General features: G+C 40.4%; 6 protein-coding genes and 4 pseudogenes across 8 annotated transcripts; 4 read left to right on the top strand and 6 right to left on the bottom strand.

Moving 5' to 3' along the window:
- Positions 1-8,092: 8,092 nt before the first annotated feature.
- LOC104452446 lies at positions 8,093-17,208 on the bottom strand. Of its 3 annotated transcripts, none has more exons than XM_018859586.2 (11): positions 16,708-17,204; positions 16,178-16,249; positions 15,964-16,091; positions 15,700-15,860; positions 14,872-14,946; positions 14,318-14,337; positions 13,860-13,943; positions 11,858-11,896; positions 10,187-10,233; positions 8,760-8,875; positions 8,093-8,660 (listed from the first exon to the last, which is right to left on the bottom strand). In XM_018859586.2, exons 1-10 carry the CDS (start codon positions 16,951-16,953, stop codon positions 8,764-8,766), a joined length of 984 nt encoding a protein of 327 aa, XP_018715131.2. In that variant the 5' UTR covers positions 16,954-17,204; the 3' UTR covers positions 8,093-8,660; positions 8,760-8,763. The 3 variants fall into 3 exon arrangements, with proteins under 3 accessions (XP_018715131.2, XP_010065210.2, XP_018715132.2); XM_010066908.3 differs by having other exon boundaries at positions 8,117-8,660; positions 14,318-14,372; positions 14,877-14,946; positions 16,708-17,201; XM_018859587.2 differs by lacking the exon at positions 8,093-8,660 and having other exon boundaries at positions 8,780-8,875; positions 14,877-14,946; positions 16,708-17,208.
- Positions 17,209-33,893: 16,685 nt separating this feature from the next.
- Positions 33,894-37,505, top strand: LOC104452445 (cinnamoyl-CoA reductase 1). The gene is made up of 3 exons (XM_010066907.3): positions 33,894-34,518; positions 34,848-35,197; positions 37,057-37,505. Exons 1-3 carry the CDS (start codon positions 33,994-33,996, stop codon positions 37,202-37,204), a joined length of 1,023 nt encoding a protein of 340 aa, XP_010065209.2. The 5' UTR covers positions 33,894-33,993; the 3' UTR covers positions 37,205-37,505.
- A 714-nt stretch (positions 37,506-38,219) lies between these two features.
- On the top strand, positions 38,220-40,189 carry LOC104452443 (START domain-containing protein 10). The gene is made up of 5 exons (XM_010066906.3): positions 38,220-38,513; positions 38,656-38,896; positions 39,162-39,320; positions 39,400-39,543; positions 39,674-40,189. Exons 1-5 carry the CDS (start codon positions 38,470-38,472, stop codon positions 39,776-39,778), a joined length of 693 nt encoding a protein of 230 aa, XP_010065208.1. The 5' UTR covers positions 38,220-38,469; the 3' UTR covers positions 39,779-40,189.
- Positions 40,190-61,966: 21,777 nt separating this feature from the next.
- Positions 61,967-63,464, top strand: LOC104452440. The gene has a single exon (XM_039316935.1). The coding sequence runs from the start codon at positions 61,967-61,969 to the stop codon at positions 63,278-63,280; it is 1,314 nt and encodes a 437-aa protein (XP_039172869.1). The 3' UTR covers positions 63,281-63,464.
- A 4,093-nt stretch (positions 63,465-67,557) lies between these two features.
- Positions 67,558-69,419, top strand: LOC120295578 (annotated as a pseudogene).
- A 1,336-nt stretch (positions 69,420-70,755) lies between these two features.
- On the bottom strand, positions 70,756-105,436 carry LOC120295356 (annotated as a pseudogene).
- On the bottom strand, positions 98,041-100,239 carry LOC120295355 (probable leucine-rich repeat receptor-like protein kinase At5g49770). Its single transcript, XM_039316400.1, has 3 exons — positions 99,412-100,239; positions 99,060-99,295; positions 98,041-98,707 (listed from the first exon to the last, which is right to left on the bottom strand). Exons 1-3 carry the CDS (start codon positions 99,791-99,793, stop codon positions 98,231-98,233), a joined length of 1,095 nt encoding a protein of 364 aa, XP_039172334.1. The 5' UTR covers positions 99,794-100,239; the 3' UTR covers positions 98,041-98,230.
- A 1,998-nt stretch (positions 105,437-107,434) lies between the features above and the next one.
- Positions 107,435-115,854, bottom strand: LOC104452437 (probable leucine-rich repeat receptor-like protein kinase At5g49770). Its single transcript, XM_039316934.1, is given in 20 exon segments — positions 107,435-108,110; positions 108,460-108,695; positions 108,812-109,031; positions 109,655-109,791; positions 110,354-110,409; positions 110,411-110,507; positions 110,624-111,108; positions 111,224-111,361; positions 111,514-111,585; positions 111,773-111,847; positions 112,026-112,094; positions 112,188-112,259; positions 112,353-112,424; positions 112,687-112,761; positions 112,852-113,013; positions 114,046-114,117; positions 114,213-114,287; positions 114,670-114,741; positions 114,838-114,932; positions 115,774-115,854. Coding segments are annotated over 20 exon segments (2,838 nt in total). The 3' UTR covers positions 107,435-107,633.
- A 2,473-nt stretch (positions 115,855-118,327) lies between these two features.
- Positions 118,328-125,776, bottom strand: LOC120295310 (annotated as a pseudogene).
- A 7,523-nt stretch (positions 125,777-133,299) lies between these two features.
- Positions 133,300-140,382, bottom strand: LOC120295647 (annotated as a pseudogene).
- Between the last annotated feature and the right edge of the window lie 3,797 nt (positions 140,383-144,179).

Genomic DNA, 144,179 nt, shown 5'->3' with positions numbered 1-144,179 from the left:
TGCATGCGTCCATTACGTCAATTTGGGTTTCAAATGTGGACGTGCATGTGACCATGTAGCCGTATCTTGCATCACACCACACCACACCACAAACCAGCCTATCTAATCGACATTTAATGCTCCAAGATAATCCAAATACGCTAACCCCCACACACCCTTTTACACAGACAGAGAGAGATCAAGGTCAAGTTGGGTTAGGATCAGATGAGACGATCGCCGACCCTAATTGACATGGACAGCGCTGCACATACAACTTGTGTTAAATCGAGCCGTCCAGCCAATCTTCTTCACCCGGAGCACGCCTCATTTTGTTTTTATTCACTCCATAATCGTCGCCATCTCTCTCCGGCCAGTTAGGTTTTTCGCACCTTTTTGATGGCGCTCTCTGATTTTGCTCTCCTCATGATGATCTATGGGGCTCGCAAAGGGGAAAAAGAAAAATCTCTTGATTTGTCCACTAATGCAAAAGGACAATGTTCAGCTTTATGCTTTTAATGCGTGACGTCTACGTCCAACCACAAACCGAGGAAGAATCTAGAGAACGCAATTCCAAAGGCTATTTGTCAGGGCCAAGGATCAAAACGGGCAAGGGTTGTATCTAAGTATATGCATGCGTAGCTTGTACCCAAATATATAAAATAGGAATATTCACATATTTGTAATATATGATAATATATAAAATAACGGGAATATGATGCTAAAGACGTGAGTGTATATCATATCTTTAGAAGGAACGTGATGAAAACATGACACGTGGATGGTCGAGTACAGTGAAGTCCAGGAAGGTGCAACATTTGTTTCCTTCACGGCCATGATAAAAGTTAAAGACAATACACAAATTTAGTAATGATTTTCCAGCTCTATCAAAGTTTGATGGGATCACAAGCGCAGTGCAGAGTTTTCATGCTCCCTTAATTAGAGAACCACCAACTTTGGCTATCCAGCCTAGCAAGAAACCTAGTTTTGCATGATTCTAGGATAGCCTGTTGAGAATAATATCCCCTTAGAAAACTTTTCTCTGATTCGATTTTTGACTAATTGTGGGTTATCAATTTGCGTTAGTCACCGACGCTTACTTGGTTTTTTAAATTTTACCAATTCTTTTATTGAGTTACTTAATCGCATATTAAGTTGGCTAGTCATTAGGTAAAGGTTGGTACTTTCATATAATAGTTGGTAAATTTAAAACATTGATAGGAAAGTTAAATAAAAATTTGTAAATATCAAGATAACTTGGTAATATGAATGAAAAATCAAATAAACGTTGGTGACTAATTTAAATATGAATTGGTAATAATCATCATGAAAAAAGGGTTGATAAATAGGCAAATGAAAGAGACAAATCAATTGAAATATCAATTTATTAAATATATATATATATATATATATATATATCGATATGCATGTCAAATGAAGGTTGCTAAACTAAGACTAGGTGGTAATCTAGGATGTGTTTGTTTCAAGTAATACATTTTTCAAGGAAAGCATTTTTCTCATTTTTCGTGTTTGATTCGCTCAAGAAAATGAGTCAATGGAAAACATTTTCCTAGTCAATGGAAAAAGTTTTCCTACCAAAACTTAAATTTAATAAAATGATTTCCCCTTGAAGAAGTAGAAAGCATTTTTCGGATCTGCAAAGCTTAGATTTGGTGCTTGGTTTATAAACAATTGTTCTTATAAAACTATATTTTTAAAAAATTCGAATTTTTTATTCTTTTCTTTTATTTTTCTTTTCTTCCTTCTTTATTTTTATTTTTCTTCTCCATCCGTCACCATGGTGATGGCCAGCAAGCTCTAGCCTCACCAAATTGGACACGCTCAAGGCCTCTAATGACAAGGCTCAAGATCACCCAAGGTTGATGAGCCTCAAGCCTCACCAAATCAAGCAAGCTCATAGGCTCTAGCAACGAGCTAGCAAGGCTAAAGCTCGCTTGAGGCCAATGAGCTCATGGCGGGCTTGAGAGCCAAGCCATGAACCTTGCCAAATCGGGCAAGCTCATGGCCTCCAATGGTGTGCCTTGAGTCTTGCCAAATCGACAAGTTCGTGGCCTCTAGCGACGGCTTAAGCTCACCCCTCATAAGTCAACTGGGAACAAACTACCAAAGGAAGCAGAAGCGATGGCATGAGGAAGCAGAGGAGCGAAGGAGAAGAAGAAGGAAAAGAAATAAAAAGAAATAAGAGATATAGAAAATAAAAAATAAAAATTCAAAATTCAAAGTTTTTAAAATTAAAAAATTAAAAATTAAAAATTTGATTTTTGTTTTGGCCGAGACAAAGTGTGAAATCATTTGCTAATGGAATCCAAACAATGGAAAACATTTTCAACTATACATCACCAAATAAAAGGAAAACAACTGTTATTGGTTGCTTTATCCGCACGGCTGTTTGCTGACCACCTTGAAAACTTCTGGTTTCGGTGCTCTTTCTGTCTTGGCCGGTGTGGCTTTAGTTAGTCTGCCCTTTTGGTTTTCTTCTTCTTGCCCCTCCTGTTAGGGTGTTTCTTTCTCACATCGGCTCCCATTCACTCATTCAGAATTGTTGTCTCTTTGAGTGAAAGTTTTGGCACCGATCTTGTGTACATTGGTTCAAAGCTATTCATATATTCTTACCTTTACCAAAAAAAATAAAAGGAAAACAAATCGTATTCATAGAAAATACTTTCCAAGAAAGTATTTTTCCCTTATTATTGAGCTTTCTGTGAAACAAGCACACCCTTCTTTATTGAAAAATTGGTGAGTCTTTTAACATAAGGTTAATATATTTTTATCATAGATGGTAAATTTTCCTTTTCGAAGAATATTTGGTAAATTTAAGACATGGGTAAACAAGTTAAATAAAAGTTGGTGAAAGTATGATATTTTTTTTTTTGTGAGAGATAAGAGGAGTTGATGATTAAAAAAAATAAACAAACTTTAGTAGCTAACTCAAATAAAAGTTGGTAACTTAATTGGGAAAACATTGGCAATCACTTCAATTAAGGTTGGTAATTTCTAAAAAGATGTGGTAAATTTAACAGGTTGATAAGTAACTTAATAGAAAATTATCAAATTTTAAAAAGACAGAATAACTCTGATAAGCAACTCAAAAATGTTGATAATCATTAAATCAAGACTGGTTGGTAATCTAAAAGGAGAAAAGTAAGGAAGCCACACAAATAAATGTTGGTACATTCGCGTAAGACGTGATAAAAATAAGGCATTTGCAATACAATGATAAACTACAAAATTCATAAATTAAAAAAAAAAAAAAAAAAGACTTTGGTAAATAACCCAAATGAGAGTTGGTGATCTAAACTAGTTAGTAATTTAATCACAAAAAAATAAAAATTAGTAAGTCCCTCAAATTAAGAAAGGCAAATTCCTATAAAAGTTCATAAATATAAGGTGTTAACTGGAAAAACAAGTATATATTACTAAAAGTTGAGAAAATAATGGTGATTTGCAAACTTTCAAAAAGAGATACTAGGAAAGGCCATGAAAATGTTGGTAAGTCGCAAATAAGTTTTTGGGAAATTGAGTGTCAATAATTTTTTTGGAGGAAAATTATCAAAAAAAGTCTTAAATCTATGACATTTGTGTCAATTCATTTCAATTTGGCAAGTTGAGTCGTAAACCTTTTGATAATTTATTAGTGTAATTCATCAAGCCAATTTTGTTCAAAAATCGCTAACATTGACTATATTGGCAAATCGTCAAAATGTTTAGGACTAAATTGACATAAACGAAAGATTTAAAACTAAACTGATACAATTAGATCTGAATTGACAAAAGGACAATAGATTTGAGACTGTTTTGTTAATTTTCTCATTTCTTTACTAATAGCTTTTTAACACGTCAACTATTTAGTATTCCACCAACACGGAAAGAAGAAATCTTTTTTGGTAACAAAACTGTAAGATCGTCCCATCGAATGAGTTCTATGATGAGAATGGCCATATTTAGGTGATGAATTGTCTAGAACTCATGTGTGTTCAAACTAGCTGTCTAGGCCTTCCCTAAACCGATTGATGCCAGCATTAAAAACTTGGATAATGAGCTGTGCATCACTATTTCCTTGTTTCCCTCCACTTGCATAGCCAGTAAGAACTTACATCAGATTCTTCTTAAAGTACCAAAATCAGGAGAATGAGAACATGTTTTCATATAGACTAGATTCTTTCTTATAGTTGCTATTCTGTAAAATGAAAACACCAGAGTTTTCAAGAAAATTACTGCTTCTATAGACCAATATCATCCCAACCATTTTTACCAAAAAAAGAAATATCATCCCAACCATGATCAATAGACCATACCATGTTTTAGCACCCAAGGATAAGATTTGATCATTCGAGACACGAGCAAGCGAAAGGCAGAGTCAGCTAGAAATAATGCAGTTTGACTCGAACACATGCACGTCGATCCATCCTCAGGGCCACAAGTACGGGGACGGAACCGCCCAAGCCCCACCTCCTGATCCAAAGCATCTTCTGAAAAATCCATGTCTTATTCATTAATGGCCACCCAGAGACCAACCGCAAGGCTTGGCCAGTTATGGGATTCAGCAGAGACCCTCCTTTTGGCCTCACGTCGTATGGGAGCTGCGCGGAGAGACGAGGCGTCCAAACTTCGTTTGGGAGTTAGCTGAAGTCAGTGGCTCATGATTTGTGCCGACTCTTAATTGCGGAAATGGCCACACTTTATGCATATCTCGCGACTGGCCCCATTTGCATTGGCATTTTTTCCAAGCGCAAGCACAGATGAGCACGTCCGCATCCACCGCTGAGTGATTAAATCATGCTCTGGAATGGTGGGGTCCTGGTCAATCTCCCATTGAAGACAGAGAGAGGACCGTCTGACCGAGAGACTCTGACTGTCTCTTGACCGTCTGACTCGGCCTATTAAATGAAACGGTGGTGTTGTTTGGATGTCTGGTTGGTTTCTGTGAGTCCCCCCACTTAATAAGGAGGGCAGATATCTCGTGAACTCCCCGTCGATGCACAGCCAACCGACTGGCCAGTCAGTCAGATCAGTACAAACAGCAGCATGTTCCATACAATGGTTTTGTACGTTTACATTTGTGATTCGGTCGGTGAAGCTGGTGTATCCGTGGGGTGCGTTTGTCTTGTCCAAACTGTTTTTCCAAGTACGCGTATACGATGGAAAATAATTAATGGGGTCTTGAGCCAGAAAAAGAACATGGAAAACAGGAGCGCGATCGCCTCATCGAATGCTTCTTGAAGAGCGTGAAATCGAAGTAGGTCTCGGCACATGTCAAGCTGACGAATGCATGGTCCAGATGCCCCTTCGGCTCAAGCTGATATTGCTGACACTCACCCATTTGAAGCTTCATTCCAGTCTAAGATTAGACAGGGAAGATGGTGCTTTGGTATGCAAGCTAAACGAGGCTGGCTTACCTGTGAGCAAACCTATGGGTACATTGGTGGCTCTGAGGGTACCTCGAAGATAAAGACGGCTTCTCGTCATCAGTGATCGACTAACATTGATTGGCATTTCGAGCATATGATTTTCCAAAGGATAAGGAATATGATTTTCTATAGAATTATTCTCATTTTGATCTTGATTTTCTAGGATAAGCATAAGGAATAGATTTAGAAATTTCAGTATTACACCTATGAAAAATATCGCTTTCTCTCATCATGAGTTTGCTCTACCATGAAACTGATGCAGAACGCACATGAATAACCGAAGAAATGGATGAAGAGAAAAATTCAAAAGAAATTTGATGGAGAAATAAGAAGAATCCAGAGAAAAATCAGAGAGAAGAGCTTGGGGAACAATTTTCAATCTCAGTTCAGTCATGTAATAAAAGTGAACGTAATAAAGTTTTTAAGCCAGTTCTTATCACGTAAACGGAAACTAAACCCTAATTCTATCAATTAACAACTTCTTAAATAAACAAGAAATAAGAAATAAATTTTCTAACATAACGGGAAATAAATAAAGAAATTTCTGAAATAACTCTGATTAAAGAATAATGATCCATTCTCAATCAAATTGAGTCTCAAAGTAATACCCATGCTATGTTCGGAAAAGTAGAGGAAGTGGGTGAAAAGTTCAGCAAATTTTTGAAATTTGTGGTAGTAAAAGAGAGGGAACTTTAGGAATTTTCCCAACTCTCTCTCCCATTTTTCTTACCTCAATCTTTTCAAACAAAGCATTAATGTAAATGTTTTGTCTTTGACAAGGTGAAGAGAAGACCTAATTTCGCGTGCAAAAGTTGCGAGTACGTCACTAACTAATTTCAATCAAAGTGAGCATAAAGTCCCCAAATCCTATTTACAAAATAACATGAGTGGAAGCAATTAAACGCGTCATTTCAAATTAGGAAGATGCGGTGAGTTTACGCGACGACTAAGACTCCGGCCACGAATCGCGAGTCTAAAACTAGGTAAGTCTTCCATGTGACCGTTGTTGTCCAAATCATGGAGCACTTTAGTAGAGAACCCTTTAAGAATTTTCCCAACTTTCTCTCCCGTTTTTATTTTCCCCAATCTTTTCAAACAAAGCATTGATGTAAATGATTTGTCTTTGACGAGGTGAGGAGAAGATCTGATTTAGCGCGTAAAAGTTACAAGTACATCACTAACTGAATTTCAATCAAAGTGAGCAGAAAGTCCCCGAATCATATTTACAAAATAACATGAGTGGAAGCAATTAAACGCGTCGTTTCGAATTAGGAAGATGAGATGAGTTTTCACGACGACCAAAGACTCCAGCCACAAATCACAAGTTCCTACATAGCTCTAGGACTTGAGGAGTTGAGGCTTTTGGTGTAAATCTTTCATGTGACACTTGTTGTCCAAATCATGCAATACTTGAATAGAGAAAGGGTTAATATCACAAAAAATATCTATGAATTATGCCCACCCTGATATAAATATTCCAAACTTTTTCTTGTGTCACTAAAAACCCTAAACTAGCTCATTGTAATACAAATATCCCAAATATCTTTGCTATTAAAAAAACCTGAACTCCTCAGGTCCTAGAGAAAACCCAAAAAGACAAGGGGAGGGAAAGTAAACGTGGGACTCCAACTCATGTGCATTATTATCACAAAGGAGAGAAATGGTCCCACGGAAGACTGGCGAATGAGTGGGGTGGGGGGGGCCGCCACAGCTTCAAGAGTCTGACAAGTCAAACAAGGCACTCCCCCCCTCCCCAACATCTTTTAACTCCATCAGCGGTGGCATTCAATTCTCGGGATCGAGGGAGGGGACGACGACTTCGGGAATACCTCCAAAAGGAAGAAAGAGAAGGACGCAAGCACGCGCTCCCTCCATCATCCTCCCCCACGCCTACGTGAATGTACAGTAGAGACTAGAGAGAAAGAGAGAGAGAGAGATCTTGCATTTAATAACAGGACAGGTAGAATGGGGAGGAACCAACTCGGCACCCCTTTTTAGCTGTATTCTCGTGTGGCTTCCATATTCTGTCTCCGTATTTCAAGGATGTTTTACGCGGCTGGACTCGATCTTGACGAGCTTTACAGCCGGACCAGGTCCACGAACCTCGTGGCCCAATGCTCTCCCTTCGGGGCATCACTCGAGCATCGACCTTGACCAACGCGATGCACATTTGGAAGGTTTTGCGACATTCATCATGTGCTCCTATTGTCCCTCTACCGACGTAAGAATTTGCTAACGCGGTGCTCGCGGTTCGCCAGGACATGATTGCTTTCTCCTTACCTGGATGCATACAAAATGGCAGCGAAGCGAGAACAAAACACGGGCCTGTGGAAGACGGACGGTCGGCACATGTCTTGCCTCAAGTATGAACGATTTGAGCATAATCTTGAAATCGAAAGCTAGTCTGCATAAATTTGTCTTATCTTTCAATCTATCATTATCGTAAATGACTTCGGGGCAATGCTTAATACCTTGTCGGCAGGCAACATATTAACTGTTAGCGACATAATATTAGAAATTTTTAAAGATTTTCTATAAAATATTATCCTATGTCAGAGATAATTATGATATTAATATTGACTATCCATGCACAATTGTGCAATATATTGATATGCGTTACTTTAAATAGTTCCCTCATAAAGCCTATATATATAAGCTAATGTAATGTTTATTATGATATATTGAAATATACACAATTACTCCATTCCGCATATTTTAAGTTCAACAATGACATTTGCTTAGTAGAAATTAAACATATACAAGATGGTGCCTTGAAATTTATAGCTCCACAGAGATTTTCAAGAGCTACAAAGAACTGGTCCATAGCTGTAAGTTTCGTAAATTGGCATGATATCTGCACAATAGATTCACCTCTCCTAGTAAGAGAATTGTTCAAGTTTCTATCACTCAGTCCCATCTTTTCAATCTCTCAACCTTGTTCGTTTTCCTAACTCAAGTAATGCACAGCCTTCTCCCTTTTCTCTTTGGTAAAAGATGTAGAGACCCAGCATTCTAGTGAGATTCCTCTGGGTTCCAAGCTTTTGTACAACCCACTTGCTGGTCCTGAAATTTTTGCCAATGGCCCAGGCCCATCACAAGAAGCAAGCAATTTCTCAATTACAACAGTTCCTCCCCATTATATCGGCCATAGAACTCCTCGTACTAGCTCCTCTTCTGGCTAGCACAAAACGGTTAATAAGCCAGAAGCTAAAGATTGTCAATGGGCCAAAAATGGAGCATGCTCTTCGAATGAACCTGAAAGAGAACAATCACTTTTTGATCAAATGCGTCCGTCCATACAACACAACTCTAAGCAGACAAGGACCCATGAAGATGAGGATTTGAAAATGGGACCTGCTCAGCTATCCCTTAATTCATTTTCAGAGAGCTGTTTCCTCAGATCCTTGAGTGCATCTACGACTTCCGAATCAAGATTGTGCTTCAACAGTTTTCCTTGAAAAGAATTTGTCCTAGCAAAGTGAAAGAAAGTAAATAGGATAGGAGACGAGAACATTTCTAGTTCAATTCATGAACAGAGTTTTCTAAGCAATTTCTATTCCTACCAGTAAAGATTATTTTGCACTTGAAATGTAAATGAGAAAAGTACTTAAATGTGCTATCCTCAGTAGTCAAGCTTCGCATTGTTTGTTTCACATCAATTGCTTTCTGAACAAAGTTTCGTAAGAACAATCCAATGTACAGTATGACAAATTATGGGCCTATTTGTTTACACTCAAACCCCTCAAAATTTAAAATACTATTCAAATTTCAGAAAATTATGAAAAATTATATGTGAATTCACATGTCAACATTTGAATATTGTGAAAGTTTTAAGAATTTTTTTTTTTTTTTGACCGAGGATCTGCCAAAGCATGCCCTTGTCGGCTTATGCCGATTCGGGGTCTCATGGGCCTCCGCAATGGAAGCCCAACAGCGACTATACTTTGGGGGAAACTAGCCCAGCAACCCACCACTAGGGCCCCCACTTAATTCGCTAGCACCACGGAGATTCGAACTCTCGACCGCATCGAGGCAGGGGAGAACGAATACCAGCGCGGCTGCTCACGGATGGGTGAAAGTTTTAAGATTTTGGGGTTTAGAAAAAGTCAAATGCCCAATATGCAAAATTTAGAATTAGCAAAAAGTAAAATGTATAAGTCACCCCAGACGGACCCTATAGAATCTTTGGGTGGACTGGAGCTCTATATAAAGCTTGAATCACCCTTAATTTGGACAGAGTAATAGGATAAAGTAAAAGAAGTCTCAACAAATAAAAAATCCAGGAGACTGTAGGACTGCAAAAATACGGGACAAACTAGAGAACCTGACCAGAGCACAAGTCACAAAACAAGCAAATTACAAGGTCGGCACTATAAGTTTGCGAGTTCAAAGATAAACCATTATACTCAATTGGATCATATACACCAAAAGTAAAAATAGCATATGATAAGTGGAGGCATGATGCATATCAACCACACAAGACGCGACTGTTAGAGGTGAAAAGTAGACAGATGGGGAGCCATCTCAACTGACTCCATTTTAGTTAGATTAGAAGTTATATTTGCGATACTCCTTAAGGTATTTGCTGAAGGTCAGTCTCTAAGCCTAATGCCAAAAGACTTTTGGATGTTGTCGGGCAGGAGAAGTTGATAACTAGACTAACACTGTATCCTAACAACATAAGAAGCCATGAGTTGCCATCGATACAGTTAAACTTCAGCATCTGGGATTATGCAGGTGATAGAAAAAGTTCAAATGAAGTTTCTGTTCGTTGCATATACCTTTGTTCCTGAAGCATCCTCTCCACTTCCTTAAGAGATGTTTTGATCTGCAATTAGATCATATGATTGAGAAATAGTTTTTTGGTGAACCTCTACAACTTAGTTTTGCATAACAAAGTCTTTCTACTTTAATCAAAGAATAATTGAGTAGATACACCACAAAACAGCACAAGCTGCAAATAAAGCTGATGCCTTAAATTTTCAACAAAAACATCAAGTCCAATATGCAAGGCGTTTCTTTAAGATTTAGATTTTCATCTTATTTGCTTGGCTGACAAAATATATCCTGCCACTTTTCTAATGAATTGCAAGTTCAAATGACAAGCAACTCCATGGAAAATCTTTTCAGAGACACGTAACAGGTAAAGCGAGTAATGAGAAGGCATAGCACTGTATACAGTGATCCCACTTCGTAAACTTGTTCCACACAACCAATTCCAAGCCAGGATAAACGAGTAAGAAGGTGCATCAATTAATTGATAGCTGGCACTTCCATTTTAACAATATCCTCTACTAGATTGCGAAGCTCAGAAATCCTTCAAAAGCCACACACCACGTGACCTACTGGAGTGACATTCACTAGGCCACTATATATGTTCCCAAGCATAACGTCCAAGAAGCAAGCATTCCATTCATTGATGGATGAGTGAGGCTTAGTCCATCATACCAGGAAAAGTTTGACCACATGGTTTAAGCCATTAGCCGCAAATCTGATGATCCAATTGCGAGATAAAGGACCATATTTTAAGCTATTTGACACTAAAAAGTCCAGGCCCACTTCAGCCTTTTCTTGACAAGACATACAATTCAAATATATCTTACCAATTTCCTGGACTCTTATGCTTTGAGCACCAGCCACGCATTTAAATCCTAACTCTCTCTCGCATTCAGTTCATTTGTTACTCCTATAGATTCTCCAATTATTTGCAAGTTGACTTCGACTTGCACGTAAGGGGGGAGTCTTCCAACCATGGTAGATATGTATTGTTAACCAGTTTCAGAGCACTTAGGCTTAGGCTTTTAGAACCGCAAAATTCTTGGTTAAATGGAAATTTCGCGGCAGCAAGAGTGATGGTTCTGGTGGGAGAAAAACACGAAGGTCAACTAGGGTCCATTTTAAAGAAAATTCTCAACCAATTGCAAGTTGAAACCAAAACAACAAGGGAACCAAACAAATCTAGGGAATATGACTGTGTAGAAGCCTAGAACAATCAAAGCCCTTCCCAACCAAGCATGAGTTTTCTAGCCATAGTGGACTTCGGACTTTTACCCATGACATTTTATGGTATGATGCTATGTATTCGTCGCTGGTCCCTGTTCTAGTAGCTTTAAACTTTTAAAGGGATTTTCTTTTCCATGACAGTTGGAATAAGGAAAAAAAGTTCTTGAGTCCTCCAAGAACCTAATCAAGACCTTTTTGAATGCAAGTGCATATTGCCCTGCGTTGCTATATGCTTCCATTCAACACTTATGAAAAGTTGGCTTTGTGATCGATCATAAATAGTGTCGATGGTAAAAAAAAAAAAAAATGCCCCTATGCCGTAATTACAATATGCCCATTTAATTACAACTCCATATGAAAAAGAATTAAAAACTATGGTTGACACCGCATTAGACGAGCTTCAGGCAGAACAATTCACACCAAGTAGGTGGGCAATTTTATTATCTTACCTCAGAAACTAATGCTTTGCAACTCCATATGAAGGCTCCCTAAAAATATCACAGTAAACTTTCAGAGAATTCATAGAATAGGAAATGCTAAACCATGCCTGCAGTACTGTAAAAATAAACATCTGATATGACAGAGAGGCCATATTATATGAAAGAAAAAGCTGCATGTCTTAACTGCAAGCTCATGAACCACAAGCTGAGAGTTCTCTTCCTAGATTAAACCATCAGCCACTATCAAACATCCATGCTTTCAAAAAAAAACTGAGGCTATCAGACAAGAATGAGTTTTGAAATACATCAGCACAGGAAATTAACACGGACCGTGTAAAAAATGATACTTGAAATTTAAAGAAACTTCAAACAACAAACACAAAAAGTTAAGGCTGAGGTTTAAATGAAGAAGAAATTGTATATTGTCAGATAACTTTGAGCACTTCATATTTGCGGTAAAACTAAAGGTCCGAGAGTTGCTAAGAGAAGTGAATAATGACACCTACAATGGAACTCACAGGATACATAATGCATTGGTGAGAAAATCACAAGCTAACCTCTAGTCTGCACTTGGATAAAGCTCATGAGTGCATGCATTGTTATTCAATCGATGTTTGATTCAGCCCATACTACTACTGTGCCAACTTTTGGTGATTTAGTTCAGTGATGTCATTGACATGATTTACAACTTCTATAAAGTCTAATCGCTTAGCAAAAGCCAAAAGTAAAGTTGAATTGATTTGCGCTCACTGTGCAGCTGCATTTTCAGACATATCATAAGACCCTTAGTTGTTTGAAAAAAATGGTGAGACGGAAGAATCACAAACCAATTGATGGGCATTGCTCTGAAAATCATAGAATCAAACTAAGTTGTGAGATCTCGTCATAACACTAAATGGAAATGCATGACTATTTTCCCCTTATCCTTCAGACTGGATCACCTAAGCTCAATAACATAAATCTGTTCCCATCACCTATCATTCTACCTCCTTTAAACTTTCTATAGTATTTAAAGCAATTTTCCATCAAGCACTCCTACCATTACTTTGATTTTCCCATTACATTTGTTCCTCCATTGATCTCAACCACATAACCCTGGTACTTTCTACTTTCATCGAGCACTCCTATCGTTACTTCAATGGAAGTAGGTTGTTCAGCTTCGTGAGAAGTCAATCACTTTTGTTAGCATATTACTGGCAATTTTGCTATTGAGACATGTGCATTTATAGAGGACATTGTTAGAGTAAACTCACGCGTAGAAGGCCAATTTGGCAAAACAAGTTAAAAAGCTGAACTGAATAATTAATTATAGCCAAAGGGCTCAACTGATTTTTCCTCCTATGTGGTTCCACAATTTTCGTAACAAGATATCTATTACTTAATTAGAGTTGAGGCAATTATTAGACTACTAGAAAGTGAACAAAAGACAAATTACAGAGAAAAGTAGCTTCAAGCATCTGCATTTATTTAAAGGGAAAATGACACAAATGGTCCCTAAACTTTGCAATGTGTTATTGAACTTTTAATTTGTTCAATATGGTCCCAAATCATCGCGCAATCTGCAATGTAGTCCCTGAATTTTTAATTTGTTCACATAGTTTCTGGATTTTTTATACATGTTCAACTTAGTCCCTAAACTATATGTGCAATGTAGTTCCTAAACTTTTAATTTGTTCGATGCACTCCCTAGACTTTTGGCATGTCTAGGGACCACATCGAACAAAATAAAAGTTTCGGGACTACATTGAACATTAGGCAATAGTTCAGGGACCATATTGAACAAATTAAAAATTCAGAGGCACATTGCACATTTGACCAAAGTTCAAGGACCATTTGTTTTTATCCCTTATCTAAGTGAACCTCAAGTATTACGCAATCAATAGATTTGTGGTAGCTTTGATGGAAGATAATATGATCTAAAGTGTGAGAGGATGTGTGGCAGGTCTGTTTAGGAAATTGTGTGTGCCACCTGAAACATCTTTTAATGATCTAACTCAACAAGAAAACATACTGCTCCATACGCTGCTTGCTGCTGACAGCGATCCGAAGTCACAACCCAAACCCTGGGGCACCCATCTTCTTTCAAGGCAACAACCTGTCGCAAAAAACGATATAATGCTTTAAACCTCTTGTGAAGAAAGAGCAAGGACAGATAGGGTAGCCTTTAGAACCGTCATCTGATAGATCTAATGAGTCAACGCTAAAGATGAGAATAAGAATAAAAAAAGAAAAAGTGGAATACTAGATGATAATCTTACAGATGCTGCATGGTGGCAAACTTTTTGTCTTAACACCAATGAACAAATAATAGCTCATCACCAGTAGATTAAAAAATAAGATGATAACTCCAAAACCTCTGTAACTTCTAAGCATTTCAACAATGGCTTCACCCACAGCCAAAGTTAAAAGCATGCTATATCAGTAACCTTTGCAACTGCATTTTCTATTACAGCCCAACATCATTCTCACCTCTTTCTCTATCCATGCATCTGCACAAGATTCACCAGAGTAAATTATATCCACGCTGCAAAATATTGAACTTCAAGCATTAGAGCACCTAGTTGAGTACCCTGAACTTACATGATCAAATGTAAAGGTATCCTATCAACTATCAGTTGGACAATGAAAATAAGTTCTCTCATATTTAGTTTGTTTTCCATAGAAATATCACCATCATACATTGACTTTTCAATAAGTTAAGGGTTCTGTTTTCTTGCTCTCACTTCCTATTTTTGGTTGGTAGCATGGGAAGGTCGTGCGCTGTTGAAAGCAATGAAGAAGAAATATGGGTTTCCAGATTAAATACCATTGAAGGAGCAAATCAAACAAATAGTAGAGTTTCATATCTGGTCAAGTCAAAATTGAGAATTTGAGATGCTCTTACTAAAGGCTACATTTTCTTCCATCATCATCACATACTAGAGATCAGGTCCAAAAAATCTGATATGGAAAAAACAACCAACATTTGAAGAGACAGATGAGGGAAGATTATATTGGCGCTAAGGTGAGGTGAAGAGGTATACCATACCCAGCAAAAATTTCCTTGTGTGTTGGAAGTCCTGACATCATTGCATCAAACACAACCACCACCTTTACCTCTGTTTTGGAAATGCACAGTAAGTACCAACTGAAAGAACTTTCACACACACACTTGTGCACATGCACGGAAATGTAAACATGCAGCAGCACGCCAGGGCTAAATGTAAACATGTGTCTGTTATGTCAACGTGTGTCCCTTTCATTCTCCAGATTAAATTGCAACATAATCATGATATTTGCAGTTATTGAATTATAGCACATCTAAAACTTTGTACCCTTGCAAAAATCCCAAACATCAAAGAAGTGCCTTATGAGACTATCTTTAGCAAGTTGCAAGTCTAGGAAATGAGAGAGTAATTCAAGATCTCAAAGTGATATGTCAGCTGAGAAAATTAATGGCCATGCGAGGATCCCTTGAGGACTAGGATAACTGAAACTATGGGGGAAACAAAGGAACTTAGTCCCACTGCTAAAAAGAGCTATACAGGTGGCAATTTCCACTAGGTCCATATGAAACCTGCTGAGTCAGAGTACTACTCTGCAGGTTTTGTCCAAGCAAAGTGGAAGATGTGGCACTTTGGAAGAACCTAAAAGTCACCATCTACAAAATATAATCTTTAAGACCCTGCTTCAAAGACAGTAAACTGAGAGTTGATCATTGCCTTTCAACAGATGCAATGAAATCATCATTGATGTCCTCAAACTTCTTTCATTGAAGGCCATCATAGCCTGGTCTACTCGGACTATTTCAAATTTCAAAAGAAAAATGAGCCTTATCACACTGAACACTCAAGGAGGAGCGAAGCACAAACCTCGGAGCATGCTAAACGAAACTAGTTCATCGATCAACTTCTGCCGAGCAATATCTAGTCTGCCGCTCATAAAATGTTTCTTCAGCTTCACCCAATAGCCACACACGTTATAACCATCCACAAGCAAGACGGGTACTGCACTTTCTATACCCTGATTCGTACTGTAATACAGTTCAGCAAGAGAACAGAACAGCCATTTCCAAGAGGCTGAAAGTTCTACAGAACAGGCCAATTTTCAAGAAAGGAACCTGGAAGGAGTATTACTGGTAGAGGGCAAGGGTAGGATCCCCGTAGAGCTCCATGTCATCATCCAGAAGGTCTTCCTTTGGCAACTTCTTCCTGCGGTAGCTGGTAGCGGGCTTAGGGATGCCGGAGTTTCTCTTCTGGAACTCCTGCGCAATTCTTACCGCATGAGACAAGAAAAGAGGACTGAGACACACTCACCCAAACGTTTCAACATCTCAAAGAAGATGCATACCTTCCACAGCTTCAGAAACTGCAAATTCTGCTTGACATTTGATGTGATTCTCAGAGGTGTCGAGTCGGAAGCCTATCAAGATAAACCTCATGAGGGCACTCTTAAGGAGATTTTCTGGACGGGAAACCATAGCAGGTTGTATTATATTCTCTCTTCGAATCAGAATTGCATAGATGCCAGGTCAAAAAGTTTCGTTTTTTTATCTCCTTTTATCGCAGTTTGGATGTTCCCCTTCCTTAAATATGTCGACTTTTTGCTCTTTTTGCTTCTGTTTTGGCGTGCAAGATTGCGTAATTGAAACAATTGCGCAGCATTTCATGGTCATAGTCAGTATGAATTCAGTCATTGTAGTATAATGCGTTTGTTGCCACGACGCACATCAAATCGGGATTGCACAGATGCCAGACAATTGGGTACGGCTTCAAAGCATGGAAACGCAATCAAAAGGTCTCCCTCGAGGACTACCCACCACCACCTCTCGTGAAAAATAAACGAAAGAAGCTGCAGAAAGGAATGGCGAGGAACCGAACCTGGTGGGAAGAAGAAGAGGAGGAGGATGGGGAGGGAGGCTTCTTCTTCTTGGCCATGACCACGACGAACTTGACGCGGGTCTCGCCCCCGCCGAGCCTCCTCCGGTGGAAGCACGCCGGCGAGGCTTGGCCGCCGCTCCAGCTCGAGTAAGAGCGCGACGAAAGAAGGGACGCCGCGAAGTGGGACGGCGGCGGCGAAGGAGAAGGAGGAGGAGAAGAAGAAGATGATGTCGAAATCGCTTTCATGGACAGAACCCACCAATCTTCACGACGAAAGCTACAGACTTTGGGTTCTCCTTCTCCTCCTTCTGCTCTTTCACTCCATGGCTGCGCCGGTAGAGCCACACGAGGGAACCAAAGGCTGAACTGGTGCGGCAGCCACCAACGTCTCTCCGCCACGTGTCCACGCTGACGGCGGCGACGGGCCCCACTTCCCTCTTCCTCGGTGTCGGAGTGGAAGGAAAAATGAGTGGTCGGAGTTGTTTTCTCTCTCTCTCTCTTCACGCCGGAAAGAGTTAGCAGTGGCGAAGAAAAGAGGACAACGTTGTAAGCTACAACCTTGTAAGCTATGTAGCACGGACACTCTTCAAAAGCTTTCGTGTCGTGTCCAACACTTCCGACACGTGTCCGATATATTCGACACATCCCGACACGTTTTGACACGTGGTAACGAGTGTCGAAAAATTTGACACATGATCAACTCTTCCCGACACGCGCGAGTGCAATTCCGACACGCATTCCGACACGCACCGGTCAATTTTAAAAACTTCTAATATTTGAGGAGTCAAAATATAAATATATACAAAATAAGTAATAAAATAAGTAATAAAATTGCTATAAATATACATGAACGGGTCAATTTTTTATTTCAATTTTGTTTTTTTAAAATTGTTTTGATTTTTTTTTAAAAATATTTTACTATGAAAGAAGTAATAAAAAATGCTATATATGATAATAAATAAATTTAAAAATATCATTTCAGCATTTTTCTTTAAACAATGTTTTTTTCCTCTAAGTTTTATATATTATTGTAACAAATTAAAATAATGAATGATATTATTTAATATTTTTCGTGTAAATTAATTATAGGCCATTTTTATTATTATTTATTTATGTATTTATATATAAAAATATATTTAATATATAACGTGTCGGAACGTGTCGAAATTCTCTATTTTTAATAAATGACGTGTTGGCGTATCGTGTCGCGTGTCGTGTGTCCGTGTCGATGCTACATAGGTCGTAAAACTCGAAAAGCGGCTCGAATTATATATTCATTTTATTCGGAGCTAATCGTTTCGTTTAATATGGAAAAAAAAAAATAATAAAATTCTCAAAGTTGAGTCGAACCAATATCATATCAATGGATTGAATCCAAATATTGTATTGTTAGATTTGATATGGCGGGTTCGATACTTCAGTTTTTGTGAATTGTGAAAATGAAATGGAATTATATGTGAGAAAATGTCGCGAGCAATAAAAATTGAATGAAAATCAATGGAAGATTGAGAAACTTGGCATGCTCATGTGCAAGCTTTACCCATTCTAACCCTTTGCAAGGCCAATCTTATGAGTTGTATTTGCTAGTGTTGATTTTTTTATTTTTTTATTTTGCATTCGAAAATAGTTCTTCGATATATATATAAATAAGGTTGACTCACTACTCTAGGATCCAAAATAAAACGGTGGATTGGGCCACTAAAGTCCAGCTCTGTGGACTCTTCCTGGGGCTGGTTTCCAAGCCTCCGTACCCCTTTTTGGGTTTTTTTATGTGCTGAGACCTATATGGATTGTTTCTTTACTTTAAGCGCTTAGGGCGTGTTTGTTTGCGTTTACATTTAAAAATTGTTGGGAAACGAAATAGAAAAAAGTATTTCTGTTCATGAGGAACAATTTCTGAACAAAAAAATGCGTTTGGTAGCGTATAAAATTTACATTTCGGAATAGAAAAGAACGAAACACGTTTTAAGCTGTAAAAAATTCTGTTTACGGAATAGAAAAACGCAGAAACGCGTTTGGTTATGTACAAAATTTCTGTTCCAATTTTTTTCCAATTGTTTTTTTAATAAAATGTGAACTTGGTATTGAATTATCATTCTCATGAAATGCTTATCAATTTAATTTTGTTCATATTAAGTGAAAACAAACATTCTAAACTTGATCATATTTGCTTTGAACGGAATAAATATTTTAAGTTCGTACCAAATTTTCCAGTTTGTTTTTTTAAATAAAGTGTAAACTTGACTTTGAAATCTCATTATCATAAAATGTTCATCAATTTAATTTTGTTCATGGTGAGTAAAGTCAAACATTCGAACATAGTTATAAGTGCATACTGCGAAGAATCTTGCGGTTCTTGCATTTCACATTATTGTCTTCCAACTCGGGACATTCTTCAACATTTTCTCGAGACATAAAATGTATTTTCTTCATTTGCAACACAATTATACAATACTACCGACTATAAGGCGAAAGAGCGTTTTTCTGCTCACGTTAAATACGAATCTTTTCATTCCATGAGATGCTTTTGACATTCAAAAATTCCTCATCAGTCCGCAAGAATCGGCACTTTGCACCCTTCATCCTTCTTCTTCTGCTTGACTAATGATCAGTTGGACGTTTGGTCTATACCGTCAGCCTTTGTCGAACCAAATATATCTTGATGCCACTTCTTACCCTCTTTCTTCTCTCGGCGATCATGTCCGTGTATGCCGAAGCAGGAAAAGCAAATCTTCTTGAGAACCAATCTATCCCCTTCCTTAATGCGGGATGTGTGACGGGGGCTATGGCCATACCTTAGGGTAAGAGTAAAGGAAGATGTACCACCATGAGCATATTAGCAAAGATATAATTATCGTTACCAACATTGAATGCAAAATTAGCCAGCTACCGGTGATCGCTAACATTCCTGTCAATGTTATTGTCAAGTGACACTGTCAATGCAACAATTGGATGCCAAACTTGATTAGAAAACTACTAATAAAAGGAAGGATTCTGTTTGAACTTTGACAAAACAATCCTGGGAGCCAAAATGGAAAAAAATAAAATTACAAATACCCATTAAAGTTGAGCAAACCAATCGCTGACTCAAGAGATATGAGCTATAATTATTACCAGAACATCCATCTCTTCTTTGTAGTTCACTTTCCTTGATATGGGTGAGACCTTGTACACAAGTTATGTTATCATCAACAGGACACATGCCGATTTATGTATTATATAGCATGGGATCTCAATCATGGTATTGGAGTCCTCACAATATAAACATGGTCGATCACTCTGGTCATCAACTTTATTAAACTCTTTGTGAAGAAGACTTATTGGAATTTCATGATGGAGGACGAAGTGTATATTTTCCATTAGTATCTTTGGAATGAAATCAGATGCATGATGTGAGATCGTGTGCCTAAGCATCATGAAATAAGCCACATCATTTCCTATTTTAAGCAATCTATAAGCGGCCTAGCTATCCATATGGTAAAGGAGAATGCAATTTCTAAAATGTGAAGAACCAAAAGCACATTTAATCCTATATCCATATGTTAAGTTTACAAAAAGAACCTCTAGCTCCGATATCAAGATTTTAGACAACCCTAACATCTTAATGGCACTTTCTCTCCCAAATTTCAAGTTTATCGACAACATCCAGATGGTGTATATGAATATTAGAACACATCTTACAAGGGAAGTTCACGGGTATCAAACGAGTTGCACAGAAGGGAGAACGCATGGGCGAAACATCTGCGAGAGTCGCAAAGCGGAGTCTTTCAAAGGATTACGAACAATAATAATATGAGTTAACAACTCGCCATCAACATTAGACGAACTTGCATCTTCACGGAGATATGACTGAAGTTGCGATCATACATCGAATCAACTATCCATGGAGAATGTTTGTTAAAGGATTCCGTCGATGCAAGTAAACAAGAAACATGACAAAGTGTGTAGACCTACATGTAAAGTAATTCAGAGCTCTAAAGAATTCTAGAAAGCAAGTGCTTGAAGGCGGATGACGATAGCATAAAACAATGCAAGGATTAAACAAATAGGAAATAATTCGGAATGCCTAAAACTGAAAAACGTGTGCAAATTACTGTCAAAACCATAAATTATGTCGGTGCGAGTCGAATTGAATTGCTTGTCAAGATATCTATGGATTCCTTAGTCATCCCATTTTTTCCCCGAAAGGCACTCGGGCCATCAACCATGACAATTTTCTAGACGCATCCACAAGGTTCCACATCATTCAACATGGCATTACATAGAACTTTGTCCAATACTCATTCTCCTTCAAAGCCGGCTCGGTTGTACCCAAGTTCAACAACTTGGACATGGAACCATATGCTATATCCCAAACATGATGGCTAGAGTGTGTTCAATTGTCGCAAAATGACACTTCAATTACTATCTTGACCTAAGAGAACCCCGGCAAGTTCAACGGTTGGTCGAGGCATGAATGGATCACCATGACGCACAGCGGCGGCGGCCTTCGGCTTTTCTGCTCGCTCGAGCCGAGCCGAGCAGCGACGACGCTGGCTTTGCTCGCTCGCTCGAGCCGAGCAGCAGCGCGGCTCAGTTTGCTGCTCGCTGCTCGAGCCGGCAGCCGACGGCGCTCGCGCTGCTCGCTCGAGCCGAGCCCGGCGCGGCGACGGCTTCGGCCCCTCTGCTCGGTCGCCCGTCTCGAGCGAGCGGACGAGTGCAATTTCTTGTCGCGGTCCGAGGAGCAACGCTCCGCCCGAATCTGCGAGTCGCTCGAGCAAGCGGCTCGCGAGTGCCCCGGCAGCGCTGCCTCGGCGAGCCACACACTCGAGCTCTCGCCGTGAAGACAATCGGTGAAGGAGGAGCGGTGACGACGTTTACAGTGAAGGAGCGGCGGGTCGAGACGGGCGCGGAGAAACGATGGAATTCTCGCTCGGGGAGGGCGCTCGTCGCGGGAGAGGAACGCTCGTCGTAGGTCGGAGGAGGAGAAGCTCGTCGCTCGTCGCGGAGTCGCGGAGGAGAAGCTCGTCGCTCGTCGCTGCGTCCCTTGTCGCGAGGTCGCGGGAGGAAGCTCGTCGCGGGGGAGAGGAGGCCACAATGTTCGAGCACTATCCAAGAAATAAAAAAGGAACACAATTTTGTTCCTTTTTTGTTTTTCGATTTGTGTTCCGAAACAAGAAACAAGTTTTTGTGTTTCTTGTTTTGTTTATTTTATTTTGTTCACAGGAACAAAAGAACAAAAAACGCAAACGCGCTTGTGCTGTTCCTTTTTGTTCTTTTGTTCCCAGAACAAAATAAAAAAAACAAGAAACACAAAAACTTGTTTCTTGTTTCGGAACACAAATCAAAACAAAAAAGGAACAAAATTGTGTTCCTTTATTTCTTGGATAGTGCTCGAACAGGGCCTCTCTCCCCCGCGACGAGCTTCCTCCCGCGACCTCCGCGACAAGGGACGAGCGACGAGCGACGAGCCCTCCGGCGACCTCGCGACGAGCGACGAGCTTCCTCCTCCGACCTCGCGACGAGCGTTTCCTCCCGCGACGAGCGCCTCCCCGCGAGCGAGAATTCCATCGTTTCTCCGGCGCCGTCTCGACAAACCCGCCGCTCCTTCACCAGTAAACGTCGTCACCGCTCCTCCTTCACCGATTGTCTTCACTTCGGCGAGCTCGAGTGTTGGGCTCGCCGAGGCGCCGCTTGCCCAGATCCGCGAGCCGCTTGCTCGAAGGAGCTCGCAGATCCGGGCGAGCGTTGCTCCCTGCATCCGCGACGCAGCCGTCCGCTCGCTCGAGATCCGGGCGACCGAGCGTGAGCAGCCGAGCCGCCGCCGCCGCTCGGCTCGAGCGAGCTGCAGCGCCGAGCCGCCGCTGCTGCTCGGCTCGAGCGAGCGTGGAGCAAATAGAGCCACGCTGCCGGCTCGGCTCGAGCGAGCAGAGGCAGCTGCCGCCGCTGCTGGCTCGGCTCGAGCGAGCGAGCAGCGCCGAAGCCGCCGGCTGCCAGCGTCATGGTGATCCATTCATGCCCGACCAACCGTTGAACTTGGCCGGGGTTCTCTTAGGTCAAGATAGTAATTGGAAGTGTCATTTTTGCGACAATTGAACACACTCGCAAATATGTTTGGGATATAGCATATGGTTCCATGTCCAAGTTGTTGAACTTGGGTACAACTCTGCTTTGAAGGAGAATGAGTATTGGACAAAGTTCTATGTAATGCCATGTTGAATGATGTGGAACCTTTGTGGATGCGTCTAGAAAATTGTCATGGTTGATGGCCCGAGTGCCTTCTCGGGAAAAAATGGGATGACTAAGGAATCCATAGATATCTTGACAAGCAATTCAATTGACCGCACCGACATAATTTATGGTTTTGATCAGTAATTTGCAATAACCGTTTTTCAGCCAGGCATTCTCAATTATTTCCTATTTGTTTAATCCTTGCATTGTTTTATGCTATCGTCATCCGCCTTCAAGCACTTGCTTTCTAGAATTCTTTAGGAGCTCTGAATTACTTTACATGTAGGTCTACACACTTTGTCATGTTTCTTGTTTACTTGCATCGACGGAATCCTTTAACAAACATTCTCCATGGATAGTTGATTCAGATGTATGATCGCAAACTTCAGTCATATCTCCGTGAAGATGCAAGTTCTCGTCTAATGTTGATGGCGAGTTGTTAACTCATATTATTATTGTTCGTAATCCTTTGAAAGACCTCGCTGCGCACTCGTGAGATGTTTCGCCTATGCGTTCTCCCTTCTGTGCAACTCGTTTGATACCCGTGAACTTCCCTTGTAAGATGTGTTCAGCTAATATTCATATACACCATCTGGATGTTGTCCGATAAACTTGAAATTTGGGAGAGAAAGTGCCATTAAGATGTTAGGGTTGTCTAAAATCTTGATATCTGAGCTTAGAGGTTCTTTTGTAAACTTAACATATGGATATAGGGATTAAATGTGGCTTTTGGTTCTTCACATTTTAGAAATTGCATTCTCCTTTACCATATGGATAGCTAGGCTGCTTATAGATTGCTTAAAATAGGAAATGATGTGGCTTATTTCATGATGCTTAGCACACGATCTCACATCATGCATCCGATTTCATTCCAAAGATACTAATGGAAAATATACACTTCGTCCTCCATCATGAAATTCCAATAAGTCTTTCTTCACAAAGAGTTTAATAAAGTTGATGACCGTAGTGATCGACCATGTTTATATTGTGAGGACTCCAATACCATGATTGAGATCCCATGCTATATAATACATAAATCGGCATGTGTCCCGTTGATGATAACATAACTTGTGTACAAGGTCTCACCCATATCAAGGAAAGTGAACTACAGCAAGAGATGGATGTTCTGGGTAATAATTATAGCTCATATCTCTGAGTCGTGCCGATTGGTTTGCTCAACTTTAATGGGTATTTGTAATTTTATTTTTTTCCATTTTGGCTCCTGTGATTGTTTTGTCAAAAGTTCAAACAGAATCCTTCCTTTTATTAGTAGTTTTCTAATCAAGTTTGTGCATCCAATTGTTGCATTGACAAAAATGTCGCCTTGGACAATAACATTGACAGAATGTTAGCGATCACCGGTAGCCGGCTAATTTTTGCATTCAATGTTGGTAACGACAATTATATCTTTGCTAATATGCTCATGGTGGTACATCTTCCCTTTACTCTTACCCTAAGGTATGGCCATAGCCCCGTCACACATCCCGCATTAAGGGAAGGGGATAGATTGGTTCTCAAGCAAGATTTGCTTTTCCCCTGCTTGCATACACTGACATGATCGCGAGAGAAGAAAGAGGGTAAGAAGTGGCATCGAAGATATATTTGGTTCGACAAAGGCCGACGGTATAGACCAAACGTCCAATCGATCATTAGCCGAAGGTGAAGAAGAAGGATGAAGGGTGCAAAGTGCCGGTATCTTGCGGACTGATGAGGAATTTTTGAATGTCAAAAGCATCTCATGGAATGAAAAGATCTCGTATTTAACGTGAGCAGAAAACGTTCTTCGCCTTATAGTCGGTAGTATTGTATAATTGTGTTGCAATGAAGAAAATACATTTTATGTCTCGAGAAAATGTTGAAGAATGTCCCGAGTTGGAAGACAACAGTGAAATGCAAGAACCGCAAGATTCTTCGTAGTATGCACTTATAACTATGTTCAGAATGTTTGACTTTACCACCATGAACAAAATTAAATTGATGAACATTTTATGATAATGAGATTTCAAAGTCAAGTTTACACTTTATTTAAAAAAACAAACTGAAAATTTTGGTACGAACTTAAAATATTTATTCCGTTCAAAGCAAATATGATCAAGTTTAGAATGTTTGTTTTCACTTAATATGAACAAAATTAAATTGATAAGCATTTCATGAGAATGATAATTCAATACCAAGTTCACATTTTATTAAAAAAACAATTGGAAAAAAATTGGAACAGAAATTTGTACATAACCAAACGCGTTTCTGTTCTTTTTCTATTCCGTAAACAGAATTTTTTTTACAAGCACAAACGTGCTTCTATTCTTTTTCTATTCCGAAACAGAAATTTTATACGCTACCAAACGCATTTTTGTTCGAAATTGTTCCCGGAACAGAAATACTTTTTCTATTTCTGTTTCTGGAACAATTTTTAAACAAACGCAAACAAACACGCCCTTAACAAAAAAAGGACAACATTGTAAAACTCGGAATGCGGCTCCGATCATATCGATTTTATTGGGAGCTAATCGCTTCGCTTAATATGGGAAAAAAAGCATGACATTCTCAAAGCTAAGTTGGACCAATATCATATCAACAGATCGAATCCAAGTTCATTATAATTGTCATGTCATTGTCATTGCTATTTTATAATTTTCGGTACTGTAGAATTAATTGAAATGAAACAGAATGATCATTTTGATACTTTAATTTAACAAATTGTAGGAATGAAATGAGATTGTAGTTGATTGCAAAAATATTTCGTGGACAATGGAAATTGACTGAAAATCAATATAAAGCTCGCGAAAGATCAAAAAATGCAGCACGTTGGTGTGCAAGCTTCACCCATTTTCTGATGAGTTGGATTCGCTGCTGCTAATTTTTTTTTCGCATTCAAACATAGTTCTTCGATACGTATAATTTGCTTTGAACACATTGCATGAGGTTGAAAAAACACTAATCACACAAAGACATTGTAAAGTAAACCTTATTTATGTTTGACTCACTATTCTAGGACTCGAAATAAAACAGTGGATTGGGCCATTAAAGCCCAACTATGTGGACTCTTCCTAGGTGCTAGTCTCCACCCCCTTATCCATTTTGCGCATTTTTATGTGTTGCAACCCATTTGGATTGTTCGTTTACTTTACCTACAGGCTTTTATGATCAAAAAAAGAAAAAAGTCAAGCCGTCGTTTGCCCCACGAAATGATAATTTCACCTAGAGACAGCTAGTGAAGTTCTCGATTCAAAAAATCAAACGAAAACCGTATACACATTTAAAATAACGAATCCCATGATATTATTTGATATAATTTAATTGAGGAACTGGTACCGAAAGGGTGGACCTCGGGACATTGCTTCCCCGTCCTTAACCAAATCATTGCTTCACAGTCCGTGGTTTCGTTCTCCTCGCGCTATTGGCTCTTGTAGGGTTTTACGCTTTCCGTCGAAAGAAAATTAAACCCTCATCTAAATTCATGACTTTTCTTACCAGATGTTCAGGTCTTGTGATGTTTGAATGCTGTCAGAATTTAGGCATGTAAAATTGCTGGCCTCTATGTGTCTGTAGAATGCTGAGGGCGGATGCTTATTAACCGTGGAATTCGCTTTGCATGGACTTGAGTTTGCTTATTTGAATGCTGCCGTTTCTCGTGTGGCCTTGTGCGTCGCGAATAAGACGGACCTGATAATTAGAATTGGGTGATTGATTCAGAGGGCTACCTTTCCATTTCTTTCAAAAATTCATACATAATATTAGAGCTCAATCGTGGGGGAAACTTGATCCGACTCATGAAATTGGTCATTATTCAATGTCATTGCTTTTGTTTCCCCAAAAGTGACCGGGAGGATTACATTGGCAAAGCATCAAATTATTTAGGATTGAATTAGTCATCATTAAAATATTGAGGATTGAATTGATATTGTATTCTAAGTTTATGACTTTTTTTGTATATGATCCTATAGAAGATATGGGCTTCGATTACGCGATTTCATTTTGTTCGTCTACAGGGTCCCATTCTTAGGGCTTATATGGTTCTTTTGCATAAAGATTACAATTATAAGGAATGCATACGGCTCGTGCAAAATCTACGAATGAGATGAGATTAGTCTCGTTCGGGAGTTGCTAATTGCGATGCGAATGCTTTGTTGGGGAAATATTGCCATTGTGATATCAATCGCACACCACGAAGTAGCTCATTTAGATGCCCATTATGATCATGCACTGCTACAAGAATATGAAGCTGCACACGTTCCACAGTACTAGCTATCACTCACGTCATGAATCCTATAGTGATGGAGATAACAACACGGTCGTTCTTTGACTTGAACGGCATGATTTCAAAAGTTCCACTCCCAAAAATCCCTGTCATAGCGTTCTTGTTACTACCCACTAATCAAGGGACTAGGGAATGCCCACGACGACTGTACACGCCAACGATCTCGTAAACGGAGCATCGCGAGGGAAGGTTGAATCGACTTGGTGAGGTCCCGGCGTGTACGCACGAGACTCTTTTCCTCTCTTTCCCTTTCTTTCTTCTGCTTCTCTTTTTCTTTATCTTTTGCCCCTTTTCCTTGTCTGTTTCCCGTGCGTCTCTGTCCCTCTTGATAGCCGAACCCCGTTGCTCTGCTTGTTGACTAAGTCAACATTTTTTCCTTTTTATTGCTTTGTCTTTTTTTGGCCGACCCCTACCCAAGGCTGAAAGTTCTCTCATGCTTATTTGACAGTGAAAATAAGTTCTCTCATGCTTAGTTTGTTTTCCATAGAAATATCACCATCATACATCGACTTTTCAATAAGTTAGGGGTTTTGTTTTCTTGCTCTCATTTCCTATTTTTGTTTGGTAACATGCGAAGGTCGTGCGCTGTTGAAAGCAATGAAGAAGAAATATGGTTTTCCAGATTAAATACCATTGAAGGAGCAAATCAAACGCAAAGTAGAGTTTCATATCTGGTCAAGTCAAAATTGAGAATTTGAGATGCTCTTACTAAAGGCTACATTTTCATCCATCGTCATCACATACTAGAGATCAGGTCCAAAAAATCTGATATGAAAAAAACAACTAACGGGGAATCTTTGAAAAGACAAACAAGGGAAAATCAAATTGGCACTCGAGGGGAGGTAAGGAGGTATACCATACCCAGCAAAACTTTCCTTGTGTGTTGGAAGTCCTGACATCATGGCGTCAAATACAACCGCCACCTTTAGAAGAACCTAAAAGTCACCATCTACAAAATATAATCTTTAAGACCCTGCTTCAAAGACAGTAAACTGAGAGTTGATCATTGCCTTTCAAGAGATGCAATGAAATCATCATTGATGTCCTCAAACTTCTTTCATTGAAGGCCATCATAGCCTGGTCTACTCGGACTATTTCAAATTTCAAAAGAAAAATGAGCCTTATCACACTGAACATTCAAGGAGGAGCGAAGCACAAACCTGGGAGCATGCTAAACGAAACTAGCTCATCGATCAACTTCTGCCGAGCAATATCTAGTCTGCCGCTCAGAAAATGTTTCTTCAGCTTTGCCCAATAGCCACACACGTCATAACCATCCACGAGCAAGACAGGTACTGCACTTTCTATTCCCTGATTCGTACCGTAATACAGTTCAGCAAGGGAACAGAACAGCCATTTCCAAAAGGCTGAAAGTTCTACAGAACAGGCCAAATGTCAAGAAAGGAACCTGGAAGGAGTATTACCGGTAGAGGGCAAGGGTAGGATCCCCGTAGAGCTCCATGTCATCATCCAAAAGGTCTTCCTTCGGCAACTTCTTCCTGCGGTAGCTGGTAGCGGGCTTAGGGATGTCAGAGTTTCTCTTCTGGAACTCCTGCGCAATTCTTACCACATGAGGCAAGAAAAGAGGACTGAGACACACTCACCCAAACTTTTCAACATCTCAAAGAAACGCATACCTTCCACAGCTTCAGAAACTGCAAATTCTGCTTGACATTTGATGTGATTCTCGGAGGTGTCGAGTCGGAAGCCTATCAAGATAAACCTCATGAGGGTACTCTTAAGGAGATGTTATGGACGGGAAACTACAGCGACTTGTATTATATTCTCTCTTCCAGTCAGAATTGCATAGATGCCAAGTCAAAAAAGTTTAATTTTTTATCTCTTTTTACCACAATTTGAACGTTCCCCTCCCTTAAAAATATCGACTTTTTGCTTTTTTCGGTTCTCTTTTGGCATGCAAGATTGCGTAATTGAAACAAACGTGCAGCATTTCATGGTCACAGTCCGTATGAACTCAAGTCATTATAAGCTACTGCATTGGGAAACCGGTGTCATGACCTTCCTGCGGAAGAATTACCGGTCCACCTTTTTACATATGGTATAATGCGTTTGTTGCCAATTGCCATGACGCGCATCAAATCGGGATTGCATAGATGCCAGACAATTGGGTACGCCTTCAAAGCATGGAAACGCAACCAAAAGGTCTCCCTCGAGCACCAGCCACAACGAAAGAAGCTGCGACGGCGCACCCAAGATTGCGAGAAGGAACGGCGAGGAAGCGAGCCTGGGAGGAAGAAGACGAGGAAGAGGGCTTCTTCTTCTTGGCCGTAACCACGAAGAACTTGACGCGGCCCTCGCCCCCGTCGAGCCTCCTCCGGCCGAAGCACGCCGGCGAGGCATGGCCGGCGGTCAAGCTCGAGTACGAGCGCGACGAACGAAGGGACGAAGGCGGCGGCGGCGAAGAAGATGACGGAATCGCTTTCATGGACAGAACCCACCAAGCTTCACGACGATTCACGCATTTGGGTTCCCCGGAAGGGGACGGTACATCAACAATGGAAGGAAAAATTGAGTGGCCGTCGTTATTCTCTCGCTTTTTTCACGCCGGAAAGAGTCACCGGCGAAGGAAAGATAACCACGTCGCAATGAAAACTCAGAATTCGGCTGGAATTATTTCGATTTTATTGGGAGCTAATCGTTTCGCTCAATATGGAATAAGTTATGATATCAATAGATTGCATCCAAATACGATATGATCGTGTCATCATTGTCACTCAGGGAGGGATGTAGACCCATTGGGCAGTGATAATCATTCCGGTCCTGAGTGTCGATTGAACACAATATTCAATACAATTCAAAAAAAAAAAAAAATGGCCGAGGCTATATGGGCTTAGGCCTTTTGATGGCTGTATTACTTTTGATACAGCCGGATGAAATGAAATGAAGATTGCGATACTTTAGTTTAACGAATTGTGAGAGTGAAATGAGATTCTCTTTGATTGCAAGAAAAAATACTAGGGCCAATGAAAATTGAAATAAAGCTCAAGGAAAGTTTTTAATAAGAGATTGAAGTGCACTCATTTTCTTAAATAAGAGCCTAAAATAAACATGCATGGGAGGAAGGCCTTCTCTCGCTTGTGGTGGCCGCCCCCATCACCGGTGGGAAGGAGATAATGATTGGTGGGGTCACTGTTGGCGCTTGGGCGAGAGCCTACAAGCCCTCACTAGAGACGGGAGAGGGCAGTGAATTTGTCTTTGATCTAGGTGAGGGTCGCCCAAGTTGGGTGGCCCTTGCCAGCGCCCTCGAACCTAAGCGACAAGCTTTGGGGGTGCTGGGTGAGAGCTGCTATGCTGGTGTGAGGGCAAGCAACCCTCACCTAGATTTGGGAGAGGGTTGCCATCCTCTCCAATCTCTAGTGAGGGTCGCTAACCCTTGTCTAGATATCAGCAATCTTGTCAGTCATCATTGTTTAGTGATGGGGTGGTGACCATAAGTGGGAGGGAGCCTCCATCCGGTGTATGTTTATTTTTTTTTTAAAATTAATTTAATTTAATTTAAATTGCATTTGGGCAAAAATATTTATAATTTGCCAACCAATGAGACGGTGAGGTTAGGCTCTTATTTGAAACTGTTATGACCACTTCAAGGCTCTAATTGAAACTAACATGTTCACTTCAAATTGTTATTTGGAATAAGGTATATTTCAGATTTTTTTTTTATAGAAAAAAGAGAGGGTATTTTGGATCTTTAATTGAAATTTTCTCTAAAACTCACGTAAGATTGAAAAACGGAACACACTCACGTGTGAGCTTTACACATTCTAGCCATTTGTAAGATGGGTTAGATTCGCTGCGGTCAATTATTTTTTGCATTCAAACATAGTCCTTCGATGCATATAATTTGCTTTGAACACGTTGCGTGAGTCGCACAAGACATTATGAAGTCAGCCTTATTTATGTTTTGACTTACTACTCTAAGGACCCAAAATAAAACAGGGGCAAGTTTGCGTACTCTTCCTACTGCTTGTTTCCGTCCCCATACCCCCTTTTGGGAGTTTTTTTTTTTATGTGGTAAAATCCTTTTGGATTGTTCTTTTACTTTACCGACTTAACTGAATTGGAAGAAGGCTTTTTGATCAAAAAAGGAAAAAGTCAAGCCGTCGTTCGCCCCGTGAAATGGTAACTTCACTTAGAGACGGGCAGTAAGGGCGCGTTTGGTTGTGTTTACTTTTAAAATTGTTCCGAGGAACGAAATAGAAAAAAGTATTTCTGTTCCGGGAACAATTTTGAACAAAAATACGCGTTTGGTAAACTTGTTCCGGGAATAAAAATAAACAGAAACATGTTTGGTAAATTTTGATAATTTTTTTATTTCTTTTATTTTTTCTATTTTTTTTTCTTATTTTTCCTTTTTTTCTTTTTTTTTCTTTTTCATTTTTTTTTCTTCTTGGTTTGGTGTAGGCCAAGGCCTTTTGGATTGTTCTTTTACTTTACCGACTTAACTGAATTGGAAGAAGGCTTTTTGATCAAAAAGGAAAAAGTCAAGCGTCGTTCGCCCCGTGAAATGGTAACTTCACTTAGAGACGGGCGGTAAGGGCGCGTTTGGTTGTGTTTGTTTAAAAATTGTTCAGGGGAATGAAATAGAAAAAGTATTTACATTCCGGGGAACAATTTTTGAACAAAAATACGCGTTTGGTAAACTTGTTCCGGAATAAAAATAAACAGAAACATGTTTGGTAAATTTGGATAATTTTTATTTCTTTTATTTTTTCTATTTTTTTCTTATTTTTCCTTTTTTTTTTTTTCTTTTTCATTTTTTTTTTTTTTCTTCTTTTGGCCGGTCGCCCGGCCAAGGCCTTTTGGATTGTTCTTTTACTTTACCGACTTAACTGAATTGGAAGAAGGCTTTTTGATCAAAAAAGGAAAAAGTCAAGTCTATCGTTCGCCCCGTGAAATGGTAACTTCACTTAGAGACGGGCGCAAGGGCGCGTTTGGTTGTGTTTCGTTTAAAAATTGTTCCGGGAACGAAATAGAAAAAAGTATTTCTGTTCCTGGGAACAATTTTTGAACAAAAATACGCATTTGGTAAACTTGTTCCGGAATAAAATAAACAGAAACATGTTTGGTAAATTTGGATAATTTTTTTATTTCTATTATTTTTTCTATTTTTTCTTATTTTTCCTTTTTTTCTTTTTTCTTTTTCATTTTTTTTCTTTTTTTGGCCGGCGGGCCGAGCTCGCCTAGCGGCGGGTGAGGCGCGGCCTCGCCGGCCACCGCCAGCGAGGCCGAGGCTCGCCGCCGCCGGGCGGCTCGGCCTCGCCCAGGCCGGGCGAGCTCGAGGCGGATCGGGGCGAGATCGAGCTCGCTCTAGCCGGCGCGAGGTCGGCCTCGCCATGGCCGGGCGAGCTCGAGCTCGCCTAGCCATGGCGAGGCCGACCCCCGCCCGCCTACGGCGAGCCTCGGCCTCGCCGGGGGACGGCGAGCGTCGGCCTCGCCGGGGCGGCGAGCCTCGCCGTGGTCGGGCGAGGCCGCCGGCCAAAAGAAAGAAGAACAAAAATAAGAGAAAAAAGAAAAAAAAAAAGTGTTTCGATTTGTGTTCGAGAAACAAGAAACACAAAATTTGTGTTTCACATTTCTGTTTCTTTTTTTTTTTGTTCACTGGAACAAAAGAACAAAAAAGGAACAAACGCACCCAAACGTGTTTTGTTCCTTTTTGTTCCCGGGAACAAAAACAGAAAAAGTGTTTAAAAACAAAAAAAGAAATACAAACAAACGGGGCCTAAAGTTCTCAATTCAAACAATCAAACGAAAACCATATACCCATTTAAAATAAGGAATCCCATGATATTATTTGATCTAATTTAATTGAGGAATGTGGTACCAAAAGGGCATACCTCGGGATGCTGCTTCCCCATACTTAACCAAATCATCATATCGAGCTATTTAGTTAATTTTTTTCTTTTGAAACTTGAAAATAATTAAACTGAAAAAAAGATTGAAAACACGTGGGAGGATAGCCTCCCTCCCTTCCGTGGCCACCACCCCATCACTAGTGGGGTGGGGTGATGGTCTGCGGGGTTGCCGACGCGTCGCCGGTGCCAGCGTGACAAGAGGTGAGGGGTAGTAAGTTCTCGCCAAAGATGAGAGAGGTCTGGGGGTGCTAGGTGGGAGTCGCCAAGTTTGCACGAGGGCTAGTGACACTCAGCCTACAGCAAGGTGAGGGTGGGCGACCAAAAAGGGCCATCGCCCTCTTCCATCTCTAGTCCCACCTCTAGTCAACGAGAGCCATCAACCCTCCTCGAGGCAAAGGCGACCTTGTCGGCCATTACTGCTACCGCACTAGTGATGAGGCGGGGGCCCCAAGCAAAGGGAGCCTCCTACCTCTATTTTTGCTTTTTTTTTTTAAAATTTTCAACCCAATTTCACTAAAATTTAAATTATATTTGAACAAAAATATTTTGATTGATCCGCATTTTTTTTGTTGACAATGCTAGATCCTTATTTGAAATGATAATAACTACTTTTTATATCTTCTTTTTTTTTTTTAAAGATTGATATGGCTACTTCAATTTCAATTTGTTATTTGAAACAAACTTCAATTCAAAAATTAGTATATAAGAATATGAGGACATTTCGAAATCTCATTTAGAAATTTTCACCTAAAGTTTTTAAGAATTTTAGGATTCTAGAGAAATCTTTTGAATGATATGGGCGATATCCATGCGTCAAATCCAAATCAAAACCAACCAATCTAGGATTCTGAAAATCCATCAACATAAAAAATGGAAAAATCAATCTAAACTCCTCCATCTCACTCAACACTCCAAAGTACGAGTATCGCATCCCCGATCGCACCCATGACAAGTAAAACGGCGGCGCCAGCCGAGGACATGCAGCCGCAGCCGCAGCCGGAGCCGACCAAAAGGGGAGCCGTGCTCGTCACCGGCGCCAACGGCTTCATCGGCTCGTGGCTGGTCCGCGCCCTCCTGGACTCCGGCTACCCCACCGTCCGCGCCTCCGTCTTCCCGGGCTCCGACGCCTCCCACCTCCTCGCCCCCCGGGCGCCTCCCCCCCGCCTCCTCATCTCCGAGGCCGACGTCCTCGACGCCGCCGCCGTCGCCCGCGCCGTCGACGGCTGCGCCGGCGTCTTCCACGTGGCCTCCCCCTGCTCCCTCGAGGCCCCCGCCGACCCCGAGCGCGATCTCCTCCGCCCCGCCGTCCAGGGCACCCTCAACGTCCTCGAGGCGGCGAGGCGCGCCGGCGTCCGGCGCGTGGTCCTCACCTCCTCCATCTCCGCCCTCGTCCCCAACCCCGGTTGGCCTCCTCACAAGCCCTTCGACGAGTCCTCCTGGACCGACCTTGACTACTGCAAGCCTCGCCAGGTCAACAAAGTTTCGTTTTTTATCGTTTTTCGTCGCGGTTTAAATGTTCGTCTCCTTAAAAATGTCGACTTTTTGTCGTTTTGTTCTGTTTTGGGGTGCAAGAATGCGTAATTCAAACGATTGTGCAGCATTTCATGGTCGTAAGTCTGAATGGGTTCAGTCATTGTAGCTATTTATTGCATTCGGAACATTGCCCGGAATTTGTTAGAGCTTAAGGTCCGGTGTCATTGGCTTCCTGTGGAAGAATTACTGGTCCGACTCTTTACTTAGTATGATGCACCTGTTGCTATGACACACATCAAATTGGGTTTCCTTGCTTTATTGTGTAGAAATGGTATCCGGTGTCAAAAACTCTGGCAGAGAAGGCGGCGTGGGAGTTTGCGGAGAAGCATGGACTGGATGTGGTCGCGATACATCCGGCCACGTGCCTTGGCCCTCTATTGCAACCAGGTCTCAATGCAAGCAGTGCCGTGTTGCTGCAGCTGCTTCAGGGATCGACGGATACTCAGGAATATCACTGGCTCGGGGCCGTTGATGTTAGAGATGTGGCCAGGGCACAGGTCTTGTTGTATGAGACACCGGCAGCATCTGGTAGATATCTCTGCACAAATGGTATCTATCAGTTTGGTGATTTTGCTCAAAGGATCGCGAAGCTCTTCCCTGAGTTTCCTATCCACAGGTTTGCATCTCCAAAGCTTGTAATGTTGCAGGATTGATCTTTAAAGAACCCTTCTTATAGCTCTTTGCCTATGCTTCTAGTGAAGAACCAATGCGAATGATTGGTAATGTTTGAATCTATTAGGAAACATATTATTCTATTGTAGTGGAGTACCGCATCTACTATCCTGCATACAGAAAGTCCAGTTGTTCCCCATAAGATTTTTCTTTAGTAATTCATCGCTTTTGCACATCTACAGCATAATGCACTTCACTTGAGTTGCTCAGAATGGTGATGAGTTTTGTAGAAATAGTCTGGTGAAGGAAGATGGTGGAACTTCTGATGGTTTGCTTTTCGGTATATGTTGGGTACCTATATCAATTATCCAGTTCCAATGTCTCCGTGGTTGGACTCATTAGGAATTTACAATCATTCTTGCCAATTGAACATCATGCTTCTTGATAGGCTGTGAAAGCAATGATGGATTGAGATTTGGTGACAATCATGGTGTCTGATTTTTGCAAGTAACTGAACGTGGTACATGTGTACTCAGTATAAATAATTCAATTTTGGATATTAGCATACTTTATATGAATATATATATATGTATAAGGGCTTGCTTAGATTGACTTTTACTTTTCACTTAATCCAAATATTGTGGCTCGGGCACTTTTAATTTCTGTTTGTAAATCTGAAACACTTGAGACTTTCACAAAGTGCTAATGTTGACACATAAATTCACATATTATTTTTTGAAATTTGAATAATATGTTTAATATTGGCGAGTGATTTTTACTTTTAGTTACGCTGAACTAAACATGCCCTGACATAATTGAGAACTCCAAGCTCAGGACTTAAGAGTATGCAAAAGTCTACAGCTTTCTAGGACAGTTTTCTAATGTGTGGTGCTTTGTCTTTGGACTTCTTGCATGGTCGTTTCATGCAATAGTAGCTGTATAGCAGAATATCAAAACATGGCATGCTTGATGGCCAAATGTCTTTTAACACATGATCTTGTCCATGTTCATGTCACGATTCCTATGATCTGACGGCCTCAACTACCATTTGCTAATGTCATTCGACATTTCCTTTAGTAATCTTTTGTTATTTTCCCAAGGATCTGGTATTTTGGAAGAGTCTTTGTGCACAGTATCTGCTCCTTTCTTGCAATAGGGTCCTCACTACTTTGGTATATGATAGTTTTATTGGTGGGAGTCTAACGTGGACATTGTCTATCACATGCTTGCTTTTTCTGTAGATTCTCTCCTTTGGCATCATCACAGTGTACAGTTCATATTCTTGACTAAAGTCTTGTTTTAGTTTCTTGTACATACTTCAGGCTTCCTAAAGTGCTCATTTCCCCTGATTGGGTTTGAGAAAGTATCATTCATCTTTCAGAGCTTGTGCTATAGCAGATAGGGCTTTTTACTTAATTGCTGCTGTTAGTTTTAACCAAAACAGGTTAGAGGGGTAACATAATTTTTATCTATCTGCATAATTGCAGAATCTACAGCTAGCAGATGGTTATGTAATTTGGTGAAGTCCTGTACATTTGGCATTTCACAAAGCTGATCCTTCTTTTTTGGAGTTTTTGTACCAAATGGAAGAAAATAAAATGTATGTATTCAGCATATTGATGCAATAAGGAACCAAATGGGATGTGATGATGCCTCTGCTGATCAAATGGCAACATAAATTAAATATCATTCCTTATTTTGGTTTCCTCAGAGCTTTCAGAGCGCAACTAATGCCTTTATTATGTCGTTGGATAATGTCTATTTACTTTTTTATTGAATCCTTTTTCCCTCAATCAAGTCATCCAGATGTAGCTTTCTCTTGTATATAAAGCAGCATTCCCAATCACGACTCTTGTTGCACAGGTTTACGGGAGAAACCAATCCGGGTTTGGCAGCATGTGAAGATGCAGCGAAGAGATTGATCGATCTGGGGTTCTCCTTCACGCCTCTTGAAGACGCCATCAGAGAGGCGGTCGAGAGCCTCAAAGCAAGAGGTTACTTGCAAGGATAATCACGTTGTTAGGGGTTTTTCTTCTTCTTTTATTTTGCTAAACTAAACTAATCGCAGTGTTTCAGTTTTTATGTTTGTTTAATCCCTCGGTCCTCTGAGCAAACGAGTAAAGGTGCTTCTGTAATCATAAGTTTAAACTTCTTTGCGAAGCGTTCTTCCAAATCATGCCCTCTCTTTTGGCTGCACATGCAAGTGCAACTTGTATTGTAGCCTTAAAGATTGGAACTTGTACAGAATAATGATTCTGCATCCGCAGAGAATGAATATTCAATAGCAATTTGAACAGGGTCTCTGCTGCTAACATGTGCCTCCAAAGAACGTAAAAGAATAGATTGTCGTTTTGGTGTATGTCTGACGGGAAACTGAGTATGATTTTGTAGAACTGTCTTGTAACGCTGTGCTGAGATGGTATGTTTCTAGTGGGGCCATGTTTGTGCATCTCTCGGAATTATTGAAAAGGATATCATTCTTCTATATTCTTACAGCAGAAAAGGTTCAATACAAGTACAGCAAAATCGACAAAATCAATCACAATGTACGAAATGTTAATTTTGTATATTTCAATTTTTTGGTGCGCAACTTATTATAGATTATAGCTTTAAATGCTGTCATTTGATTGGTTCATGCGAATTGGTCGAGAGGGATGTCAATGGCAGCAGCTAAGGCACATGTTGGAGGGGCCATGGCAGCTTAAATGTGGCTCAGGATTCGGGGGCTTTTCATCTCCCAGCCAATCTCCTGGCTGTTTTGCCCAAAGAAAGCAGCACTCCATGTGCACCATCTTTCCCCACATTAGCCTTTTTGCAACAAAGGAATCTGTCTTTTATCCATACCTGTCACCTGTGAGAGTGCGTGCGCGCGAAGAGAGGGAGAGCGATAGGGAGAGACAGGGAGAGCGATAAGGAATATTAAGAAATTTTTTTTTGTTCATTTTTCTGTATGTTTTTTTTTTTTTTTTTTGAGGGGTAAGCACGTAGCATGTAAAGAATACATAAGATGGTTACAAAAGGAGGGAGGATGACCAGTGTGCAAAAATGATAATGGGAAGTGGGGAAGGGATCAGCGTCTGAGCTGAGGTGATTGCTGCACATGACAAAGCCAGATCCCCACCATTTCTCGCGTTACATAATACCACCACAATCTCTCTCTCTCTCTCTCTCAAAAGGCTATTAGTCTACCACTCCTGAGGAGTTGGTATAGTTTGAGCTATAAAACATCTTCAAAAGAAGAAGAAAGGAGTTGGCTGGGGAGGTAGGAGTTGATTGATGCCACCAAAGATGAGCAGCCCTTCTCCTTGTACCAGATCCTGGTAAAGAACTAAAGACCACTCTTAGTTTCACTGTTTCATTCCACACTGGAGTGTCTATTATCATCTGTCTTTCTCTCTGGATAAGCTTCTTTTTTTCTGAATTGTTGCTGCCTTTGCCTCTGTACCTGAAAACTTAAACAAGGTCCATAAGTGAGGATTCCTTGAGAAGGTACGTGCACTTCGCAAGTGACAGCTGCATCCAGGAGTTGCTCTCGGCTTCAGTTGGGAATGATGGGTGGAAGGTCGTTACGGTGAACAGTGACGGGGTGGAGATATCGAAACGCCGGAGCGGTCCTCTTCACACCTTCCGCAGCCGCTGGCTCCTCAAGTCCCTCTCGCCCCACCAATTCATCACCGTTGCCACTGCAATCGATGCTGCCAAGGTAACACAATCTCCATCACTTAAAACTAGCACAGAGCTAAATGGATCCTGGGCTTGCAAGTCTTCAACCGGAACTTCGACATTGAAAAGTTCAGTTCTGTCTATGGACTCAAATAGCTAAAGATGCTCTTTCTCATAGCCCTTGAGGATTTGACAAGAACTGTTGCTCCATCTATCACATGATTTTAATTTGCTATTTTTTACCATCATTTTCTCATGACATTCACAATTGGCTGGAATTTCTATGTTGATTTTGTTTGAACCAGCAATGGGACCCTGATTTGGTGGAAGCCCGGTACATAAAAGATGTTGAAGATAACCTTAGCATTATCCGTCTCAGGTTTGGAGATAATTCTAAGCCTCTGTTCAGAAACCGCGAGTTCATTGTCTATGAGCGCCGCGAGACGATGGAGGACGGCACTCTAGTATGGAAATTTCCTCTGCCCTAATCTTTAAATAGGGTTCTTGCCAATTCGGGAGTTAATTGGTTTATATGGATTGAAGGTGGTTGCAGTGGCTTCGCTGCCAAAAGAAATAGCAGCTGGGTTGCACCCAAAGCAAAACAATGTGATAAGAGGGCTACTTTTACAGTCAGGTTGGGTTGTTGAGAAGCTCGACGATTCCTGCGTGGTCACATATGTTATTCAGGTAGTCTTTACATAAATGTCATTGCTCCCAACATGCTAGTACCTAAGCCAAAGATTCAGTATCACAACTTGCCCATCACTTCCTATTAACGCCTTCCTTTTCAGCTTATAACTTCTTTTTCCTATTGCAGCTTGATCCTGCAGGATGGTTGCCCAAGTTCTTTGTGAACCGGATCAACACGAAGCTGGTGATGATCATCGATAACCTTAGGAAACTGGTAGCCACCGAGGCCTAATACAATAGTATCTCTTTGTATAATGTGTGGAGTGAGTGTTAAATTTGGTTGATGCCAAGAGTCCATACATAGGTATATTTCCATAGTGGAAGACCCAGAGTTGTGGTTATGCTTTCACCGCGCCGGGCGACAGCAGTTTCAGTGCCTCGTCCTGCATCCTGTTTAGAAATGCAAAGACAGCAGCTGGACATTGCTTTAGATTGTCCTCTTAATTCCAAGAAACCATAATAGAATAGGCCAAGGTACTGAATTGAAGGGCTGTTTCCTCTGTGAGGTGGCCCTTCCTGAGTAAGCTGTAACCATGGGGACTTGACCGATGCCATGTGAAAAACAGATAATAAGGTCAAGGACCCCAGTTCATCATCTAGTAGTGGTTGCTTTAGACACAATGAAAAACACCCTTTTAGTTTATTCGTCCATTGACCTTTCACTTTCCAAGGCCAAAATCCAGCAGGAAAAGCAGGGCGGGTCGCATACGCATCGCGTACCGTGTTCTACCCACTGGAACAGTTTTCTTCCACTTCCGTTGCGTAGTATCAACGTCCCTTTTGAATAGTACTTACGTTGCAGCCAACAACAGTCAACATCCAATGAGTTTCTGCTGACAAATGATTTCCTAATTGAAAGTTGTGGAAAGCAGCCACTAACTTGAGTAAATGGAGAGGCATTTCTGGAGGATCCACCTTGTCAGGATCGCTTTTTGAGTCTAATTATACACTAAAGTTCGAATTTCTACTGGCCTGATCAAGTCAAGTCTGATAAAAGAGTGTTGGAAGAACTCACCACTTGAAGCTTTTCTTTTAGGGTGAGGGTCCAAGCTTTGAATGAATATCTTCAAAACTCTGTTCTCTCTTTTGGCTCTATCCTGGCTACAAGTTTTAACAACTTTTAATGGCAGCCCTTCTTTAGGGTGGACCGCACCTGGGTACACCAAGATCATAAAGAATCTAGTACACCAGAACCGTTAGATTGGCGGAATTCGTCGAATCCACAGGCCATGATAAAACAAGCTCATTATGGGCCCAATGCATCCAAACAATTTTGACTATGGACTAGTTCCTTCATGAACTCTTGCCTTATAGAGTAGTCTTTTTCTTCGCCAAGTCTACCGTGAGCAACCCTTTTCAACAGCTGGTTTGAACGCTCTGCTTGATGAGAAATCGCCACTAAAGTCAGCCATTAGGTAAGACTATGTCAAGTTATCATAGGTTTTGTAGGTCGTGGGGTTCCCATGGGAGTGAGTAAATGGTCTTGGATCACAGCATGTGATTAACCTAACCTCATCAATCCCTAGCATTCCACCAATTATGACAAAAAAGAAAAAGTTCATCAATATTGCACAATTACCTATGATTTCAGGGGTCCGAAAGTCTTAAACTTTTCGATGGGGAATGCAATCCAGTTTTAACAGGTCAACGATAATCAATGTAATCTTGAACATTTACAAGAAAATGCAATCAAAACTTTGTGTCGGTCTTGGCCAAGTTTTTCTTGCACAACAGTCCAGTAATTTCTGATGTTTCAACGTGTAACGACAACTTGGTAGCATGGCTGGTGCTTGAATCAAATGAAGTGGTATTAATTTTTATCCTCATTGGATATCCCATTCTTCTCCAATTGATGCCATGCCCCGCCATTCCTCTACCCACAAGCCTTCAATTATTAATGATTGGGCCATGTATTAAAAACCTAGCAGCACAATTGGCCTGGAGAATTTGATTGCATTTTCTCGCAAAAGTTTAGAGTTCAAGGATTTAATTATGTTCCATGCAGAAGGCTAAGGATTTCCAAAGTAATTTTCCTATCATTATGATACGTACTAGTACTACAACTTATTTTTGGGGGAGCCTCGGCCCAGCCCATTCTCTACGGAAGGGTACGACATAGTACATACACTTTGATCAAACGCGTGTATAGAAACGTTGGATTGCTAGTGTAATGTCGGCCTTGGGTGGGACCCAGCCAAAAAAAGACAAAGCAATAAAAAGGAAAAAAAAGTTGACTTAGTCAACAAGCAGAGCAACGGGGGTTCGGCAATTAAGAGGGACAGAGACGCACGGGAAACAGACAAGGAAAAGGGGCAAAAGATAAAGAAAAAGAAAAGCACAAGAAAGGAAGGGAAAGAGAGGAAAAGAGTCTTGTGCGTACACGCCGGGACCTCACCAAGTCGATTCAACCTTCCCTCGCGATGCTCCGTTTACGAGATCGTCGGCGTGTATAGTCGTTGTGGGCATTCCCTAGTCCCTTGATTAGTGGGTAGTAACAAGAACGCTGTGACAGGGATTTTTGGGAGTGGAACTTTTGAAATCATGCCATTCAAGTCAAAGAACGACCGTGTTGTTATCTCCATCCCTATAGGATTCATGACGTGAGTGATAGCTAGTACTGTGGAATGTGTGCAAATTCATATTCTTGTAGCAGTGCATGATCATGATGGGCATCTAAATGAGGTACTTCATGGTAAGTGATTGATATCACAATGGCAATATTTCTCCCAACAAAACATTCGGCTGGCAATTAGCAACTTCCGAACGAGACTAATTTCATCTCATTTGTAGATTTTGCACGAGCTGTCTGCGTTCCCTAAAGAACCAAATAAGCCCTAAGAATGGGACCCTGTAGACAAGCAAAATGATATAGCGTAATCGAAGCCCATATCTTCTATAGGGTCATATAAAAAGAAGTCATAAACTTAGAATACAATATCAATTCAATATCATTCAAGTCATAAACTTGGTACAAGACGATGCCGACAGCTTGGCAGCATATCTTCCTCGCCGGTGAGACTCATTTCTTGATCGTGAAAAAAGTGTTGGGCAGCCATTGCATTGAATGACACGCCACCAAAAGCGGGATCACCACCGCCGCCCAAATCTTCATCCCGAGTTCTATCCTGTTGGCGAGATACTCGGGCCCCCTGGCCCTTACCAACGAGACATAAGTGAATGCAAGGGAGAGAAGGGCTACCTGGATTAACACCCTTGTTGTGAAAAGGAAGAACGCACGCCTTGAAGGTAGGCCCGTCAGCAGCAACGATACGGCGCAAACGGAAGGGAGGAAAATCCACGTGATAACCGGGAAGTCAGAAAGCACGGTAAATTGTGCATCAAGGCCAAGCTTCAATGAAAATGCGCTCAACGCCGCTCCTGCGATCATCAGTGAGCTCAGTTCTTCACTCACCATACATCTTTTAATGGCTTCCATTTCCGAGAGAGAGAGAGAGAGAGAGAGAGAGAGAGAGAGAGAGAGCAAGCGAGATAGGGAGGAGGAGGAGGGGGAGGGGGAGAGGAAAAAGGAGAGGAATGACAAGTCATACGCGATCCTATAACCGTGAAACGATATCACGGTCGAATGTTGGCCACAAATTCCATGAACGGCAAAACAAATACGGAAAACACGGGGGACTCATTCAACTTGTGATACTGTTTGTTACAACCCAAATTTATCAACCCTCCTCTTTGAATTCCTAATTTGGGTTTTAAGCAAATGCATCTAGATGAGCGACGAGACTGGGATCGGCCGTCCGTACCTATTTTTAATGACGACCGGCATCTCTTCCTTTCTTTATCATTTGGGTACATCACCGTTTTTCTCTTCTTTCTATCATTTTAATAGAAGCTGATCGCACGCCCCGAACGCCGGATCACAAGGAACGAATCCGGATGCACCGGATCCATCAAAGATTTCCCCTTTCTTAAATGCCTCGTCCTGCATTCCCCTCTTGTATACCTCCACTTTTACCACTCACTCGCACTGTCACTTCACCGTCTCTCGTTTCTGTCAGAAGGAGAAGAGAAGAGAAGGAGAGAGATTCGTACCGATCGGGACGGCGATGGGAGCTGCGGACAGTCCGAAGAAGCAGTCCTACTACCTCCCTCCAAGGACTGCAAGGACTGCTCCGACCTGGAAGGCCGGGAGAAGCACCGCTGGATGCACGACAACGGCATCCTCGACTACGGGATCGACCAGGTCCTGGCCACCAGGCCACCGGGCACCATTCGGATTGGCCTAGACATCGGGGGAGGGAGCGGGACGTTCGCGGCCAGGATGAGGGAGCGCAACGTGACCGTCGTGACCACCACGACGAACCTGGACGGCCCCGTTCAGCAGCTTCATCGCGTCCCGAGGGCTCATCTCGATGCACATGAGCGTGTCCCGGAGGCTGCCCTTCTTCGAGAACACGCTGGACATCGTGCATTCGGTGCACGTGCTGAGCAACTGGATCCCGGACACGATGCTGGAGTTCGCGCTGTACGATTTTTACCGGGTGCTGAGGCCGGGCGGGCTGTTCTGGCTCGACCGCTTCTTCTGCGAAGGGCCGCAGCTGAACGGGACGTACGTGCGGATGATGGAGCGGGTCGGGTTCAAGAAGCTGAGATGGAACGCCGGGAGGAAGGTCGACCGGGGGCCGCAGAAGAACCAGTGGTACTTCTCCCGCCCTCTTGGAGAAGCCCATGACATGACTTTCATGCTTTTACACAGTCCTCATAGATCGACTTGCTTCCTTCGTTGCACCGCTTCTTTGAGCTTAGATGTCACCACAACATTACTTCTTGTTGCATCATCTGGGGTAGGCAAGGCGTACGACACGGGTTCGACCGTACGCTCCGAGGAGTTTTACTCTGCTGAACTTTTGCCAATTCATGATTAGCGAAGGATTGAAGCGCCCTTCGTTTCCGTCCAAAAGCTAATGACCATTGTTGTCTGGATTTGTTTCAAAGACTTCTGGCTCGTATAGTGACCAGGTGAGATATTTTTAAGTTACCATGGAAAACAAGCTTGTCCAACACATTAGTAAACAGGACAAGAAAATAAAATTGGACACCGGACTTATGTCGTTTGATCAATCTGACCTAGATTGTAGGAGAGAAGCATGAGAATCCACTATAATCAAGCAGTATTGGCTGGATTGCCATTCCACTTAGTATATCTCAACATCAATCACATCAAAAAATCTTTTAAGGTATTTAGCCTCGCATATAATTTTGGAGGAAACTTTCTTACAATCTTGCTGAAGAATGCATTAAATGGTCAGTACAAGTATACCTTGGCGAATAAATCCAGAATTTCTCTTGGATGCCATTCCCGATGGCATTTTCCACTTGATGTAATCCACCCCTTTTTTACACACTCAGGGCGCGAAGGCCCACTCTGCAACATTTACCATCTGACGAGGAGACACGAGAGGAATATTTATAATATAAAAAAAGCAAAGCCCTTGGTCAAAGTCAGACCCCAATTTGCTAGTTTGAAGTCCTCTTCCTTCCCGCGCTCAAAAAGTCCAACATCACCTTGGGCTCCAACGTGCACAAGGATCCTTACTTAAATAGCTCAACAAATATCCATTTTGATTTTGATTTGATGTTTAAGCTAAATCACAATCACATCATTAAAGCTTGATATCATCGTTGCTGCTACTACAACCCCTCAAGAGCTTTTGCCATGGTCATGGACCTTATCGAATGCAAACTCCACTTGCACCTTTACTCGCTCTACAAGAATTTTTGGACACAATTACCTCTATCACCCAAATAACGCACTACCTCCATATTCCTCAGATAATCAAACAAGCGTCTTATCAAACTTGACAACTATGCCAACCATTGGAATTACAACCTTCATCTTGCTACAAGTAGACTCGTCAAACGGGTGGGTTAAGTTAGCTCAAATGAATTCATTTTTATGCAATACAAATCTAGTAATTTATATTTGACCCGACTCATATCCAACCTATACTCAACTTGCCCCATATATTTAACCCAATCTACAAAAGATAATATCTAAATTGAGATAAAAGTGCAAAGTGAAGTGAGCAAGCAAGAGATGGAGTAAAGGGATAAGAAATGAAAATAGAGTCATGGAAGTGGATTGGATCTAAACAAGTTATAAACCTATTTATAACTCATTTAAGACTCATATTATATTTACACCCATTTATAATCAATTTGCTTAATATAATTAACTCATTTAACTCCCATGCACGTCAAGAAATGGGTCAATGACCCATTTTGACAGGCCTAACTATAAGCACCAAGAAGTACCCACTAACGCCATCTTGAGCTAAACCGCCTAGATTGACAGAAAAACGTAGAGTCCGAAGGCTTTTGAGCCCCAATGTCTGGGCAAGGGCCCAAGAGGGAGGAGAGATCACCGAGTGTAAATTCATGGAGGCCCAAGGCCAGCTAGCGTTCCTCAAAATTCCAAACCCCAAAATATATGCCCACTCCAATGTATTTGGACGGATTCTCAGAAGGGGATTGAAGAAAACCACTCATACTAATGACATGTTCCACTCAAAGAACAAAAACAACTTAGAATCTTTCTCCCTTAATTCAGAAGCCGCACCTCCTTCTACATCACAATAACACAAACACGCACACAGGTCCACGACATGGACAACAAAATCAAGAATTTCGTGCAATATTAGTATTTTTTTACGTCAAGAAGGAAAACTATTATGTGACTTGTCAATAGAGGGGGCTCAATCAGGACCCACATGACCGATCGATGGTGCCAGACGATCAACAATTGATGATCAAGCAAATTTTCGATGGAGTAGATGAGGAAGGGCTTCATAGGAAAGGGGCCTGTTTAAAGTAGCCGCACACATTGTAGGCATCCATAGTCTTTTGCGCCTGGAGAGGATTCTTGTTTGCTTTGGTTTGACTTTGCCACTCTCTCGTCTTGATAGAGATTATCCTTGCTTGACTTGTAAGCTTCTAATTTCAAGTATTTCTTTACGATAAAGTGATCAGAACATAGCGTAACAAATGCAAAAGTCCCACCTTTGATTTCTGATGTATGGGATGTTTTCACGGTTTCAACCGCTTTCATGCTTCACGCAAAGAGAGAAGAACTGGAAACCATGATTATTTAATGCACTAATCTCAAAGGCTGTTTCAAATTTATAGGTGAAAGCAGTCAAAACCTGTCTTCCGAATTTCTCCTACTTCCTCCACAGCAAAGATGACTATAATATGTATAAGATTTTCATTGCTCACTTTCTTAAGGTGATTTGATTCAACCACAAAGGTTCAAGAGTTCTCTAAACCCGAGGTTCATAGTGTATTAAATCATAGAATATGTTTCGGGCTTTAGCCTTGTGTGAGCACGAATGGTACCATGGAATTTTAGTAACTAGAAGCATCCTAGCTGAAGAACAATAGACGACTTTGACATAATAATCGTTTGATGTAAAGTAAGAAAACATTTTTTTTTTTAGATGACGAATTCAGTTATGGAAATAAGCAAAATAATTAGTAGGTGGGACCAATTTTGACAATAAATTTTAACTTCTCGCTATAAATATTTCTATCTAGGATCACTATTGCTTCTAACCGATTCTATGAACCGATATTTTTAACTTGCATATTGGTCCATATATGCAATATTAGTCATCCTCTTCCAAAAGAAATATTTAACTTCAACTTGCTAAGATTTCAAACCCGAATTAAAGACTCAAATTTGGTCAACACAATTGATTTGTGGTTGAGTTTGTTCAAATGCCAGAAGATCCTTGCACAAGTTAGGTTTCTCTGACTCCATTATCTTGTCACAAATTTATTTGAGGGCACGCCTCCAAAGGTGATCAAGGAAGAACACATAAAAATGAATTTCTATGGATTGGTAATTGGATCTTTTGTAAAAATGCAAACCCACTACCCACATTAACAATTTGGTTATTGAATGTAAATATAAGAGGAGAGGAGTAACATATATAGAAAATCATATGGGGGCTTGGATTAGAATTTTGAGGCTCAACCAATCTCAGTGATCAAGTCTGGTCTTCATTTGACAACTTGATCTATCTTTTCATCGAAAATATTATTACAAATCTTCTCTAAGTGTTGCCCTAAAACTTGCCACATAAGATTACAGATTGCTAAAATGGGTCTCTCCTCATAATTAAAAAAAAAAGTCTTAGTGCTTTTCCCATAAAAGTGGCCGCTACCTAGACATGCCTTGCATTATGCCCATGCCATTAATGCTTATTTAGCCATATCATAAGGCTATTACTATTACATGGGTTTTGTGATGGACATTTAAGAGTCCCCAGCATCAATCATTGACCCATCAAAAACCCATATATATATATATATATAAATATATATATATATATATATATATATATATTTAAATCGATAATTACGTTAAATGTTTTCCTCTACGATCTCGAAGTACACGTTTCTATTTTGGCAGTTTGATTAGTATGTTTGGATGATTTTGTCATAATTATCTAAGCATCATTGGGGGAATAAGACGAAGGAAATCTCAATTTTTTTTTTTCAAGTTAATTTAAGTGATTTCGAGATGTAATACAAAAACTCGAAAGTGCATTTTCTTTCCTCGTTGAAAATATTGTCAATTTTACCTTACAATATAGAACGATGATGAAGATGCATGCTAGCATAGTTTCGACTTCTAACAAACTCTGTGGCTCGTCTAACTTTTACTATTCTCTATTGATGGTTTTGCAGGGTTATTGTTGTCTATCCTAGGGCGTGCAACCAAACCGTTTTTACTTGGGAATCGGACTAGATTGTCTGAAAAATTGGTCTAAGAATTGATTTCCGTTGGAATTGGTCTGGGAACAGATTCCAAATTTTTTGAACTGGTTGTAACTGGTTTGGAAATAGGTTCTGAGTGAATAACTACTAAGGAACTGGACCAAACCACCCTCTTTTGAAATCGGTTTCAAAATTGGTTTTATAAGCTAAAAAACCAAAATCTTAATTTTATTTTCTACTAAATTCTAACCTCAACACTCTTTCGTCCTTTGTCCATCCTCAAAATTCCCCACCGGTCTTTCTTCTTACCTTAAACTTTTATGGATGAATGGGGAATGGTGTTTTAAAATTTATGTTTTATATTATATGTTTAAACTTTTTATCATTTATAATTGTATGTGACTGCATACATGTCTTATGGATTTGTTGTTTTTGGCGGATTATGATTTCTATTGTTAATTTATTACTTTGAATCGTTTCATTACCATGGCCTCGTATGATTTTGCTGTAAAAACTGAACCAAAAAAAAAAAGAAATAAAAAGATAAATAAGTTTTCAAGTAGACTTTGAAACCGGACCAAAAAACAGGGTAGGTTCCATAATCGGGTCCAAGTGAACATGGTAGGTTCTAATGGTGGGTTTCAGGTTTCAGCTCCAAAATCTTATCACTCTTGAACCAATCACCCCTAGTTTGTCCTATTTTGTGATTGTGAACTTGATCAAAGCGCTGCTAACTACTTTGTATTCATGTGTTTGAACCTTCACGAGTCCTGGCTACGAAAGAGTTTGGTACAGATGCCCAAATATCGGAAAAGTCGGCTTCTCATGTATTCTTTAATTGCTTCTCCAGCGAAGAAGCATGTGGAGTTGCACTTTGCAGGATAAAAAGCCAAAGGATGGTGGTAATAGAGCACTCGGATTCCCGTGGACTATGGGAGAAGAAGCTACCACTGCATGGAGATTGAGTGCAAATCGGATTGGAAATTCTAAGAATTGGTTCGCATTCTTTGTAACGACGTACGTACTAGAGGGGTCAACATCTGTTTGCACTTCTCGAGACTGCCTACCGTTCATGTCCTGTTTGGCTGAACAATGTTGGCTCTTGGAAGTTTTCATATTTTTTTTAGGGGAAACTGCGCTTCGGGCATTGAAGTTCAAAAGTTCAGTGGGTTGAAGATAAATGTCCATGCTCATTCACTTATTACTGATTAGACTACTGATACAGACTATAGGAACTTAGAAATGTACATGGTGTGTTCATCAACGCTCATCGGTATCGTTTTGATTTGGAATGGAAACACAGGATGTACTAAAAGTTTTCATTAATACATGGTACGAGGAAGGAATTGTGACAGGATGACAGAGCATGGGACACCAGAAGCCATAAGTGGCAAAAGTGAAATCTACCCTAACCTTCATAAAAGGCCATGTTCCTGTCCAGTATCAAACCACACCAAAAGGAACTGAGAGGAGTTCCTCATCCTACGCAAGGTTCCCCCCGTTCGAAGAAAGTTACCAAATTCGGAAGCCATTTTGTGGAAGGAACAGAAATGAAGGGCGAAAGCATGTTGCAGTGGTTTGGAGAGGAAGGTAAACTCTCCTCCTGGTAGCACGGGCCACATTGAAGAACGCCCGAAATGGCAAATCGCATAAAGAAATTTCACAATGCTGGCACCATATCGATACAGTTTTCAGATTAAAGAGACATAACCGGGAAATTAAGGCAAGACAAAATTTTAGATTCATTTACTGTTCAGGAATTTAATGGAATCAAGGATCAACTTAAATGGAAATATTCAGATCAGATAAGCAGTTGAAAAATTTGAAGCCGTGTGAAAATGTAAGATTCTCTTGGAAAGAGAAGAAAACTATGAAGAAACATATGTGTAGCTCTCAGCTTTACTTTTTCTCTGTACAAGCAAACTCACATCTGGTTTTGTCAAGTCTAAGAAGCCCTTATCTGATCATGTGAAATTCTAGCAGAAGATTTCAAACTCAGTAACGGTCATTTGTCATTCAGTGAGCCTATGCTTCCAACAAGGTGGCGAATAAATGGCACTTATACAGAAGATTGTTCTTGTTAATATGAGGACTGCAGCGAAAGGCTCTGGGTACATTATAAAGAGTATAGGAGCAAGAGCATGCTAGTCGAGGTTTCTCTTAAATAGAACTTGAGAGCCAAGATAGTAAATCTTTCCATAGCCACCAGATCCAATTTCATTGGCTTCTGAGAAGTTGTTGGTGTATTTCTTTAGCTCTTCAAGAGAAAACCATCTTGCTCCTTTGAGTTGGGGGATGCCGCCGCCGCTCTTATTCGGGTCCCAGTTTACTGCATTTCCATTTGATTGAGACTCACTTTCAGAATCAGAGACAAGCTAAGTGGCAAGTCTGCAGTGAATCCGCCCATACCAAAAGGGCTGCTTTGCTCTGTAGCCTTTTCTGCTCTTTTCTTTTGACGAAAAGCATAAACCCCTACAAGAGCCAATAGCGAGAGGATCTTTCATTAGATAAGGTTTGAGAAGCCTCAAGGAAACAATGGATAGACCTGATGCAGCGGCCTATTGGATTATCAGAACTTAATATGTATGAGACGCATCTCAGAACTGAATAATTGGGACGGAATTGTGCCCGAGAGTCAGTTCTGTCCAAAATGACCGCATGAAGCAGAAGATTAGTCGGATAACACAACAAAACTGAAAGTTCCCAGATTCAGCGAGACAATAAACTGGAAGACATGCACATACAAGTGCTCCATGTGAAGTAGCATATCAAGGCCAGGATTGCTTCCATTTGATACCAGGATAGATCCACTTAGCTGATTGTCGGCTAGATCCAGCCAGTAAAGCCTAGAAAGGGTACCAATAGTAGGGGGAATCAGCCCACCGAATCCATTTGAATTTAGAGATCTGCAATGTATTGGAAGGACGGATTCAGATACTCGTGAAGATCAGGAGACTAATATGTAACCGTGAGATTAAAACGTGAAGCATGTTGGAGTCAACACCTAATATGAAAATGAGATAAGTTCTAGTTGGACTTTGCCTCTGATGTGCCTACTTATTCCAGTGAGAATGCTGGATATCTAAAGGCGGTGATTAAAACCCCAAGTGAAGAACTCTTGAGCTTTCTTGTTTCAGTCGCACGCAAAAGAAAACGAGAGACGAGTTTTGGTTAAAAAGTCAAAAGAAGCAAGTAAAGTTTAACTTGCTAAGGAGATTGATTGGATAAGGTTTTTTCACTGCATGAAGTCGGCAAAGGAAGATTAGCTGGCGACCATTTGGCAACTGCAACTTGCCAACTTGCTCAAGAAGTAAGCGGAAGTCCGTTATGTATGAAGTCGGCCACTGGACGTGTGGCGGTGAAGCTTCAGCCTATATATAAGGCTTAGAGGAGAAGCATCTGAAGACGAGTCACCAGATGAAAGAAGGGCAAGCTTCAAGAGAGAATAGAGGCAACGCAGCCTGAGAGAAGAGTAGCTCTTGTGAGCAAGTTGTTCCTCGGTGAGCAAGAGGAAAGATAGAATAGCTGAGGTGGAACGCCAGGAGGAAGGTCGATTGGGGCCGCAGAAGAACGAGCGGTACTTCTCCGCCCTCTTGGAGAAGCCCATGACATGAGTTTCATGCTTTTACACGGTCCTCATAGATCGACTTGCTTCCTTTGTTGCATCGCTTCTTTGTGTTGTGGTGACGACACGGGTTCGACCGTACGCTCTGAGGAGTTTTACTCTGCTGAAATTTTGCCAATTCATCATTAGCGAAGGATTGAAGCGCCCTTCGTTTCCGTCCAAGAGCTTATGACCATTGTTGGCTGGATTTGTTTCAAAGACTTATGGCTCATATAGTGACCGGGTGAGATATTTGTAAGTTACCATGGAAAACAAGCTGTCCCACACAATAGTAAACGGGACAAGAAAATAAAATTGGATACCGGACTTATGTCGTTGGATCAATCTGACCTACATTGTAGGAGAGAAGCATGAGAATCCACTATAATCAAGAGTATTGGCTGGATTGCCATTCCACTTAGTATATCTCAACATCAATCACATCAAAAAATCTTTTAAGGTATTTAGCCTCGCATATAATTTTGGAGGAAACTTTCTTACAATCTTGCTGAAGAATGCATTAAATGGTCAGTACAAGTATACCTTGGCGAATAAATCCAGAATTTCTCTTGGATGCCATTCCCGATGGTATTTTCCACTTGATGTAATCCACCCCTTTTTGGCACACTCAGGGAGCGAAGGCCCACTCTGCAACATTTACCATCTGACGAGACACGAGAGGAATATTTATAATATAAAACAAGCAAAGCCCTTGGTCAAAGTCAGACCCCAATTTGCTAGTTTTAAGTCCTCTTCCTCCCACGCTCACATCACCTTGGGCTCCAACGTGCACAAGGATCCTTACTTAAATAGCTCAACAAATATCCATCTTGACTTGATGTTTAAGCTAAATCACAATCGCATCATTAAGGCTTGATATCATCATTGCCGCTGCCTTCTTACAACCCCTCAAGAGCTCTTGCCATGGTCATGGACCTTATCGAATGCAAACTCCACTTGCACCTTTACTCACTCTACAATAATTTTTGGATATAATAACCTCTATCGCAAATTAAGCACTATATCCATATTTCTCATAAAATCAAACATGCGTCTTATGAAACTCAACAACTATATCAACCATTGGAATTACAATCTCCGTAGACTTGTCAAACGGGTGGGTTAGGTTAGCTCAAATAAATGTATTTTCATGCAATACAAATTTAGTGATTTATATTCGACTCGACTCATATTCAACCTATACCTGATGTGCTCCATATATTTAACCCAATCTGCAAAAAATAACATCCAAATTGAGATAAAAGTGCGAAGTGAGCAAGCGAGAGATTGAGTAAAGGGGGATAAGAAATGAAAATAGAGTTATGGAAGTGGATTGGATCTAAATAAGTTGTAAACCTATTTATAACTCATTTAAGACTCATATTATATTTAGACCAATTTATGATCAAATTGCTTAATATAACTAACTCATTTAACTCCCATAAAAGTCTAGAAATGGGTCAATGACCCATTTTGATAGGCCTAGCTATAAGCACCAAGAAGTACCCACTAACTCCATCTTGAGCTGAACCGCCTAGATTGACAGAAAAACATAGAGTCCGAAGGCTTTTGAGCCCCAATGTCTGGGCAAGGGACCAAGAGGCAGGAGAGATCACCAAGTGTAAATTCATGGAGGCCCAAGGGCCAGCTAGTATTCCTCAAAAGTCCAAACCCCAAAATATACGCCCACTCCAATGTATTTGGACCGATTCTTAGAAGGGGATTGAAGAAAACCACTCATACTGACATGTTCCATTCAAAGAACAAAAACAACTTAAAATATTTCTCCCTTAATTCAGAAATCGCACCTCCTTCTACATCACAATAATACGCACACAGGCCCACGACATGGACAACAAAATCAAGAATTTCGTGCAATATTAGTATTTTTTTACGTCAAGAAGGAAAAATATTATGTGACTTGTCAATAGAGGGGGCTCAATTAGGACTCACATGACCGATCGATGGTGCCAGACGATCAACAACCGATGATCGAGCGAATTTTCAATGGAGTAGATGAGGAAGGGCTTCATAGGAAAGGGGCCTGTTTAAAGTAGTCACATACATTTTAGGCATCCACAGTCTTTTACGCCTCTGGAGAGGATTCTCGTTTGCTTTGGTTTTACTTTGCCACTCTCTCGTCTTGATTGACTATCCTTGCTTTACTTGTAAGCTTCTAATTTCAAGTATTTCTCCACCATAAAGTGATCACAACATAGCGTAACAAATGCAAAAGTCCCACCTTTGATTTCTGATGTATGGGATGTTTTCACAGCTTCAACCGTTTTCATGCTTCATGCAAAGAGAGAAGAACTGGAAACCATGATTATTTAAAGCACTAATCTCAAAGTTGTTTCGAATTCATAGGTGAAAGCAGTCAAAACCTGTCTTCCGAATTTCTCCTACTTCCTCCACAGCAAAGATGACTATAATAACCACCCATCGTTGCAGCGTGGATGGTAGGGCTGCTGGACTCCACGTTGGAGGTCCCAGTTTCGAAGCCCCTACGAAGCAGGGAGGCTGAAGCGCTGCATGATGTCTTGCCCGGGGTGCGTGGGTGGTGGTTTCTTGCGTGCCTCCCCAGGGTTTACTCCTCGGCTACCGGCCGTGCGGTGGGTTCCCTGGGTCACCAAAAAAAAAAAAAAAGATGACTATAATATGTATAAGATTTTCATTGCTCACTTTCTTAAGGTAATTTGATTCAACCACAAAAGTTCGAGAGTTCTCTAAACCGAGATTCATAGCGTATATGTTTTGGGCTTTAGCTTTGTGTGAGCACGAATGGTACCACGGAATTTTAGTAATTGGAAGCATCCTAACTGGGGAAGAACAATAGACGACTTTGACGTAATAATCGTTTGATGTAAAGTAAGAAAACATTATTTTTTTTAGATGACGAATTCAGTTATGTGAAATAAGCAAAATAATTAGTAGGTGGGATCAATTTTGACAATAAATTTTAACTTCTCGATGTAAATATTTCTATTTGGGATCACTGTTGCTTCTAACCGATTCTACAAACTGATATTTTTAACTTACATATTGGTCCATAAATGCAATATTAGTCATCCTCTTCCAAAAGAAATATTTAACTTCAACTTGCTAAGATTTCAAACCAGAATTAAAGACTCAAATTTGGTCGACACAATTGATTTTTTAGGTTGAGTTTTTTCAAATCCCAGAACTTGGAGATCCTTGCACGAGTTAGGGTTCTTTGACTCCATTATCTTGTCACAAATTTATTTGAGGGCACGCCTCCAAAGGTGATCAAGGAAGAACACATAAAAATGAAATTATATGGATTGGTAATTGGATCTTTTGTAAAAATGCAAACCCACTACCCACATTAACAATTTGGTAATTGAATGTAAATATAAGAGGAGAGAAGTAAAATATATAGAAAATCATATGGGGGCTTGGATGAGAATTTTGAGGGTCGACCAATCTCACTGATCAAGTCTGGTCTTCATTTGACAACTTGATCTATCTTTTTATCGAAAATATTATTACAAATCTTCTCTAAGTGTTGCCCTAAAACTTGCCACATAAGATTACAGATTACTAAAATGTCTCTCTCCTCATTATTTATTTATTTATTCTTAAAAAAAGGGTCTTAGTGCTTTTCCCATAAAAGTAGCTGCTACCTAGACATGCATTGCATTATGCCCATGCCATTAATGCTCATTTAGCCATATCATAAGGCTATTACTATTACATGGGCTTTCGTGATGGACATTTAAGAGTCCCCAACATCAATCATTGAACCATCAAAAACCCATATATATATATATTTAAATCGATAATTACGTTAAATGTTTTCCTCTACGATCTCGAAGTACACGTTTCTATTTTGGCAGTTTGATTAGTATGTTTGGATGATTTTGTCATAATTATCTAAGCATCATTGGGGGGAATAAGACGAAGGAAATCTCAATTTTTTTTTTCAAGTTAATTTAAGTGATTTCGAGATGTAATACAAAAACTCGAAAGTGCATTTTCTTTCCTCATTGAAAATATTGTCAATTTTACCTTACAATATAGAACGATGATGAAGATGCATGCTAGCATAGTTTTGACTTCTAACAGGCTCTATGGCTCGTCTAACTTTTACTATTCTCTATTGATGGTTTTGCAGGGTTATTGTTGTCTATCCTAGGGCGTGCAACCAAACCGGTTTTACTTGGGAATCGGACTAGATTGTCTGAAAAATTGATCTAAGAATTGATTTCCGTTGGAATTGGTCTGGGAACAGATTCCAAATTTTTTGAACTGGTTGTAACTGGTTTGGAAATAGGTTCAGTGAATAACCGCTAGGGAACTGGACCAAACCACCCTCTTTTGAAATCGGTTTCAAAATTGGTTTTATAAGCTAAAAACCAAAATCTTAATTTTATTTTCTACTAAATTCTAACCTCAACACTCTTTCGTCCTTTGTCCATCCTCAAAATTCCCCACCGGTCTTTCTTCTTACCTTAAACTTTTATGGATGAATGGGGAATGGTGTTTTAAAATTTATGTTTTATATTATATGTTTGAACTTTTTATCATTTATAATTGTATGTGACTGCATACATGTCTTATGGATTTGTTGTTTTTGGCGGATTATGATTTCTATTGTTAATTTATTACTTTGAATCATTTCATTACCATGGCCTCGTATGATTTTGCTGTAAAAACTGAACCAAAAAAAGAAATAAAAAGATAAATAAGTTTTTCAAGTAGACTTTGAAACCGGACCAAAAAACAGGGTAGGTTCCATAATCGGGTCCAAGTGAACATGGTAGGTTCTAATGGTGGGTTTCGGGTTTCAGCTCCCAAACCTTATCACTCTTGAACCAATCACCCCTAGTTTGTCCTATTTTGTGATTGTGAACTTGATCAAAGCGCTGCTAACTACTTTGTATGGGAAAAGTACCAAAAAAGTCATCAACCTATTGTATTGGTACCAATTCAGTCATACTTTTTAATTGAACAAATTCAGCCTAAACCTTTTAATATTGGTACCAATTCAGTCCATTCGGCCAATTTTGGCCGGCCGACGCTGACGTGGATGTCGGCCGGATGCTAATGTGGCAATTTTTATGATTTTTTAATTATTTTTTCGAATTTTTTATATTAAATTTATTATTATTATTATTATTATTATTATTATTATTATTATTATTATTATTATTATTATTATTATTATTATTATTATTATTATTATTATTATTTTGTCTTCTTCCTTGCGTTGGCCGGCGAGCCTCGGTGAGGCTCGCCGCCACCGGGCGAGGGCCGCGACCCTCGCCGGCTCGCCCGGCCTTTCCCAGGGGCCGCGGGCGAGGCGGCCTTGCCCGATCGACCGTCGGCGGGCGGCTTCGCTGGATCTCGGACGAGGCCAGCCTCGCCCGCGCGGCCCCAGGGGAGGCCGAGCGGCCCTCGCTCGGCCTCGCCCAGGGCTGCAGGCGAGGTGGCTTAGCCCAGATTTGGGCAAGGCCGAGTGAGGGCCGCGACCCTCACCCAGGGCCGCGGCCGAGGTTGGCCTCACCCAGATCCGGGCGAAGCCTCCTCACCGGCGGCCCTAGGAGAGGCCGGGTGAGGGCCACGACCCTCGCCGGCGGGCGAGGGCTTCGCGGCCCTCGCCTAGTGGCCGGGAAGAAGACAAAAAAAGAAATTGATAAAAAATAATTAAAAAATATAAAAAAATTCCACGTCGTGTCGGCCGGTCAAAATTGGCCGGATGAACTAAATTGGTACCTATAGTAAAAGGTTTAGGATTGAATTAGTTCAATTGAAAAGTTTAGGACTAAATTGGTACCAATGCAATATGTTTATGACTTTTTTGGTACTTTTCCCTACTTTATATTCATGTGTTTGAACCTTCACGAGTCCTGGCTACGAAAGAGTTTGGTACAAATGCCCAAATACCGGAAAAGTGGGCTTCTCATGTATTCTTTAATTGCTTCTCCAGCGAAGACGCATGTGGAGTTGCACTTTGCAGGGTAAAAAGCCAAAGGATGGTGGTAATAGAGCACTCGGATTCCCGTGGACTATGGGAGAAGAAGCTACCACTGCGTGGAGATTGAGTGCAAATCGGATTGGAAATTCTAAGAATTGGTTGGCATTCTTTGTAACGACGTCCGTACTAGAGAGGTCAACATCTATTTGCATTGCTCGAGATGGGCTCTTTTGTTGTTGTTGTTGTTGTTATTGTTTTTTTTTTTTTTTTTTTTAATTTATGGCTAAGTTCCAAGTCTAAGACTGCTACCGTTCATGTCCTGTTCGGCTGAAAAATGTCGACTCTTTGAAGTATACATACATATATATAATTTTTTTTTTTTAGGGGAAACTACACTTCGAGCGTTGAAGTTGAAAAGTTCAGTGGGTTGAAGATAAATGTCCATGCTTATTCACTTATTAGACTACCGATACCTACTATAGGGAACTTAGAAATGTACATATGGTGTATTCATCAATGAACATCGCTGGGTCATTCGATTGTGTTCGTTTTGATTGGAATGGAAATGCAGGATGTACTAAAAGTTTCCATTAATACATGGTACGAGGAAGGAGTTGTGACAAGATGACAGAGCATGGGACACCAGAATCCATAAGTGGCAAAAGTGAAATCTACCCTAAGCTTCATAAAAGGCCATGTTCCTGTCCAGTATCGAACCACACCAGAAGGAACTGAGAGGAGTTCCTCATCCTACGCAAGGCTCCCCCCGTCCGAAGAAAGTTACCAAATTCGGAAGCCATTTTGCGTTTTTGGAAGGAACAGAAATGAAGGGCGAAAGCATGTTGCAGTTGTTTGGAAAGGAAGTAACCTCTCCTCCGGGTAGCATAGGCCACATTGAAGAACGCCCGAAATGGCAAAGCGCATAAATAAATTTCACAATGTTGACACCATATCAATACAGTTTTCGGATTAAAGAGACATAACCAGGAAATTAAGGCAAGACAAGATTTTAGATTCATTTACTATTCAGGAATTTAACGGAATCAAAGATCAACTTAAATGGATAATTATTATATAGATAGGTGAATCAGGTGATGCTGACGGCTGGGCAGCACATCTTCCTTGCCGGTGGGACTCATTTTTTGAAAATGGTGTTTGGCAGCCATTCCATTGAATGATACACCACCAAGAACGCGATGACCACTCCCACCCATATCTTCATCCAGCATTCTATATTATCGGCCAAATACTCCGGTGCGGTGGCTCTTACCACATGGACATAAGCGAAGGCCGAAGATATAGTGGCTACATAGAGTAGCACCTTTGTTGTAAAGAGAAAGATTGCGTGCCTCGAAGGGAGGCCTGTTAGCAGCAATAACACGGCGCTAAAGGAAGGAAGAAAAATCGTCGTGATAACTGGGAAGGTGGAAATTATGGCAAATTGTGGATCGAGGCCGACCTTGAATGAAACTGCGGCGAACACCACTCCTATGAACATCAGTGGTCTATGTTCTCCAGTGAGCCAACCGATTGTCCTCATGGCTTCCATTTCCGTCCTCTAGAAAGCTTGAACGTTGCCGAGAGAGAGAGAGAGAGAGAGAGAGAGAGAGAGAGAGGGAAAGAGGATGGGGAGGGAGAGTGAAAAGACGAGAGTTAACGAGAGTTAGCAGCGATAAATCGAGGAATGACGACTGATCAATCCCACAAAATCCGTGCTCTATCTCATATTTTGAGAAATAATCATATAACCACGTGTAATAGTATCACATTTGAATGTTGACAATAAATTTTATGAATGGCAAAATAAATATAAAAATCATGAGGAGACCTATTCAACTATGGTACCGTTATACGGTTATGCTAGAGATCTCTCTTTTTTTTTTTTTTTTTTTTGGGTGAAGGGGCCGAACGAAATGCAACATGGTGTAGAAACTATTTAGAAACTTAGGGCGCGTTTGGTTGCGTTTCTGTTTAAAAATTGTTCCGGGAACGAAATAGAAAAAAGTGTTTTGTTCCGGGGAACAATTTTCAACAAAACAACGCGTTTGGTAAACTTGTTCCGGGAATAAAAAATAAACAGAAACATGTTTGGTAAATTTGGATAATTTTTTTATTTCTTTTATTTTTCTATTTTTTTTTTTCTTATTTTTCCTTTTTTTCTTATTTTCTTTTTCATTTTTTTCTTCTTTTGGCGGTCGCCGGCCAAGGCCTTGCCGGCGATCGCCGGCGAGGGTCGGCCTTGCCTTGATCCGGCGAGGCCGAGCTCGCCCGGCGGCGGGCGAGGCGCGGCCTCGCCGGGCCACCGCCGGGCGACGCCGACTCGCCCGGATCCGGCGAGGCCGAGGCTCGCCGGCCCCGGGGCGAGCTCGGCCTCGCCGGATCCGGCGAGATCGAGCTCGCCCCGGGCCGGCGCGAGGTCGGCCTCGCCGAGCTCGATCTCGCCCAGATCCGGCGAGGCCGAGCTCGCCCAGCGGCGGGCGAGGCGCGGCCTCGCCGGGCCACCGCCAGGCGACGCCGACTCGCCCAGATCCGGCGAGGCCGAGGCTCGCCGGCCGCTGGGCGAGCTCGGCCTCGCCGGATCTGGGCGAGATCGAGCTCGCCCGGGCCGGCGCGAGTCGGCCTCGCCTTGATCCGCGAGGCCGAGCTCGCCCGGCGGGCGGGCGCGGCCTCGCCGGGCCACCGCCCGGGCGAGGCCGAGGCTCGCCGGCCGCCGGGCGAGGTCGGCCTCGCCGGATCTGGGCGAGATCGAGGTCGCCCGGCCATGGCGAGCCGACCCTCGCCCGGCTACGGCGAGCCTCGCCGTGGGCGGGCGAGGCCGCCGGCCCCCTCGTCGGCCGGTCGCCGCCCATGGCCGAGGCCGGCGACCGGCCAAAAGAAAAAGAACAAGAAAATAAGAGAAAAAAAAAAAAAAAATAAGTGTTTCTCAAAGTGTTTCGAAACAAGAAACACAAAATTTGTGTTTCTTGTTTCTTTTTTTTTTGTTCTGGGAACAAAAGAACAAAAAAAACAGAAAAAGTGTTTAAAAACAAGAAAAAGAAACACAAACAAACGGGGCCTTAGGTGCATGTTTGTGTTTCTTTTTTTTTTTTATGTTTATGAACAAATTTAAGAACGAAACGCGTTTGTTTGTGTTTTTATTCAAAATCTATTTTGTTTCGAGAACAAAATTACAACGAAATAAGAAACAAAAACAGAAATAAGAAACAAAAAAAAAAGTTATTTTTTTGTTCCGAAACACTTTTGAATAACAAATTTTCTCTTTCATTTCTTTTCTTCTATTTTTTTCTTCTTTTTCTTTGGCTGGTCGCCGACCCCCGGCGAGGCTCAGCCTCGCTGGATCTGGGCAAGCTCGAGCTCGCCTAGCCAAGGCGAGGCTGCCGGCCCTTGTCGGCCGGTCGCCGCCATGGTTGGCGGCCCGCCAAAAGAAGAAAAAAGAAAAATATTAAAAAATTAAAAGAAACAAAAAATAAACGTGTTTCTATTCATTTTTAATTCCCGGAATAAATTTACAATACGCGTCTTTTTGATTAAAAATTATTCTCCGGAAGAAATAGTCCTGAAACACATTTTAAAAAGAAACACAAACAAACGCGCCCTTATTTTCTTTGATCTCGTAAAAAAAAATGTCTCTGAAATATGAATCTAGTGCATGGAGAACTCGGAAAGGAGGTGGGGGAGTGCAGACCCATGAGATGACAAGAGTATCTCTCCAGGGAAGAATTGAAGGAGGAAGGGTTGACAAATTTGGGTCTAGCAAACTGCATTTATTGGAGAGAACGAGATTGAGATCCGCCGTACTTATTTTCCATGACGAACGGCATCTCTTTCTTTCTTTATTATTTGGATACATCACCGTCTTTCTTCCTTTCTATCATATTTTAATAAAAGCCGATCGCACGCCCCGAACGCCGGATCACAATTAACGAAGTCCCGTCGTGCACCGGATCCATCAAAGATTTTTACCTTTCTTAAATGCCTCGTGCTGTGTTCCCCTTTTGAATACTACACTTCCCAACTCCTAGTCCTTGTGCTTGCTCTCACTCCCTCGCACTGTCACTTCACTTCCTCTAGTTTCTGTCAGAAGGAGAAGAGAAGAGAAGAGAAGAGAAGGAGAGAGATTCGTACCGATCGGGACGGCGATGGGAGCTGCGGACAGTCCGAAGAAGCAGTCCCACTACCACCCGCCGCCGTCTCCGAGGGCGGCCGCGTTCAAGTTCAAGCTCAAGATGGCGGCGTTCGTCCTCCTCACCAACCTCCTCACCTTCTACTTCCTCGCCTCCGGACCTTCTCGCCTCGACCTCGGCCGCCTCTCCCTCCCCATCGCCTGGGACACCTCCCTCCTGGCCCACCTCAACTCCACCCGCGCCCACCTCGCCGACACCCACTCCCGCGTCTCCGACCTCCACCGCCAGCTCGCCTCCTCCGACTCCCTCGTCAAGGCCCTCCTCGCCGAGCTCGCCCGCTCCCGCGGCCGCCCTCACGACGGTGGTGATCTCCCGGACGAGGTGAAGCTGGCCGTGGCCCCGCACAAGCTCCCGCTCGGCTACTCTCCGAGGATGGGGTCCGACATGCTGCACCCGCCTGTGGGGGTCGCGTGCCTGAGGTTCAAGGAGGAGCTGGCCCAGTACATGTCGTACGAGGTCGGGGGCGAGTGTCCCGTGGACGACGTGTTCGCGCAGCGCTTCTTGCTGAAGGGGTGCGAGCCGCTCCCGCGGCGGCGATGCCATCCGAAGTCTCGGGCCAAGTACGTGGAGCCGACCCCGTTCCCGCAGTCCCTGTGGACGACGCCGCACGACTCGAGCGTCGTGTGGGACGCGTACACGTGCAAGAGCTACAAGTGCCTCGTCGACCGCAACAAGCAGCCCGGCTACTTCGACTGCAAGGACTGCTTCGACCTGGAAGGTCGAGAGAAGCACCGCTGGATGTACGACAACGGCATCCTCGACTACGGGATCGACCAGGTCCTGGCCACCAGGCCACGAGGGACGGTGCGCATCGGGCTGGACATCGGGGGCGGGAGCGGGACGTTCGCGGCCAGGATGAGGGAGCGCAACGTGACCATCGTGACCACCACGATGAACCTGGACGGCCCGTTCAACAGCTTCATCGCGTCCCGAGGGCTCATCTCGATGCACATGAGCGTGTCCCAGAGGCTGCCCTTCTTCGAGAACACGCTGGACATAGTGCACTCGATGCACGTGCTGAGCAACTGGATCCCGGACACGATGCTGGAGTTCGCGCTGTACGATATTTACCGGGTGCTGAGGCCGGGCGGGCTGTTCTGGCTCGACCACTTCTTCTGCGAAGGGCCGCAGCTGAACGGGACGTACGTGCCGATGATGGAGCGGGTCGGGTTCAAGAAGCTGAGGTGGAACGCCGGGAGGAAGGTCGACCGGGGGCCGCAGAAGAACGAGTGGTACTTCTCCGCCCTCTTGGAGAAGCCCAGGACATGAGTTTCATGCTTTTACACAGTCCTCATAGATCGACTTGCTTCCTTTGTTGCATTTCTTCCTTGAGCTTAGATGTCACCAGAACTTTACTTCTTGTATCATCATCTGGGGTTGGCAAGGCGTACGACACAGGTTCGATCGTACGCTCCGAGGAGTTTTACCCCCCTGAAATTTTGCAAATTCATTATTAGCGAAGGATTGAAGTGCACGAATTACTTCATATGCTTCCATTCAAAAGCTCATGACTGTTGTTGTCTGGATTTGTTACTTGAAGTGCCCGAACTACTTTATAGTATCGAGCCTCGCATAATTTCGTACAAAACTTTCTTTCAAGAATACATGAAATTCTCAGCACAAGAATACCTTGGCGACTCGTAGACTCAGAGCCTCTTGTCGATGCCATTTTCGATGATGGCATTTTCCACTTGATGAAATCCACCCCTTCTTTACATGCTCAGGGCACGAAGGCCCACGATATTTGCCATCTGACGAGACGAGAGAGGAATATTTATAATATAAAACAAGCAAAGCGCCCTTGGTCAAAGTCAGATCCCGATTTCCTAGTTTTATGCCCCCTTCCTTCTCACGCTCAAAAAGTTCAAAACCACCTTGGGCACCAACGTGCACAAGGATCCTTACTTAAATAGCTTGACAAATATCCATCTTGGCTTGATGTATAAGTTAAATCACAATCACATCATTAAAGCTTGATATTAATGTTGCTGCTACTGTCTTACAGCCTCTCAAGAGCTCTTGCCATGGTCGTCAACCTTATCAAATGCGAACTCCACTTGCATCTTTACTAATTCTACATGAATTTTTGGACACAATTATTTCTACCACAAATAAAACACTACATCCATATCCGTTAAAAGATCAAACATGCGTTTTATGAAACTCAACAACTATATCAACCATTGGATTTACATTTTCATGCAATACAAATTGAGTAATTTATATTCCACCCGACTCATATTCAATCTGATTCATATTATTAAAACACTTTAATATTTAACCTAATCGTTGAAATATAATATCCAAATTAAGATGAAAATGTGGAAAGAGCAAATGCGAGACGGAGAAAATGGGATAAGAAATGAAAAGAGTCATAGAACTAGAGTGAGTTTAAATAAATTGTAAATTTGTATATGACTCATTTAACATTCATATTATGTTTAAACCAATTTACGACTCATTTACTTAATATAACTAACTAATTTATGACTTAATTAACACTTGTATAAGTTAAAAAATGGGTCAAGAACCTACTTTGATGGGTCTAGCTACAAGCGCCAGGAAGTACCCGCTAGCTCCATCTCGAGCTGAACCGCATAGATTGATAGAAACATATGGAGTCCAGAGGCTTTTGAGTCCCAATGTCTGGGCGAGGGCCCACAAGGCAGGAGAGATCACTAATTGTAGATTCATGGAGGCCCAAGGCCACCTAGTGTTCCTCAAAAGTCCAAACCCCAAAATATACACCAAACTCCAATGCATTTGGACCGATTCTGGCCTCATTTGGTTCGGCTTTGAGAATGGGCTTTAGACAGCAAAATCAAGAATTTCATGAGATTTTATGTCAAGAAAGAAAATCGTTGTGTGAATTATCAATAGAGGGAGGCTTGATTGAGACCGACATGACTGATCGATGGTGCGGGACAATCAACAACCAATGATGGACCGGATTTTCGATGGAGTAGATGAGGAAGGGCTTCATAGCAAAGGGGCCTGTTTAAAGTGCCACATACATTGTGGGCATCCATAATCTTTTGCGACCGGAGAGGATTCTCGTTTGATTGGGTTTGACTTTGCCACACCCTCGTCCTGGTTGACTATCCTTGCTTGACTTTAAGCTTCTAATTTCAATTATTTATCCACAATAAAGTGATCACAACATAGCGTAACAAATGCAAAAGTCCCCATCTTCGATTTCTGATGTAGGGGATGTTTTCGCAGCTTCAATTGCTTCCATGCTTCACGCAAAGAGAGAAGAACTGGAAACCACAATTATTTAATGCACTAATCTCAAAGTTGTTTCGAATTTAAAGGTGAAAGCAGTCGAAACCTGTCTTCCATATTTCTCCTACTTCCTCCATAGCAAAGGTGACTATAATATGTACAAAATTTTCATTACTCACTTTCATAAGGTGATTTGGTTCGACTGCAGAAGTTCGAAAATTGTCTAAACCTGAAGTTTGTAGCATATTAAATCATGCAATTGGGATTTTAAGAATATATCTCAAGCTTTTACCTTGTGTGAGCAAAAATTATACTGTTAGAGATATATTTAGTATATTCAATGATTCTGTATATTAGTATGTGATTGTGTATTTTAATAATCAGAAGCAGTCGATCCTAACCGGAGAAGAACGATAACAACTTTGACATAACAGTCATATGATGTAAAGTAAGAAAACTTTCTTTTTAGAGGACAAAATTGGTTATGCGAAATGAGCAAAATAATTGGTTGGGGGAACCAATTTCGGAAAATAAACTTCTCGATGTAAATATTTCCATCTGGAGTCATTCTTACTTTTAACTGATTCTATGAACCGTATATTCAACTTCGACTTGCTAAGATGTCAAACCCGAATTGAAGACTCAAATTTGGTCAACACAATTGGCTTGAGGTCGAGTTTTTCGAATGCTAAAACTTGAAGATCCTTGCAAAAGTAGCTTCCTTTGACTCCATTATCTTATCACAAATTTATTTGAGGGCACGCCTCTAAAGCTGACTAGGGAAGAACATATAAAACGTAATTATAAAAATTGGTAATTCGATTTTTTGCTAAAATGCAAACCCACTACACACATTGACAATTTGGTAATCGAATATATGGAAGAGAAGAGAAGCAACAATCCACTAGAATAATTTAAAATGAAAAAAAAAAAAATTCATGGAAAATAATCGAAAAAGATATGGTTTCCAGAGCATCCCATATTCCAAATTTCTTTTAGCGAATTTGGGTAAGCAATTCCCTTCTTAGGTTTGGCTTGTCATATTATTACAGAGTCTTCTCTAAGTGTTGCCTTAAAACTTGCCACCTAAGATTATAGATTGCTAAAATGGGTCTCTACCCATTATTAGAAAAAAAACAGGCTTTTCCCATTTAAATAGCTGCTGCCTAAACATGCATTGCATTATGTTCATACTATTAATATTCATTTAGTCATATTACAAGGCTATTACTATTTCATGGACGTTTGTGGTGGACATTTAGAGTCCCCAACATCAATCATTGAACTATCAAAATCCCAATATTTATTTTGTTTTAAATTTATAAATACAACAAATGTTTTTATCTACGATCTTGAATTAGTATATTTCAATGATTTTGTCATAACTATCTAGGCATTATTGGGAGGAGTAAGATGAAGGAAATCTCAATTTTTTTTCAAGTTAATTTAGCGATATAGTGATGTAATACTCAGACTCAAAAGTGCATTTGTCTTTCTATGTCGAAAATATCGATAATTTTACCTTATGATACAGAACAAGGATGAAGATGCATGCTAGCATAGTTTCGACTTCCGATGGGTACTACGGCTCATCTAGCTCTTACTATTCTCTGTTGATGGTTTTGCAGGGTTATTCTTTGTTCTATTCTTGTGTTTTGCGGACTTGATCAAAGCACCGCCGACTACTTTGCATTCATGCATTTGGAGTGCACCTTCACGAGTCCTGCCTACCAAAGAGTTTGGTACAAATGCACAAATACCGGAAAGTTGGCTTCTCATGTCTTCTTTAATTGCGCTCTCCGGCGGAGACGCATGTGGAGTTGGACTTTGCAGAGCAAGAGGCCAAAGGATGGTTGCAATAGAATACTCAAATGCCCGTGGACTATTGGAGAAGATGCTTCCCCTGCGTGGAGATTGAGTACAAATCGGATTGGAAATTCTAAGCATGGGTTGGCATCATTTGGAACGACGCACCTGAGGAGTCAGCATCTGTTTGCACTTCTCGAGACAGTTTTTATTTTTCAAATTTATGGTGAAATTCAAGTCAAAGACCGCCTACTGTTTATTTCCCGGTTGGCTCGAGACTATTGGCGCTTTGAAGTTTTCATATTTTTGGGGAAACTGCACTTGGGCATTTAAGTTGAAAAGTTTAGTGGGGTTGAAGTTAAATGTCCATGTTCATTTACTTATTACCGATGAGACTACCGATATCCGAGGACTTAGAAATGTACGGTGCGTTCATCAACCGTCGTCGGTCTTTCGATTATTTTCTTTTTGATTCGGAATGGAGACGTAGGATGTACTAAAAGTTTCCATTAATACATGGTACAAGGAAAGAATTGTGACAAGATCACAGAGCATGGGCCACCAGAAGTCATAAGTGGCAAAAGTGAAATCTACCCTAACCTCCATAAAAGGACATGTTCCTGTCCAGTATCTAACAACACCAAAAGGAACTGAGAGGAGTTCCTCGTCCTACGCAAAGCTCCCCCCGTTGGAAGAAAGTTACCATATTCGGAAGCCATTTTGCGTAGGTGGAAGGAGCAGAAATGAAGGGCGAAAGCATGTTGCAGTTGTTTGGAGAGGAAGGTAACCTCTCCTGATAGCACGGCACAGCCCCCGAAATGGCGGATCGCACATGGTGAATGTGGATAAATCTCATCTGCATGCCGAGTTCATTTCCTTGAACCTCCCCAACTCTCTTCTTCCTGTCTCGTCAGAAGCAGAAGCAGCCTTCGCTCGCGGGCAGGAGTCGCGAGACATGGCGAGCGACGAAGACTACGCGAAGAAGCAGGCGAGCCAGATCCGGCAGTCCAGGAAGTTCAAGGCGTTCGTGGTGGCCCTCATCATCGTCGTCAACGTCCTCGCCGTCTACATCTTCACCAGCGGGGGCCGTCTCGGCTGGACCTCAACCAGATATCCCGCTACACCCAGCAGCTCTCCCTGCCGCTCTCCTCCTGCGACACCGCCCCTCTCATCGCCGACCTCAACTTCACCCGCGCCCAGCTCTACTCCACTCACTCCCGCATCGCCGAGCTCCACGAGCACCTCACCTCCGCCAACGCCCTCATCGAATCCCTCCTCACCCAGCTCACCCGCCTCAACGAGCGAGAACGCTCGTCGCCCGACCAAACCAACTACCGCGCCGACCTCTTCAGCGCCACCAATTTGCCGGAGGAGCTGAGGCTGGCCATCGGCCCCCAAAGCTCCCGCTCGGCAACTCCCCTAGGGTCGGCTCGGACGTGGTGCTCCCACCCGTGGGAGCCGCCTGCCTCATGTTCAGGGAGGAGCTGGCCGAGTACATGTCGTACCAGGTCGGGGCCGAGTGCCCCGTCGACGACGCCCTGTCGCAGAAGCTCATGGTGAAGGGATGCGAGCCTCTCCCTAGGAGGAGATGCCACCCGAAGACTCCGGCCAATTCCGCAGAGCCGATCCCGTTCCCGCAGGCCCTGTGGACCACCCCGCCCGACAACAGCATCGCATGGGACGCATACCAGTGCAAGAGCTACCAGTGCCTCATCGACCGGAGGGACAAGCCCGGGGTCTTCGACTGCAAGGACTGTTTCCACCTGGAGGGACGGGAGAAGCACCGGTGGATGTTCGACAACGGCAATCTCGACTACGGGATGGATCAGGTGCTGGCCACCAGGCCGCGGGGCACCATTCGGATTGGCCTAGACATTGGGGGAGGGAGCGGGACGTTCGCGGCCAGGATGAGGGAACGGAACGTGACCATCGTCACGACCACGATGAACTACGACGGCCCCTTCAACAACTTCATCGCGTCCAGGGGCCTGCTCTCGATGCACATGACCGTCGCGCAGAGGCTGCCCTTCTTCGAGAACACGCTGGACATAGTGCACTCCATGCACGTCCTGAGCAACTGGATCCCGGACTCGATGCTCGAGTTCACTCTGTACGACATATACCGGGTGCTGAGACCGGGCGGGCTATTCTGGCTCGACCACTTCTTCTGCCTCGGGCCGCAGCTGAACGGGACGTACGTGCCCATGTTCGATCGGGTCGGGTTCAAGAGGGTGAGGTGGAACGTCGGCAGGAAGGTCGATCGCGGAGGGAACGAGTGGTACTTCTCCGCCCTCCTGGAAAAGCCCAGGACTTAGATCAGTTGATCCACTCCACTCAAAACACACGAGCAATCAAATCTTGCTCTCTTTTCCTTGTTCCTTTTTCCTTAATTCCAAATTTGACTTCTTGTTTCTGTTTACAATAACATCATGCCAAGTACTTTGCGTTCGTGTCCCCATGTTAGACAAGATTAACAGGACCAATTCATGTAAGGGAAAAAAACAAGAATGTAGCAGGAGCGTTTGATTTCATTACTTGTCGTTTGATGTAGCATCATATCTCAAGGGGCACTCTGTAATTCCAGCAAATAAGAGAAAAGTGGTATTGTATTCGCAATTGTAATTAAAGAATATTTCTGGCAAGAAAGTTTCTGCAGATATTTATGAGGGTCAGCTATAAAAAATGGCAAATTGATACCCTGAATTTTTGTCTTATAAAAATCTCAGACTTGTGCCTTATGACTCATTTACTCTAAACTAATTTTCATTTCATCAAAAAAACCCAAAAACTAGTACCCTAATCCAAATCTTTTTTCTGCCCAATATTCTGTTAAAATGTACGTGTCAATACACATGGCAAATGACTAAAAGACTAATTTAACATGGAGAACGACAAATGTAACTTGAAAAATCCAACTGTGTTCACATTCATGCATTTTAATGGAGAGTAAATTTGGATCGAAATAACCAAATTAGGATTTTTTATGAGATGAAAATTAATTAGGATGAATGTGTCATGAAGGTACCATTTTGAAATTTTTTGTGAAATAAAAATCAGTTTAAGATGAATGTGTTATGGGATGCTAGTTTGAAATTCTTAATGGTATTAACCTTGGTCGAGTTTCTCCATCATAGGTCTCGCCGTACATGTGTGAAATGGTTGAAACGGAGTGTTCATCAAACAAAAGAGAGAAATTAGAAAGGGAGTATAATGTGAATGCAGAGCTAGATCTGCACAAAGTCTAATGACTTGGTACTGTATGCATCTGGGGTCAAAGTTTTCTAATTATTGCACATTAATAAGAAAAGATTCTTTCGTTCACAAGTACCAAAGTCACGCCAGGTCAAAGTATAGTGGATGTAAATTTAAGCAATCTAACCAGTCTCAGATGCACAAGATCTAGCTTCGAGTCAACTTTCCTGTGCCTCACATCATCTAATTATGACGGAAAAATAACACTGTAACATCGACACAATAAGATCTCGGGAGTCTTGCGCAGTAAGTGCAGTTCGTTTGGAAAGACTCTGAAGTTCCGTCAGATCGAGCCGATCACATGTCAAGGAATGGTGAGATCTCCCATCGGCCACGCTAAATGACACATTTTCCAATACATTTCCTGTACTATGATTGATCATATCCTCCCAATCAATCGAAAAACGAGTCCATACACTGTCTTCTCCGCGAGAAGAGCTACTGGCTGTACAGGTGGAAGATGAATGATAACTTCCTTCGGAATTCTACTTATACATAGAGGCCAGCAATTTTACAAGATGAAATTCTCGACAGGGTACAAGCATCACAAGACCTGAACATCTGGAAAGAGTTAGTCGTGAACACATGCACGTTTGGTTTTATTAATGTACACTGAAGCTGATCATGACTGTGATTTGCCTACTGGGGTTCGATCCTTGAAGGTGGGAAACCTCCACTATACTCAAAGAAGTCCTCGTTGCGGTAGGGATGTGTAGCATACGCCTTACTCGCCTCCTCATAACTGGCTGAAGTGGTCGCCGATTCAGCCTTCGGATTCAAACCCGCGAAAACCATGATGTTCTCGATTTCCTTCACCACCTCTCCCATGGTTGGCCTGTCCGCTCCGGATTCTTCCGCACATCTCATTGCTAACTCCACAAACCTCTCGAGACCCTTCAAAGACGTGCCCAATCCGATGGCTGGGTCGAGAATCCCCTGCAGATTGTACAAATCTTTGTCCTTATTTATGAGCACCCTAACTTCTCTCACAATATATCTGCCCCGCTCTATGGGCCTTCTGGCTGTAAGGAGTTCCAGCATCAATACTCCGAAGCTATAGACATCGCTCTTCTCGGTCAGCTGCTGTGTCATGTAGTATTCAGGATCCAAATAGCCCTTCACAAGAATATTGCATGATCGGTTTGTAAAACTCATTATGAAAGCTAAACAAATAATAATGCCTTCAACTCTATGACCCTTTTTCTATTGACTTTGGTAAATTAATTGTCTCTCATATGACTGCTGATATTATCATGATAATCATCCAAACTGAAAAGAACAATTATCTTATATTTTTTCCCCTAAAGTAAGACTCCTAACCAAAACCTGAGAAGTGCACTTCTTCTCCAGACAATCACTAGGTTCTCATGAACATGGATTGTTTTAGGAACCAGGGAACACATGCAAAATTTCTGTGTTGCTCGGAAAAGTTTGACCATCTAACGTTACACAAAAGCTCATTACTGACCATTGTTCCTTTGACTTGAGTGGTGACATGACCCCTTTCACCATCTCCCATGGGCTTGGAGAGACCAAAATCAGCAACTTTCGCATTCAAGTGATCATCCAATAGGATGTTGGTTGATTTTATGTCCCTGTGTATGATCGGAGGATTAGCAAGCTCATGAAGATAAGCCAGACCTCGGGCTGCACCAATGGCTACTTTGAGTCTTCTTGCCCAATCCATCCTGATCCCTGACTTTCCTGTAAGTCGAAACTTGTAATTGTGAACACAGACGGTATGAGCGAGGAATTGTTTCTCAGAAACCTAAAATCCGCATGAATGCTTTCTCAACATAAGAAACTCGAGAGGAGATACCTGAGAGACTGTCTTTGAGGGTACCATTTGGAAGGAACTCGTACACTAGCAATTTTTCACCTTGCTCAAGACAAAAACCGACAAGGCTGACAAGATTCTTGTGATGGACTCTCGATAGAAGCTCGATCTCATTTTTGAACTCGACCCCACCCTGCATAGATCCCTGCTGTGCTCGTTTTATGGCGACAAAAGTTCCAGTGGGAAGAGTACCCCTGTAGACCTGCCACAGCAACAACAAAATTTATAATTCGGCCAGCTTTCAGGACAGCTGATGATTTTGAAGACGAATAAAAAAATTTCACAATGCTGGTGCAGTATCGATACAGTTTTCAGATTAAAGAGACATAACCAGGAAATTAAGGCAAGGCAAAATTTTAGATTCATTCATTGCTCAGGAATTTAATGAAATCAAGGATCAACTTAAATGGAAACATTCAGACAACATAAGCGGTTGAAAAATTTAAAGCCGTGTGAAAATATAAGATTCTCTTGGAAAGAGAAGAAACGAAGTGGAAACAAATGTGTAGCAACACCACGAATTTGCCCATCTCTCAGCTTTACTTTTTCTCTGTATGAGCAAACTCACATCTGGTTTTGTCAAGTCTAAGAAGCCCTTCTCTGTTCATGTGAAATTCTAGCAGAAGATTTCAAACTCAGTAACTGTCACATGTCATTCAGTGAGACTATGCTTCCAACAAGGTGGTGAATACATGGAACTTATACAACAGATTTTTCTTGTTAACACGAGGACTGCAACGAAAGGCTCTGGGTATATTATGAAGAGTACAGGCGCAAGAGTGTGGTAATCGAGGTTTCTCTTAAATAGAACTGAGAGCCAAGAGAGTAAACCTTTCCATAGCCACCAGATCCAATTTCATTGGCATCTGAGAAGTTGTTGGTGTATTTCTTTAGCTCTTCAAGAGAAAACCATCTCGCTCCTTTGAGTTGGGGGATGCTGCCGTCGCTCTTATTTGGGTCCCAGTTTACTGCATTTCCATAAATAACAAGTATTGACTGAGACTTTACTTTCAGAATCAGAGACAAGCTAAGTGGCAAGTCTGCAGTGAATCCGGCCATACCAAAGGGTTGCTTTGCTCTGTAGCCTTTTCTGCTCTTTTCTTTTGACGAAAAGCATAAACCCCCACAAGAGCCAATAGCAAGAGGAGAACAAAACCACCAGCTGCTGCACCAATGATGACTCCGATGTTTGACGATTTTTTGGATGTAGTTGGTACTGTACTTCAGTGAGAAAGAGGGAGAGATTGTTGTTAGTATGATGAAGATATAAAGATAATCTAGATAGACAAGGCAGCAGAATGCGTGTCTCTGTTAAATAATTGGAGATATTACCATCAAAGTTCATGTACTGATCGCCGATGAAATAGAAAGGCCCAAATAATTGTGAAGGCTTGTAAGTCTGATTACTGAGCACAAAGCCAATACTGTTTATGCCAGTCCAATTGAAACGAACCCCCCCGGATGGGAAGACCGCAAGATTCAGTTTAAGGTAATTATATGAATCCTTGCGTGGATCACTCAGCGAGATGGAATCTACTGGAAGTTGATAGGACTGAAAAGAGATCATCATAGAGCTTGCGAGTTTTTCGAAATAAGTCAAGTTCCCTAAACCTGAGAAAGAAGGAGCTCTGAAGACTAAAGTTCCTGTGTAGGGATGGCTGCATTTACAGTTGGGGCTGGATGTCTGGTTTGAATTGCAAACGGCTGGGATGCAACTATTAGGCGGTGTCGAGTATGAGGAGGTGTTGGTTTGTGGAATGGTACAGTAACTTTGCCCAGCTGCTCCTGTTTCTTGACAAACCGGGTTATCGACAAGTCTGCAGAAATACAATTATATGGGCGCGACATTAGTAATAAAAATGTGTAAAAAAGCACTTTTGATTCATCTTGTGACACAGTGAGTGAAAGGGCCTAAGAGCTTTATATGACTTACATCACCACGACACTGTAAACTCCAGTACTCTGCTTGAAGCTATCAATAAGATTGGTCTGCAAATCAATGAGTTGCAATTGATTGCTACGGCTGGTGCCTATGTCCAACGTTCCATTCACATTGTTGTTTTTTAAGACCCTGACATCACAGGAAAATTCACTCGTTCAGCCACATCCCAAATGTCCCAGTTGAAACCCACCAGGAAGTCAATTGAATGAAGCAGATCAAGTTTTGAAGAAGTATACATCCATTACATTGAGGTAAATATTGAGATGGAGATGATACTTACACACTTTGCAAACTGAAAATGCTGAAAAGGATGACAGGTAGGACTCCTTGAACTTGCGTGTGTTCCAGCGTTCTAAAATTGATAAAACGTGTAAACCCATTATTTACTTAGAGGAATCTATTTTATCTTTGGAAAGGGAAAAAGATGGCAAGTCCGAAACCCACAACCACAAAACAATGAAATGTCATGTTCCATTTCCAGAGGAGAAAAGAGGGGTGGGTGTTGTTTAAGTCAATTGATGGAGGCAAAAGACAGATCGGGAAACGTACAATGTTGTCAAAGACTGTAATGTCAGAATCCATGCGGGGAAATCTGTCGCATCAAAACTATTATTGCTTAAGTCCCTGCAAATCCACCTTGGTCAGTCAAAGTCCATGTTTTACGTAGTCACAACAGGACAATAAGCAATGGCGAATTCAAAATTAAGAAAAAGAGTTTAAGATTGTCTTTTACATTTCACGTCGTGCTCTATTTCCCTCTGAGAACTCATAAATGATCAGCAATTATACCGTGTGTAACTAGCTAATAGTAAGACAATTATTACTTACAGGTAGTTGAGGGCATTCATGCCAGCAAGGTTGGGAAACGGACCAGTTAGCCTGTTGTTGGAAAGAAGGCTAAAAAGTAGACCAGTAAATTTAGGAGATGATTATAGTGATATGCACTAGAAAACACTAAAATGACACGACCGTAATTATGTTTTGCTTACAGTTCTTGAACAGATGTAAGATTGTTGAGATTTCAGGGACTGCACTACTTAGAAAGTTTGTATCAAAGCGTCTGTGACCATTGAAATAGGTTAAACATAGACCCGAAGTGCAATGAGCAGAAGGGAAGTAATCCTCATTAGGATTGTGTAGAACCATAAATACTCACACAACTTCCAAACTCTGCACCAGTCCAATGGTGGAAGGGATGCTACCTGTGAGCTGATTGTTGTCAAAAAGCCTGCACAGTTAAAGAAGTTTATGAGGATTCCTATCTTAAAAAAGCATTAGCAGGCCATTGCCTTCTCTGCTTTTCACTGCCTCTCTCCTAGAGAGATGCTTTGAGTATCAAGAGAGGATAACAATGGTGTGCAGTGAGGGGAGACAGAGAGAGAGACAAGAGAGAGAGAGAGGATCTTTCATTAGATAAGGCTTGAGAAGCCTCAAGGAAACAATGGATTGACCAGATGCAGCGGCCTAGTGGATTATCAGAACTCACACATGGATAAGATGCATCTCAGAACTGAATAATTGGGAAGGAATTGTGCCAGAGAGTCGGTTCTGCCCAAAATGACTGCATGAAGCAAAATATTAGTCAGATAACACAACAAAAATGAAAGTTCACAGATTCAGCGAGATAATAAATTGGAAGACATGCACATACAAGTGCTTCGTGTGAAGTAGCATATCAAGGCCAGGATTGCTTCCATTGGATACCGGAATAGATCCAGTTAGCTGATTGTCAGCTAGGTCCAGCCAGTAGAGCCTAGAAAGGTTACCGATTGTAGGGGGAATCAGCCCACTGAATCCATTTGAATTTAGAGATCTGCAATGTATTGGAAGGACGAATTCAGATACTTGTGAAGATCAGGAGAATAATACGTGACTGTCAGATTAATATGTAAAGCATGTTGGAGTCAACACCTAATATGAAAATGAGATAAGTTCTACTTGGACTTTGCCTCTGATGTGCTGACCTATTCCAGTGCGAATGCTGGATATTAAAAGTCGGTGATTAAAACCCCAAGTGAAGAACTCTTGAGAGTCTTCTTGTTTCAATCGCACAAGAAACAAAACGAGAGACAAGTTTTGGTCAAAAAGTCAAAAGAAGCAAATAAAGTTTTAACTTGCTAAGGAGATTGATTGGATAAGGTTTTCTTCACTGCATGAAGTCGGCAAAGGAAGACTAGCTGGCGACGATTTGGCGCCAGCAACTTGCCAACTTGCCCAAGAAGTAAATGGAAGTCCATTATGTGTTGGACTTGTCGCGGTGAAGCTTCAGCCTATATATAAGGCTTAGAGGAGAAGCATTTGAGGACAAGTCACCAGATGGAAAAAGGGTGAGCTTCAAGAGAGAAAAGAGGTGATGCAGCCTGAGAGAACAAGTAGCTCTGTGCGAGCGAGTCGTTCCTCCGTGAGCAAGAGGAAAAATAGAATAGCTGAGTGTCTGCTTATGTCAGCTAGTTTTCTTTGAAAGCTTAGAGTGTGGTGAGAGAAGAACATTTTGAATGTTAATACTTGTATCACTGTTTAGTATAACAAGTGTCTTCAGTTGTCTATTACAATTCTCCTGTGTTACCACCACAACACTTCCCCATATCCTACAAGGGTCGCATACCCTGTAAATGGCATTAGACCAAAGCTGCGCTTTCGACATAACATGAGCTGAGAACAATATTTATAGTACATTCAAGAAAGACCTCCAACGGGAGGTTTAAACAATTCATTGTTGAATTGAGTTGAGCAAAACACGTTCTAGCTTGTCCAAAAACCGGTCATGCACATGTCAGGTCGCAATCAAGTATATGGGAGAGGGAACTTACAGAAACACCAGGTTCTGCAGAGATCCAATGGAATCCGGTATTGGACCATAAAGTCCGCAACCAACCAGGAGTCTTGCATTTTGAGATGAAAAGGCAGGTTGGTCATTTTCGACTTTGAAAGTCAGGGGACACAGAATATAGTAGAAATGCTGATGTATATAACTTACAAGTTCGTGAGCTTCACCAAGTTTCCAATTTGTACAGGAAGAGATCCAGTCAGATCCTTGTTGTAAGATAGGTCCCTACGCGAAAGGCTTATTATACTCAGTAACAACTTACAGAAGACCATTTCAGGCAGCTAAAACAGATAAAAAAGACCAAATTCTAGACATGAATCCCACTACTTGCACATCATTGACAGCTTCACATGCATTATAGGATGCATGGGAGAGAAGAAAGTACAAGAATCTAGATGGGAGGACTACATACATGACAAGAGCAAAATAAAACCTTAAGCCCTTCTTCTCGATAATTGCCTCCAGTTATGGTCAATACATCCAATTTTACAGAAATTTGTGTCCTCTATTATCTTTCGGTAGAAAAAGACATGGGAACAAATGTGGTAATTAAGTCCTTGCATTGAACATAATCTGGGGAGTGAAAGAGATAGTGAATTTACAGAATCTGTAATTCAGATAATTGTCCAATGTCTCCTGGAAGCGAACCTGTCAAACCCATGCTCGACAATGTTCTGAAATTAAGAGAGTCCAATTAACTGCGCATATGGATATAATTATGAAATGCAGATTCTCAAATACGAAGTCCAAAAAGGATGCTCAAAAACTTACATGGAAGTAATGCGAGAATTTTTGCAGCCAATCCCATCCCAACCATTGCCACAAGGATCAATCCCCACCCAGTTGGGTGGTGTATTTTGCCAATCACTCATAAGCCCCTTAATTGCGCTGACTGCTTTCGAATATGACCAATTGAACAAAGAGAAAATAATAAATGCATATGTCTTGTCTGTGTATTGAATAGCAATAATCCAACAGTTCTCTGTGAATCTAAGGATCGCAAAAGTTTCTGGAGCATGTTGCTAGAAAAGTGGTCGTTCGTTTATATTCTAACAGTAGCTTCTCTAATAATGTCCAGAACTTTGTTTGCTTGAATAGCCAACCAACAGCAGGATGTTTGTACCAGAGGGGCTAAGACCCTGTAAAATATTTGTAACTGATTCCCTTATCAAACGAAGGTGGCATGATCGTTATACCAAAACCAAATCCGTGAGAATGACCTGTATGTAAGATAATGACTTCCAAGGCCAGAACATGCTTAAACAAAAATCATACCACCACTAGATGTGTAACAAATTTCATTATTTTGACCAACTCTAAAGACTAGAATCAGTTAGATATACTCGGTTGATGCGTTGCAAAATTTGAGATCTCTGGCAACTTATTTTCTCAAACTTTTTTAGGCAAAATGACAGGCGATAAAGCCATCATTAATCAAAGAGGCAGGAAAATGGGGAGAAAACAATCTTAGATCTGTCCAAAATTGACTTTAGCATTGTTGATAGAAATATAGGAAACATCCATATCTCAAAAAAGTTCAGCGCAATAGGGTCCTTAAGATTGGTTGTGGACAAACTGATTCCTGTAAATGTTGTGACGTCCTCTGACTAGGAGGAACCTTAGTTCATCTAAGCGGCAGTGGCTCAGAAACATGCAAAAAGTTATGGCGAGAGCATTTTTGGAATTCGCAAATTCAACTATATGAATAAAACATTTTCGGAAATAAATGTCAAGAAAGTGGTTGAATTAAGCTTACAATCATAAGGATTTGTAGCTGCATCTCCAATGGACTCTCAAGGAGAAAAACTAGCAGAATCACCAGAACTCGCACACCCATGACTCAGAATCTCGAAACTTGGAGAACTCAACGCTCTTCTTTCAGCTTCGGCAGTTGCATCACATTGGATTCTTCATCAAGGGACACTTCAACTCGGTTGACATGATGGCAAAATGAAATGGCTGGCTGCCAACTCCCAGCATATCTCTCTTTCCTAGAAGTCTTTTCTTTTTTCTTTTTTATCAGGGAATATAATAACTCCGTGACAACTATGAATTGTAGTCTCGTTGATCCAATTGACGAGAAGCGTAAACATCAGCACGTCAGAACCATATTCATCTGCATTTCTTTTCTCCAACTGCTGCATTTGTTTTATTGGGGGGGCGTTTACTCAGTCAATACCAAGTCACAAAGTCCAAATAATCAAGAAGAGAGAAGATGAGCACCGAAGCATGGGTTGAAGATGAAGGAGAAAAGGTAGAAAAAGACAAGTTGATGAATGAAGTAACTGTACACGCTTACACTGGTCGCGTCCATGACAAAAGGAGCACAGTCAACGACCATCTGGTCGTTTTCGAAGAATCATTCAACTGAATTGGGCCAGAAAAAAAACTGGATGCTGAGACATGCAAAGATAGGGATGTAGTAAAGTTTGGATGGGGAAGGAGGAAGACCAAGTACAATCAAGTCATAACAAAATAGAAACCATGTTTTCGTTTGGTGAAGTTGAAGGAGCAAAATATATTTAAGGGGAGACTTTAGAGTAGTCCTCATCATGATAATGTTCAGCGCACCGTGGCGAGCAGAACTTCATAATGGATAGTTATGAAGTCAATAAGAACATATTGAATGAAAGAGTCAAGGTGAATTAGATGTCATTGCAGCTCAGAATCGTGTTTATTGATAAGATTAATTTGGTTGTTTGCAGGCTTTTTCGAACCCTAGACGATTCTACTATTTTGATGAAAAAATAAGATTCTATTTCGTGGATTTCCTCGAGATTTAGTAAGTATCAAAATACTTGGTAAAAAGAGTTTGTTGCCAACAAGTTTTTGTTGTTAATTCTCGTTTCAATTGCATATTACTAACATTTATTTGTTCTCTTTATTTATCAACTTTTCTATGAATTACCACCTTTATTTATCTCACTACCAACTCTTTTTATAATCACAAAACTCAATTGAAGTAATTATCAACTTTTTGTGTACCAACAAATAATGCATTACCAACTCCTGTAAGAGTTAATTAGTAATAATTAATTGGTGTTTTCTTTTTTAAATACCAATTTCCCCACTCTTTGACCCCCCCAAAAAAAAAAAAAAAGAAAAAACTTCTCTCATCCTTTGCCAATTTTTATATACCTTTCTACCAGACAACTTAAATTTGCCAACTATAAATAATTTATCAATCTTTATTTGTATGATTTACTTCTCTTAAATAGTTAACTAGCTTACAATGATCAATAGACTGCTTATTAGTATTTGTTTGTTCCTATTATATTCACCAACTCTTTCTATCGAGTTATCACTTTTGTTTGCTCTAACAAACATTTTTACCAACTCATTTTGAAAATTATAGAGCTGAGTGTTGAATTCTCTGATTCCACCTAGCTTTGCATTACCAACACTTATTTAAAAACACGCCGACCTTAGAGTGCCAAAACTTAGCATGGGATAACATTTAAGTGCTAAAAGTTAGGATCATGATATTTAAATATTAAAATCAGAGCAAAATTGATCAATTAAGTGCCAACAGTGAGAAAATCCAGTCAAAATGTTGACATGACGATTGTCCGACGAGGGAAGTGTAAAATGATGTCATTTTGCACGCTAACGTTGCTAGATAAGTGCAAAAACAACCCTAGTGACGGTGGGGGAAGGGTTGGCCGAGGTTGCCGGGCCCTTACTAGGGGTTGGCGACCTCGACTGACCAGCATCCCTTAGATTCAGCAAGGGTGGCCGGTCCTTCCTAGCGACGACGGGAGGCGGCGGCAACAAGGGCTCAATCCCTACCATTCTACAACGGTTTTTTTTTTTTTTTTGGTTTTTAATTAAATTAAATTAATATTTATATTAAAATTCAAATCCGCACCAAAACAGTGTTGTTTGGTGTTTTTTTGTTGAGTTAGCTCTTCGGCGAGCCATGGATAATTAATATTAATAAAAATTACAACCTAAGATTTCCAAAGGGCATACACTTGACACTCGAGCGTCCAATTTTTCAAAAAAATGTGATATTTACGTGTTACTTTCATACATTTGATACTTATATATTTTTCCGTACCAAGTTTTGGCACTCCAAATATTCTTTTGTCTTTATTTCTGATACTCTTTCTTGGCTCCTCCTGACCCAACTCTCTACTTCTCGTCTCATCAGAAGCACAGGCGGCCTTCGCTCATAGGCAAGATTCATGAGACATGGCGAGCCATGAAGACCATGCGAAGAAGCAGGCAAGCCAGAACCGGCAGTCCAGGAAGTTACAAGGTGCCTCGTGGTGGCCCTCATATCCTCCCAATCACTCAAAAGACGAGTCCATGCACTGTCTTCTCCGCGAGAAGACCAACTGGTTGTGCAGGTGGAATACGAATGATCACTTCCTTCAGAATTCCACTCACACAAGACCTGAACATCTGGAAAGAGTTGGTCATGACTACACATGCTAGTTTGGTTTTATTAATGTACACTGAAGCTGATCATGACTGTGATTTGCCTACTGGGGTTCGATCCTTGAAGGTGGGAAACCTCCACTATACTCAAAGAAGTCCTCGTTGCGGTAGGGATGTGTAGCATACCCCTTACTCGCCTCCTCATAACTGGCTGAAGTGGTCGCCGATTCAGCCTTTGGATTCAAACCCGCGAAAACCATGATGTTCTCGATTTCCTTCACCACCTCTCCTATGGTTGGCCTGTCCGCTCCTGATTCTTCCGCACATCTCATTGTTAACTCCACAAACCTCTCGAGACCCTTCAAAGACGTGCCCAATCCGATGGCTGGGTCGAGAATCCCCTGCAGATTGTACAAATCTTTGTCCTTATTTATGAGCACCCTAACTTCTCTCACAATATATCTGCCCCGCTCTATGGGCCTTCTGGCTGTAAGGAGTTCCAGCATCAATACTCTGAAGCTATAGACGTCACTCTTCTCGGTCAGCTGTTCCGTCATGTAGTATTCAGGATCCAAGTAGCCCTTCACAACAATAAAGCACAATCTGTATGTAACACTCATCAAGAAAACTACACAAACAATAATGACCAACACTATAGCCCTTTTCTCAATAACTTCGGTAAATTAATTGTCTCTCATATGATTCTGCAGAAATTATCATGGTAATCATCCAAACTGACAAGAACAATTTTCTTATATTGTTTTCTCTAAAGAAAACTCTTGACCAAAACCTGAAAAGTGCACTTCTTCTCCAGACAAGTACTAGGTTCTCAATAACATGGATTGTTTTAGGAATCAGGGAACACATGCAAAATTTCTGTGTTACCGAGAAAAGTTTGACTATCTAACGTTAGACTAAGGCCCGTTTGGTTCAGCCTTTCAAATGGGCTTTTGGACTCTAAAGTCCCTTGGCCAAATGCAAACGCGTTTAGTTCGATTTTTTGGGCGATTTTGGCAAGATGCAATTGCATTTCCAAGTGTCTCTTAACCCAAAGCAGGTCTAGAGGTATTTTGGGAAGTTGTATTTTCGGAATGCAAGTTTGGGGTTACTGTTCATCTTCTCGGAGAAGCCGATTGGAGAATGACAACCGCCGGCCAAGGGGTTGCGCCCGCCGGCGACGAGCCGGCGATCGCCACCTAAGGGTTGCCCAACCTTGGCGACCATCGCCCGACCTTAGGTGACGATCAGGGTTAGGTGACCCCAGGCGATGGCCGCCTAAGGTCGCACGACCTTAGGCGGTCGTCGCCTCGGGTTGTGAGAACACAAGCGACGGTCACTTGGGTTGCGTAACCTCGGGCGACCAGGCGACGGCCGCTTGGGTCGCCTATGGTCGCCCGACCCCGCGGTCGTCACCGGGGTCGCTCGACCACGGCGACCGTTCGAGGGCTAGATCCGGCGGTCCAAACAGCTAAATCCGGCGGTGCAGTGGCCGAACTTCAAAAAAATATATATAAATATATATTTTAATTTAATAAAATTTAATTACAAATGTAAATTTTACCAAACGGTATTTTGGTAAAAATTGTTTTTCAATACAAATTTTACCAAACGATGTTCGCATTTCAGAAAATTCCCTTTAGGTGAAACCTAAGGTATTTGCATTTTGCAAATGCATTCCCCAAAAGCCGAACCAAACAGGCCCTAAGGCTCATTACGACCATTGTTCCTTTGACTTGAGTGGTAACATGACCCCTTTCACTGTCTCCCATGGGCTTGGAGACACCAAAATCAGCAACTTTTGCATTCAAGTGATCATCCAATAGGATGTTGGTTGATTTTATGTCCCTATGTATGATCGGAGGATTAGCATGCTCATGAAGATAAGCCAGACCTTGGGCTGCACCAATGGCTACTCTAAGTCTTCTTGCCCAATCCAACCTGATTCCTTACTTTCCTGCAAGTCGAAACTTGTAGTTGTGAACACAGATGATATGAGCGAGGAATTTTTTCTTAAAAACCTAAATTCCGCATGAATGCTTTCTCAACATAAGAGACTTGAGAGGAGAAACCTGAGAGACTCTCTTTGATGGTACCATTTGGAAGGAACTCGTACACTAGCAATTGTTCACCGTGCTCAGAACAAAAACCAACAAGGCTGACAAGATTCTTGTGATGGACTCTTGATAGAAGCTCAATCTCATTTTTGAACTCGACCCCACCCTGCATAGATCCCTGCTGTGCTCGTTTTATGGCAACCGGAGTTCCAGAGGGCAGAGTACCCCTGTAAACCTGCCACAGCAACAACAAAATTTATAGCTTGGCCAGTTTTCAGGACAGCCTGATGATTTTGAAGACAAACAAAAAATTTCACAATTCTGGCGCAGTACCGATACAGTTCTCAGAATTAAGAGACATAAACAGGAAATTAAGGTTCTCAATATACTACTTACCTTTTACCAAAAAAAAAAAAAAAAAAAAAAAAAGGAAATCAAGGCTAGACAAAATTTTAGATTTATTTACTGTAATATTTGACTTTTCAAATAAGTGATGGGACCCACTTTTGTTCAAAAAAAAAAAAAAAAAAAAAAGTGAAAGGGGCAACGCTCGTCCCTTTAAGCCCGACCAGCTTGGGAAGAGAGAAAAAGAGAGAGAAAAGGGAAAGAAAGAGAGAAGAAAAAGAAGGAAAAAAAAGGGTTTCTCTTGTGCATGTCTTTAGCACCTCGCCAAGCCAATTCAACTCCGTAATGCAGTGCTCGGTAAGTGTTGAAGTCTCGGTTCATCCAATTGAAGTATTTTCTGGGTTTAGGGCTCAAATTCGGAATCTTGAGAAAATTGAGTGGTGAAATCCGATTTTTGAGTTGTTAAGCGGCGTATAGAAATGATAGTTTAAGGTGTTGTGAAGTCATAGAATTTTATGGATCTTGAATTGAGCTGGTTTGCCTGGAACAAAATTTCGAAGTTTTCCGCGTGTAGTAAATAGTGTGCATCCAGCAACTTCAAGCCCTTATTTTGTGAGATTTCAGTTTGATTTTGGGATGATCAAGTTGGGATTATTGTAGTATATTTGAAGGCATTTCTATTGATTATAAGTATGTTTGGAACGGGGTTTGATAGAGAAAGTTATAGCATAACCAAGTTTTACAATCAAGTGTTGCGTTATGAACATCTTGAATAATTGTTTTGAATATGCGATTTACTAGTGCATATGAATCGTTTTGTTAATGTTTAGGCATAATATAGTTGTTTCATGGTTGAGGTAGCGTGTTACCAAATTTAATGTTGTTTCTCGCTTATTTGATAAGATTGCGAGATCGAAGGATTAAATAATGTGTGTTATTTTATTTTGGGGCATCTCCAAGTGAGTAGTACTAATTTCTTCTTTGGTTTTGTGAAACTCATGTACTAAGGTAAGAATAATTGACATATACTTGTGTGGGGAAGTGATGATCCATTTGTTGTATAAAGATGGATAGAGTGCTCGATACTTGTGAGATGATTCGACAAATCTCTCTTGAAAAGTTATGCATGCTGTTTTGGTACATTTGATTTATGTGATTGTGTGATGATTATTGAAAGATGATTTGTGTTGTATTGAGGAAATCAAATGTGATGTGAATGGGTAAAGAGCTAACTACTACACGACAATGAAATTTCGTGTAAGTCATCTCTAGAGCCTTATAGTCAAGGGCTAAGTGCTACATGGTGACTTGAGTTACCTAGGAGTCACTTCTAGGGCTTGCACTACTGACATGTGTAATAAAGGGCTTAGTGTTACATGATAACATAATTTCGTGGGAGCTATCTCTAGGGCCTTATATTATTGTTATATGTGGTCAAACGCTAAGTGCTACACGATAACGTAATTTCGTGGAAGCCACCTGTAGAGCTTTGAGTTTAGATATTGACTGTGGATTAAACCATTGATATGAAATAGATTTTGATTATTAAACTAAATTGGTGATGCATATTTTGTTATTATGGATGAATGAGAAATTCTACTATTTGATTAAAAGCGATTACCCAGAAATATACTTTGAATGATCAACGCGCAATGAATGAATCTACAACTTCAAGATAGTCTGAATACAATCACAACTACAACTTCAAGATAGTCTGAATACAATCACAAGGAAAGTATTCTCGTTCTACGGCATTAGTGTCGATTGTCTTCTCAAAATAATAATGGAAGTCTTTTTGTACGTTGTTCTCTTAAATGGGGGGGCGGAGAGAGAGAGAGAGAGAGACTGTCTCATGATTGCAGAATGAGGAAGTTACTCTAACTTCCTTTAAGAGACAACCACTCGCAAATGGCGCCTCTCAATCGCACCCTACTATAGGCGAATAGGTGCCTCTTGAACACAAATCCCATTAGAGCAAACTGTGGCCCTTGGACACACTCCATCATGGCGGACCATCATAATATAACATGATTTACTAGTAACTTATAGATAACTTAACAAAACTATTATGAAATTGCTAACACTTTTTAACAGTTTAAAAAGTATCAATTTTTCTTATTTTTTTACTAACTTTTGTTTTTCTTTCTCACCAACATCTTAAATTTATCAACTCTTATGTGAATTTACCAATATATATTTAAGCAACTTACCAATTTTTCAATTAAATTACCAAATTAGTTTTGGATTATTAACTCTCATTTGAGTTAATTACCAATATACATTAATTTCTATTTGTTTAATTTATCAAATTTTGTTATCATTTATCAACTTTTCTTTTTACGAACATTTTAAATTTATCAACTCTCATATTTATTTATATTTTTGATTGTTGTAAATTACCAGTTTGTTTTACAATCGCTTACCAACCGCTTTTGGATAACAAATCTTGTTTGAGTTGCTTAGCAACTTTTATTTGTTATAGTTTAATTTACCAATTTTATTTTTCTTACTTATGAGTTTATTAAATTTACCAACTTTTTTGAGAAATCATCAACTTATTTAGAGCAATTACCAAGTTTTATTTAACTAAGATATCTGTTGAGTTAGTTGGGGCCTATTTGGTAAAAATTGTTTCTATTCCTCAAAACAAAAATTTTGTTCTTTTGTTTCGGGGAATGAAAAAAGAATAAAAACCTGTTTGGTAAAAATTTTGCTTTCGGAAACAAAAAATCTATTTTTTTGTTATCGGGAATAGATTTGGAACATAAATAAGAAGTAGAAAAAAATAGCTTTTTGTTTTTACGGAAACAATTTTTCTTTTCTCTTCTATTTTCTTCTATTTTCTCTTCTTCTCTTTTTTCTTTTCTTTCCTTCTTCTTCCTTTTGGCCGGTGACCTCATCGAACCGTCATTGGATCATTGACGGCCCCAATGTTTGCGAAAATAAAAGGGCCGAAGCTCAGACTCCAGCGTGGCTGCCGAGCGACATGTGTCACCCGGTGAATGGACTCGGAGGAAGCCACGCTGGAGTCAGAGCTGCAGCCAATATTTTCTCGTTCTTCTCCTCCGGTCGTCTTCGGCTACTCCTGCCGCATTTGACCTTCTCCGCACGGCGCCTCTGTTCCAAATCTAAATTGCGTGTCCCGTTGCCGTTAGTCTACTCTTCCCCTCTTCGTCGTAGGCTGTCCTCAAGCGTGTCGTCATTGTTGTGCGTGGTCTGCAGAGGCGGAGGAGGAAGGAGGAAGGAAGAAGAAGAAGGGGGAAGAAGGAAGAAGAAAGGGAAAAAAGGGTTGGGTCGCGCGGGTCAGGCCATGGGGGCCCACAAGAGAGAGAAGGAGGGGCTGGGCTCGTAGGCTCAGCCCTCCTTTGGCTGCTTCTTTTTGTTTTCTTGTTTTTGTATTTTTCTTTTGTTGTTTTCTCTTGTTATTATCTATTATTTATTATCCAAAAATGAAAAATACATAAATATAGAAATTAAGGCCTAATTAAAAACCTAATCAAAATTTAAGTGTCAACAATAACATAATACGTTATGCAAAAAAAATGGCTATTCTATATAATGGGTAAACACAAGGTGTTACTATTATGGGTCATGAAAGTAGTTACAATGGAAGAAGATTTTTGTCAAAAGATCTAAGAACAGCTGGTAATTTAATAGCAAAATAATCCAAATAAACATTGGTAAATAACTCAAATAAGCCTTAATAATGTAAAACTAATTGGAATATGAAAAAAATTTGGCGATCACTCTAATTGACTTGATAATTTTCAAAATTAGTTGGTAGAAAAAGTTGGTTAGTACGGCAAATGAAAGTGATACCTCAATAGAAAAAGTTGGTGAATATAATAACAACAAATAAATACTAATAAGCAACTCTATTGATAACCTTAAGCTATTTAACAATTTAAGAAAAGTAAGTCACACAAATAAAGCTTGAGAAATTATTTATAGTTGGTAAATTTAAGTTGTGGGCAGAAAGGTTAATAAAAATCGGTAAAGGATGAGAGAAGCTTTTTTGGGGGGGGTCAAAGATTAGATAAGTTGGTATTTAAAAAAAAGAAAAGAAAATCCCAATTAAATATTAGTAACAACTCAAACGTGAGTTGATAATGCATTATTAGTTGGTATGTGAAAAGTTGATAATCACTTTAATTGAGATTTGTGATTATAAAAAGAGTTGATAGTAGGGGTATGCAACCGGATTGTTGCTATCTAGGAACTAGATTAGACTGCCCAAAAACACATGTCCAAGAATCAATTCCCGTTGGAACTAGTCTAAGAACAGTTACAATTTTTTCGAACCGGTTGAAAACTTGTCCGGAAACAGATTCCAAGTGAATACCCACTCGAGATTTGGACCGGATTGCCTTGTTTTGAAACCAATTTAGGAGCCATTTAATAAGCTAAAAAGCCAAAACTCTAGTTACTTTTTCCCTAAATTCTAACCTCAACATTACTTCATTTTTTGTCCTTCCTCGGAATTTCTTGCTAGTCTTTTCTCTTCCCTTAAATTTGTATGAATGAATGGGGAATGGAATTTTATAATTTATGTTTTATGTTACATGTTCGAACTTTTTATTATTTATAACTATATGTGACTACCGTTCATCTCATGGATTGTTGTTTTTGGCGGACAGAGATTTTTGTTGTTTTTTTACTTTGAATCGTTTTGTTGCTCTAACCTCATATGATTTTGCTATAAAAATGAACCAAAAAGAGGGGAAAAGAAAACAGTTTCTTGAGTAGATCCTAGAACCAAACTGAAAAAATAGAGTAGGTTTTAGAGCCGGTTCTAAGCAAATAAGGTAGGTTGGTCCAAAAACTAGGAACCAATCATAACATATTAGGTTTTACATTTCAGCTTTAGAACCTATCCACCTTGACATCGATCACCCCTAATTGGTAGTGAGACAAATAAAGATAGTAATTCATAGAAAAGTTGATAATTAAAGAGAACAAATAAATGTTTGTAAATGCAATTCAAATGAGAGTTAATTACAAAAAAGTTGTTGGTAACTTTATTGGAGGAAAGTGTTAAGTTACTTAAAGGTTGGTAATTTCACATAATGGTTGGCAAATTTAAGATGCTGATAAGAAAGGCAAATAAAATTTTCTAAAATATAAGAGAAATTTCTTTTATTAGAGGTAATAAAGTTGGTAATTTAAAAATAAATTAATAAATCCAGTAATGGCTTTGATAACGATTACATTCTAAAACAAATTTTTTTATTAAAAATGTTTTTTTTTTTTTTTGTTTCCAAGAACAATTTATGAGTATAAGAACATGCTTAATAACAACAACAAAAATTATATTCCCAAAATAGAAATACATTTGGTAAAATTGTATAATTTTGTTGTTATTTTTTAAAATATTTTTATTATATTTTTCGTTTTTTCTTTTTTCTTTTTTTTTCTTTCTTCGTCCTTTGTGGCCGGTTGCCGCCCACAAAGAATGCCCGGCAATCGGCTAGGCGAGGGCCGATGAGCTTGTTGAAGCCTCACCGAGCCACACAAGGCTCGGTGGCTAGGCAAGCCTTGCCAGGCCATTAGTGAGGCTCGCCCTTGCCTAGGCGACGCAAGGTCAACCTTGCCCTGGCCTAGCGACGCCGAGCTCGCCCAGCCAAGGCGAGACAGAGAACCGCCTCGCCCACTTTGCCAAGCCACCGCCTCGCTGCAATTAGAGGCGCATCAATCGCAAGTGCTTCGTCTACACCCTCGCCCGATCGTCATCCTCCGTGCCGCCTTCCTCGGGTTCGCCCTCACCGTCTGCATCAAGAGCCCCGTGTTAGACGCAAATTGCGCAACCCCAAGATCTCCATAAGCAGAACAAGAACATGCACAATTGAGTAGAAAGATTAACGCACCTGGATCCATAGAATATAGAGCGGAAGCAGAAAAAAGGATTACCCACATATATCAAGGGGATCCACGCATCAAGTCCTTCTCCTCTATTGCCCTCCGTATCACTGGCTCAATGAGGCGGCCCCCTCACGTGCAGCGTTAGGTAAACGCCCCTTAGGTGAGGATACATGTGAGAATTAGGGTTAGATGAGAGACTTGAGCACTATTTATAGAGTTTTTAGCCAGTCCCTCTCATTACGGGTCAGGCTCAACTCGGCCCACACTAGCCAGCCCATATTAGACTAATTAAGAAACCTTCTATCTTACCTTAGACCAACCTTGTTTTACGATAGCCGTAAAAATAGTAAATTACAATATCAATTAATTTAGTCAACATTAGGAAAAACTCTTACATTCTCCCACTTGAACTATATTAATTGAAATCGTACTGTATGTGCGCACATTTGGTCCAAAGATAATTCTTAATAGTCAATCCTATCTCATAAAGTCTTAAACACTGAATCATGGCGGTAACTGCATGTATACACACAGAGCCTTCCATGGTCACGAATGTTCTCAACTTTATTGATATGGATTCAATATGGTAGTGTGGCAAATGGATAACATCTCTCATAGAAATATCCCATTTGTCAGTTACCATTCTCTTAACTTTAGGCGTCACAAAAACTTGTACCACTAGAGAATGCTTTATGGTTCCAATGAACCCACATATGTCTTGTCCTTATGGTTAACCTTTATTTATGTATCACAAGACATATGCACAAGGCTAATAACCGGATGCCCGGATGCCCCTAGCCTTCACTCAAGGTTTATACAATCCCTTGAGACTTTATCAATATGTATTCAACATAATAATAACACATTCAAAAATATTTTATTGAATGCAAAAGTTGATACATATCAAACCGTTACAAAATGTAACGAATACAGATGAAACCCTTATGAGAGTAAAGCTAAAATAGCTCCCACTAAACAACAGCATCTCATGATGCTCCTAGGCCCATGCTAACAATATGCCACTCAAATACACACGAGCGTAGGCCTTTAGTTAGTGGATCTGCAATCACATCATCTGTGAAATGTATACTATATTAAAACGTCACCTTTCTGTACTGTTTGCTTTTGGTCAAAAATTTTGACCACCATATATTTAGATCCCTTGAGACCTCTGTAGTAAATAAATAATACTACAAATTTGTTATCTCAATATAACCGTATGGATCTATCCATAAAGTTAAAACGATCAACTCAATTAATGAGGTTCTAGAGCTTAAAAGCTCAAGTAACAGCCTAAAAGAATGTTACTAACACTGCTTACATAGTAGAAGATGACATAGAACTTTATACATAAATATGTATTCTGTTATTGATTGCATGTCATCAGAACAGCCAACAAAGTTTACATCTAAATACCCTACTAACTGCAATAATTGAACATGTCTATAAATTAGCATATAATCTCTTGTTTTCTTTAAGTACCTTTAAAATCTTCTTGGCAACAACCCAGTGATCACGTCATGGATTTGACTGATATCTTCCTAGAAGTCCCGTCACAAAGACGATATTTAGTCTGGTGCAAATTTGAGTATACATTATACTTTTAAGTGCACTGACACAAGGTACACCATTTAATTAGATTTTCTCAATATCTAAATAAGGACAATGTGATAGATTTAGTCCATCACCTTTAATAACATGAGCAATTCCTGGCTTGCAATGATGTATCTTGAATATTTTCTATATACAATCAGCAAATGTCCTCCGAGAAAATATAATATAATATGGCAAAAACAATCCTTATAGACCTCAGTACAAAGGATATAAGATGTCTCAAGGTCACAACTTGTAAGCAAAACATAATGTACATAAAGTATGAGAAAAAATAAATTTCCTCCCACCGACCTTGCAGTATATTGAATTACTTTGTTCCCAATTGAACAAAATAACAACACTATGAAACTTTAAGAATATTGTCTGGAAACTTGCTTAAGACCATGAATTAGAACTTTTCAGTCTACATACAAGTTTACTTGAATCTGCTGCAAAATCATCCAGTTGTACTATATAGATTTTGAATCTGTTTAACGTAACTCCAAATAAAAAAGAGTTATTAATGCCACGTTCACTCTGAAAGAATATTTAAAGAAATAATTATTCCTTCACTATAAACTATCCACCCTCTTTTCAGAGTGAAAACTTTAGTTACCAATTTGGCTTTAAATTCCACAATCTTTCTTTGAAATTCTTTTAATTTTGAATGCCAATTTGCAACTAATGAACTTGTAATCTTTAGGCAAGTTTCCAAACACTATGATGTTTCATAGATTGTATATCGCCTTTTATGGCATCTATTCACATACTTGATTGAGAATAAGAAACGACATTTATAAATATGTCATTACATCAACCATATAGTGGATATTGTAATCATGCTCTCACAAATAGACTATATAGTCTGATGGTATAACTGATCATCTTTCCTTAACAAATCTCCTTAATAAAGCTGCAACCACTTCATTCTGCACTTGAGAGGTTTAAGAAATTTCATTATAAACTATATCAAGAATAGTACCTTAAACCTCAACAAGTTTAGTCTATGGTATAGGAGATTTCACAATTGTATGTACCACAATTGTTTATATAGGCAAAGACAAAGACACAGTGATTTTCCATCGTACTTTTATCTTTAATAGTCTGAGAGCAACTATCCTCGTCAAACTGTAGAAACTTTACAGTATGTGATACCATAATTCTTGTATCTTCTTTAGGGTCTTAAAATTAATATCCTTTTGAACAATCTAGGTAAGAAACAAAATAATTCCGAGTGAATCTAAATTCCAACGCCTCTAATATTGGATTAGATAATCTCACTTCTGCATAACACCTCTAAATTTAATATGATTCAAATAATCTATGTCCAGTGTATAACTCAAAAGAAGTTTATGAAACAACTTTGATAAGAGACACATTTTGTATGTGAAAAAGTTGTTTTCATAATATCAGCCCACAGAAAACCGGATAAATTGGTCTTACTGATCATACTCATCACCATGTTCATTATGGTGTATTAATGCCTTTTGGCCAAATCTTTTTATCAGAATTTTCAAGTATAGTAATTAAATTACCACCCCAGAATCTACCAAGTATTTGACAAATGACCCTTTAAGCTATTTCGCATTGTCATACTTGTCAAAATACTCACGGCCATTGTTAAGCCTGACATCCTTCAAAACTAATTTTTAACAAGTTTATTCTTTATCATGGCCATTTTCCTTAAATAGAAAACTTTCGGAAACAACATTTTAATCATATACGAGATGTATATGTCATTAGGACTTAAACACAATCTTTGCAGATATATCCTAATTTCAATATCAAACAAGACATAATTTCAAGCAACTAAGGCTTCCATCATCTTATAGCAGTGCAGTCCGCAGGCAAACCTCTTTTCAAGTGTTCTAGAATGGAACGCTTCATGGACAGTAAGCAAATTCAATTGCTTATTTCTCAAGCAACAAATTATATGTCCATAACTTAAAATTTGAAGCAGTAAAAACCTCAATAATAGTGGAGTTATTAATCACAGAAAAGGTGACTGAAAACCAAGCAATATATATAATTAGCATCATGTGAGTACTGTGTAACTTGACGTACAATTACACATCCAGAGAGTTACATACATAATCATATAATCACCTTTGGGCAGAATACATGACATGCAGTTGTATACTCCCCACATGATAAGGGTTATGAGAATATATTCCAATCTTCGTGAATTCATCACCTTTGGGCATATGAACCATTAGGATCGGTCACTCCTCCACCACACTATCATGTATTCCTCCATGAACCAATACACAATCATCTCCTTTGGGAGTATGACCACGCATTAGATCAGGAGACATCCCAATCATCATACGAGACCGAAATTTCTCAAACCCAATCAAGCGTGCCCAATCAAGCGTGCCACTTTGGCGGTCACTACTCAATTGAATCATTGAAATTCTCTCATACCAGGGATATAAACTTTACTCCTCACATACATCATATACATGTGATTTTAACTTTAGTGATAGGGGCAGCATATCACCAAAATCACATATCATGCTAATTACATTGCTTTATTCATTAATAAAAATTAATCATACATATATATAAATATATATATATAGCGAACCTGTTTTGACAGATTCTAATGAGATCATTGATTACAGTAACACAAGAAACTTCTCATAACAGAGAATAAAACATCTCTCACAAATTAACATCAATAGTAATACAGGGTACACCAAATCAATAAGCACTATTGCTCATGAGTTTCATACGGCAAAACATGACTCCAAAGCCAACATCTGATTTATTAGCCAATTTTAAGCAACAAATTATCATTGTAATCAACCAGTGACCTATTAATTGAGTCAAACCAGAGAACCAAATATCTAAAATTTAACAGTAGATATTATTGCTCTGCGTAAATATTGCCATACTCTTTTACCATAAAAATATTTAACATGATAGACATTAACAAGTGACTAGATGAGTTAATGTACAATATGCAGTAATATAATTGACATGCATTACCCACATACAGCAGATATGTTAATCAGTACAATCAATTTGGTCACGAGTTCTTAAGACGTCTATCATTCAAAGATTACCAGCGTATAAAAGAGTATGCATGAGCAATAAAAATTTCATGACTTTTACTGTTTCTCATTATCTCAAGATATATTCAATTACTATCTCATAATGATTGAATCTCATTAAGCCAGCTTCAGTTCACAATAAAGTTTGATTTTTATTGATGAATCACACCTTTATAATGATTATGTGATAATATACCTATAACCCAACACTTATATTTCCAAAATCACAGAAAATATAAGAAAAATACGAAAAAATACACGTATTTAGGGTTCCGTATATATTTTCACATCCATAAAATCATCAAACATATAAAATAAATATACCACGAGATAGGAAATCAGCGTACGAGTCCAACGCCGCCAGACACGCGCCGAACGAAGCCTCCACGCGCCCGCACGCGCCTCCCGAGTGCGCGGCGCGTGGGCACACGCGCGGCGCGTGTTCGACGCGCAGGAGGCGCGTGGCCGCGCGTGGAGGTGCGTGCGACCTCCTCCGGCAACGCGCCGCCCATGGTTTTCTTCGTCTCGTTGAGCTCGGTTCGAATATATAATTTAATTTAATTTAATTTTTATTGAATGAAAAGTCTCAAAAATCGCAAATTAGGCAAGATCCGCACTAATTAGGGCTAATTCGTACAAATTAGGGCAAAATCAATTGCGTTCAAATTCTAAGGTTATGGAGGCTCTGATACCACATGTTAGACGCAAATTGCGCAACCCCAAGATCTCCATAAGCAGAACAAGAACATGCACAATTGAGTAGAAAGATTAACGCACCTGGATCCATAGAATATAGAGCGGAAGCAGAAAAAAGGATTACCCACATATATCAAGGGGATCCACGCATCAAGTCCTTCTCCTCTATTGCCCTCCGTATCACCTCTCAATGAGGCGGCCCCTCACGTGCAGCGTTAGGTAAACGCCCCTTAGGTGAGGATACATGTGAGAATTAGGGTTAGAGGAGAGACTTGAGCACTATTTATGAGCTTTTTTAGCCCCTCTCATTACGGTCGGAGCTCAACTCGGCCCACACTAGCCAGCCCATATTAGACTAATTAAGAAACCTTCTATCTTACCTTAGACCAACCTTGTTTTACGGTAGCCGTAAAAACAGTAAATTACAATATCAATTAATTTAGTCCACATTAGGAAAAACTCTTACACCCCGAGCTCAGGCTTCGCCGCGTTGACATCAAGTCCCCCGACTACTCCACCGTGGCCTCCTTCTCAGCTCCCACGACCGCGTCGCCAGTTGGGGAGGCCGTCCTCCGGAACACCAACTTCGGAGGTTCGAGTTCTCGAATGGCATGGCTGTGAGCGTGATCCACGGAGGGCAAGGCTTGGGCGGGGGAAGATCGAAGGAGGGAGAGGCCGGAGAGAAGCGAGCGGCGCGACGAGCATGAGATTTTGAGATTCAAAATTTCAAAACCTCCGTCGGGCGAAAGAAATGGGAAATGGTAATTCTCTTTCCAGGAGAGCAACGTAAAGCTTCGCTTCTCTTTCCTTCGTAATAAATGCAATGAGAGGGAATGTGCAGGCTAGGTCTGTTTGGTTCCTTGCGAACACTAAAACAGGACAATACTTGCAGGAGGAGAGAGAAACTTTCGAGAGCTGGCTCCAATATTTATGAAAGTAAAAGGGCCAAAGCTCGGACTCCGGCGTGGCTGCCGGGCGACACGTGTCGCCCGGTGAATGGACTCGGAGGAAGCCACGTTGGAGTAAGAGCTACAGCCAATATTTTCTCGAGAAGAACAGGCCACAACCACACGAGCGAGGCCGATCTGGCGGGGAGAAAGCTCGCCGTCGCCGCTGCCGCAGCCGCCGCACCCCCGACGTTGCGACACCGTTGGTCCGCGCCCCCTCCAAAGAGCCGCCACCGACGCTGCTGCCGTCCCCGCACCGACGCCATTGCTGTAGGCCGTCCGCCTCGCCGTCGTTCCCCGACGCCGTCCGATCCCGTCCGCCTTGGCATCGTCTCCCGACGCTGCCCCCTCGACCGACGCAGCTCGCGCGTGTAGGTACCAATGGGTTCCGCCCGCGTCGTCCCTATCAACTCGACCCCCTCCGAACCCTAGTCGCCATCCCAGCTTTTCCTATTTACCACATCGCGCTGTATCCCCGCGTCATTCCCCTCGGAGAGCGAGCTGCCCCGTCACCCGCCGTATCGCCACCGTCACTAAGTCACCGTCGGGCGGCGTCCCAAGCCACCCTCCTCGGCGCCGCAAAGAGGAAGAAGGAAGAGGGCTGCAAGTCCGGGTCATAACCGGGTCGGGCGGGTTGACGTCCGTATAGGGTTTCCCGGGTCGGGCCTGCATGCGTGGGCAGGGTAGATGTTGGGCTGGAATTTTTTATGAATCGGGCCAAAATCGGTTTGGGCTTTTACACTTAAAAGGAAAAATTCCCGGGTCGGACCCAACCCAGGGATCCGACCCGGTGTGTTTGTTTGTTTTTTGTTTTTAAATATTATTAAAATATAAAATAATATTTTAATGAACAAAAAATTAAAAAATATTTATTTTCCTAAAAAAGCCAAAAAAATCAAAAAGCCAGAAAAATGATATATATTTTCTAGAAAAGACCAAAAATCGAAAAAACACATGTTAGAAAACCCCTCAAAAATCCAAAAAATCTTAAGGTTGAAACAAGATTAGGTATTAAAAGAACTGTAATAAAGTCATCGATCCTAATTTCGCTGGTTGCGCAAGAGCGAGTACTTCTCTCGATACTTCGCTTGGATTTCTAATCGATTCACCTCAAATTGATTAGTGGCGACTCCGTTTAAAATTAATTTATAGGTTAAAAATTTAGACTATTAAGTTGCAAATTGGTAGACTTGGGAGAGTAACCATTAAGTTGTGAATTGGTGGACTTGGGAGATCGGGCAACGCGTAATAGACATAGTCGAACCATTAGCCTCCGTAGATGCTTGCCCTAACTGGGACGTTGAGAAAAAAAAAAAAAAGAGGTTGCGACAGTTATATCGGTTCAAATTACCATTTTTATTTGCCTTACTTATTAATCATTTTATACAATTATATATCCAGTTAATTTAGCGTTATTGACTCTTATTGGAGTTAGTTATAAACAGTTGTTTGATTTTCTTTCAATCACCGACTTCTCTTATTTCTAACGTACTTATTTATCTAACAATCTGATTCAAAGGTTAACACGGCAGTAGTACATGTGCATTTTCTCCTCCCTCTACGCCCACTGGCTAAGCTTCTCCACCCGTTGTAGCTCCGCGTCGCCAACACCTCAAGTCGATATGCTCCTTCCGAACAGCATTGCCCGCTGATTGAGTTGCCCTCTTTTCCCTACTCTCTCTCAAATCTGAAAGAGGAGCACTTAACAAGCCATCGGCTATGGAGTCTTCGTCATTACATTGCGGGTCATGGTCGTTACGTCCCCTCAGTCGTCTCTAGGGATGGGCATGCCTCGTGTGGAGTCCTACGCAAAGCTCCCCCGCCTGAAGAAACTTACCAAATTTGGGAGCCTTTTTGCGTAGGTGGAAGAATAGAAATGAAGGGCGGAAACATGTTGCTGCTGTTGGCAGAGGAAGGTAACCTCTTCTGATAGCACAGCACCCATTGAAGAACGCCCGAAATGGCAGATCGCATATGTGAATATGACCCAACTCTCTTCTTTCTGTCTCATCAGAAGCAGAAGCTGCCTACGCTCATGGGCAAGATTCACGAGACATGGCGAGCGATGAAGACTATGCGAAGTAGCAGGCAAGCCAGAACCGGCAGTCCAGGAAGTTACTAGGCGTTCGTGGTGGCCCTCATATCCTCCCAATCGCTCAAAAAATGAGTCCATACACTGTCTTCTCCGCGAGAAGACCAACTGGTTGTACAGGTGGAAGATGAATGATCACTTCCTTCAGAATTCTACTTACAAATAGAGGCCAGCAATTTTACATGATATTCTCGATAGGATACAAACATCACAAGATCTGAACATCTGGAAAGAGTTGGTCATGACTACATATGCTAGTTTGATTTTCTTAATGTACACTGAAGCTGATCATGACTGTAATTTGCCTACTGGGGTTCGATCCTTGAAGGTGGGAAGCCCCCACTATACTCTAAGAAGTCCTCGTTGCTGTAGGGATGTGTGGAATACCCCTTACTCGCCTCTTCATAACTGGCTGAAGCGGTTGCGGATTCGGCCTTTGGATTCAAACCCTCGAAAACCATGATGTTCTCGATTTCCTTCACCACCTCTCCCATGGTTGGCCTGTCTGCTCCTGATTCTTCCACACATCTCATTGCTAACTCCACAAACCTCTCGAGACCCTTCAAAGACGTGCCCAGACCAATGGCTGGGTCGAGAATCCCCTGCAGATTGTACAAATCTTTGTCCTTATTCATGAGCACCCTCACTTCTCTCACAATATATCTGCCCTGCTCTATTGGCCTTCTGGCTGTAAGGAGTTCCAGCATCAATACTCCGAAGCCATAGACATCGCTCTTCTCAGTCAGCTGCTGCGTCATGTAGTATTCAGGATCCAAGTAGCCCTACAGAAGAATATAGCATGATTGGTTTGTAAAACTCATCAAGAAAATTACACAAACAACAATGACCAACACTAAACCCTATTTCCATCGACATAGCTAAATTAATTGTCTCTTGTTCTGAGACAAACTAGCATTTTCTCTCATATGACTGCAGAAATAATCATGATTGTTCTAAAGTGCACTTCTTCTCCAGACAGTTACCAGGTTCTCAAGAACATGGATTGTTCTAGGAATCAGGGAACAAATGTAAAATTTCCGCGAAAGTTTTTAGGAATCAAAAAACTCATTCAAAGTCTGTGTGTTGCTGAGAAAAGTTTGACTATCTGACGTTAGACTAAAGCTAATTACTGACCATTGTTCCTTTGACTTGAGTGGTGACATGACCCCTTTCATCTTCTCCCACGAGCTTGGAGAGACCAAAATCAGCAACTTTTGCATTCAAGTGATCATCCAATAGGATGTTGGTTGATTTTATGTCCCTATGTATGATCGGAGGATTAGCAAGCTCATGAAGATAAGCCAGACCTCGGGCTGCACCAATGGATACTTTGAGTCTTCTTGCCCAATCCAACCTTATTCCTGACTTTCCTGCAAGTCAAAAGTTGCAGTTGTGAACACAGATGATATAAGCGAGGATTTTTTTCTTGAAAAACCTAAATTCCACATGAATGCTTTCTCAACATAAGAAACTTGAGAGGAGATACCTGAGAGACTCTCTTTGAGGGTACCATTTGGAAGGAACTCGTACACTAGCAATTGTTCACTTTGCTCAAAACAAAATCCGACAAGGGTGACAAGATTCTTATGATGGACTCTTGATAGAAGCTCAATCTCGTTTTTGAACTCGAACCCACCCTGCATAGATCCCTGCTGTGCTCGTTTTATGGCAACTAGAGTTCCAGTGGGCAGAGTACCCTGTAGACCTGCCACAGCAACAACAAAATTTATAAGTTGGCCAGTTTTCAGGACAGCCTGATGATTCTGAAGACAAACAAAAATTTCACAATGCTGGCACAGTGTCAATCCAGTTCTCAGAATTAAGAGACATAAACAGGAAATTAAGGCTAGGCAAAATTTTAGAATCATCTACTGTTCAGGAATATAATGGAATCAAGGATCAACTTAAATGGAAACGTTCAGATAATAAAAGCGGTTGAAAAATTTAAAGCCATGTGAAAATATAAGACTCTCTTGGAAAGAGAAGAAAACTAAGTAGAAACTAATGTGTAGCAACTCGTACGACTTTGCCCATCTCTCAGCTTTACTTTTTTTCTGTATGAACAAACTCACATCTGCTTTTGTCAAGTCAAAGAAGGCCTTATCTGTTCATGTGAAATTCTAGCAGAAGATTTCAAACTCAGTAACTGTCATACAGTGAGCCTGCACTTTAAACAAGGTGGTGAACAAATGGAACTTATACAGAAGGTTTTTCTTGTTATCATGAGGAATGCAACGAAAGGCTCTGGGTATGTCATAAAGGTTATAGGAGCAAGAGTATGCTAATTTAGGTTTCTCTGAACAGAACTGAGGGCCAAGAGAGTAAACCTTCCCATAACCGCCAGATCCAATTTCATTGGCTTCTGAGAAGTTGTTGGTGTATTTCTTAAGCTCTTCTATAGAGAAACATCTAGCTCCTCTGAGTTGGGGGACTTCGCCGCTGCTCTTTTCGGGTCCCAGTTTACTGTATTTCCATAAATAACAACTAATATTGACTGAGAGTTACTTCCAGAATCAGAGACAAGCTAAGTGGCAAGTATGCAGTGAATCTGCCCATACCAAAAGGTTTCTTTGCTCTGTAGCCTTTTCTGCTCTTTTCTTTTGACGAAAAGCATAAACCCCTACAAGAGCCAATAGCATGAGGAGAACAAAACCACCAGCTGCTGCACCAACGATGACCCGATGTTTGTCGATTTTTTGATGTTTTTGGTACTTGTACTTCTGTGAGAAAGAGGGAGAAAGATGGTCGTTAGTATGATGAAGAAATAAAGACAATCTAGATAGACAAGGCAACGGAATGCGTGTCGCTGTAAAATAATTGAGATATTACCCGCAAAATTTGTGTACTGATCCGCGATGAAATAGAAAGGCCCAAATAATTTTGGAGGCTTGTAAGTCTGATTACTGAGCACAAAGCCAATACCGTATATGCTCATCCGATTGAAACTAACCCCCTCAGATGGGAAGACCGCGATATTCAATTGAAGGTAATCAAATGAATCCTTGCGTGGATCACTCAGTGAGATAGAATCTACTGGAAGTTGATTGGACTGAAAAGAGATCTTCATAGAGCTTGCGAGGCTTTCTTTAAATAAGTCGAGTTTCCTAAAACTGAGAAAGAAGGAGATCTGAAGACTAAAGTTCCTGTGTAAGGAGAGCTACATTTACAGTTGGGGCTGGAGGCCTGATTTGAATTGCAAAGGGGTGGGATGCAATTATTAGGTGGTGTCGAGTAGGAGGAGGTGTTGGATTGTGGAATGGTACAGTAACTTTGCCCAGCTGCTCCTGTTTCTTCGCAAACCAGGTTATCGACAAGTCTGCAGACATACAATATATGGGCACAACATTAGCAAAAAACTGTGAAAAACAAAAAGCATTCTCAATTCATCTTGTGACAAAGTGAGTGAAAGGGCCAAAGAGTTTTATATGACTTACATCACCTTGACACTGTAAACTCCAGTACTCTGCTTGAAGTTATCGATAAAATTGGTCTGGAGATCAATGAGTTGCAATTGATTGCCATGGCTGGTGCCTATATCCAAGGTTCCATTCAGCTGGTTGTTTCTTAAGACCCTGACGTCACAGGAAATTCACATGTTCAGCCATTATTTCTAATGCCCAAGTTGGAACTTACCAGGAAGTTAATTGAATGAAGCAGGTCTGAGTTTTGAATAAGTATATGTCCATTACGTTGAGGTAAATATTGAGATTGAGATGATACTTACACTTTTTGCAAACTGAAAATGCTGAAAAGGATGACCGGTAACTCTCCTCGAACTTGTGTGCGTTCCAATATTCTGAAATTGATAAAAGGTATGACCCTATTATTTACGTAGAGATCTTCTATTTTTTTCTTTAGCAAAGGGACTAGTCCGAAACCCACAACCAGAAAACAATGAAATGTCACGTTCCATTTCAAGGTGGGGGAGTTGAATTGGTGGAGGCAACGGACAGAGATTGGGAAACGTACAATGTTGTCAAAGACTGTAATGTTGGAATCCATGTAGGGAAATCTGTCGCGTCAAAACTATTATTGCTTAAGTCCCTGCAAATCCACCATTGTCAGTCAAAGTCCATGTTTTACGTAGTCATGGTGGGACAATAAGCAATGGCGAATTCAAAATTAAGAAAAGGAGTCAAAGATAATCTTTTACATTTCACCATGTTCTCTGCTCCGTCAGAGAACTCATAAATGATCCGCAATTACACCATGTGCAATTAGCTAATTGTAAGACAATTATTACTTACAAGTAGTTGAGATTGTTCATGTCAGCAAGGTTGGGCAATGGACCAGTTAGCCTATTGTTGGAAAGAAGACTAAAGAGTAGACCAGTAAATTTAAAAGATTGATTATAATGATATGCACGGAAAATAGTGAAGTGACACAACGAGAATTATGTTTTGCTTACAGTTCTTGAACGGATGTAAGATTGCTGAGATTTGCAGGCACTGCACCATATAAAGAGTTCCTATCAAAGCGTCTGTAACCATTGAAATAGGTTAAACATTGACTGGAAGTGCAATGAGCACAATTAATCCTCACAACGATTGTGTAGAACCATAAATACTTACACAACTTCCAAACTTTGCACCAGTCCAAGTGTGGAAGGGATGCTACCTGTGAGGTGATTGCTGTCAAAAAGCCTGCGTAGTTGAAAAGTTTATAAGGATTCCTATCTTAAAATAAAGGATAAGCAGGCCATTGCATTCTCAGCTTTTCACTGCCTCTCTTAAAGAGAGATGCTTCAAGTATCAAGCGAGGATAACAAAGATGTGAAGGTTAGAGAGAGAGAGAGAGAGAGAGAGAAAGAGAGAGGATCGAACTTTCTTTATATAAGGCTTGAGAAGCCTTTAGAAACAATGAATAGACCAGCTGCAGTGCCCTAGTGGGTTATCAGAACTTACACATGAATGAGATTCATCCCAGAACTGAATAATTGGGAAGGAATCGTGCCAGAGAGTTGGTTCTGTCCAAAATGACTGTCATGAAGCATAATATTAGTCAGATAGCACAACAAAAATGAAAGTTCACAGATACAGCGAGATAAACTGGAAGACATGCTCATACAAGTGCTTCGTGTGAAGTAGCATATCAAGGCCAAAATTGCTTCCATTTGATACCGGAATAGATCCAGTTAGCTGATTGTCAGCTAGATCCAGCCAGTAGAGCCTAGAAAGGTTACCAATGGTAGGGGAATCAGCCCACTGAATTCATTTGAATTTAGAGATCTGCAATATATTGAAGGACGAATTCAGACGCTAAGGTCAGGAGAATAATATGTGACTGTTAGATTAATAAGTAAAGCATGAGCTGACAACAATATTTTATAGTACATTCAAGAAAGAACTCCAACAGGAGGTTAAAACAATTCATTGTTGAATTGAGTCAAGCAAAACATGTTCTAGCTTGTCCAAAACTGGTCATGTACGTGTCATGTCCCAATCAAGTATATGGGGGAGAGAACTTACAGAAACACCAGGTTATGTAGAGATCCAATGGAATCTGGTATTTGACCAGAAAATCCACAACCCACCAGGATTCTTGCATTTTGAGATGAAAAGGCAGGTTGGTCATTTTCGACTTTGAAAGTCAGGGGACACAGAATATACTAGAAATGCTGATTTATAAAGCTTACAAGTTCGTGAGCTTCATCAAGTTTCCTATTTGTACAGGAAGAGATCCAGTCAGACCCTTGTTGTAAGATAGGTCCCTACACGAAAGGCTTATTATACTCAGTAACAACTTACAGAGGACCATTTCAGGCAGCTAAAACAGATAAAAAAAGACCAAATTCTAGACATGAATCCCCTACCTGCACATCATCGACAGCTTCACATGCATTATAGGATGCATGGGAGAGAGGAAAGTACAAGAATCTAGATGGGAGGACTACATACATGACAACAGCAAAATAAAAACTTAAGCCCGTCTTCTCAATAATTGCCTTCAGTTATGGTCAATACATCCAATTTCACAGAAATTTGTGTCCTATATGTTCTCTCGGTAGAAAAAGACATGGGAAACAAATGTGGTAATTAAGTCCTTGCATTGAAGATAATCTGGGAAGTGAAAGAGATAGTGAATTTACAGAATCTGTAATTTAGACAATTGTCCAATGTCTCCCGAAAGCGAACCTGTCAAACCCATGCTCGACAACATTCTGAAATTAAGAGAGTCCAATTAACTGCACATATGGATATAATTATGAAATGCAGATTATCAAATATGAAGTCCAAAAGGATGCTAAAAAAAAAATTACATGGAAGTAATGCGAGAATTGGTGCAGTGAATCCCATCCCAGCCATTGCCACAAGGATCAGTCCCCACCCAGTTGGGTGGTGTATTTTGCCAATCACTTTTAAGCCCCATAATTGCACTGACTGCGTTTGAATACGACCAGTTGAACAATGAGAAAATAATAAATGCATATGTCTTGTGTGTGTATTGAATAGCAGTAATCCAACAGTTCTGTGTGGATCTAAGGATCACAATCCAGAACTTTGGTTGCTTGAATAGCCAACCAACAGCAGGATCTTTGTACCAGAGGGGCTAAGACCCTGTAAAATATTCGTAACTGATTCCCTTATCAAACGAAACTAGCATGGTCGTTGTACCAAAACCAAATTTGTGAGAATGACCTGTAAGTAAGATAATGACTTCCAAGGCCAGAACATGCTTAAACAAAAATCATACCAGCAATAGATGTATAACAAATTTCATTATTTTGACCAACTCTAAAGACAACAATCAGTTAGATTTACTTGGTCGATGCATTGCAAAATTTATCTCCAGCTACTTATTTTCTGAAATTTTTTAAGGCAAAATAGCAGAAGATAAAGCCACCATTAATCAAAGAGGCAGGCAAAAGGGGGAGAAAACAGACTTAGATCTGCCCAAAATTGATTTTAGCATTGTTGATAGGAATATAGGGAACAACGATATCTCAAAAAAGTTCAGTGCAATAGGGCTCTTATGATTGGTTGTGGACAAACTGATTCCTGTAAATGTGGTGACATCCTCTGACTAGGAGGAACCTTAGTTCTTCTAAGCGGCAATGGCTCAGAAACATGCAAAAAGTCCAGGCGAGAGGATTTGTGGAATTCGCAAATTCAACTATATGAATAACACATTTTGGGAAATAAATGTCAAGAAATTAAGCTTACAATCATAAGGATTTGTAGCTGCATCTCCAGTGGAATCTCCAAGGAGAAAAACTAGCAGAATTGCCAGAACTCGCACATCCATGACTTAGAATCTCAAAACTTGGAGAACTCAATGCTCTTCTTTCAGCTTCGGCAGTTGCATCACATTGAATTCTTCCTCAAGGGACACTTCAACTCGGTTGACATGATGGCAAAATGAATGGCTGGCTGCGAACTCCCAGCATATATTTCTTTCCTAGCAATCTTTTCTTTTTTTTTTATCAGGGAAAAAGAAAAGTCTTGGCCGTGACAACTATGAATTGGAGTCTCGTTGATCCAATTGACGAGAAATGTAAACATCAGCCCGCCAGAACCATATTCGTCTGCATTTCTTTTCTCCAATTGCTGCATTTATTTTAATGGGGGGAGTTTACTCAGTCAATGCCATGTCACAAAGTCCGAATGATTAAGAAGAGAGAAGATGAGCACCGAAAAATGGGTCGAAGATGATGGAGAAAGGTAGAAAACGACAAGTTTACGAATGAAGTAACCTGTACGCGCAGACACTGGTGGCGTCCATGACATTAGTAGCAGAGTCAACGACCGTCTGGTCGTTTTCGAAGAATCATTCAACTGAATTGGGCCAGAAAACATTTGCTTGAGACATGCAAAGATAGGTTTGTAGTACAGTTTGGACGGGGAAGGAGGGAGACCAAGTTGCTAAGTTTTGCTCCCACCAAGTACAATCAAGTCATAATAAAATAAAACGATGTCTTCGTTTGGTGAAGTTTAAGGAGCAATAAATTTATTTAAGTGGAGACTTTAGAGCAGTCCTCATCTCCAAGCATAACAATGTTCAATGCAATGTGGTGAGCAGAGCTTCACAATAAATAATTATGAAGTCAATATGAAGTCAATGAGAACATATTGAATGAAAGAGTCAGGGTATAGATAGTTGATTTAGATGTAATTGCAGCTCGGATTCATGTTTATTGATAAGATTAAATTTGGTTACTTGCGGGCTTTTTTGAGCCCTAGACGATTCTACTATTCTGTTGAAAGAAACAAATTCTATTTCGTGCTAGTGGATTTCCTCGAGATTTGATAAGTATCAAAAGACTTGATAAAAAGAGTTTGTTACTGACAATTTTTTTGTTACCAATTCTCATTTGAATTGCATATTACTAACATTTATTTGTTCTAATTATTTATCAACTTTTCTATGAATTACCACCTTTATTTATCTCACTACCAACTCTTTTTTATAATCACAAATCTCAATTAAAGTAATTGTCAACTTTTCACGTACCAACTAATAATGCATTACCAGCTCCTGCATGAGTTAATTACTAATATTTAATTGGTCTTTTATTTTTTAAATACCAACTTGCCTACTCTTTGATCCACAAAAAGAAAAAAAAAGCTTCTCTCATCCTTCACCAATTTTTATGTGCCTTTCTACCAAACAGCTTAAATTTGCCAACTGTAAATGATTTATCAATCTTTATTTGTGTGACTTACTTTTCTTAGATAGTTAACTAGCTAACGGTTATCAATAGAGTTGCTTATTAGTATTTATTTGTTGCTATTATATTCACCAACTTTTTCTATCGAGTTATCACTTTTATTTGCTCTACTAACAAACTTTTTTACCAATTCATTTTGAAAATTATCAAGTTGAGTGATTGAATTTTCTCTAATTCCAACTAGCTTTACATTACCAACACTTATTTGAGTTATTTACCAATATTTATTTGGATTATTTTGCTATTAATTTACCATCTGCTCTTAGATCTAACAACACAAATGCATCTTGCATTGTTAACCACATTTATTTACCTATATTAGCGACACCTCACGTTTACTAACCATTATATAGAAAAACCATTTTTTTAATATAACTTACTATCTTTTCTCCGATTAAGTTACCACATTTATTTAGTACTTATTAATATTTATTTTCGTTTTAAATTACCATTTTTATTTACCTGACTCATTAATCATTTTATACAATTCTATGACTAGTTAATCTAGCGTTATTAACTCTCTGAGTTCATTACTAACATTTATTGGATTTTCTTTAAATAACCAACTTCTTTTATTTCTGACATACTCATCTAGTCATCTTATTATTTGGTTCAAAGGTTAACACAGCAGAACATTTATGCGTTTTTCTTCCTTCCTCTACTTCAGAAGCAAAAGCAGCCTTCGCTCATTGGCAAGATTCACGAGACATGGCGAGCGGTGAAGACTATGCGAAGAAGCAGGCAAGCCAGAACCGGCAGTCCAGGAAGTTACAAGGTGTTCGTGGTGGCCCTCATATCCTCCCAATCACTCAAAAACGAGTCCATACACTGTCTTCTCCGCTGGTTGTACAGGTGGAAGACGAATGATTACTTCCTTCAGAATTCTACTTACACATAGAGGCCAGCAATTTTACATGATTAAATTCTCAATATGATACAAACATCACAAGACCTGAACATCTGGAAAGAGTTGGTCATGACTACATATGCTAGTTTGATTTTCTTAATGTACACTGAAGCTGATCATGACTGTAATTTGCCTACTGGGGTTCGATCCTCGAAGGTGGGAAGCCCCCACTATACTGTGAGAAGTCTTCATTGCCGTAGGGATGTGCAGCATACCCCTTACTCGCCTCCTCATAACTGGCTGAAGTGGTCGCCGATTCGGCCTTTGGATTCAAACCCGCGAAAACCATGATGTTCTCGATTTCCTTCACCACCTCTCCCATGGTTGGCCTGTCTGCTCCTGATTCTTCCACACATCTAATTGCTAACTCCACAAACCTCTCGAGACCCTTCAAAGACGTGCCCAAACCAATGGCAGGGTCGAGAATCCCCTGCAGATTGTACAAATCTTTGTCCTTATTCATGAGCATCCTCACTTCTCTCACAATATATCTGCCCCGCTCTATTGGCCTTCTGGCTGTAAGGAGTTCCAGCATCAATACTCCGAAGCCATAGACATCGCTCTTCTCAGTCAGCTGCTGCGTCATGTAGTATTCAGGATCCAAGTAGCCCTACAGAAGAATATAGCATGATTGGTTTGTAAAACTCATCAAGAAAGCTACACGAACACTAATACCTTAAGCTCTATGACCCTTTTCTCAATGGCTTTGGTAAATTAATTGTCTCTCATATGACTGCAGAAATTATCATGATAATCATCCATACTGAAAAGAACAATCATCTTATATTGTTTTCCAAAAGAGACTCCTGACCGAAACCTGAAAAGTGCACTTCTTCTCCAGACAATCACTGGGTTCTCGCTAACATGGATTGTTTTAGGAATCAGGGAACACATGCGAAATTTCTGTACTGCCAAGAAAAGTTTGAATATCTAACGTTAGACTAAAGCTCATTACTGACCATTGTTCCTTTTACTTGAGTGGTGACATGACCCCTTTCACCATCTCCCATGGGCTTGGAGAGACCAAAATCAGCAACCTTCGCATTCAAGTGATCATCCAATAGGATGTTGGTTGATTTTATGTCCCTATGTATGATCGGAGGATTAGCAAGCTCATGAAGATAAGCCAGACCTCGGGCTGCACCAATGGCTACTTTGAGTCTTCTTGCCCAATCCAACCTGATCCCCGACTTTCCTGCTAGTTGAAACTTGTAATTGTGAACACAAATGATATGGGCGAGTAATTGTTTCTTAAAAAACCTAAAATCCACACGAATGCCTTCTCAACATAAGAAACTTGAGAGGAGATACCTGAGAGACTCTCTTTGAGGGTACCATTTGGAAGGAACTCGTACACTAGCAATTTTTCTCCTTGCTCAAGACAAAAACCGACAAGGCTGACAAGATTCTTGTGATGGACTCTCGATAGAAGCTCAATCTCATTTTTGAACTCGACTCCACCCTGCATAGATCCCTGCTGTGCTCGTTTTATGGCGACAAGATTTCCAGTGGGAAGAGTACCCTTGTAGACCTGCCACAGCAACAACAAAATTTATAATTTGGGCAGTTTTCAGGACAGCTGATGATTTTGAAGACAAATAAAAAAATTTCACAACGCTGGCACCGTACCAATACATTTTTCAGATTAAAGAGACAACCAGGAAATTAAGGCAAGAAAAAGTTTTAGATACATTTACTGTTTAGGAATTTAATTCAATCAAGGATCAACTTAAATGGAAACATCTAGATAAGACAAGCGGTTGGAAAATTTAAAGCTGTGTGAAAATATATGATTCTCTTGGAAAGAGAAGAAAACTAAGTACAAACAAATGTGTAGCAATACATGACTTTGCCCATCTCTCAGCTTAACTTTTTCTCTGTATGAGCAAACTCACATCCGGTTTTGTCAAGTCTAAGAAGCCCTTATCTGTTCATGTGAAATTCTAGCGGGAGATGTCAAACTCAGTAATTGTCATACGTTATTGAGTGTGCCTATGCTTCCAACAAGGTGGTGAATAAATGGAACTTATACAGAAGATTTTTCTTGTTAACATGAAGACTGTGAAAGGCTTTGGGGACATTATAAAGAGTATAGGAGCAAGGGTATGCTAATTGAGGTTCCTCTTAACAGAACTGAGAGCCAAGAGAGTAAACCTTTCCATAGCCGCCAGATCCAATTTCGTTGGCTTCTGAGAAGTTGTTGGTGTATTTCTTTAGCTCTTCAAGAGAAAACCATCTTGCTCCTTGGAGTTGGGGGATGCCGCCGCCACTCTCATTTGGGTCCCAGTTTACTGCATTTCCACAAGTAGCAACTACTGACTGAGACTTACTTCCGGAATCAGAGACAAGCTAAGTGGCAAGTCTGCAGTTGTTAAATTATTGATCCAATTTCTATAAACTTCAAACTTCAAAATAGAATTGAGCTAGAGAAGTCAAGAAACATCCTAGAAGAGTCCATAAAATTATCTCCACAAATGGCAGAGATTTTTTCCTAGAAGAGTTGGTTGTTCAAGAAAAAAAATTGTAAAGAATCTACTAGAAGTCAAAGATGGTGGGCCATAAGTCGGTGGAGCTCCCTTATGAATAGGAAGGGGGGAGCGCAGCAAACCAATAAGGTAAGCAAGCTCCTTCCCCTTCCCTTTGCACTAAAACGAAATAATAAAATACTTCTTTTTGTTCCCCTGTACTTCTTTGCTGCCGCTCTCTTTTTACACATTCTTATTATCACTTTGCCCTTGCCCACTTTGTTCATAGTTCTTTTGCTCTGTTGATAATTCACATACAAAATACTCCCTTGCACACACATCAAACACACGCTTCCGCAAATACCAACGGCAGTGAATCCGCCCATACCAAAGGGGTTGCTTTGCTCTGTAGCCTTTTCTGCTCTTTTCTTTGACGAAAAGCATAAACCCCGCAAGAGCCAATAGCGAGAGGAGAACAAAACCACCAGCTGCTGCACCAACGATAACTCCGATGTTTGACGATTTTGTGGATGGAGTTGGTACTGTACTCCAGTGAGACAGAGGGAGAGAGATTGTTGTTGGTATGATGAAGATATAAAGATAATCTAGATAGAAAAGGCAGCAGAATGTGTCTCTGTTAAATAGTTGGAGATATTACCATCAAAGTTCATGTACTGATCGCCGATGAAATAGAAAGGCCCAAATAATGCTGAAGGCTGGTAAGTCTGATTACTGAGCACAAAGCCAACACTGTTTATGCCAGTCCGATTGAAATGAACCCCCTCGGATGGGAAGACCGCCAGATTCAGTCTAAGGTAATTATATGAATCCTTACGTGGATCACTCAGCGAGATGGAATCTACTGGAAGTTGATAGGACTGAAAAGAATTTATCATAGAGCTTGCAAGGTTCTCGAAATAAGTCGAGTTTCCTAAACCTGAGAAAGAAGGAGCTCTGAAGGCTAAAGTTCCTGTGTAAGGATAGCTGCATTTACAGTTGGGGCTGGATGTCTGATTTGAATTGCAAAGGGGTGGGATGCAACTATTAGGCGGTGTTGAGTATAAGGTGGTGTTGGTTTGTGGAATGGTACAGTAACTTTGCCCAATTGCTCCTGTTTCTTGACAAATCGGGTTATCAACAAGTCTGCAGAAACACAATTATACAGGCACAACATTAGCAATAAAACTGTGTAAAAAGCATTCTCGATTCATCTTGTGACACGGTGAGTGAAAGGGCCTGAGAGCTTTATATGACTTACATCACTGCGACACTGTAAACTCCAGTACTCTGCTTGAAGCTATCAATAAGATTGATCTGCAAATCAATGAGTTGCAATTGATTGCTATGGCTGGTGCCTATATCCAAGGTTCCATTCAAATTGTTGTTTTTTAAGACCCTGACATCACAAGAAAACTCACACGTTCAGCCATCATCCCTAATGTCCAAGTTCAAATGCACCAGGAAGTCAATTGAATGAAGCAGGTCGAGTTTTGAAGAAGTATACATCCATTACATTGATGTCAGTATTGAGATCGAGATGACACTTACACACTTTGCAAACTGAAAATGCTGAAGAGGATTACGGGTATGGCTCCTCGAACTTGCGTGTGTTCCAGCATTCTAAAATTGATAGAAGGTGTAAAACCTATTATTTACTCAGAAATCTCCTATTTTATCTTTGGAAAAGGGGAAAGAGATGGCTAGTCCGAAACCCACCACCAGAAAACAATGAAATGTCATGTTCCATTCCGAAAGGGGAGGGGTTGAAGTGAGTTGATGGAGACAAAAGACAGATTAGGAAACGTACAATGTTGTCAAAGACTGTAATGTTGGAATCCATGTAGGGAAATCTGTCGCATCAAAACTATTATTGCTCAAGTCCCTGCAAATCCACCATAGTCACAGTGGGACAATAAGCAATGGGCAAATTCAAAATTAAGAAAAAGAGTTTAAGATTATCTTTTACATTTCACGTTGTGCTCTGTTTCCCTCAGAGAAAACATAATGATCAGCAATTACACCATGTGCGACTAGCTAATTGTAAGACAATTATTACTTACAGGTAGTTGAGGGCGTTCATGCCAGTAAGGTTGGGAAACGGACCAGTTAGCCTGTTGTTGGAAAGAAGACTACAAAGTAGACCAGTAAATTTAGAAGATGATTATGGTGATATCCACTAGAAAACAGTAAAATGACATGACCATAAATTATGTTTTGCTTACAGTTCTTGAACAGATGTAAGATTGTTGAGATTTCCAGGGACTGCACTACTTAAAAAGTTCGTATCAAAGCGTCTGTGACCATTGAAATAGGTTAAACATTGACTCGAAGTGCAATCAGAAGGGAAGTAATTCTCATTAGGATTGTGTAGAACCATAAATACTCACACAACTTCCAAACTCTGCACCAGTCCAAGAGTGGAAGGGATGCTACCTGCGAGCTGATTGTTGTCAAAAAGCCTGCACAGTTAAAGAAGTTTATGAGGATTCCTATCTTAAAAAGGCATTAGCAGGCCATTGCCTTCTGCTTTTCACTGCCTCTCTCCTAGAGAGATGCTTTGAGTATCAAGAGAGGATAACAACAGTGCAGTGAGGGGAGACACACAGAGAGAGAGAGAGAGAGAGAGAGAGGATATGATCTTTCATTAGATAAGGCTTGAGAAGCCTCAAGGAAACAATGGATTGACCAGATACAGTGACCTAGTGGATTATCAGAACTCACACATGGATAAGACTCATCTCAGAACTGAATAATTGGGAAGGAATTGTGCCAGAGAGTTGGTTCTGCCCAAAATGACTGCATGAAGCAGAATATTAGTCAGATAACACAACAAAGATGAAAGTTCACAGATTCAGCGAGATAATAAACTGGAAGACATGCACATACAAGTGCTTTGTGTGAAGTAGCATATCAAGGCCAGGATTGCTTCCATTTGACACTGGAATAGATCCAGTTAGCTGATTGTCAGCTAGATCCAGCCAGTAGAGCCTAGAAAGGTTACCAATGGTAGGGGGAATCAGCCCACTGAATTCATTTGAATTTAGAGATCTGCAATGTAGTGGAAGGACGAATTCAGATACTTGTGAAGATCAGGAGAATAATATGTGACTGTCAGATTAACATATAAAGCATGTTGGAGTCAACACCTAATATTAAAATGAGATAATTTCTAGTTGGACTTTGCCTCTGATGTGCCGACCTATTCCAGTGCGAATGCTGGATATTAAAAGTCGGTGATTAAGAACCCAAGTGAAGAACTCTTGAGAGTCTTCTTGTTTCAGTCACACATGAAACAAAACGAGAGACAAGTTTTGGTCACAAAGTCAAAAGAAGCAAGTAAAGTTTAACTTGCTAAGGAGATTGATTGATAAGGTTTTCTTCACTGCATGAAGTTGGAAAAGGAAGACTAGCTGGTGACAATTTGGCACCTGCAACTTGCCAACTCGCCCAAGAAATAAATGGAAGTCCATTATGTATGAAGTCAGCCACTGGACTTGTCGCATTGAAGCTTCAGCCTATATATAAGGCTTAGAGGAGAAGCATTTGAGGACAAGTCACCAGATGGAAAAAGGGTGAGCTCCAAGAGAGAAAAGAGGCAACGCAGCCTGAGAGAAAGAGTAGCTCTGCACAAGCGAGTCGTTCCTCCGTGAGCGAGAGGAAAGATAGAATAGCTGAGTGTCTGCTTATATCAGCTAATTTGCTTTGAAAGTTTAGAGTGTGGTGAGAGAAGGTAAATTGGGATAGCTGTGAGAGAAGAACATTTTGAATGTTATACTTGTATCACGGTTTAGTATAACACGTATCTTCAGTTGTTTATTACAATTCTCCTGTGTTACCCCCACAACGCTTCCGCATATCCTACAAGGGTTGCATACCCTATAAATGGCATTAGAGCAGAGCTGCACACTCTACAAAATATGAGCTGAGAACAATATTTATAGTACATTCAAGAAAGGCCTCCAACAGGAGGTTTAAACAATTCATTGCTGAATCAGGTTGAGCAAAACATGTTCTAGCTTGTCCAAAAACTGGTCATGTACATATCAGGTCGCAACCAAGTATATGGAGGAAAGAACTTACAGAAACACCAGGTTCTGCAGAGATCCAATGGAATCTGGTATTTGACCAGAAAATCCACAACCCACCAGGATTCTTGCATTTTGAGATGAAAAGGCAGGTTGGTCATTTTCGACTTTGAAAGTCAGGGGACACAGGATATACTAGAAATTCTGATGTATATAGCTTACAAGTTCGTGAGCTTCATCAAGTTTCCAATTTGTGCAGGAAGAGATCCAGTTAGGCCCCTGTTGTAAGATAGGTCCCTACATGAAAGGCTTATCATACTCAGTAACAACTTACAGAAGACCATTTCAGGCAGCTAAAACAGATAAAGAAGACCAAATTGTAGACATGAATCCCACTACTTGCACATCATTGACAGCTTCACATGCATTATAGGATGCATGGGAGAGAAGAAAGTACAAGAATCTAGATGGGAGGACCACATGTCATACATGACAACAGAAAAATAAAAACTTAAGCCCTTCTTCTCAATAAGTGCCTCCATTATAGTCAATACATCCAATTTTACAGAAATTTGTGTCCTATATTATCTTTCAGTAGAAAAAGACACGGGAAACAAATGTGGTAATTAAGTCCTTGCATTGAACATAATCTGGGAAGTAAAAGAGATAGGGAATTTACAGAATCCGTAATTCAGATAATTGTACAATGTCTCCTGGAAGCGAACCTGTCAAACCCATGCTCGACAATGTTCTGAAATTAAGAGAGTCCAATTAACTGCAAATTTAGATATAATTATGAAATGCAGATTTTCAAATATGAAATCCAAAAGGATGCTCAAAAACATACATGGAAGTAATGCGAGAATTGGTGCAGCCAATCCCATCCCAACCATTGCCACAAGGATCAGTCCCCACCCAGTTGGGTGGTGTATGTGCCAATAACTCATAAGCCCCTCAATTGCGCTGACTGCATTCAAATATGACCAATTGAACAATGAGAAAATAATAAATGCATATGTCTTGTGTGTGTATTGAACAGCAATAATCCAACAGTTCTGTGTGAATTTGAGGAACATAAAAGTCTCAGGAGCATGTTGCTAGAAAAGTGATCGTTCATTTATATTCCAACAGTAGCTTCTCTAATAATGTCCAGAACTTTGTTTGCTTGAATAGCCAACCAACAGCAGGATCTTTGTACCAGAGGAACTAAGACCCTGTAAAATATTTGTAACTCATTCCCTTATCAAACAAAGGTAGCATGATCGTTATACCAAAACCAAATCCGTGAGAATGATCTGTATGTAAGATAATGGCTTCCAAGGCCAGAACATGCTTAAAGAAAAATCATACCACCAATAGATATGAACAAATTTCATTATTTTGACCAACTCTAAAGACTACAATCAGTTAGATTTACCGAAACTTTTTTAGGCAAAATGGCAGGCGATAAAGCCATCATTAATCAAAGAGGCAGGAAAATGGGGAGAAAACAGATTAGGTCTGTCCAAAATTGACTTTAGCATTGTTGATAAAAATATAGGAAACATCCATATCTCAAAAAAGTTCGGTGCAATAGGGTCCTTAAAATTGGTTGTGGACAAACTGATTCCTGTAAATGTTGTGACGTCCTCTGACTAGGAGGAACCTTTGTTCATCTAAGCGGCAGTGGCTCAGAAACATGCAAAAAGTTATGGCGAGAGCATTTGTGGAATTCGCAAATTCAACTATATGAATAAAACATTTTCGGAAATAAATGTCAAGAAAGTGGTTGAATTAAGCTTACAATCATAAGGATTTGTAGCTGCATCTCCAATGGACTCTCCAAGGAGAAAACTAGCAGAATCACCAGAACTCGCACACCCATGACTCAGAATCTCGAAACTTGGAGAACTCAACGCTCTTCTTTCAGCTTCGGCAGTTGCATCACATTGAATTCTTCATCAAGGGACACTTCAACTCGGTTGACATGATGGCAAAATGAAATGGCTGGCTGCCAACTCCCAGCATATCTCTCTTCCTAGTAGTCTTTTTTTTTTTTTTTTTTTTTTTATCAGGAAAATAATAAGTCCGTGACAACTATGAATTGTAGTCTCGTTGATCCAATTGACGAGAAACGTAAACATCAGCACGTCAGAACCATATTCGTCTGCATTTCTTTTCTCCAACTGCTGCATTTGTTTTATTGGGGGGACGTTTACTCAGTCACTACCAAGTCACAAAGTCCAAATACTCAAGAAGAGAGAAGATGAGCACCGAAGCATGGGTTGAAGATGAAGGAGAAAAGGTAGAAAACGACAAGTTGATGAATGAAGTAACTGTACACGATTACACTGGTCGCGTCCATGACAAAAGGAGCACAGTCAACGACCATCTGGTCGTTTTCGAAGAATCATTCAACTGAATTGGGCCAGAAAAAAACTGGAAGCTGAGACATGCAAAGATAGGGATGTAGTAAAGTTTGGATGGGGAAGGAGGAAGACCAAGTACAATCAAGTCATAACAAAATAGAAAAGATGTCTTCGTTTGGGGAAGTTGAAGGAGCAAAATTTATTTAAGGGGAGACTAAGGGAGACTTTAGAGCAGTCCTCATCTCCAAGCATGATAATGTTCAGCGCACAGTGGCGAGCAGAACTTCACAATGGATAATTATGAAGTCAATAAGAACATATTGAATGAAAGAGTCAGGGTATAGATAGGTGAATTAGATGTCATTGCAGCTCAGATTCGTGTTTATTGATAAGATTAATTTAGTTGTTTGCAGACTTTTTCGAACCCTAGACGATTCTAATATTCTGATGAAAAAATAAGATTCTATTTCGTGGATTTCCTCGAGATTTGGTAAGTATCAAAATACTTGGTAAAAGAGTTTGTTGCCAACAAGTTTTTGTTGTTAATTCTCGTTTCAATTGCATATTACTAACATTTATTTGTTCTCTTTATTTATCAACTTTTCTACGAATTACCATCTTTACTTATCTCACTACCAACTCTTTTTATAATCACAAATAATTAATTGGTGTTTTCTTTTCAAATACCAATTTCCCCACTCTTTGACCCCCCAAAAAAAAGAAAAAGAAAAAAAGCTTCTCTCATCCTTTGCCAATTTTTATATACCTTTCTACTAGACAACTTAAATTTGCCAACTATAAATAATTTATCAATCTTTATTTGTATGATTTACTTTTCTTAAATAGTTAACTAGCTTACAATGATCAATAGACTGCTTATTAGTATTTGTTTGTTCCTATTATATTCACCAACTCGTTCTATCGAGTTATCACTTTTGTTTGCTCTAACAAACTTTTTTACCAACTCATTTTGAAAATTATAGAGCTGAGTGATCGAATTCTTTGATTCCACCTAGCTTTGCATTACCAACACTTATTTAAAAACACACCGACCTTAGAGTGCCAAAACTTAGCACGGGATAACATTTAAGTGCTAAAAGTTAAGATCATGATATTTAAATATTAAAATCGGAGCAAAATTGATTTATTAAGTGTCAATAGTGAGAAAATCCAGTCAAAATATTGACATGACGATTGTTCGACGAGGGAAGTGTAAAATGATGTCATTTTTGCACGCTAACATTGCTAGATAAGTGCAAAACAACCCTAGTGACGGTGGGGGAAGGGTTGGCCGAGGTTGCCGAGCCCTTACTAGGGGTTGGCGACCTCAACTGACCAAATCCCTTAGATTCGGCAAGGGTGGCTGGTCCTTCCTAGTGACGACGGAGAGGCGGCGGTAGCAAGGGCTCAATCCCTACCATTCTACAACGGTTTTTTTTTTTTTTTTTTTTGCTTTTGGCTTTTAATTTAATTAAATTAATATTTATATTAAAATTCAAATCCGCACCAAAACAATGTTGTTTTGGTATTTTTTTGTTGAGTTAGCTCTTCGGCGAGCCATGGATAATTAATATTAATAAAAATTGCGACCTAAGATTTCCAAAGGGCATACACTTGACACTCGAGCGTCTAATTTTTCAAAAAAATGTGATATTTAAGTGTTACTTTCATACTTTTGACACTTATATATTTTTCCGTACCAAGTTTTGGGACTCCAATTATTATTTTGTCTTTATTTCTGATACTCTTTCTTGGCTCCTCCTGACCCAACTCTCTACTTCTCGTCTCATCAGAAGCACAGGCAGCCTTCGCTCATAGGCAAGATTCATGAGACATGGCGAGCCATGAAGACCATGCGAAGAAGCAGGCAAGCCAGAACCGGCAGTCCAGGAAGTTACAAGGTGCCTCGTGGTGGCCCTCATATCCTCCCAATCACTCAAAAGTCGAGTCCATACACTGTCTTCTCCGCGAGAAGACCAACTGGTTGTGCAGGTGGAATACGAATGATCACTTCCTTCAGAATCCCACTCACACAAGACCTGAACATCTGGAAAGAGTTGGTCATGACTACACATGCTAGTTTGATTTTCTTAATGTACACTGAAGCTGATCATGACTGTAATTTGCCTACTGGGGTTCGATCCTCGAAGGTGGGAAGCCCCCACTATACTTCGAGAAGTCCTCATTGTGGTAGGGATGTGTAGCATACCCCTTACTCGCCTCCTCATAACTGGCTGAAGTGGTCGCCGATTCGGCCTTTGGATTCAAACCTGCGAAAACCATGATGTTCTCTATTTCCTTCACCACCTCTCCCATGGTTGGCCTGTCAGCTCCTGATTCTTCCACACATCTCATTGCTAACTCCACAAACCTCTCAAAACCCTTCAAAGACGTGCCCAATCCGATGGCTGGGTCGAGAATCCCCTGCAGATTGTACAAATCTTTGTCCTTATTCATGAGCACCCTCACTTCTCTCACAATATATCTGCCCTGCTCTATTGGCGTTCGGGCTGTAAGGAGTTCCAGCATCAATACTCCGAAGCTATAGACATCGCTCTTCTCGGTCAGCTGCTGCGTCATGTAGTATTCAGGATCCAAGTAGCCCTTCACAAGAATATAGCATGATCGGTTTGTAAAACACATCATGAAAGCTACACGAACAATAATGACCAACACTAAAGCCTTTTTCCATCGACTTAGCTTAATTAATTGTCTTTTGTTATGAGACAAACTAGCATCTTCTCTCATATGAATCTGCAGAAATAATCATGATAATTATCCAAACTGAAAAGAAGAATTATCTTATATTGTTACCAAAAACTGTAAAGTGCAATTCTTCTCCAGACAATTACCAGGTTCTCAAGAATATGGATTGTCCTGGGAATCGGGGAACTAATGCAAAATTTCCGCAAAAGATTTTAGGAATCAAAACTCATTCAAAGTTTGTGTGTTGCCGAGAAAAATTTGACTATCTAACGTTAGACTAAAGCTCATTACTGACCATTGTTCCTTTGACTTGAGTGGTGACATGACCCCTTTCACCTTCTCTCAAGAGCTTGGAGAGACCAAAATCAGCAACTCTTGCATTCAAATGATCATCCAATAGGATGTTGGTTGATTTTATGTCCCTATGTATGATCGGAGGATTAGCAAGCTCATGAAGATAAGCCAGACCTCGGGCTGCACCGATGGCTACTTTGAGTCTTCTTGCCCAATCCAATCTAATCCCCGACTTTCCTGCAAGTCGAAACTTGTAATTGTGAACACAGATGATATGAGCGAGGAATTGTTCCTTAAAAAACCTAAAATCCGCATGAATGCTTTCTCAACATAAGAAACTTGAGAGGAGATACCTGAGAGACTCTCTTTGAGGGTACCATTTGGAAGGAACTCGTACACCAGCAATTGTTCACCTTGCTCAAAACAAAATCCGACAAGGCTGACAAGATTCTTATGATGGACTCTTAATAGAAGCTCAATCTCATTTTTGAACTCGATCCCACCCTGCATAGATCCTTGCTGTGCCCGTTTTATGGCAACGAGAGTTCCAGTGGGCAGAGTACCCTGTAGACCTGCCACGGCAACAACATAATTTGTAACTTGGCCAGTTTTCAGGACAGCCTGATGATTTTGAAGACAGAAAAAATTTCACAATGCTGGCACAGTATCAATACAGTTCTCAGAATTAAGAGACATAAACAAGAAATTAAGGCTAGACAAAATTTTAGGATCATTTACTGTTCAGGAATATAACGCAATCAGGATCAACTTAAATGGAAATGTTATGATAAGAAAAACGGTTGAAAAATTTAAAGCCATGTGAAAATATAAGATTCTCTTGGAAAGAGAAGAAAACTAAGTAGAGACTAATGTGTAGCAACTCCTACGACTTTGCCCATCTCCCAGCTTTACTTTTTCCCTGTATGAGCAAACTCACATCTGCTTTTGTCAAGTCTAAGAAGGCCTTATTTGTTCATGTGACATTCTAGCGGGAGATTTTTAACTCAGTAATTATCATACAGTGAGCCTACCCTTTAAACAAGTTGGCAAATAAATGGAACTTATACAGAAGGTTTTTCTTGTTAACATCAGGACCGAAACCAAAGGCTCTGGCTATATCATAAAGAGTATAGGAGCAAGAGTATGCTCATTGAGGTTTCTCTGAACAGAACTGAGAGCCAAGAGAGGAAACCTTTCCATAACCACCAGATCCAATTTCATTGGCTTCTGAGAAGTTGTTGGTGTGTTTCTTAAGCTCTTCTAGAGAGAACCATCTAGCTCCTCTGAGTTGGAGGATTTCGCTGGTGCTCTTTTTTGGGTCCCAGTTTACTGCATTTTCATAAATAACAACAAATATTGACTGACAGTTACTTCCAGAATCAGAGACAAGCTAAGTGGCAAGTATGCAGGGAATCTGTCCATACCAAAAGGGTTGCTTTGCTCTGCAGCCTTTTCTGCTCTTTTCTTTTGACGAAAAGCATAAACCCCCACAAGAGCCAATAGCAAGAGGAGAGCAAAACCACCAGCTGCTGCACCAACGATGACTCCAATGTTTGATGATTTTTTTAATGTAGTTGGTACTTGTACTTCTGTGAGAAAGAGGGAGAGAGATTGTTGTTAGTATGATGAAGAAATAAAGATGGTCTAGATAGACAAGGCAATGGAATGCATGTCTCTGTTAAATAATTGAGATATTACCCGCAAAGTTTGTGTACTGATCGGCGATGAAATAGAAAGGCCCAAATAAATGTGGAGGCTTGTAAGTCTGATTACTGAGCACAAAGCCAATACTGTATATGCTCATCCGATTGAAACTAACCCCCTCAGATGGGAAGACCGCGAGATTCAATAGAAGGTAATCATATGAATCCTTGCGTGGATCACTCAGTGAGATGGAATCTACTGGAAGTTGATAGAACTGAAAAGAGATCATCATAGAGCTTGCGAGGCTGTCGAAATAAGTCAAGTTTCCTAAACCTGAGAAAGAAGGAGCTCTGAAGACTAAAGTTCCTGTGTAAGGATAGCTGCATATACAGTTGGGGCTGGATGTCTGATTTGAATTGCAAACGGGTGGGATGCAACTATTAGGTGGTGTCGAGTATGAGGAGGTGTTGGTTTGTGGAATGGTACAGTAACTTTGCCCAGCTGCTCCTGTTTCTAGACAAATCGGGTTATCGACAAGTCTGCAGAAATACAATTATAGGGGCACAACATTAGCAATAAAACTGTGTAAAAAAGCATTCTCGATTCATATTGTGATAAAGTGAGTGAAAGGGCCAAAGAGTTTTATATGACTTACATCACCTCGATACTGTAACCTCCAGCCCTCTGCTTGAAGTTATCAATAAAATTGGTCTGGAGATCAATTAGTTGCAATTGATTGCCACGGTTGGTGCCTATATCCAAGGTTCCATTCAGCTGGTTGTGTCTTAAGACCCTGACGTCGCAGGAAAATTCACATGTTCGGCCCATCATTTCTAATGCCCAAGTTGAAACTTACGAGGAAGTCAATTGAATGAAGCAGGTCTGAGTTTTGAATAAGTATACGTCCATTACATTGAGGTAGATATTGAAATTGAGATGATACTTACACTCTCTGCAAACTGAAAATGCTGAAAAGGATGACCGGTGGCCCTCCTCGAACTTGTGTGCGTTCCAATATTCTGAAATTGATAAAAGGTATGACTATTATTTATGAAGAGATCTTCTATTTTATCTTTAGCAAAGGTGAAAGTGATGGCTAGTCTGAAACCCACAAGCAGAAAATATTGAAATGTCATGTTCCATTTCAAGGCGTTTGTGGGTGTTGGGGTTGGGGGTTGGGTTTGAAGTGAATTGGTGGAGGCAAAAGACAGATTGGGAAACATACAATGTCGTCAAAGACTGTAATGTTGGAATCCATGTAGGGAAATCTGTCGCGTCAAAAGTATTATTGCTCATGTCCCTGCAAATCCACCTTCGTCAGTCAAAGTCCATATTTTACGTAGTCACAGTGGGACAATAAGTAACGGCGAATTCAAAATTAAGAAAAGGAGTCTAAGATTATCTTTTACATTTCACCATGTTCTCTTCTCCTCACAGAACTCATAAATGATCAGCAATGACACCATGTGAGATTAGTTAATTGTAAGACAATTAGTACTTACAGGTAGTTGAGAGCATTCATGCCAGCAAGGTTGGGCAATGGACCAGTTAGCCTATTGTTGGAAATAAGACTAAAAAGTAGACCAGTAAAATTAGGAGATTGACTATAGTGATATGCACTAGAAAATAGTGAAATGACCGGACGAGAATTATGTTTTGCTTACAGTTCCTGAACAGAAGTAAGATTGTTGAGATTTGCAGGCACTGCACCGTCTAAAGAGTTCCTATCAAAGCGTCTGTAACCATTGAAATAGGTTAAATATTGATGGGAAGTGCAAAGCACAAGTAATCCTCACAAGGATTGCATAGAACCATAAATACTCACACAACTTCCAAACTTTGCACTAGTCCAAGAGTGGGAGGGATGCTACCTGTGAGCCGATTGTTATCAAAAATCCTGTGAAGTTGAAGAAGTTTATGAGAGAGATAGAGAGAGAGAGAGGATCTAACTTTCTTTAGATAAGGCTTGAGAAGGCTCTGGGAAACAATGAATAGACCAGCTGCTGTGCCTAGTGGATTATCAGAACTTACACATGAATGAGATGCATCCCAGAACTGAATAATTGGGAAGGAATCGTGCCAGAGAGTTGGTTCTGTCCAAAATGACTGTGCATGAAGCAGAATATTAGTCAGATAATACAACAAAAATGAAAGTTCACAGATACAGCAAGATAATAAACTGGTAGACATGCACATACAAGTGCTTCGTGTGAAGTAGCATATCAAGGCCAAACTTGCTTCCTTTGATACTGGAATAGATCCAGTTAGCTGATTGTCAGCTAGATCCAACCAGTAGAGCCTAGAAAGGTTACCAATGGTAGGGGGTATCTGCCCACTGAATCCATTTGAATTTAAAGATCTGCAAAATATTGGGAGGACGAATTCAGATACTTGTGAAGATCAGGGGAATAATATGTGGCTGACAGATTAATATGTAAAGGATGAGCTGACAACAATATTTTATAGTGCATTCAAGAAAGACCCCCAACAGGAGGTTTAAACAATTCATTGTTGAACTGAGGTGAGCAAAACATGTTCTAGCTTGTCCAAAAACTGGTCATGTACGTGTCAGGTCCCAATCAAGTATATGGGGGAGAGAACTTACAGAAACACCAGGTTCTGTAGAGATCCAATGGAATCTGGTATTCGACCAGAAAATCCACAACCCACCAGGATTCTTGCATTTTGAGATGAAAAAGCAGGTTGGTCATTTTCGACTATGGAAGTCAGGGGACACAGGATATACAAGAAATGCTGATGTATATCGCTTACAAGTTCGTGAGCTTCATCAAGTTTCCAATTTGTGTAGGGAGAGATCCAGTCAGACCCCTGTTGTAAGATAGGTCCCTACACGAAAGGCTTATCAGACTCAGTAACAACTTACAGAAGACCATTTCAGGCAGCTAAAACAGATGAAGAGTTCAAATTCTAGACATGAATCCCACTACTTGCAAATCATCGACAGCTACGAGCATTATAGGATGCATGGGAGAGAAGAAAGTACGAGAATGTAGATGGGAGGACTACATGTCATACATGACAACAGCAGAATAAAAACTTTAGCCCTTCTTCTCAATAATTGCCTCCAGTTATGGTCAATACGTCCAATTCTAAAAAATGCGTGTCCTATATTATCTTTAGGTAGAAAATGACATGGGAAACAAATGCGGTAATTAAGTCCTTGCATTGAACATAATCTGGGAAGTGAAAGAGATAGGAAATTTACAGAATCTGTAATTCAGATAATTGTCCAATGTCTCCTGGAAGCGAACCTGTCAAACCCATGCTCGACAATGTTCTGAAATTAAGAGAGTTCAATTAACTTCACATATGGATATAATTATGAAATGCAGATTCTCAAATATGAAGTCCAAAAGGATGCTCAAGAACTTACATGGATGTAATGCGAGGATTGGTGCAGACAATCCCATCCCAATCACCGCCACAAGGATCAGTTCCCACCCAGTTAGGTGGTGTATTTTGCCAATCACTCATAAGCCCCTTAATAGCGCCGACTGCATTCATATAAAACCAATTGAACAATGAGAAAATAATAAATGCATATGTCGTGTGTGTATTGAATAGTAATAGTCCAACAGTACTGTGCGAATCTGAGGATCCCAAAAGTCTCTGGAGCACGTTGCTTAAAAGTTTTTGTTCATCTATATTCCGACAGTAGCTTCTCTAATAATGTGCAGAACTTGGTTGCTTGAATTGCAACCAACAGCAGGATCTTTGTACCAGAGTGGCTAAGACATTGTAAAAACTTTGTAACTGATTCCCTTATCAAATGAAAGTAGCAAGATCGTTATACTAAAACCAAATCCATGAGAATGACCTGTATGTAAGATAATGATTTTCAAGGCCAGAACACGCTCAAAGAAAAATCATACCACCAATAGATGTGTAAGAAATTTCATTATTTTGACCAACTCTAAAGACTACAAACAGTTAGATTTACTCGGTCGATGCGTTGCAAAATTTGAGATCTCCAGTTACTTATTTTTTCTGAAACTTTCTCAGGCAAAATGGCAGGTGATAAAGCCACCATTGATCAAAGAGCCAGGAAAAAGGGGGAGAAAACAAACTTAGATCAGCCCAAAAATGACATTAGCATTGTCAATGGGAATATAGCAAGCATCGATATCTCAATGTACCAGGGTTCTTATAATTGGTTGTGGACAAATGGTCTACTCTGATTCCTGTAAATGTTGTGACGTCCTCTGACTAGGAGGAACCTTAGTTGATCTAAGTGGCAATGGCTCAGAAACATGCAAAAGGTCCAGGCGAGCGGGGTTGTGGAATTCTTAAATTCAACAATATGAATAATACATTTTAGGAAATAAATGTCGAGAATTTGGTTGAATTAAGCTTAAAATCATAATTCGACCAAAAAAAAAAAGCTTACAATCATAGGGATTTGTAGCTGCATCTCCAATGGAATCTCCAAGGAGAAAAACCAGCAGAATCGGCAGAACTTGCACACCCATGACTCAGAATCTTGAAACTTGGAGAACTGTTCTTTCAGCTTCGGCGGCTGCATCACATTGAATTCTTCATCAAGAGGCACTTCGACTCGGTTGACATGATGGGAAAACGAAAAGGCTGGCTGCGAACTCCCACCAAATCTTTCTTTCCTAGCAATCTATTCTTTTTTTGTCAGGGAAAAAGAAAAAGTGTTGTCCATGACAACTATGAATTGTAGTCTCATTGATCCAATTGACGAGAAATGTAAACATCAGCACATCAGAACCATATTCGTCTGCATTTCTTTTCTCCAAGTGCTGCATTTATTGTGGGGTGGGGGAGAGTTTACTCAGTCAAGACCATGTCACAAAAGTCCATATAATCACGAAGAGAGAAGATAAGCACCGAAACATGGGGTGGAGATGAAGGAGAAAAGGTAGAAAACGACGAGTTGACGAATGAAGTAACCTGTACGCGCAGACACTGGGGCGTCCATGACAACAAAAGTAGCACAATCAACGACCATCTGGTCGTTTTCGGAGAATCATTCAACTGAAGTGGGCCAGAAAGAAAAACTGGATGCATACGTCGCTTGAGAGATGCAAAGATAGGGATGTAGTAAAGTTTGGATGGGGAAGGAAGAAGACCAAGTTGCTAAGTTTTGTTCCCACCAAGTACAATCAAGTCATAACAAAATAAAATGATATCTTCGTTTGGTGAAGTTGAAGGTGCAAAAATTTATTTGAGTGGAGACTTTAGAGCAGTCCCATCCCCAAGCATAATAATGTTCAATGCAATGTGGCGAGCTGAACTTCAAAATGGATAATTATGAAGTCAATACGAGCATATTAAATGAAAGAGTCAGGGTATAGATAGGTGAAACTCGGATCCATGTTTATTGATGAGATTGATTTGGTTGCTTGTGGGCTTTTTCAAACCCTAGACGATTCTACTGTTGCATTTAAAAAAATATGGATTCTATTTCGTGCTAGTGCATTTAAGGGGATAAGTACACTCAAGAGTTATGTATGGTGCTCATTTGGTGCCAAAATTTTCCACCAAATCACTTAGGTGCCAAATCGAAGAAAAACTATCACTTTTCTACCACTGACGAGAGATTCTAGCCAAATTGGTGATGTGGCTTTTATAATAATAATAATAATAATAATAAAAGTAACATGGAAAAAATTTAAGAAGGTTGTCCACGTGGAATGGCATAAACGACTCGTTTTCCTTTCTCCCTAAGAAACAACGTTGTTTTGTCAATATACGTGGACTCTCTTACAAAAAAGACGCCGCATAGCTCATTTGGCCAAAACAACGTCGCTAAAGGGGGAGTGAAATAGGGTTTTTCGATGGCGCATATGAACTGCGATTCTTGCCTGATGCTGGCCGTAGCTCACTCGCCCATTGTCACTCGCTTGTCCACCGTTGCTCAGCCACCGTCGCTCCGCTGCCATTGTTTGCCGTCATTTGGTGGTTGTGTCCCCAACTCTCACTCACTCAGATTTGTCATGTTTTCTCCACGAGTCAATTGGGTGGAAAATTTAGGGTTCCGACGGGCAAGTTAGGGTGCAGAGGACAAATTGAGGGCTCAGCTCAAAGGAAAAGTGGTGGGGATAGTGGTAGGGAAGTCATTTTTGTTTACTAACATGATTTGCTTTCTTTTGTGGGGACCAAATAGAAAAATATGGCGTGGAGGGGAAAATGAGGGCTTGGCTTGGAGGGAAATGGTGATGGGACCTCACTTTGTTTAACTTGTTAAAGTACTTTTGTGGGAGACTGAATGGGATTAAATTGAAAAATGGGTGGTGGAGACCTCATTTTACTTATTCAATTCGGCTTCCTTTGTTTCTGTAAAGGGATCGAATTGACTAAATTGATTGTATTTGTTTCTTTCGACAAAACAACAAAGACCTGCATGTGAATTATTGATTCTGCTATGTGGTCCCAAAAACTAATGACTTTTTTTTCTTCCTTGGGTACAGCATCAACATGGGTGAGAATCATGCAGGCGTCATTGTTTGTTATGGTGGGAGTTTGTTATTGGCGTCAAGGACTGAGAATAGTGGAAATGAAGATATAATCTATGTCAATTTTGGGAAACTATCATATATTGATTTTGTGAGGGTTTTGGTATTTTTTTACAATGCAAAGTGTAAAAACTACATTATTGTGTTCTTGAGAAGGAATTGAAGGATAATTTGAGATTTTTTAATGACGATCATGGTATTAAGGATTTCATTTATCACTATCTTCATGGCAACAAAGTTAGGGTATATGTTGAGTATTATAATGATGATGAGGATGGTGAGAATGAGCAAACCATTGAAAGAGGAGAAGTGACGGATCCTACTGAAGCGAGTAATCAGGTCAGAGATGAATTTAGGTTAGTTGGAAGGCAAAATGAGAGGCAAGTGAGGGAGGAGAGGGAGACAAGTCATATTGACAAAAATGAGCAAAAAGGGAGATGTTCTAAAATTTTGGAAAATGTGGGCAATGAAGATTTCATTGGATTATAATGGGAAGTTGCTCTATTTAGTGAATCAGAATATGAATAATTGGCAATAGTAAATTTCCCAAGTGATGAAGATGATGATGGAGTCGCACGGCTAATACAAAAGCAAAGGGAATTTCTTAGAAAAAAAAATTTGCAACTTTAGGAGAAAGGCCCGAGCTAGTAAATAAGGATGGAACTCCAGCTGAAGGTAATAGAAGTGAAAATGAAGAAAGTCGTGTCGATGAAACTGCTAATTTAGCGAATGAGCTTGGTAATGATGATGAAGAACCTGAGTGTAAAAGAAAAAGTAAGTATTCTTGCTACGTTCTGACTATTGATAAACATATTTTGTTTGTAAAAGTGAAATTTAATGATACCAAACAATTAAAAGAAGTTGTTGTTGTCATGCCCCAAACCCCGAGCACGTGTACATCCCTTAGTGGTCGATTAAAATGCAACGTCTTAGGACGCGTCGCCAACCCTTTTTTTTTCACTTTCAATTGAGCACATGCGGAAGTGAATTAAATAAACACTCGCCCGACAAACAAACATGGGATAGTAAAAACACGGCGACCAACGCCGAAAACAACATTTCCATTTATTCACTATTATCCCTAGGAAGTTTAATGGTACAAGCCTTTCTACAGCCACTTCCTATCGACCCTCTCAAAATCCTCAGAGATTAGGGTCAACCTACTTCACTAACGACATGGCCAACCAAAGAGGTGTTGCATCTCGCACCCACCATATCTGCACTCGGCAGATCTCCACACTACGGCCCTGAAAAATGTCAACCATGACGGGGTGAGATAAATCTCAGCAAGTCAACAACCTAAACCTTGATTAGGACGCAAATTCGCGTCGAAGGCAGTCCTAAGCACACACCATACAAAACTTACCTTGCCTCGGCGCATACTTGCACGTTAGCTCAACATATATACCATTATCAGTGTAGCAAGCATGGTTTAATAACTGGAACACATCATTTTAATCACATGGGTCCCAATTATAAGGCCAAACCATTATAACACGTCCCATACCGTGCCATACAATTTTGTCTCATGATCAAGCGCAACTATCACAACCATTTACATGTGTTCCAGTTATTACGATCCATTGGCCATGCCCAACTCAACAATCGGCGGTCATCTGACATAACTAGGCATCGTCTTGCCCCATCGAGCACGGCATTGTCTAGAACCCCCGCCTAGACGATATTCCACACAAGAGCATCAGTCTGACCTCCACCGCAACCAACTTCCGGACCCCTACTGAGCATCCGATAAAATCGGGCATCGCTCCCAAACTCCCGTTGGGTGACGGGTTCCACTTAGTGACCATACATGCACGTCATCGATCAAACCAATTTCTTATCTTCCATCATTTAGTCAAGAAAACCAAAATCCCTTTTCAAATAATAAAACTTGCAACAACCTTTTTCTTTTGTTCAAAACCTTCCAAAATAAATTCGTACGGGGTCACGTACTTGAAATTAACCCGCCAAACTTTGCACGCATCTAGTATAAAACCTCATCGTTTTATTGAGCACATAAAATTTGACGTCCAAACCCAACACCTCATTTATTTGCTATTTTCTTTTCCAACCACTCCTTTTAGGAAACAATCTTTAGTAACCCCTTTTTTTTGTTCAAAACTTTTAGAAATAAATTCATAGGTGCTCACGTACTCAAAATTAATCTGTCAAACTTTGCACGCACCTAATTTAAAACCTCATCTTTTGATTCTCTTTCAATTAGGGAATTTAAGGTTCTTACTTGGGGGAAAGACGCCACACGGCATCATTTTATTGTTTAAATGTTAACTATACTCTCTGGCGAGCCATATTGGATTTTCGACTAACAAGATTGGTGCTAACACTAAAATGATCGTTTTTAAAACATTTTAGCACTTAAATGATCCAAAATAAAACTTTTGGCACCAAAATGAGTGCCGTACACAAATTTTGGCACTTCTAGTGTACTTACCCTTGGATTTAAGTATAAAAAAAAAAAAAACTTGGTAAAAAGAGTTTGTTACCAACGATTTTTGGGGTCAATTCAAAAAAAAACTTTAGATCTAGTCCTAAATCTACCCCAAACTTTTTTTATCTAAAAAAAAGCCAAACTTATGATCTAGTCCCAAATCTACCATGAATTTTGTTTTGTCTAAAAAGAAGATTAATACCATGAAAAGCCCCAAACTAACACATATGTCACAAATTTACCCTAATCCAAACTAATTTTTTGACCATGAAAAACCTAAACCGATACACTTGTGACAAATTTATCCCAAATGAATTTTTGGCCATCAAAAATCCCAAATTAGTATATTTATAATAAATTTACCATCCGTTAGTTATAGGACACGTGATAGTTGACGGATGTACCAATTTTGGGATTTTACCTTCCGTTTGCACTCAAAAATCACCAACTTTTAATTATTCTCAAATCTACCCCATCGTCCAATCCCACTTAACGTGACATTTCCACATCAATAATAAATATACATCAACAATGCATCATAGAAAATTATCTTCAAAATAAAACCGTTCTAGGATATAAACAAAATTAGAGACCACCAACCATGACTTTTGGATAGAGGACTAATAGGGGAAAATTTAGAACTAGAGTAAAAATTGATGATTTTCGACAAAAAAGATTGGGGTACATTTGGGATTGGACATATAGTTTTGGGATTTTCTAGGACAAAAGAAAAGTTCAAGATAAATTTGGGACTAAACCTAAAGTTTGGAGTTTTCTAAGATTAAAAAAAGTTTGGGGTAGATGTGAAATTAGACCTAAAGTTTGGCGTTTTTAAGGAGAAAAAAGAAAGTTCATGCTAGATTTGAGACTAGACCTAAAGTTTGAAGAGTTGGCCCTAATTTTTTGTTACCAAGGGCCTATTTGTTAAAAAAGTCGTTCCCGTTTCAAAAATTTCTATTTTTTTATTCCAAGGAATGAAAAAATAATAGAAACATGTTTGGTAAAATTTTTGTTCCGAAGAATAGATTTGGAACAGAAACAAAAAATAGAAAAAAAAGCTTCTTGTTCCCTGGGAATAATTTATAGAATCAAATTTTCTCTCTCTTCTCTTTTCTTCTTCTTCTTTTTCTTCCTTTTGGTTGGTCACCGGCCTTGGCCATGGGCAACGCCAACAACCGGCCGACAAGGGCCGGCGACCTTGTCGGAGCGTCGTTGACCACCGAGACATCAAGCCACGGCAAGGCTTGTCAGCCCGAGCCTCGCCGTAGCTGGGCGAGGCACAACAAGGCTCGACCTCACCCAACCAAAGCAAGGTCAAGCCTTGCGCAGCCACGGGGCTCGCCTCCCCAACCGCGCTAAGCCAAGGCTTGCCGTGGCTAGGCTGACCTCCGGCGAGCTCACCGAATCTACCAAATATATTTCTATCCCGAGAATAGAAATTTAGAGAAGTTACCAAACACATTCTTTTGCTCAGAAATTGTTTCCAAGAACAGAATAAAAAAAAAATCATTTTTTTATCAAAAATTGTTCCTCGGAAATGATTACCAAACGCGCCCAACTCTCATTTGAATTTCATATTACTAACATTTATTTGTTCTCTTTATTTATCAACTTTTCTATGAATTACCACCTTTATTTATCTCACTACCAACTCTTTTTTTAATCACAAATCTTAGTTAAAGTAATTATCAACTTTTCACACACCAACTAATAATGCATTATTTGGCTATTAGCCTTTGTTCTTTTTTGCCATTTGGCTTTTTTCGTTGGCGCCCTTCCACTCACTAGTTCCTAGCTTTTGAGTACAAGTTTTTGAAACCCAGTCTCGTTGTATAATGGTTCAAGCTTCAATATATACTTACCTTTTACTAAAAAAAAAAAAAAAAAAACTAATAATGCATTGCCAACTCATGTATGAGTTAATTACTAATATTTAATTGGTGTTTTCTTTTTTAAATATCAACTTCCCTACTCTTTGACCCCAAAAAAAAAAAAAAAAGCTTCTCTCATCCTTTACCAATTTTTATATACCTTTCTACCAAACTACTTAAATTTGCCAACTATAAATAATTTATCAATCTTTATTTGTGTGAGTTACTTGGCTTAAATTGTTAACTAGCTTATGGTTATCAATAGAGTTGCTTGTTAGTATTTATTTGTTGCTATTACACTTACTGACTTTTTCTATCAATTTATCACTTTTATTTGCTCTACTAACAAACTTTTTACCAACTCATTTGGAAAATTATCAAGTTGAGTGATTGAATTTTCTCGGATTCCAACTAGCTTTACATTACCAAGACTTATTTGAGATATTCACCAATATTTATTTGGATTATTTTGCTATTAAGTTACCCACTGTTCTTAGATCTAACAACAAAAATGCTTCTGCCATTGTTAACCACATTTATTTACCTATATTAGTGACAGCTCATGTTTACTGACCATTATATAGAAAAACCATTTTTTTTAATGTAACTTACTACCTTTTATTCGATTTAGTCACCACATTTACTTACCACTTACTAATATTATTTTTGTTTTAAATTAACATTTTTATTTGCCTTACTTATTAATCATTTTATACAATTCTATGACTTATTAATATAGCGTTATTACTCTCTGAGTTTATTACTAACATTTACTTGATTTTCTTTAAATAACCAACTTCTCTTATTTCTGCCATAGTCATCTTATTATTTGGTTCAAAGGTTAACACAGCAGTACATTTATGCGTTTTTCTTCCTTCCTCTACTTGCAGTTTGAACGGCCTGAATTCTGATCCATCCTTCTTCTTCTTTTTTTCCGTTTCTCTTCTTTTGCGTTTACCCTTCTCCCTCTACACCCACTGGCCAAGAAGCACCACCATGCAGGGGTGATGGCATCTAAAGTAACAGTAGCCAATGTCGTGGTCGTTGTCCCCTTGCAACCCCCCCTTTCTTGGCTTCTACTGACACAACTCTCTTCTTCCTGTCTCGTCAGAAGCAGAAGCAGCCTTCGCTCATAGGCAAGATTCACGAGACATGGCGAGCGATGAAGACTATGCAAAGAAGCAGGCAAGCCAGAACCGGCAGTCCAGGAAGTACAAGGAGTTCGTGGTGGCCCTCATGTCCTCCCAATCACTCAAAAAACAAGTCCATACACTGTCTTCTCCGCAAGAAGACCAACCGGTCGCACAAGTGGAAGATGAATGATCACTTCGTTCAGAATTCTACTCACACATAGAGGCCGGCAATTTTACATGATTGAATTCTCAACTGTATACAAACATCACTAGAAACTGAAAATCTGGAAAGAGTTAGTCATGAATACATATGCTAGTTTGATTTTCTTAATGTACACTGAAGCTGATCATGACTATAATTTGCCTACTGGGGTTAAATTCTCGAAGGTGGGAAGCCCCACTATCCTCTGTGAAGTCCTCGTTGCTGTAGGGATCTGTGGAATACCCTTACTCGCCTCCTCATAACTGGCTGAAGTGGTCGCGGATTCGGCCTTTGGATTCAAACCCGCGAAAACCATGATGTTCTCAATTTCCTTCACCACCTCTCCCATGGTTGGCCTGTCTGCTCCTGATTCTTCCACACATCTCATTGCTAACTCCACAAACCTCTCGAGACCCTTCAAAGACGTGCCCAAGCCAATGGCCGGGTCGAGAATCCCCTGCAGATTGTACAAATCTTTGTCCTTATCCATGACCACCCTCACTTGTCTCACAATATATGTGCCCCGCTCTATTGGCCTTCTGGCTGTAAGGAGTTCCAGCATCACTACTCCAAAGCTATACACATCACTCTTCTCGGTCAGTTGTTGGGTCATGTAGTATTCGGGATCCAAGTAGCCCTTCACAGGAATATAGCATGATCGGTTTGTAAAACTCAGCACAAAAGCTAGACTAACAATAATGCCTTCAACTCTTATCACCCTTTTTTCATCAACTCAGGTAAACTGATTGTCTCTTGTTTTGAGACAAACTAGCATCCTCTCTCATGTGACTGCAGAAATAGTCATGATTATCATCCAAACTGAAAAGAACGATTATCATAAATTGTTTTGTCTAAAGAAGCCTCTTGATAAAAGCCTGTAAAGCGCACTTACTCCACTAGACAATTACTGTCCTAGTTTTTGGTTCTCAAGAACATGGGCCGTTTTAGGAATCAAAAAACTCATTCAAAGTTTGTGTTGCCGAGAAAAGTTTGACTATCTACCGTTAGACTAAAGCTCATTACTGACCATTGTTCCTTTGACTTGAGTGGTGACATGACCCCTTTCACCTTCTGTCACGGGCTTGGAGAGACCAAAATCAGCAACTCTCGCATTCAAGTGATCATCCAATAGGATGTTGGTTGATTTTATGTCTCTATGTATGATCGGAGGATTAGCAAACTCATGAAGATAAGCCAGACCTCGGGCTGCATCAATGGCTACTTTGAGTCTCCTTGCCCAATCCAACCTGATTCCTGACTTTCCTGCAAGTCGAAACTTGTAGTTGTGAACGCAGATGATATGAGCTAGGAATTTTTTCTTAAAAACCTAAATTCCGCATGAATGCTTTCTCAACATAAGAAACTTGAGAGGAGATACCTGAGAGACCCTCTTCGAGGGTACCATTTGGAAGGAACTCGTACACTAGCAATTGTTCACCTTGCTCAGAACAAAAACCGACAAGGCTGACAAGATTCTTGTGATGAACTCTTGACAGAAGCTCAATCTCATTTTTGAACTCGACCCCACCCTGCATAGATCCCTGCTGTGCTCTTTTTATGGCGACTAGAGTTCCAGTGGGAAGAGTACCCCTGTAGACCTGCCACAGCAACAACAAAATTTATAACTCAGGCAGTTTCCAGGACAGCTGATGATTTTCAAGTCAAATAGAAAAAATTTAACAATGCTGGTGCAGTGTTGATACAGTTCTCAGATTAAAGAGACATAAGAAGGAAATTAAAGCAAGAAAATTTTTTAGAACCATCTACTGTTCAGAAATATAATGGAATCAGGGATCAACTTAAATGGAAACATTCAAATAAGAAAAGCAGTTGAGGAATTTAAAGCAACGTGAACATATAAGTCTCTTTGAAAGAGAAGAAAAGTAAGTAGAAACTAATGTGCAGCAACATGTACGACTTCCCATCTCTCAGCTTTGCTTTTTCTCTGTATGAGCAAACTCACGTCTGGTTTTGTCAAGTCTAAGAAGCCCTTATTTGTTCACGTAAAATTCTAGCAGGAGATTTCAAACTCAGTAACTGTCATACAGTGGACCTATGCTTCAAAAAAGGTGGCGAATAAAAGGAACTTATACAAAAGGTTATTCTTGCTAACGTGAGGACTGCAACAAAAGTCTCGAGGTATATTATAAAGAGTACAGGAGCAAGAGTATGCTAATTGAGGTTTCTCTTAGCAGAACTGAGCCAAGAGAGGAAACCTTTCCATAGCCGCCAGATCCAATTTGATTGGCTTCTGCGAATTTGTTGGTGTATTTCTTAAGCTCTTCTAGAGAAAACCATCTCGCTCCTTTGAGTTGGGGAAATTCGCCGCTGCTCTTATTCGGGTCCCAGTTTACTGCATTTCCATAAATAACAACAAACATTGACTGAAACTTACTTCCAGAATCAGAGACAAGCTAAGTGGCAAGTATGCAGTGAATCTGCCCATACCAAAAGGGTTGCTTTGCTCTGTAGCCTTTTCTGCTCTTTTCTTTTGACAAAAAGCATAAACCCCTACAAAAGCCAATAGCAAGAGGAGAACAAAACCACCAGCTGCTGCACCAACGATGACACTGATGTTTAACAAATTTTTGGATGTAGTTGGTACTTGTACATCTGCGAGTGAGAAAGAGGAAGAGAGATTGTTGTTAGTATGATAGAAATAAAGATAATCTAGATAGACAAGGCAACAGAATGTGTCTCTGTTAATTTGAGATATTACCAGCAAAGTACGTGTACTGATCAGCGATGAAATTCAAAGGCCCGAATAATTTTGGTGGCCAATATGACTGATTACTGAGCACAAAGCCAATAATGTTTATGCTAGTCCAATTGAAACTAACCCCCTCGGATGGGAAGACCGCAAGATTCAGTTTAAGGTAATTATATGAATCCTTGCGTGGATCACTCAGCGAGACAGAATCTACTGGAAGTTGATAGGACTGAAAAGACATCGTGATAATGCCTGTGAGGTTTTCGAAATAAGTCGAGCTTCCTAAACCTGAGAAAGAAGGAGCTGTGAAGACTAAAGTTCCTGTGTAAGGATAGCCGCATCTGCAGTTGGGGCTGGAAGTCTGATTTGAATTGCAAACGGCTGGGATGCATTTATTAGGCTGTGTCGAGTATGAGGAGGTGTTGGATTGTGGAATGGTACAGTAACTTTTCCCAGCTGCTCCCGTTTCTTGACAAACCGGATTACTGACAAGTCTGCAGAAATACAATTGTATGAGCACAACATTAGCGGGGAAAAAATAAAAATAAAACCTGTAAAGAAAAGCATTCTCAATTCATCTTGTGACAAAGTGAGTGAAAGGACCATAGAGTTTTATATGACTTACATCACCTCCACACTGTGATTTCCAGTACTCTGCTTGAAGTTATCAATATTATTGTTCTGCAGATCAATGCGTTGCAATTGATTGCCCTGACTGGAGCCTATATCCAAGGTTCCATTCAGCTGGTTGTTTTTTAAGACCCTGACATCACAGGAAAACTCACACGTTCAACCATCATCCCTAATGTCCAAGTTGAAACGCACCAGGAAGTCAATTGTATGAAGCTGGTCGAGTTTTGAAAAAGTATACATTCATTACATTGAGGTAAATATCGAGATTGAGATAATACTTACACACTTTGCAAACTGAAAATGCTGAAAAGGATAACGGGTAGCACTCCTTGAACTTGCGTGCATTCCAGCATTCTGAAATTCATAAAAGGTATAACCCTGTTATTTACTTAGAGATCTTCTATTTTATCTGAAGAAAAAGGGAACAGAGATGGCTAGTCTGAAACCCACATCCAGAAAATAATGAAATGTCATGTTTCATTTCCAGGGGCAGGGAGCAGTTGAAGGGAATTGATGGATGCAATGGACAGAGATTGGGAGACGTACAATGTTGTCAAAGACTGTAATGTCGGAATCCATGAAGGGAAATCTGTCGCATCAAAACTATTATTGCTTAAGTCCCTGCAAATCCACCTCCATCAGTTGAAGTCCATGTTTTACATAGTTGTAGCAGGACGATAAGGCAAATTCAAAATTAAGAAAAAAGAGTTTAAGATTATCTTTTACATCTCACCATGTGCTCTGTTTCCCTCTTAGAACTCATAAATGATCAGCAAGTACACTGTGTGCCATTAGATAAATGTAAGACAATTACTACTTACAGGTAGTTGAGGGCGTTCATGCCAGCAAGGTTGGGCAACGGACCAGTTAGCCTATTGTTGGAAAGAAGACTAAAGAGTAGACCAGTAAATTTAGGAGATCAATTACAGTGATATGCACTAGATAACAGTGAAAACGACCATAATTATGTATTGCTTACAGTTCTTGAACAGATGTAAGATTGTTGAGATTTGCAGGCACTGCACCAGCTAAAGAGTTCCTATCAAAGCGTCTGTAACCATTGAAATAAATTAAACATTGACCGGAAGTGCAATGAGCACAAGGGAAGTAATCCTCATGACGATTGTGTAGAACCATAAATACTTACACAACTTCCAAACTCCGCACCAGTCCAAGAGTAGAAGGGATGCTACCATTGAGATTATTGTTGTCGAAAAGCCTGCCCCGTTTGAAGAAGTTAATGAGGATTTCTATCTTAGAATAAAGGATAAGAAGGCAATTGCCTTCTCCACTTTCCACTGCCTCTCTCCTAGAAAGATGCTTTAAGTATCAAAAGAGGACAACAAAGCCATGCAGTGGGGGGAGAGAGAGAGAGAGAGAGAGAAGATCTAACTTTCTTTAGATAAGGCTTGAGAAGCCTCAAGGAAACAATGAATAGACCAGATGCAGCGCCCTAGTGGATTCTCAGAACTTACACGTGTATGAGCCGCATGCCGGAACTGAATAGTTGGGAAGGAATTGTGCCAGAGAGCTGGTTCTGTCCAAAATGACTGTGCATGAAGGCAGAATATTAGTCAGATAACACAGCAAAGATGAATCAGCCCACAGATACAGCTATATGATAAGTTAGAAGACATGCGCGTACAAGTGCTTTGCTTGAAGTAGCATATCAAGGCCAGAATTGCTTCCATTCGATACAGGAATAGATCCAGTTAGCTGATTGTCTGCTAGATCCAACCAGTATAGCCTAGAAAGGTTACCGATGATGGCAGGAATCAGCCCAGTGAATCTATTTGAATTTAGAGATCTGCAATGGATTGGAAGGATGAGTTCAGATACTTGCGATGACAAGAAGAATAATGTATGACTGAATTGAGCAAAACATGTTCTAGCTTGTCCAAAACCAATCTTGTACTTGTAAGGTCCAAATCAAGTGTATGGGGTAGAGGACTTACAAATGCACCAGGTTCTGTAGAGATCCAACGGAATCTGGTATTTGGCCGGAAAATCCACAACCAACCAGGATTCTTGCATTTTGAGATGAAAAGGCAGGTTGGTCATTTGTGACTCTGAAAGACGTGGGACACAAAATACACTAGAAATGCTGATGGTATATAGCTTACAAGTGTGTGAGCTTCATCAAGTTTCCAATTTGTTCAGGAAGAGATCCAGTCAGACCCTTGTTGTTAGATAGGTCTCTTCGTGAAAAGGTTTATTATAGTCAGCAACCAATTTTTCTTTTTGATCGAAAGTCAGCAACAAATTGAAGGCCTTTTCAAGCAGCTTAAACAGATAATAGACCAAATCGTAGACATGAATCACGCTACTTGCACAACATTGACAGCTCCATATGCAATTTAGGACACACGGGAGAGAAGAAAACACAAAAATCAACATAAGAGGACTACATACATGACACCAGCAAAATAAAAACTGGAGCCCTTTTTCCCAATAGTTGCCTCCAATTATGGTTACTACATCCACTTTTTAGATAAAATTTTTTGAAATATATATTTAAATTATCTTTTAGGCGAAAAAGACTACATAAGTGGTAATTTAGTCCTTGCTCTGAACATTAACCGGGAAGTGAAAGAGACGGTGAACTTACAGAATCTGTAATTCAGATAATTGTCCAATGTCTCCCGAGAGCGAACCTGTCAAACCCGCGCTCGACAGAATTCTGAAATTAAGATTCCAATTATTTGTAGAGATAGATAGAATTCTTAAAGCCAGATTCTCAAACATAAAGTCAAAAAGGATGCTCAAAACCTTACATGGAAGTAACGCGAGAATTATTGCAGCGAATCCCAACCCAATTATCGCCACAAGGATCAGTCCCCACCACCGCCCAGTTGGGTGGTGCATTTTGCCAATCAGTCTTTAGCCCCGTAAGCGCACTGACTGCATTGGAATACACCCAATTGAAAAATAAGAAATTAATAAATAGATATGCGTTGTGTGTATATTGAATAGCAATTATCCAACATCTTCTGTGTAAATCTGAGGATTGCATAAGTTTCTGAAGCAAGTTGCTTCAAAGTCATCATTCCTCTGTCCTACGGGAGTGCGCAAGCAGGAAAATGGAAAAGGTAGATAAATTATCCGACGGTAGCTGCTCTAGAGATGTGCAGAACTTTGGTTGCTTTAATAGCCAACCAACAGTATGATCTTTGTTCCAGAGAAACTAACACCCTGTAAAATCTTTGTAACTGACTCACTTATCTAACGAGAGTAGCATGAACTTTGTACCAAAACAAAATACGTGTAGAATGACCTGAACGTAAGATAATGACTTCCAAGTCCAGAACATGCTTAAAGAAAAATTATAAGAACACCAATATAAGTTTAATAATAATTATTGTGAACCTGCTCTAGAAACTTCTGACAGTCAGATTAGATTTACTCATTTGACACATTGCAAAATTTCAGCCCTCAATTTTCTTCTGAAACTTTCTCAGGCAAAATGGCTGGTAAATAAAGCCTCCTTGGATGAGAGAGGCTGGCAAAAGGGGGTGAAACCAGATTTAGATCATCTCAAAAATGACATTAGCATCGTCGATAGGAATACAGGAAAACATCGTTGTCTCAAGAAAGTTGAGTGCACCGGGGTTTTTACAATTGGTTGTGGACAAATGCTCAACTCTGATTCCTGTAAATATTGTGACATCCTCTTGACCGTGGGAACCTTAGTTCGTCTAAGTGGGCAAGGGCACGACAATATGCAGAAAGTCCAGGCAAGCGGGGCTGTGTAATTCGCAAATTCACCTGTATGAAATAATTCATTCCAGGAAATAAACGAAAGTGGTTGAACCAAGCTTACAATCATAAGGATTTGTAGCTGCATCTCCAATGGAATCTCCAAGGAGAACAACTAGCAGAATTGCCAGAACTCGCACACCCATGACTCGGAATCTCGAGACTTGAAGAATGTGAAGTTGTTCTTTCAGCTTCAGCAGTTGCATCACGTGGAATTCTTCATCAAGAGACACTTCAACTCGGCTGACGAGATGGCAAAATGGAAAGGCGTGTTGCCAATTTATAGCATATCTTTCTTTCCTTAGCAATCATTTCTGTTTTTTTTTTTCCCCTTTTCTTATCAGGGAAAAGAAAAAGTAATTGTCCCTGAATATTTTTTATTGTAATCTCGTTGATCCAAATGATGTGCAATGTAATCATCAGCACACCAGAACCATATTCATCCGCATTTCTTTTCTCCACGTGCTTGATTACTTTTGAAGGGGAAGAGTTTACTCAGTCAATACCAAGTGGCAAAGTCCAAATGATCAAGAACAGAGAATATGAGCACCGAAACATGGGTTGAAGACGAAGGAGAAATTGTAGGAAACGTCCAGTTGACGAGGGAAGTGCCCTACGCACTACGCACAGACGTTAGTGACGTAATAGCTGAGTCAACGACCATCTGGTCATTTTCGGAAAGACATTCGATTGAATTAGGCCAGAATTAAAATATGGATACGCTCGTTGCTTGAGACATTCAAAGATAGGGATGTAAGAATTGGTGACCCATTACTTAGTTGATAATTTAATCAGTGAAAAGTTAATAAATCATTTAGTTGCAATTGAACTTAGAAAATTAACTATTAGGGTTTGCTCCAATGGCCATCCTTCCCACATGAGAAGAGACGGAGGACGTGGGAGGTTCGAATCCTTACATATTTAGAGATGATTCGACTGGGACAATTTAAATTCAAATGTAGGTTTCGACACTCTAAGGGCATGCGTGACAACGTTTCTATTTCTCTATTTCTCTATTTCTTTATTAGAACAGGTTTGGAACATAAATATGTTTAGTAACGCAATTTCATTTTTCTATTTCGGAACATGTGTTCCAGAAATAGATTTGGAGTAGAAATCGAAGTTAAAACTTTTAGGGGTGCATGATAATAGAAATTTCTGTTCCCGAAATAATTTTTCTATTCCAAACCTTTTTTTAGAATAGAAACATGTTTGATAAACTTTTAGGAATAGATTTCTATTCCGAAATTGATTTGGAAGATAAATCAAAAACAATTTCTCCTACTAAACCCTAATTTCGATGAGTCATCCCTCATCTCCTCTACGTCTTTGCCTCCTCCTCCTCCTCCGCCTCTCCTCATTTTATTAAAAATAAAAATAAATATATTCATTTTATTCATTTAAAAACTAAAATAAAATTATTTAAACTTATTTAAAATAAATAAATTATTTTTATTTATCATTTTATTTTTAGTTTATTAAAAATAAATTTATTTAATTTATTTAAAATAATTTATTTATGATAAATAAAAATAAATTATTTTTATTAAAAATAAATTTAATAAATTTATTTTTATTTTCCTTCAGTGTTTTGCCAAATAAATTTTATTTTATTTTTTTATATTTATTCATTTTAAAATAAATTTATTCGTAAAATAAAATAAAATAGAATAAATAAAATAAATTTATTTTTAAGAATATTTTTATTTTAAAATAAAATGATATTTTTATTTTAAAATAAAATGATATTTTTATTTTATTTTTATGATTTATTTTATTCTTTATTTTATTCTTTATTTTATTCTTTATTTTTTTTGTTACTAAATCATTTTTATTTTTATTTTTTATATTAAAGGTCATCGGTCGTCGCCGCCGTCCGAAAGGAAGAAATTTTGTATCATTATCAAACGAATTTCTATTTTTAGAGTAGAAATTTTGTATCGTTATCAAACGGTTATTTTTCTTAGAAACTCTTCTAAAAATAGAAAAATCATTTACATTCCGAAACTATTTACAAACAGAATGGTTGTCATGCGTGCCCTTAGTTTTTCTATTTACGGAATAGAAATGAGAAATCAAAACTTTATTTATCATTCACTCTCATCATTACCTGTTGCTTACTCGCCGCCCGTGGGATGCCGAACGCTTGCCACTGGTCGTCGGCCGGCCGCCACCAGCCCCGACCATCATCCGCTCGCCACCGACCGCCAGCCACCGAACGCCGGCTGTCCACCACCGAACTCCAGGCACTTGTCACCGACTGACGACCGCCGGATGTTGGACACCCGTCGGTCGTTGGCCGCTCATCGCTAACCACCGGACACCGGAGGCCCACCATCGACCGCCCATCAATCACCATTGGCCGTCGAATGTTGACTGTTGGACTTCAGCTGTCGGCCACCCGCCGCCAACCGTCGGTCACCGGCTATCGGACTCTAGCCATTGTTACCGACTCAGTAGTTGGCCACCCGTCACCAGCCGTTGAACTCTAGCCGTTGGCCCACGCTGCCGGCCACCGGACTTCGGCCGTTGGCCATCCGCCGCTAGCCACCGATCGCTGGCCTCCAGATACTCCGAACGTCGGACTTCGACCACCCGCCATCGATTGCCGAACACCGGACACCAATCGCCGAATGTCAGACTCCGACCACCGAATGCCGGCCATCGCCGCTCCTAGAAATAGAAATTTTATTTTCTTATTAAACGAATTTTTACATTAGAAATAGAAATTCTGAATCGTTATCAAACGCGTTTCTTTGCTGAGAAATTCGTCTATAGAATAGAAATTGATTTCTATTTCAGAAATTTTGTCATGCGCGCCCTAAGAGTAAGAGTTACAGTAGGAGTAAAATATGACCAACCAAAAAAAAAAAAAGAAAACTTTATAAACTAAAGGCATAATTAAGTAGGTCACTAGCGATTCACTTTGTCAAAGTCATTGTGCTCTACTCGATTGCTCGATTGAACGCTGATTCGCGCCAATAGCCAATGGCCGAATTGTAGGCCACATCCAGATTGATGGGTTCCCATCGGCATAGACGATAGAGAAATGATTCAGCAACAGTTGTTAATTTATTATGAGAATAACGGTATATATTACAGAGAATAACACCAAAATGAGGAATTTCCACATGCATCCTCAGCTCCTCAACACATAGCGGAAGCCACGGACATCAAAATTATCGAAACGAAGCCACGTACCTGGGACGACGCGACTTGACGTAGAATTTTCCCATCGCCTCTCACCTGAATGCAAAAATCACCCAATCAGAAAACCAACAATCGCCACAAAACTACCCTCTCGAACCATCAAATGTCAAGAGACAGCTCACGACAGCGGCCGTGGTGTCGTCGCAGCTCGTCTCAATAACGAGGACGACCAAATCATCGTCGCCCGCGCTCGCCTTCCTTGAGGTTGAGAAGCTAAAGGAATGAGAATCCAACGGAGGAGTCAGGGGATAGAAATTGAGTACCATGTCTGAATTTACTTTGACTTGCGATTGTTCAATGGTTTGACTGAAATTAAATTATCCTTCACTCAATAAGATAAATAGAAGTGTGTCAGATGGCGGGAAAAGTACTAAAAAGGTCCTAAATCTATGACATTAGTATAAATTCGATTTTAAACCTTTCAATTAAACTAATTTAGTCATAAATATTTTCATATTAGTACAAATTCAATCCATCTGATTTGGCTAGTTGGCGTTGGTATGGACGTTAGCCGTCCAACCAACGCTGATGTGAAAATTTTCAATAATTTTTCATTTTTAAATTTTTATTAATTTTTTTTTTTTTTTTTTTTTTTCTTTTCTTTTTCTCTTCTTCCTCCTTGGATTCCTTGCAGTGGTCGGTGAGCCGTTGGAAGGTTGCTGGCCATGGCCAAAGAAGGAAGCCAAAAGGAAGAAAAAGAAAAGGAAAAGAAAAGGAAAAGGAAAAGGAAAAA

Source organism: Eucalyptus grandis, chromosome 7 (assembly GCF_016545825.1).
Source record: "Eucalyptus grandis isolate ANBG69807.140 chromosome 7, ASM1654582v1, whole genome shotgun sequence".
NCBI classification, from domain to species: Eukaryota; Viridiplantae; Streptophyta; class Magnoliopsida; order Myrtales; family Myrtaceae; genus Eucalyptus; species Eucalyptus grandis.
This window is presented reverse-complemented; position numbering and strand designations above follow the sequence as displayed.

Coding starts and splice junctions, on each gene's coding strand:
- LOC104452446 (XM_010066908.3), bottom strand. CDS start 16,953: ATGAAAGCGATTTCGACATCATCTTCTTCTTCTCCTCCTCCTTCTCCT. Junction 13,944..14,317: donor ATGCATGGATAGAGAAAGAG/GTGAGAATGATG, acceptor TTTTTGCGACAG/GTTGTTGCCTTGAAAGAAGA. Junction 10,234..11,857: donor GCAAAGCATTAGTTTCTGAG/GTAAGATAATAA, acceptor ATCTAATTGCAG/ATCAAAACATCTCTTAAGGA.
- LOC104452445 (XM_010066907.3), top strand. CDS start 33,994: ATGACAAGTAAAACGGCGGCGCCAGCCGAGGACATGCAGCCGCAGCCG. Junction 34,519..34,847: donor ACTACTGCAAGCCTCGCCAG/GTCAACAAAGTT, acceptor TTTATTGTGTAG/AAATGGTATCCGGTGTCAAA. Junction 35,198..37,056: donor CCTGAGTTTCCTATCCACAG/GTTTGCATCTCC, acceptor CTTGTTGCACAG/GTTTACGGGAGAAACCAATC.
- LOC104452443 (XM_010066906.3), top strand. CDS start 38,470: ATGCCACCAAAGATGAGCAGCCCTTCTCCTTGTACCAGATCCTG. Junction 38,514..38,655: donor TCTCCTTGTACCAGATCCTG/GTAAAGAACTAA, acceptor AACTTAAACAAG/GTCCATAAGTGAGGATTCCT. Junction 39,544..39,673: donor TGGTCACATATGTTATTCAG/GTAGTCTTTACA, acceptor TTCCTATTGCAG/CTTGATCCTGCAGGATGGTT.
- LOC120295355 (XM_039316400.1), bottom strand. CDS start 99,793: ATGATTCTAAAATTTTGCCTAGCCTTAATTTCCTGTTTATGTCTCTTA. Junction 99,296..99,411: donor CCTCAAAGAGAGTCTCTCAG/GTATCTCCTCTC, acceptor TTTGACTTGCAG/GAAAGTCAGGAATAAGGTTG. Junction 98,708..99,059: donor CTCAAGTCAAAGGAACAATG/GTCAGTAATTAG, acceptor ATTCTTCTGTAG/GGCTACTTGGATCCTGAATA.
- LOC104452440 (XM_039316935.1), top strand. CDS start 61,967: ATGGGAGCTGCGGACAGTCCGAAGAAGCAGTCCCACTACCACCCGCCG.